The sequence below is a fragment of the Vanessa atalanta genome, chromosome 23, assembly GCF_905147765.1.
Source record: "Vanessa atalanta chromosome 23, ilVanAtal1.2, whole genome shotgun sequence".
NCBI classification, from domain to species: Eukaryota; Metazoa; Arthropoda; class Insecta; order Lepidoptera; family Nymphalidae; genus Vanessa; species Vanessa atalanta.
In genome coordinates, this window is record NC_061893.1 from 2,152,810 (window position 1) to 2,296,988 (window position 144,179).

At 32.9% G+C, this 144,179-nt stretch overlaps 1 protein-coding gene and 1 non-coding gene across 5 annotated transcripts; both read right to left on the bottom strand.

The window, feature by feature from the left end:
- Positions 1–12,178: 12,178 nt before the first annotated feature.
- Positions 12,179–12,252, bottom strand: Trnan-guu. Its single transcript has one exon. It is a non-coding gene; the product is annotated as a tRNA-Asn (tRNA).
- A 1,455-nt stretch (positions 12,253–13,707) lies between these two features.
- Positions 13,708–112,536, bottom strand: LOC125073175 (thyrotropin-releasing hormone receptor). Of its 4 annotated transcripts, XM_047683897.1 has the most exons (5): positions 112,342–112,536; positions 76,566–76,594; positions 56,991–57,546; positions 39,898–40,078; positions 13,708–14,963 (listed from the first exon to the last, which is right to left on the bottom strand). In XM_047683897.1, the coding sequence occupies exons 3-5, from the start codon at positions 57,436–57,438 to the stop codon at positions 13,856–13,858; spliced, it is 1,737 nt and encodes a 578-aa protein (XP_047539853.1). In that variant the 5' UTR covers positions 57,439–57,546; positions 76,566–76,594; positions 112,342–112,536; the 3' UTR covers positions 13,708–13,855. The 4 variants fall into 4 exon arrangements, with proteins under 4 accessions (XP_047539853.1, XP_047539852.1, XP_047539854.1 ...); XM_047683896.1 differs by lacking the exon at positions 76,566–76,594; XM_047683898.1 differs by lacking the exon at positions 112,342–112,536 and having other exon boundaries at positions 76,559–76,591.
- Between the last annotated feature and the right edge of the window lie 31,643 nt (positions 112,537–144,179).

Consider the following 144,179-nt stretch of genomic DNA (forward strand, 5'->3'; position numbering starts at 1 on the left):
TATTTAGCGAAGCATTTATTGTTTCTATGAAGTAAAATCAAAATATTTTATAATTATTTTAAACTGACATAGTGACAACATTTCTTTACGTGTCAGCTTTGAACTTTATAACATATATTTTTAATAATTGTTTTTGTGTCACAGATAATAATTTTTTTGTATCGTACTTCGGGGAATCTTGTATAGCGTATTTTTACTTGCTAGGTTAAAGGCATTTGTGCAAGCCCGTCTAATAAGGTATGGTAAGGCCCAATAATATTCTATCGCCGAAAAGCAATAGTTTTTTTGTGCTCCGTTTGGAAGGTTGAGTGAGCCAGTGTAACAACAGGCACAAGGGATATCTAATCTTAGTTCCTAAGGTTGGTTTATTGACAACGTAAGGAATAATTAATATTTCTTAAAGTGGCAATGTTTATGGTGGGGTTGGCATCCCATAACTTGCAAAAAAAATCGTGATGGTCTAGAGGTTAGAAGACACGAATCTTAAGCCATGATTTTGTGTTCAACCCGAGCAAGCAATATTAAATTTTTATGTGCCTAATTTGTTTTTGTATAATTCATCTCGTGCATGATGGAGAAGAACATCATGAGGGATGAGAATCTGCCACGGGTATCCACCAACCGCATTGATATACTCCAAAATAACCTTTGCGAAGTGGTAAATTTTAAGGCTATTACTTATACTTCAAGAGAAGATAAAGTACGAAAAATATAGTATTTTTTACGCGAAAAAAACGTCGAACCACAGAAAAATCCCTCATTTTAACATTCTCTCGTTAAAATTAGCTCGGCCATAAATAATATTCACCGCTAACGATGCTTATTTATCGCCGAGGACTGATTCCGTATACACACTATTTGTTGGTGAAGATTTAGCGTCTGTCGTGAACGATAAATGGGGAATTAGGTAATTCATTAACAACATATCTTATCTTTATGCGTGGGGGCCATTATTTATAATATTTCTTTGATACTACGACGTGTTTTCGGGAACTAACTCGAATTTAACGCGTAATAATGGGTAACGTTGGAATATAATGATGGAAAAATGTGTTGGTAATTATCGTGTTGACATTATTATTAGTTCAGCTATTAATAGTTTTTTTTTTCATTTTGCTCGTCTGTTCGCGTTTAACCTGAAAATAACAGCTGAATTAATTGTGACAAAACTCATACAAAAGTGATGAGATTTTTTTTTTTAAATTTAATTTAACGTTCTGGCAAAGGTGCTGATAGTTAGTCGTGAGAAACATTAACAATCATTTACATTGCTCTTTGGCGTTTGAATATGTGATCAATAGCTAGGCCCAGACGGTCTGACGCAAAGCCCTACTATATTATATACCATATTATATAAAAAATATTAGTTTTCTTCCATTATTTTCTATATAAACTGTAAATATGCCAAATTTCATACTCCTCCTTCGGCGAATTTTCGTAAAAAATGATACAAAGTTTTTACCTCACGTTCTAAAATATATACGTAAAACTAGAATTAAAATCACTTTAAAACATTCGGTACCTAATAAAAAGTCCTTAAAGGTCTGTAATCAATAGTTAACGACACAAGTTGGCCGCTTCGTGTTTACTGCCAACAATTGCAGTTGTAAAATCTTATCTTTTTGTAATTGACCCTTGTTCAAACTTCGACAATTTAATCCTGTAAAGTTATTCTGTAAGGAACAAGTGTGATTCAATCAGACTGTAATTTTTTTTTAAATTATTTTTTGGTATTCCTTTTAATTTAAAGTTAAAGTAAATTAAAGTTTAAAGTAAAGTAAAAGTAAGTTAAAATATATAATAACTATTTATTACACGGCCAATGCAGCATCAAGTTTGGGTTGTCTAGAAGAGATGGCTAACTAGCCTTAAGTCTGCCCGTTGTACAACACGAAAAATTTCTAGATTTTTTTTTTGTGTTAATTCCTATGATTTCTGTATTTTATGTTTGTGGTGTACAATAAAGAATATTAACAGAATAACATAATTAAGATATTACACTGATTCACTGGAATATAACAATAAGTTGTAACACTAATTGTAGCTGCTGGCGATACCATATGTAATTAATGTTCAATACCTAGATTGACTTGTACTAAGTCTACCAAATTAAAAGTTTATATTCGACTTACGCCTATATGCCCTTTGATGTTCTCAACTCAACTCAAATGTTTTAATTCTTATAGTTACTAACGCTCACTTTCTGTCTTTCACGATCGTGTAATCGTGTATTCTGCGATGAGTTTCGATTTTGTCTTATAGAATAACTCCATTGGTACATTTAAAATTAATGAGTGTCATTTATTCTGTCTTTGTGTAAGATTATTCCAAGTTTCAACTGAACTTATGCAAAATATACAATCGTAGTTATTATAATACTTATTCGACATATAAAAACTTTTTTGTCGTTGCCTTTTCGAACTCACTTCCCAAAGTTAGTCATTTTCTTCTATTGAATTCAATTTACGTTTGATATTTTTTAATGTTTTATATTGTTTAAAGTAACTTAAATCATAACTTGTACATGTAACTGTAACAAGATAATATTACATAACGTAAGACAGCTGCTAAAGAATATTTAAAAAAAGGAAATGCTTGTAAACCAAATTATAGAATTTAAATCGTGTAAAAGATAGCTATCTATACAGAATGGTTGATGGTTTAGCATTTAGAAGAATATCATTCAACGCTAGCATTCTTCCCACCATTCCACGCGGTCAAGATTTATACAGTTACTATTTTTTAATTCATATTTGTATATATTTAAGCACTTAATGTTATTAATTCTTATGTTAATAAAACTATGTTTTCATGTATGAAAATTTTAAAAACGTGTTAAAGTAATGTTGATAACTCTCTCTCCGGTGCATTTATTATTCCCATCTAAGATGGTGAGGTCTACCTTCCTAGTCTTATCCTTTCACTTCGCCCTATTTGACGTATCGTTTTAGTAACATTGCAGGAACTAAGATCTTTTCTGACCACTCCAAATTAAATCGCCTGTTTAATGTTAAAAACTACCCAATACAATTCCTGGACTTAAAACTATTTAGAACGTGTTCCATTAAAACAAAAATACATAACCTAAAATGTTCGTTAGGAAAGTAACGCCATTTAAATTAAATATTTCCGATATTATGTAAAGAAAAACACTAAAGTAATTATTAATGATTACAAATGTAAGTACTCCATTTTGTAAGTACAAGTCGTTATTTTAAAACGAGGATTATCAATCACAGTTTAAGTGTATTATCGCGGAACTATTCTACTGGTATTATTAAGCGGGAAAGCTTGCTGATTGAGAAAAATAGCCCAGGCCGAGGAATTACATTGACCTCTTTGTAATAGGGATGTGCAATTGTATCGACTATATCAAAATCTTAATTATTTATTCAGTAAAACTGAATTATTATTGCACTTTATTACTACAATCTATATTTTTTGTTATATTTTTATGATTGCAGCCTCAAATATGAAAAAAAAATTAGCACCAGTTTGAAATGTAGGCTATGTTGAGAATTACCGCTAAAAAAATGAGTATTTACTGTTTTAAATTATAAATTTAATTAAATTATATTACGTGAACTTCGGTCGTATTCATAATTATTGCTAAATTTTTAATATCAAATTCCAAATAATCCTACGATTATTATTTCCCTTCAAAAACGGTTAACAGATAATTGTTGCCGATCTTAGTAATACTTGATATAAATCTAATTTTTATTATAGACATTACACTAAATTTCAATTCGATTGATGTCATAAATTTTTATACGCAAACTTCTGCCCCTACCGGCTTCCGCGAGCCTAGACAAGTTAAATGATATCAATAATTATGAGTAAGTGAGAGTAGTGATGTATATATCACGTGACCACATATAGCTATTAATGTAATTTATACGTATAGATATATAGTATAGTATAACTATAGCTTTATGTTTTAGATTTGTAAAATAACGATTATTTGAAAAAACTGCTACGACAAAGTTTAAATGTAATTTGCAAAATATTTATATAAATTTGTAAATAAAATGTTTACATACGACTTTACGTAGCTTACCTTTTTATCTTTAAATAGTAAAAAGTCTCATCGAAGATTATTTTATTTTTAAATCGTAATAATCGAACCATTAATTGATGAGCCGAGATGGCCCAGTGGTTAGAACGCGTGCATCTTAACCGATGATTTCGGGTTCAAACCCAGGCAGGCACCACTGAAATTTCATGTGCTTAATTTGTGTTTATAATTCATCTCGTGCTCGGCGGTGAAGGAAAACATCGTGAGGAAACCTGCATGTGTCTAATTTCAACGAAATTCAGCCACATGTGTATTCCGCCAACCCGCATTGGAGCAGCGTGGTGGAATATGCTCCAAACCTTCTCCTCCAAGGGAGAGGAGGCCTTTATCCCAGCAGTGGGACATTTACGGGCTGCTTATGTATGTTATGTATTAATTGATTTGGTTGATACGATGTTCAAAATAATATCTCTACAAATACCGTACCTTTTAATTGCGGTTATTATTATAATATTTGTCGATAGCAACACATGTAGGTACATCACTAGCCCCTCTTAAATTGAATCTCAGTATATAATGGCGGTGGCTGGTCGCAAGCCAATGCGTGAAAAAAAGACTGCTAATGAAATACCGAACGTACATTTTTGTTTTCGTCGTATTAGTGTGACACTTACAGAAACACGTTCAGAATTTCCTTTATATTATATTTCCACTGTCATTTATTAGCATTTAGCATTAGCAGCCCGTAAATGTCCCACTGCTGGGATAAAGGCCTCCTCTCTTTTGAGGAGAAGGTTTGGAGCATATTCCACCACGCTGCTCCAATGCGGGTTGGCGGAATACACATGTGGCAGAATTTCGTTGAAATTAGACACATGCAGGTTTCCTCACGATGTTTTCCTTCACCGCCGAGCACGAGATGAATTATAAACACAAATTAAGCACATGAAATTTCAGTGGTGCCTGCCTGGGTTTGAACCCGAAATCATCGGTTAAGATGCACGCGTTCTAATCACTGGGCCATCTCGACTCACTGTCATTTGTTTCTGTTGAAATATACCACTTTGCCAACCAAGATATAAACAGCAGAGATACGTGTGAACCAGACACATGCGGTTAGGTCATAGATATAAGTATTGTAAGAAATATTAACCATACATTGTCAATGCGCCACTAACCTTGGGAACTAAGATGTTATGTCCTTCGTGCCTGTATTTACACAAGCTCATTCGCCCTCAAACCCGAACACAACAAAACTAAGTAGGTGAGCAATACTATTTTGTGATAGAATATCTAAAGTGTCTACCCAGATGACCTCCCCCAAAGTTTTACCACCAACTAAATTGCCACAACCAAAAGTTCTAAATTAAGATTTATTAACCTTCCCCGCTTCTATATATTATTACATATATACGATCTACATATATGTCATACACCTGTAGAGATATTCTGTAATAAGAAACTCGAAACTCACCGCATAAGACGATACATTGACAATTTTAATTTATAAAATTTACAGGATACACGTATCAACATGGCGTATCACTGTAAGTCGGTTGACATCATTTCACAAGTGAGTTAGGAAGTGAATTCTTACAGAATCGGAATGGTAAATGTGCACACTTGGACTTAATAAAATTAGCATGGTAAGTAATTTTTTTGTGACACATGAGAAATATTTGTATTAAAATGGTTTGTAAAAATTTGACCAACTAAAAATTACAAGGACCGAAGCTATTAAGATTATTTTCGGATAAGAACAACGTAACTGATAATCGTTGACCGTTCCGTCTCTTTCTCATAGTCAGCTTGTGGTTTGGTAGAGCTCGTGTTAGAGAGAGATAGCACCTTTCACCTTTGGTTTTGCTAGATTTACCAGCTCGATTGTACCTACATTTGTTTGTTTATCAGAGCGTATAAAAGTAAACATAAAGTTCTTCAAGCGATCGAAATATTCCAAAACAAATAACACATATCTAAAATGACGACAGAACGTATTGTAAAACCATCCACTATTACTCCCTTTCAGCAAACAATCTCATGTTTTATTCAAGCGATAGCGTGTACCACAAATATGTTTCATATCTACTAGTAATACTTGACTATCTTACGTGGTTTTATACGTGTGAAAAGGTTGTACACAAAATAACTTTGATACAAATATATAATGTCTAGTATTATAATTGGCTTTTTCCTGACTATTTATACAACCTACTGGCCTGTGATAGTGGAAGCGACTATTAGACTCTGCCGTGAAATTTAAGCCTTCTCGGGCTCTGAGTAAGGTCCATTCTGAGGTGGTCTGGTATGAGATCGCACCTCAGTATCAGTCAGGATCCAGTCGTTGGAGTGAGCGAACGCACTTGCTTCCGACGTTGCAGATGGCATGGATACTTTCCATTGCTCGTTACATACTGCTCGTTTGTCACCTATGCTATAAAAATAGTACCAAGGTTAAAATTCTGCAATCATTTTTGCATTTTCCACTTAATAAGATTATAGTATGCAATATAAATTATAATACAGAGCGTTATTATTTTATAATTGTGAATGAGGATATTTGTAGAAGCAATAGTGTATTATTATATTACTACTGACTTTTTTAATTGTGGCAAACGAGCAGTAGACTCACCTGATGGAAAGTGAATCGTCGATAATTCGAGCCGCTCTGCGTTGAATTCGGTCAAAAGGAAGAAGCTGGTACAGAGGAGCTCCCGTCCGGAGGTGAGAGTAGTACTCCACGTGAATTGCGCCTTGTAAAGTTTTAGGCTTTGAAGTCGTATCGTCTTGCCTTGATGAACACACCAAGGTTTTAAATGCCAATTACTCTATTGCTGTCTCCTCTGTAGAATCTATTTCGAACTGTCATAAACTTATCATTTAATGAGTTTGTAAAATCACAATCAACTGTCTTTAAGGGCGTGGACCCATGTCTACGGTGCGGCGCCGTTTGCCGTGCAACGCCACGCGCCACGGCGTCGGTCATGCCATGTCGGTAATTTTTTGCATAAAATGGCGGACGATTTAGATTTAGACTTTTTGATATCATTCAAATTGATAGTCCATAATTTATTATAATATAATATATCATATATATATTATTTTGGTATACGTGTTGAGTGGGGTGCCGGTACACGACGCCGTGGCGCGGCACGGCGCCGTGGCAGTTGCCGGCGGCGGTGCCATACCGTTTCACGGCAAACGGCGCCGCACCGGACATATAGACATGTGGCCACGCCCTAATACCATTCTATACTACATTTTAATCATTTTTGTGCTGAATTTGAATTTGAATGAGTAGCTTGCAGTTTACAATGAAATGAAATCAAAACAAAACCTGTCATAGGTTTTGAACATCCTAAAAAATATTTCCAATAAACGCGAAGTTTCGCGGGAGACCCACAAGTATTAATATAATTGACGTTCTATCTATTGTGTTCACAAAGCTTTGGCACAAATATACAATACGTGTAGTTAGTTTATTACGAACGCACGTGTCACACCTTATGTTAGATGTTTCCACTCGATAGCGACGACTTTTTATCGTGACCTGATGCTTGCGTTTTGATTTCGCGAGTTCGTGACGATAGTTCTTTGTACAATGTAATTTTTTATATAACTAAAGTTGATATTGCCAATATAATTTATTAGAATCCGACTTATTATGTAGAGCGCGGATTTACCCACACGAATACACAAACCCCTCCCACATTTTACCCTCATACATTGATTGATTCCCCATACAAACCTTCACGCCCCTTACCGTTAATGACGGAAACTATTTCCATTCCAAATTTCATGTAAATCGGTTCAGAGGTTTAAGCGTGAAGAGTTAATTTCGCATTTATAGCATTAGTTAACAGCGTAAAATGTAAGACTAAAGTCTGTCCTGAGAATTAGCGGAGCAGCTATACCGCGCCGAACGTATTGGCAAAGCTGGTTGTTTACTTGATTAGGTATATTCAGTGCATTAGCTGAAAATTAAAGACACATGTATTCTATTAAATACTATAATTATTATGAGACAATTATTTTCATTGACACTTTAACCCTCCTTCCTTTAATTTCCTCTTCCGTCATAGACATGTGAACTTAATTTAAATGTAATTCAAATTAAAGTCCGTAGACATTATTGTGTACTAACAATAGGATCATACAAAACTTATGCGCGAAATTACATTTACCTCTAAGATTATATTTGTAGAGCAACAGAATAATTCATAAATGTGAAATACTCACCACCTATGCCTATAGCGTTGATCGTCCGTGAAGGCAGATAAAGGAGAGATTTTAGCAAAGTAATCGGTAACGCATTTGGACAGTCAGAACTAGTCAGTATTTATTTATAAATGTCACCTCGAATCGAATTAGTGTACATTTTGTCAGGATAACTTAAACCGCAATCTTCAATTTTCGAATTTACAAAACAATTACAATTACATTTGTATATAGTACGATATTATGTCGTCAAGACCTAGTAGAAATCAGCTCCTACTTAAAAGGCTGTTCACCTCGCATCACTGTACGTGATCCGTACAAGAGAATGTAAGCTTTTGTTCCATTTAAATTATAATCATAACCTTATTTTATGGTTCAAGACGGAACGACAATGAAACGTATACAAGATATCATTTTAATGTATATGGAAAAATAATGTTCGTTGTTTGAATGAAAAAAAAAGAAACAAAATAATATCCGATTTTATGAAAAGAAGTCGCAATAAGTGGATGTGACACGTGGATCTTAAGAAAGTCACGGACTTAAATCCAACGAAGCACCACTGAGCTTCAGGTGCTTAATTTGAAAACATCGTGAAGAAACCCGAAAATGAGCCAAAATGGCCTGGTGGTTAGAACGTGTGTATCTCAACCGATGATTTCGGGTTCAAACCCAGACAGGCACCACTGAATTTTCATGTGCTTAATTTGTGTTTATAATTCATTTCGTGCTCGGCGGTGAAGGAAAACATAGTGAGGAAACCTGCATGTGTCTAAATTCAACGAAATTCTGCCACATGTGCATTCCACCGACCCGTATTGGAGCAGCGTGGTGGTATATTCTCCAATCCTTCTCTTCAAAGTAAGGGGAGGCCTTTAGCCCAGCAGTGGGAAGTTTACAGGCTGCTAATGCATGCATGCTAATGCTGTGAAGAAATTGCCATGTTTTAAATTCTGTAAAAAATATATTACCAACAACCCTCACTGGAACAGTGGAATTAAGTCGGGATTCAAATTGGATATGGCGTTGACGCAATATTGTCTAGATATCCAATACTTGGATCAATTAATTTAATATGATAATACCACAAGTTTCAAAAAGTCCGTATAAGTGACGCAAGATACAAATAAATCAATGTACTAACATTTCGTCGAATATGCAAGATCTCTAAATCGATTTTCGAATCTAATTTGATACTTTGAGTAGCATAGTAATTGAATCGTATCTATTGTGTGTGATTGATTACGTATTTATACAATCAATTTTAACTGTCAGGACATCCAAATTAATATTGTCTAATATTCAACATTATAAGCCGAGGGTACGATCGAGACCGATTCGATTTACAATAACGATTGAGTATTCGAAGAAAAAAAAAACAATTTAAAAGTAAAAGTATTTTAAATTTAGAATCCAAGATATTGAAAAACGTAAAGTTCTGAGGCGAAAGTGAACTGACAGCGGGACGTCCTGTTTGAAATGAGATAACGTTTATCAAATTAATTTCGACTTAACTGTCGCGGGTTCCTAAAATAGAGGAAGATATTTAATCGAAATTCCTCTCTAAAACTTCAGAAGTTGAGTCCACTTTGGTCGTGGACATTAACAAAATCAATTTCATTTATAAAAGGAAATCGACTATAGTTTTACTCGAGATATGGAAATTTTCCAGGGTTATTTGTCTCACGCTGACGTTGACAGATTGTAGCCAAACTGCATTTAATGAGGAGAGCATAAATGACATATTAAATATACTCGCTTCACCAAATATGGTACACTATTTACAAGGCACTAGTTATCGCTCGCGGCTTTACTCGCGTTTTGGGTTTTGATCGTCAGGTGTTAGAAATAAAAAAGCTTGTGTCTTGGAGTTCAAGCTTGCTTCATACCTAATCTCATCAGAGGTTCAGTGGTTTGGCCGTAAAGGGCAGAAACAGTTTCGCATTTATATAATTAGTATGAATTATTTGGTCTAGAAGAATTAATATTAAGAAACCGGTGACATTTTTTAAAAATAATATGTTAAGGAATGAAGGAAAGGCAGACAAGCAAAAGGGCCAGTTGATGGTAAGTTGTACCTTCACTCATAAACATTGGTATTACAAGAAACATAAACGTCTGCACACACCCTGCACACTAGTATACCAGTAGTATACCAGTGTACCAGTAGTAAGACACAAAGTATTCCTGTTTCAGAGTAGAATTTGTTTTAGCTTGCGTAAGGACCTATCAAGTAAACAATTACGTTTTTATGTTCTTAATGCTAATTATGTTGTAAATTGTAATATTTAGATTAGTTACATTAAGCAAAAAAGGTTTCCCATAAATAAATTTAATTTCGTTAAAAATCGTCATTCGTCATATCTAAGGCCATGAAAGATATTTATAAACGATAAGTAGTTAAATATTATATCACGTATTTATCGTTTACTCTATCGGATATTTTAGTTATTACAATGTCTACATAAAGATCTTATCGAAACGAGAACATGCTTGCGATTTTGTCTTAACAACCACTTTTAGTGACTCATTTGCACGTTTCGATTTAATCAAATAAATTTTGATGTCATTAAATGTTTCTTTAAATTTTTACCGGAATTAGAACCTTGGGATAGTCCGGCTAGGTAGGCACAGTTATCTGCAGAGCATCAATATGTCGTTAATAAAGGGGGCCAGTAGACTACGGCTTTCATAATAAAATCAAAATATCTTATACTCAAGTAGGCTCGTAAATGTTATTTTGGATCGACATGTTACAGTATTGAATTGAATTTAAAGCTGCGACCGGTTTAGAGAGTAGATGTTAACGAGAATAACTCAATAGTTACTATTTTCCACCATTTTAGTTACAGAGTATGACAGTAAAGTACAAATAATAATATGAATATAATTTTGCATTGAGTAATATGTCTTTTTTTATGTGTGACGGACGAACACAAGGGCCACCTGATGGTAAGTGGTCACCACCGCCCATAGACAAAGGCGCTGTAAGAAATATTAACCATTCCTTACATCACCTATGCGCCACCAACCTTGGGAACTAAGACGTCTCTTGTGCCTGTGATTATACTGGCTCACTCACCCTTCTAACCGGAACACAACAATACAGAGTCAGTACTCTGTATTGTTCTACCGCCAAATAACAGTTTATTTGGCGGTAGAATATATGATGAGTGGGTGATACCTACCCAGACGGGCTTGCACAAAGCCCTACTACCAAGAAATCTCTCATTTATCAATGTTTTATTGATATGACCATTGAATTTTTAATACGCCAGATTTAAAATAGTAGAATCTTATCATAGAAACGATTACCATGCTTCAGGAAGAATGTATTAACTTTGAAAAGTCTAATCTTTCCTACTAATTCCTTTTTATACAATTATTAATCTATGATATTTAATATAAAGTCTATTGCAAATTCGGAAAAGAAATTACCTAGAAGCCCTATATTTATTTCATATAATCCTGCACGTTTACGATTCAAAAGTGTTTGTGAAAGTCCAAATAAAGTGAATTTTGATTTTTTCTGGGTATGACGTTTTTGTCAAGTTGTATCATTGTTAACAAATTTAAATATTAGATAGAAATAGCGTAATAGCGATGACTTAGTACCCAATATGTATCTTTCATGATTAATTCGGTCCATTTTTTCATTTATCTCGTGCATTGCTACAAAGAAAAACATTTTAGGATACCTACACACATCAGAAATCAAGTCTTAAAACCTTATGCTCAACCAGACGGGAAATATTGTCAGTAGGACATTTACAGGCTTTTTTTTCATTTCCCTTTACTAATTGTCACTAGAAAATTTGCGATATAAATTTATAGCGTCATTTTGGGACTAAACATTTTACCAGTAAAAATATAGATCGCATTTTCTAGCATGCGATAGGCAAGTATTTATTTTTACATTATTTACTCGTACAAAATTATAATCGCCCCCGGGTGGGCTCGAACCACCAACCTTTCGGTTAACAGCCGAACGCGCTAGCCGATTGCGCCACGGAGGCTCATATAGATATCTTATAAAAATAAGCTATTTAAAAGACCAAGTTATTATTAAAAATGTGTAATTATAATAAAATATGGCATAAGCAATACAAAATTTGAACGGCGTGGTGGCATTAGTCCAAAACTTCAAGAGGAGAGGCCTCAAAAGTAGGACATTAACTGGCTGTCATTTTTCTTTTTACATTTTATTATGTAGAAAATATCTAATTATAGTAAAAACAATTCAGTTACTATTATCCCCATAGAGAAAAACGAGAACCCAAGATAGAACATTCAGCGCATACCTCGACATATGAGCTCGAAAATACAATTTTGTTGGTCCTTTCGCAGAGACATTTGAAGTTCAGGCCTCATAAAAATTCTGAGGTTACATCCAGAATTAGTGCGAGAATTGCAAATGCAAAGCTGAACCTCAATCCACATCTATTACCGTACCAAACATTTGAATAAGCCTTTCGCTTAAGGATTTAGGTTTATATTAATATAAAAGATCAGTTAAAAATCTGATCAAGTTCCCACTGCTGGGCTCATGCTCACACCTCTTTGACGAGAATTTTTGGAGCATATTTTATCCCGCTTCTTCAATTCTTGATGTGTTCTCACGGTCCCTCATCACCGAGGACATACATAATATGTATATAAAAATGTATTTACTGTTGCTTGTCTGGTTTCTGTTTTGTATTTTTAGTTAAGATTTGTCAGTCCTAGCCACGGGGTTCTTTAAGCTTTACCTAAATAACCTTTTACTTATTATGAAAGGTAAAGAGTTTGTTGAGTGTTTATGTAAATTTCTGTTCAATATTCTTCCAAAATCTAGAACGAATACTTGTATACATCTCGATAAAACAATTTCATCGATTGAACGAAAGTAGAAAAGTGCAAATTCACATTTATTAGATACAAAACAAATAGTTTTATGTTATAGAATCGTAAATATGATCTATTTTAGTCTTCGAATGTTACGAAGATCGACACGTATACAATATGTTAAAACATGAGCTAAATTTATATTCAATTTATATCCCTGTTGAATGTAGTTTTCTTCTAAATGAAAGTTTTCAAGGATCGTGGCGTCGTAAAATTGTTAGTAGTTTTGCTCTCTCTTAACATAACTCGAACAACTTCTGTCACGACATTTTCTCTCGTGATTGGTTCTATTGGGAACTATAATCCGTTTTCTTGTATTCGATATTATTTTAACGAAACTATTTTGATACGATTTATATTTGGAACGTTTATTTATTTTTTAAATATTTTGTTGTCGAATTTTCGAAGGAAGTACACGAATAAAACGAGTTTCTAATAAAAAGGTTTAACATTTATTTAATGTAGCACATAAGAAGGCAGTGTTGATTACAATTTCATAATAATTTTGGACAAAATAAAGTATATTTCTAAATACAAATAATCTATAGGATTTTACAATACATTTCGTTTCTACAAGTACATGCTATTGTCATATATTCATATCGATGTATAAAAATTGGAATCTATAGGAACGTACCATGTAGTTATACATTATACTATTACTAACTAAATGCATTGATTTACTTGGCTCGAAGCCAAACGCACCTCTAAATTTTAACATACAAAACGCTACATTTAAACAAAACTCTCGTTACTTTTAAAGTCGTATACAAATATATTTTTACTCTCTTGTGCAGGCACGCATACGAACCTGTTCCTATCGCCTCTCTCGCTAACGTCCAACGTTACAGAATATACATTATTAGTCTTAACATCTAAATTTAATATTTGTATCTGTTTATTGTTCTCTGTTATACTGACTGTATCTTCGTCAGCGCAATTGCCGTGGACTTCTACTTGTACATCATTAATACCATTAGCAATTTTAATGTTATCACGTGTCCCACTATCGACTTCAATTATATCACCCAATGTGTCGTTCAATTCATTCAGTGCTGATATAAACTTCATACTATTACGTCTAGTGTTTTCAACATTTATAATTTCACCTACTTTGACTTGTTGGACTTTTGTATCGAATATATCTTTAACCTCTTTAATTTTTTTACTATCTCTATTAATAAAATACTTCTGTGAAGACGCTCTGTTACTGTATCTCCTCCAAAACGAATCAGATGTGTTCTGACTACTCGAGAAACCTGTAGAAGTTGTTGTGTTGAATGTATCTCTCCTTTGCATATTTTCTCTTAAATTTCTGCTGCACCTCATCAATTTATTTATCTTAAGTAACTTAACGAACCCTTCTCTGAATTTAGATGACATCAAGTTGTATAATATTGGGTTGATCGCTGAATTTAAATACAGCATAACTCTACAAAAATATAGAAGTATATAATAGCCGTCTATGCCTAATGATAAAATGGTCTCCGGTGGGAACACTATGATCCAAAGAGTGAGAGCTTTAAACGGAAGAAGACATATAAAGAAGGACAGAACAACTGTGCCAAGCATCAAAATAACTTGTTTTCTGTATCGAAGAACATTACCAGCGTTATTCGTGTTTTTGGTGTTTTGAGCAATAATAGCGGGGTTCTCCATGAGATTTTTTGCGATAACACTGTAGAGGACTAGAAGAACTCCAAGGGGGATGATGAAGAATATTGCGATGATCAGGATGAAGAATAATGCCGACCAGAAGGTATCGGCTTGAGTGAGGCAGACGGGTACTTCTGTGCCGTCGTTGTAGCGCTCGTAGGTGAATGTGGCCACTCCCAAGATTGGACTGTGGAAAAAAAAAACATATTAATTTGTATATAACATGAAATTGGTTTTTACTATAATAGTCATTTTTATTTACATAAGAATTATTAACATTACGTCCTATAATATATATTTGCGATTCAACGGAGAAATGCTGCTAGTGTTCCACGCGGACAAGATTCATGCAGATACTATTTTTAATTATATATATTTAAGGACTTAATGAAATTGTTCATAATTTTTTAAATAAACGTTTTTAATAATAATAATAATTTGCGACGGTTGATCCTTTCCGTGTACTGGTTCCTTTTCATATTTAACTTATTCTATATTAAAAGATAGGCATGATTTAAAAAAACTATAAAATGTATAGTTAAATCAAATATTTACTCAATAATCATTAGATAAAGTGTCAGTACTTTCGATACACTAACAACCAAGAAACCAAGCAAGTACCACTGTATATTGACGTGCTTAATTTGTATTTAATATGTATTGAACAAACGTCTGTCAGACGTATATCTACCAATCAGCTTTGGACCAACGTCGTGAAATAAACTGCAACCTTCCCAAGCACAGAGTCGGCCCAGCAGTTTACTTGTACAAATTGAATTGTATACACAAAACAATTTTCTGCAACGTTTTAGCGTAAAGGTGTTCCTAAGAAATCGTACTTTTTCTTCACGGGCTTCTTCTTATTGGATCGAATCAATTTGCAAATGTATGTAAAACAAATGAATGTGTATTGGCGAGTTTATTCGTTACGAGATACCTTCAACCGTTGAAATAAATTACCTACAATTACATAGAATTGATTTTCTTTCGTTTTAGGTGGCAAACAAGCAGAAGGTCCACTTAATGGTAAATGTTCACCGTCGCCCATGGGCACCTGCAGCGTCAGAGCAGTTGCTGATCGGTTGCTGGCACATATATTTTGTAAATTTGCCTTCGTATTGTAATCTTTCTAGTTTGGATCATTACAATGACGCCTTCATTTCACAAAATATGTCTGTAACCCGAAAATAAAGATTTCTTTTTTGATGATTATTGAAAGAATTTATAAGTAACGAAAACCAATCAATAAATGTAAATTAAATATATAGAAATATAGTGTAATAAATTAAATAAATATAATTATATTATTATGTACAGAATATATATATTAACTGGACCTACAAGTATGCTACGACGACAAACGATATGAGGTTTTCTTATGCTAATGTTTGTATTACTTGGTGGTAGGACTTTGCAAGACCGTCTGGCTAGGTACCACCCACTCATCAGATATTCTACCGCCAAACAGCAGTACTCAGTATTGTTGTGTTCCGGTTTGAAGGGTGAGTGAGCCAGTGTAGCTACAGATCCCAAGGTTGTTGACGCATTGGTGACGTAAGGAATAGTTAATATTTCGTACAGCGCCATTGTCTATGAGCGGTGATGACCACTTACCATCAGGTGGCCCATTTGCTCGTCCGCCTACCGATGTCATAAAAAAAAGAGTCATTACAAAAGTTTTAATATAAATATGGCAAAATGCAATTTCGTATATTACTCGGTAATGCACGTTCCATTTACAAGTACATCTTCATTTCGTGCAAACGAATACGTTTGAACACATATTCGAATCACTGATTTCACGCTTCAATACTTCCTCCAATAGCTGTGCAATCAATCAATTAGTGCTTATATTTGACCTTTATTTTTTTTATGCCGTTAGATGCCGAGCGTTCCAGAAGTTTTAATATAATATATCATTACTAGTTGTTGCTTGTGGCTTCAATCGCTTTTGAAGGGCTGGTTATCAGGAGTTAGGTCTAAAAAGTAGCCTATGTATTTTGTTCAAGTTAGCTACATACCTACTAAATTTCATCAAATTCGGTTCAGTGGTTTGACCGTGAAAGCGTCACATATAGACAGACAGACAGACAGAGATACTTTCGCTATTATAATATTAGTATGGGTTTAATATCATTGAGCTATTTACTTGATATAGGTACATAGTAAATAGTCGCAACTTGCATCAGGTCTTAATTAAAAATAAACCAGTTTTTTCCGGTTATAATCAGTTTTGGAATCTCGTAGTAACCATCATAATTCATGTGAAAAAAATAGATTTACCGTATGGAGTATCGTCATTAATTACGGATTTTTGTCATTCTTAACAACAAAAAGAAAAATCCTTCAAATCACAAATCTTGTAATTATGTAATATGTAATTAAGAGTGCCAAATAGCGGAGCGACGCCGAAGAAGTAGCTTCAGATAACCTTAAATTTCATACAAAAAATCCCATATTTTATGTATCTCACATATATTGCTTATGCAAATCGAAGTATAAATAAAGATAAATAAATCTTATATTTACATATTTCATGCGATTCGCTAATAAATCCGCTATATTGTGCACTACTAGGAGTTCATGATTAATATATCTTTATTTATAATACAACACTATTACACTTAACTACTAATTTCCGCTTCAATTTTACTTCCAAAATTCTGATAACAGTTTTGTCGGCGTTCAAAACGCCATTTATTCGCAAATCCACAGTGAATATCATATAAATTAATCAAGTTCTTGACCAATGATATCGCGTCAATTTGCTGTCAAATGTTGTTTATTTGGCTTTTCTCCTCTTGTGGGTGGAATAGCCTAAGGACATTTCTGACAATTTTGTGCACGGAACTGTAAGTCAAATAACATTTAAACTCAAGAACGACACCTTCATATAATGTAAAACAAATAAACTGAACCACTGGTCCACAAGGATATCAATTACTTTGTACAACCGAACCACGAACTTACTTTTATGGATAAAATATCGTTACGCATTCTCGCGTTATCGCGAGTAAACAGCACGGGAACTCGCACAAGTGTGCACCAGCCCTAACTGTACATATTATGTGCTATAACATGGACCATTTGATTCTTAGTATAAGCGGAGTTCTGTTGTCGTGTGAACCAGATTTAGTCACATTTGCAGAGAGAGTTTAGTGCAAGTGTGGTTCGGTACCATGCACTCAGGAATTGTTTCACCGATAAAAGACTTTACTTTGTAATATTGCGTTCTTGTATCAAATTGCAGCGTTAGGAAAATAAGCGCCACAGCTGGCAACATATTGTAAGGTTTGCCATTGTGAATATTTATTTTCTCATACATTAAAAAAAAAAGTCGTTACTTCGTTTTGGCTACAGTGGATAGTCAATTAAATAAGATAGGAATTTTATTTTATTCTGAAACAGATAAGGTGCTGATATGGCCCAGTGGTTAGAATGCGTCCATCTTAACCGATAATTGCGTGTTCAAACCCAGGCAAGCACCACTGAATATACATGTGCATAATTTGTGTTTATAATTCATCTTGTGCTCGGCGGTGAAGGAAAACATCGTGAGGAAACCTACATACTGCCACATGTGTATTACACCAATTGGAGCAGCGTGGTGGAATATGCTCCAAATATTGAAATGTCCAGGCTGTTAAGGTTAAGGTATGAAACAGATAGCTTAATATAGTTTGTTAAATGACGATTCAAAAGTGCTTGTAAAAGCCTATTTGAATAAAGTATATTTTGATTGATTGATAAACTATGACATACGTACAAATGGGTCACCTGGTAGCAAGTGGTCATCATTGGCCAAAATCATTGGCTGTCCAAGAAATACTAACCATTCCCCAAAACACCAACGCGCCAGCAACTTGTGAACTAAATTATTATGCTCCTTGTACTCTAGGCGCTCACCCTTCAAACCGAAACACAATAATACAAAGTATTGATGGTTGAAGGTTGAATATATGATGTGTGGTGGTACTGGTGGTACCTACCTAAGTGGGAGATAGTAGACGTCTCTCTTGAGAGTAGTCGTCGTTTTCACGAGGATAACATAATTTTTAGAGCGACTTGTGACTGTATTTTGTACAGAGATTTTGATATTAGCGGCAATTTATTCAGAAATCATAATTATATAAACATAATATTCATAAATGCTTTTTATGAGATCTATCGATATCGATAAATGTATATTTGTCTAAACATTGCGTACTTATTATTCTTAATAGTATATTGTCATGTTTAAATGATTACACAAATCATAATTTTATGGTTATTTTTCATAAGCAAACAATTTGTTATGGCTTTATATATTCAGTCTTGGCAATCAAACATCTAATTCTGCCACATGTGTATTCCGCCAACCCGCATTGGAGCAGCGTGGTGGAATATGCTCAAACCTTCTCCTCAAAGGAGAGGAGGCATTTATCCCAGCAGTGGGACATTTACGGGCTGCTAATGCTAAAAAAAAAAACAAACATCGCAAAGACTAAGCTGACCCCTTTGGCTGCCGTCGTAAATAATCTTACCAAATAAATGCATTTTATTAGTTTATTTACGCGAACAGAGAAGTAATTCTCTGAAACGATAACCGTTGTATGTAACGGTGATAGAAACACAGGACATAACTTTTTAGGCTTGTACACACAGTGAAAAGAAAAAAAACGCACCGCAGCGTCGTCAACCTCTACCTAAAATAATAAGCTATGTCCGAGACTGGGTTTAAACGTTCCTGACGTTTGTCTATTGTCCAATAAAAAAACAATGACCATAAGTTTGTATCAGCACAGTATGGATTTTAAAAATATTGCTTGTATTTCTGTTTTATGTTGCTGATGTGATATGACGATTCGCTACGAGACGCGCAACACAATAAAGACTGTATCTCTTCTTTTGTGGCTCTGGGTGTAAATAGCCTAAGGCTTTATACACACAGTGCATTAATTTTTTCTTTTGTAATTCGCTTAATTTTAAATTCGCGGAAGCACAATTCACCACGTGTGTAACCAGCCTAATATTTAACATACTTTGTGCCCTTTGTAAAAATATATTGCTATGTATCTAACACATTGAAAAAGGTTTTATATTAAAATATTAATAAGCATTCCTTATTTAAAAACAGAATGGTGTGTAGTTATCACGTGTGGCCGTTTCTATGTTTTAATCTGCTGGTACAATAACAGTTACCTTACTAATTAATTCACGAATATATCATTATACTTCGTATTAAATAAAATCCAGTTGAATAACATTATGAAAAAACGCGAGCAAAAACTTTACTTATTATAAAGAACTGTCAAAATATCGTTTCATTTTAATTTAAATGAAGCGTTTATTTTATTAAATTTAATTTAAAATTCTAGACATGTAGGTCATTATTGAGTTGCCATTGTAAAATAAATAAATATATACGTGGTATATACTAAGATAGTTAGGTTAATTTATTTAATGATACACCTCCTTACTAGAGGATATATTTTTTGTAAGTATGGTTACCATACTTACAAAAAATACTAGACGTAATATTTAAATTAAATTTTCAAATTTTCATATTGTAACTGCTTTTCGAATTCATGTTATAATAGTGTAATCCTTTTTTGGTCATAATTTGTGCATTATATTGTTAAATTTTATAAGATATTGTAACACTGTTGGATTGCCAAATAAAACAATAAATAAATAAATAAATTAAAAAAATAAATAAGGACGTGTTTATTTTGATTCCGAAGTTATTAAAGAAATATTACTCTTTTTAAAACGTTTCACTCACTATAATCCCACATATATATATTTATTTAGCCGAGATGGTCCAATTATAGGACCGAGTTGCGTTTATTTTTATTATATTTTACTCGGTTGTAGGACTTTGTGTAAGTGCACATCAGATATTCCGTCAAACAGCAATACCCAATATTATTATAAAATAAATAAATAAATAAATAAACATCTGTATGTTTAATTAATTAAGTAACTATATAAAAATATATATTACAATTTCTCGAAGCATAGACAGATGTGGAAATAAGTCTGTTAATCCTAATTCCAATTAACAAATAATTCAGACAATAATATAATTGTTGCAAAAATTCCAAAATTACCTCCAGTTAGGCTATTCTGACAAGAAACTCGAAAGTCACCGCAGAACACGAACTTGAAATGTCCGAATGTGACATGCGACATGGATATTAATAATAATTATAAACTTTATAGGATAAACGTGTCAAAATGGCGTATCACAGTAAGATGGTTGTCGATATTTCACGAGTGAGATACGAAGTGATTTCTTATAGAATCGCACGACAGTTTCCAATGTTTTGAGTTTTCATTTTTGCCCTCATGACTACCTTTTGTTTCTCACTATAAGTGTTAACATTTTTTTTTTTAATAGTATATCATAAATATTAATCAAAAGTCAAAAGTCAAAAATCTTTATTCAATATAGAAGTGTTTACACTTGCTTATTGATTGTCAAAAATCTACCACCGGTTCGGAATTTAGCACCTCAGACCTGAGAAGAACCGGCGAAAGAAACTCAGCGGGATATATTTTTTTTTATTTTTTTTTTAACCATTTTCCATGTACAATGATAATTATATTTTAGTTATTTGAAACAGCCTTGAGCCTGGAATAAAAAAACAATCAAAATTTTTAAAAAATAGGGACCGCCCCCCCCCCTTTTTCTTTTACATCTAAGAATTCATCCAAGAATTCGTGAGGCACCCAGAAAATCTCTTTAAAATATTTTTTCGGGGGACAGGGAGATCACCAGAACGCGGCTAGCTAACGGGAGTTTATTTTATTTATTGGAACTGAATATATGGACTGTATTTTAAAACACACGCAAGGCCAGATATGTTGTAGAGCGCATGTGCTTAATAAATTTTTCATTCATTCATTAGCAGAAGGAGGATTTGAGGAGAAGGTTTGGAGCATATTCCACCACGCTGCTCCAATGCGGGTTGGTGGAATACACATGTGGCAGAATTTCGTTGAAATTCGGTTTCCTCACGGTGTTTTCCTTCACCGCCGAGCACGAGATAAATTACAAACACAAATTAAGCACATGATAATTCAGGGTTGGCCTGGGTTTGAACCCGAAGTCATCGGTTAAGATGCACGCGTTCTAACCACTGGGCCATCTCGGCTCGGGCAATAAATAATACAAGCCAATTAAGCAGATTTTATTTGAACCCAGGACCTCGGAATACACAAACTGATCAAGACAGTTGATTTTCCACACTAAGAGGCACTATTTTATTCATAATCGATTGAATTATTGTTGAATTATTACAAACGTTAAAGTCAGATTTCGAAATAATTAAATGTCTCATTGTGTATGAACTTTAAGTTTATTTTTTTTTTATTTTGTTACTTATTTTTAACACATAATATAAAATGTAACACTGTTTGCTTGTACATTGAATTGTTTAGTAAGTTTGGGATAAAAATAATAAATATATTTGTATCGTGTCTTGATTCTTATATATCGTTTAGGTAAATGAAATTTTGTGTTGTGTTAAACGGGGCTAGAACCAGTGTAACGAGAGACACAAGTGACGTAACATCTTAGTTCAGAAATGTTGGAGGCACGTTGGCGATGTAAGGGATGGTTAGTATGTTTTTTTTTAATACATACAATCAAGACAGTAGTAGAAGTAAGCAGACAAACGAACAAAGGGCTACCTGATAGAACGTAGTTTCCACAGCCCAAAGACATCGGCGCTGTTGGAAATATCTGTCACTCCTCACATAGCAAACGCTCAACCAAACTTGGGAGCCAATATGCCTATAGTTATATTGGCTGCTTGGTGATAAAATATATGATGAGCTATACCTTCGCAAACGGGCTTTGACAAAGCCCGTCTCTATTAGCGATGATGACTAGCAGATGTGCTAGTTGCCTGTCTACCGAATTTAAATTAAAAAACAATTCATTGGCCCGGAAAAACTACGATCTTGTATACTAAATTCTACTCCTTTTATTACAGTATAGATATCAAATGAAACTAATTTTAATAAGGAATTTGTACCTTATATTGTATCTTTTATAAAGTGCAACGTGCAACAATATTGTGACATTCACCTGCAGAGCGAAGCTACTATCGCCCACTTGTCATAGCTATTAAAATTTAATATCTCCGAGCACAAAATTTTGCAGGTCAAGTCGCACAAAACAGCTAGTTCGGCAATTGTACGGAACAATGTGTGATAAACAAAACGGGAGCCATTAATTCACGTATCTTAAACAATGCAACTTGTATATTGTACGATGCGGGCGGTAGCTTTACAAACGATCGAATTTAAATATAAAAATAAATAAAAGTAATAATTGCCGTCGCGATCCTATTGTAGTTTGTTTATTGACAACTCTTAAGGAAGATTTTTATTAATCTTTTTTAAAGGCAAAGTCAAAAATCTTTTTTCAATAAACAGGTGATAGTCAAAAAACTACCATCGGTTCGGAAATTAATAGGAAACTCAGAGGTATTTTTTATCGATTTTTTTACAATTATAGTTTTCATACAATAACAATAAATATATTTTCAAGTAAGAAGTCATTAGTGTTGTAATATCCTTTAGCACATAAACGATCTTTAACGAGTCTTTTAAATTTAACAATTCAATATTTTTGACTATTTTGCAAGTAAGAATATGATTCAAAATAGTCATTTTAACTAATTGTAAGGAAAAATTCCTTAAATAAATAGGCAGCTAGAAATATATATATGTCCAATAAATAACTCTTGGTGTTAGGGCTTTGTGTTCTGGTTTGACTGTGTATGTTAGTGAAACAGTCATCAGGGACACAACATCTTTGTTCCAAAGATTGGTGACACGTGGCGATTTAAGGAACGGTTAATATTATTTACTGCGCCAATGTTTATGGGCGGTGCTGACTACTTATCATCAGGTGAAGCTATGCTCGCCCACCTACCTATTATATTTTATATAAATATATATTTTTTTTTTACAAATTTAAATTAACAAAATTTTAAAAAAGGTTTAATGTAACTTTAGAAAGCAATATGCCAAGTGTCAAGTACACTTGGTCTAGTACTCAGCTGTTGTTGTGAAGCGACTCAACGGTACTTTACTTTTGGCAGACAACTGTCTCGTTGAGAATTATGTTGGCAGGCACAAAACATATTCAGAATTCAGTATTTTAAACCTAGGCAAGCATCATTGATTGTTTAATTAATCTTGCTCAGAGAAACTAATATCATGAAATCTATATGTGATGGATGAAATTAGCTCCAAACATTCACTTCCAAAAGAAAGGGGGAGGGGATTCAGACCAGTGCTGAAACATTTATAGGCCATTATTGTCTGTAACCGCTTACGAGTATATAATTTATATTAGTTGGTATTAGAGCTTTGTACAAGTCTGGTTACGTACCACAATTATTAAATCCAAAATATTTACAGTGTATATGACACCGTAAGATTAGAAACATCGTTAGATTACAACCTATCTCGTGAGATTGTAAATATGGCGGATGCCGGGGAGACGGGGGGCACATAACGTTCAACCAATCAGCGCGCGAGATGCATTTCGTTCTACGTTAATTCACAATTTGACCGATTCCCATCGATAGATTGCAATATAGCTAAAAATAATGCGTTAAATTGCAATCATATTTTACGATGCACAATTTTTCGACAATTTACAATCTGACGAGATAGATTGTAATCTAACGGTGTTTGTAATCTTACGGTAACATATATAACTGAAGGTGACCTTACCATCACGTAAGCTATTTTTTCATCAGTCTTGATAAAATACGTGAAAAAAGTAAGCCAATTTAAGTACGGAAATAACTCACTAGATCAATGTGTTGCGGCACATTAATAGTACCTCTAACGATTCGTTTATGCTCCATAAAGTAACAGTCAGTTTGCGTGAAAACGCAATAGTAAACAAATGAGAATTACCTGTAATTTTGGTCTGATAAATAGGTTATATATAATAGGGGATTTATGGATGAATCAATTTCATGAGAAATAATGAAAATCAGATGTCTGATTTAAACTACAACTATTATTATTATAATGTAATATTTTTTTATATAATTATTTTTTTTTATATGCATTTAATAAAGCTTTCTTATTGTTATTTAATAGGTGGGCCAGCTGCTGGTAAGCAGTCACCATCGCCCATTGTTGTTGCCCGGGCTATGGCCTCATCTCCCTCTGAGGAGAAGGTTTAGAGCATATTGCACTACACTGCTCCAAAGCGTGTTGGTGAATACATATGTGGCAGAGTTTCGTTGAAATTAGACACATGCAGGTTTCCTCACGATGTTTTCCTTCAATGCCGAGCACGAGATGAATTATACACACAAATTAAACACATGCAAAATTAGCCGTGCTTGCCTAGGCAAACCAACGTATGAACCCGCAAACATCGGTTAAGATGCACGCGTTTAACTACTGGGCCATCTCAGCTCGGCTCTTGTTGAAGTAGGCACGAAGAGTTAATTAAGATGTTATATCCCTTGTAGTATTCCATTTTACGGTACTTTAAACAAGTTTTGAGTATTAATATTTGGCTGTATGTCTTATATGCTAGTTTGCTTAAAACGCGCAATCAATTTTCACTATACATATATATTAATATTATAAATGCGAAAATAAGTCTATCTGTCCATCTGTCTATGTCTTTGTATTTCAAGGTCAAACCGAATTTGATGAAATTTGATACGAAGCAAGCTTGAACTCTAAGGAAGGACATATTTTTTATGCTTATACCCGACGACCAACCCCTAAAACGGGAGATTCCGCTGGTGACAATTTATTTTATATATATATCTACTAGCAGACCCGGCCAAGCGTTGCTGTGGCTTCGTCATACGCTGAATCACGTGTTATATAAAAATGTTTACCCAAAAACCTTCTCTGAAACACGCTGAATATAATTGCATAAATTTCATCGCAAAATATTCCAAAAATAAAAGTAGTTTTTGTGTGGTGATTGATAAAAATATATCGTCGCAGGTTCTTGATACTCGGCAACGAAATCCCGCAAAAAACGAAAGTTCGTCATGAAGGTCTAAGTTTAATAATAACGCATAAAATTTAATATCACTTCAATAGATTATAAACTTCACGTAGTTTAACAAAATAGGAATTTGAAAACCAACTAAATTCAGTTATACATTTCGGAATACTTAATATATTTAATGTATCGTGTTCATAATTTGTACAGTCGCTATTTATACGGACGGCCTAATGAGCGACCAGCGGGCTTAGCCAAGTTGACATTCTACAACCGTAATCGCTAATAGAAAACTAAACAAATGCATGGGCATGACGTCATCTCAGATTCTTAATGGTTATCGTCCAAAGACCGCTCCTAATCTTGGGATCTAAGATGTTATGTCCGTTATGCCTGTAGTAACACTGGCTCACTCAGCCTTCAAACTAGAACACAGCATTACAAAGTATTGCTGCTTGGCGGTAGATTATATAAAGCCTGGATGGCAGTAGCTAGTTTTAATTTAGATGTTTATTTAAATAATGTTTGAATTTTTAATGTATATTCAAGTTGTAATTTAATGGAATGAAATTGCACTTCTAATAATGCAAATATTTTGATGCGCAGATGGGGAATGGCTGCGTTTAATGACCAGTCGAGGGTTCAATTCCAAATATACGAGTATACTATCTTTATTGACTTTGTGACCGAATTTTAACTCACACATTAATTCAATTTATTTATTTTGTGTACAGGTATGGTACAGTACCCTTTGCTGGTTATAAGATTAATTGTCCTTCTTTTATAAGATATATTAAAATACAGCTTGTAAAAGTGCCACTGCTGGGCCAGACATTAAGGCTTCATGCCTATCCCGCCACGACGTTCCAATGCGGGTAGGTGGATACATATGTCTCTGAATTTTATTCGACACATACAGGTTTCTTTACAAGGGCTTTCTTCACCAAAGAACACAAATTAAATAATAAACAAAAAAACACATGATTCAGTAGTGCTTGCCTGGTTTTGAACCCGCAATCTTCGTTAAAATTCGCTACTTGTGACTATTAGACCATATCAGCTTCTTAATAATAAATACTAAAAAAGAACGACGTTTATATATTTAAAACATGTGAGTATTATATTTACTTACCTACAAAAAGATGGCCTGAAAAAAATCTTCATACTGGTCATGGTAAAATTATTTATTCCCTTAACATCATACATTTGTATATTTAAATTTAGGCATTACATCAGGCTTCGTAACTACACAATAATTCTCTAAGAATAAATATTTTATTTACAAAATCATTCGTTTAAACTATATACTCGATTCAACTTTGTATAAAACTTATTTGGCACAGTAATGGCTTTAAAATCACTAAACGACATTTCAACTAATATTGATACACCGTTCGATGTTCATTTGGTCCACACAAAGAAATATTAAGAAAAAACTGTTCGTATATGAAAGCAAAACTTCAGAAAATCCCATTTTGCCTTATTCAACAATTTTATGAATAAACTTCACACGATAAATTTCTCTATACAAAACTATATCAATCACACGAAACTCTCTGGAAAATCATAATCCACACTCTTAGACTTTTGGAAGCCGACGACGCAATCAACTTTTATCTTTTGGTAAGACACAAACTTTTTATTAGGGTCGCCCTCCACACTCCTCGCTTTTGCACTATTTATTAAAACACTACGCCTCAGCGATCCGTGGTTACGAGTGGACTGTTCCAATTCAATATCCAACCTATTTTTAGCACTAATATTGGAATGTCCTATAAATTTTGCGGTATCTCCGAACTCTCTGTTCTTATCTTCTGATTCGAGCATACTGCCTTCACTTTTCATTCTTGTAATGACTTTCGTTTTTGGATTGGAACAAACTGGTGCCGATTGCTGTCGAACAAATCGTTTGCTTGTAAACATTCTATCGAAAAATCTATTGGGTTTAGCCGTTGCTTCTTTGTCATCTTTGCTATCTGCTTCTGTCTCGCTTCTATCCAAACTACTTCTGTGTGTAAACAGCTTTTTAAGACTATTGGTTGTCCTCGATAAACTGCTGCTTGTAGTGGAACCATTAGTTACCGTTCTATGAGCACGTCTGTTTTGGGTTCTTTCCGACGATCTCTTGTAGCAGATGCATACTTTACAAAAGCCAATACGAAATTTAGAAGACATGAGGTTATATAAGATAGGATTAATAGCAGAGTTTATGTACAACATAATTCTAGAAAAATAAAGTAAATTGTACCACTTTTCTGGGCTAATATTGTCTGATAGTTCAGATGGTGTTATAATAATCCAAAGAGCAAGTACTCTATACGGCATTAAACAGAGGAAGAAGCATAGAACTACTGTACCAAGCATCAGGATAACTTGCTTTCTCGCTCTTGTATTATAAGGATCTACAGTCTTATTTAGAACTACTTTAGAAGCGGCCGATATTAAATTTTTAGCTATAACCGTATACAGAACAATAAGGATGATTAAAGGCAGGAGATAGAGGATTATGATGACCATAACAAAGAATGTGATTTGCCAGAAAGTGACGGCTTGAGTGAGACATTGGTATGAGGTTCCATCTTGTCTCGTCACGGAGTGCATCTCAGCTATTGCCAGGATTGGACTGAAAAGAAGAAAAAATGCCAATAAAAAACATGCCCCGTTTTAATCTATTGAACGACGTAATGATCGCATCTGTAAATACTTAATACAGAGATAATCGGTGTGCATTTACATTTAGAGCTATTTACTCAATAAAATTCATATAATTATACAATTTAGTAGATGAGGCCATAACGTCGTGATACATCTAGTCCTGTACACATGAAAATGTAAATAAATTTCATTAAATAAGATTAAATCCGCAAAAAAAAAATAAAGAAAATAAAGATAGAAAAATGTTGATTAAGGTTTTAAATGTAAATGGCGGGTGTGGTTGACATAAAATAATATTTAAATTAGAAAAAAGTGTGCAAAGAAGCTTGTGGTAAATAAAATTGTGCCCAGAAGACATATAAGCATACCGTACATAAGCCATATATATTAAAGTATGTACGAACCTTGTTTCGCAAAGGGTTTTTTTTTTCGGTTAAATATTCAAAGCTTTTTAGACAATGTCCGTATTTCATGCTCCTGAAATTATTAGAAAGAACAAAGTACCGTCAACACTTCCGCCGAGTCTTTTTATCGGTGAAGTGTGACACAACAAATCGCAGGTCACTTTTACAGTCGCTGATGTAAAAGTACGATGATTATGATCTACCGATACACAGATTAATTCATTGTTATAGAACGAACATTATTTCAATTAACTAACTACATTTAAGTACTAAAGAGGTTTTAGTTCGTTTGTGGTTTGTTAATATCTATTGTTTAATCAAAGTGCTGTGTGATTTGTGTTGTTAAGCTTTGTGCTGATAACTATTATTTATAAAGATCCATATTTTAATTGCAATTTAATGTTTTTAAATTGCACTTCTAACACTGCAAATATTTTGATGCGCAGATGGGGAATGGCTGCGTTTAATGTCCATTGAGTTCCAGTCGAAGGTTCAATTCCGGAAACATATGATATGGGTATTATGTATATTGATTTTGTGACCGAATTTGAACTCAAACATTCATTCAGTTCATTTCTTTTACTGTGTCTACTGTAGCTAAATAGTAAGAGACAAAGTTACTTATTATTAATCAGTTTCATCGTAAAAATAAGGAATTGCGAATCAATTTTGTAGTGATTTTTAAAAAATAAGACTGATATTAAGTATATAAATAAAACATTATTTTATTAAAAGACAAATTGATATCAGTAAGTATAGCACGCAATATGAGATGACTGAAAATTCAATAGGAAGCAATTTATTCTAAGCCATTTGTTCAAGAGCAAGAGAAAAATGTGCCAAGTGCCAACTGCCAATGTGCCAATGCAATATGGGCCGACGTTCTATCAGAAGCACATTACCAGTAACGCCATCTATTATTTACGGACTGAACCAATATCACGGACAGTAACGACTCGACGACTTTGCACAGAGTAAATATAATTTTATTGTTTTGTAGAATGACAATTATTATTATATTTTTTAATGTTGGTGAGTTTTTAATTCGAGTTGTTTTTCACTTTAATTAATAAAAATACGACATTTTCTTTTATAAAAACGTTTTTTTATAATTGAAATCATCGATAAAAAGTTAGATTATTTAATAAAATATTTTTTTAACTGTATCCTATTCCATGTTGACTTCTATGATTAAATATGTAACCATCCTTAATTTTGTATTTTTTTTTTAATCGCACCGGAAACTTCTCAAACATTTGCCTGTAACCATACAAAATCCTCAGCGCCAAAATGTAGAATATAAATTACATAGATTTACATAAAACCGTATCGGGTCAAAAACCTTTTACATTTCGTTTTACATAATATTGTGTGACAAATTTATTGATTATATTACAACATGCTATGTGCACAGATACAATAGCTACATAACGAATTAAAACGGAAACAAAAACAAGTGATAAAATAGAATTCGACCTTGAAATTTAATCTAATTACGTTAATTGAAATATTACTTCAAAACTTATACGGTCGCAACTTTATTATCTGATATTATTTGTTTGATCTCATAAAGTTATGTTAGCATTATATATCACATATATGATATGAATCATTGCTGCCATTGAGAAGAACTCGTTCGATAATAACGATGACATATCTGTACAAAATTTATTTGCTCGAAAAAAAAATTGGTTTCACTTTAATCGAGACTTTGTTTTTTTTTCAATATAATGTTACCTAGAAACGAAATTGTAATATTCGTTATTACCCATCGGAATGTGATAACGAAATATGTCGTGATAATTTTAAATAACGATACCATATTTGTTTATTTCGATACTGTTTGAGAAGGGTTTTATACCATCAATATATCGTCAAGACACTAGTGAGGTTGTTGCCGATTGTTTTTGGTAGAAACTACATTCCAGTGGCAGATTTACATTTAATTAAATTCTGTAAAAAGACGATTCAAAAGTGCTTGTAAAAGCCTATTTGGATGAAGTATATTTTTATTTGAAACGATTCGAACCACTTTGTGTTTTATCGTTCAAATAATTGTGATATTATAAACATTGAACATCGACTTCGTTATTTTATACAATAAGTATCGAACCGAGCGATCTCTCTGTATTACATTAAATAATATGTTATATATCAAATATATCTAGTATTTAAAACGTAAAGAGTTTCCATCATTTTTATTTACTGCTTAAAATAAAATTATTTATTTTGATTAATACCTCATTGAAATGGTCGTTTTTTATTTAACCTTAAAATTGTAATTAAATATAACTTAAAAAAAATGAACCGTACGAAATGCTATTAAATAATTGGAGCATAGAGATTTGGAATCGTAATGAAATAACAAATGATCTTCGTTCACCTCCCTCCACCCCATCACGCCTCACTATTTAAGGATTAACCCTTAAACGGTACATTAAATTCATAACGCTTTGGGAGTAATTACCCTGAAAACGGCGAATTAATTACCTATTTAAATCTGCGAACATGTGCACGTAAGTAGTTATTCTTTGTTTTAAGGAAAAGTTATTTATTTGTGTATGGCAATACCATTCCCATTATTGTGCATTTTATTAATTATTAACCGGTCTGTTGAAACAATTGAAGTAAAAGTTAGAAGTTGACGTTGAGTTTAAAATTTCCAAATTTCAAGTTCAAATTTTATTGTGTTTTGTTTGTAACGTTTGACTGAAAATTTCTATATAAGACGTTGAAGTAATTTTTAATTGATTAAATAGCATTAGCATTAGCAGCCCGTAAATGTCCCACTGCTGGGATAAAGGCCTCCTCTCCCTTTGAGGAGAAGGTTTGGAGCATGTTCCACCACGCTGCTCCAATGCGGGTTGGCGGAATACACATGTGGCAGAATTTCGTTGAAATTAGACACATGCAGGTTTCCTCACGATGTTTTCTTCACCGCCGAGCACGAGATGAATTATAAACACAAATTAAGCACATGAAAATTCAGTGGTGCCTGCCTGGGTTTGAACCCGAAATCATCGGTTAAGATGCACGCGTTCTAACCACTGGGCCATCTCGGCTCTTGATTAAATAACTATACTAATATTAAAAAGAGATAAAATTAGTTTGTTGGTATGTAAGCTAAGAAAAAATCACTGGTAAAAGCTACATTAGTCCTGAGTTGTATAGGGTATAGATCATATTTAAGTTAATCAAATAATTTTCTTTATTAATAAATTTTACCCGAACGAAGCCAGGGCGGATCGCTAGTATTTAATAAAGCATCTGTACGTAGCTAGTCTGTGTAAATATGTTGCAGTTCAAGTATTGAAGATTCTTGAGAATAGTAGTATCATGTGTAGAATGTTTGATGCTGGATTTATTGAGTTTGAAAGTTTAAACAGTAATACGGACTGGTAAACAACGTCTATAAACGGAAATAAATATAAATGTAAAGGAAGTAACAGTTTATAAATGTCCCACTGGTGGGCTAAGGCTTCTTTTAAGAAGTAGGTGATGCGTGTTGGAATTTAATATGGAAGAATTTCATTAAATATGTGCAGATTTAATGCCAATTGATTTATAATCTAGATTAGATTGGAATCTGTAATGTTTGACTGGATTTAACCCACAATCAGCGGTTAAGATTCACGTATTACAAATAATATTGATAATAATAAAACAAATTCAATAAAAATGTTTTATTTTTAACTTATTAATTCTTTCTTTTTGTTTTCTATTACACGGTCTTATATTACTATTAATTTTTTTTTTAAATAGTTCAGAACGATTGCAGCAATAATGTAATTGAATGGTAATTTTATTAAGTATTTAAACCCACAGCTACACGTTCGTGGAATTCAGTTGGTGACGAAAAAAAAAGAACTTATCATAGTGTAAAAGTACTTGAAAAGATGATCCATATCCCAGAAACTATCCGATCAAAGGTTGAAAAAAGTATGTATGCCCATGTTCGTCCTTGAGGTTCAGGCTTGCCTCGTACTAAATTTCATCACAATCGATATAGTGATTCCTCATTTTTAGGAATAAAAATGACGAATGATAATTATATCCTCCGAACCAATTTTGGCCGCAGCGGATCATCCTCAAAGAGGAAGTGAGTCAGTGTTACTACTAAAACATTGGTTCCCAAAGTTGGTGGTGCATTGACGTTGTACGGGATAGTCAATATTTCTTACAGTGCCGATATATAAGGATGGTGGTGACCACTGAATAATCGATTGGCCCTTTTGCCAATCTTCAAGGACTTTCAACTAAGAGCTTTAAAATCTGCATCATCATTATATTGAAACATATTTTTTTGTATGGTATAAATTGGCGGACGAGCATATGGCCCACCTGATGGTAAGTCAAAACCGCACATAGACAATAATGCTGTAAGAAATATTAACCATTGCTTACATGACCAATGTGCCACAAACCTTGGGAACTAAGATGTTATGTCCATTGCAATTACACTTGAATCAAACCTGAGATGAGAATGAAAAAGAGAATATAGTTTTATTGTCTTATGAGTTTACTTACACTTATGTGAGCGAATTGTATAATATTATAATCAAGTATTATTATATTATAATAATATATTGTGTGCACAAATGTTCTGTATGGATCAGAGTTTGGGCTATAAAAGGGATGACTGAAAGACAATTGCATGTGGCGGAGATGAGAATGCTGAGAGGAATGTTTGTTGTTACGCGAATGGATAGAGTAAGGAATGAGTACATAAGAGGAAGCTTGAAAGTTACACCGGTAGCCGGGAAGCTATCTGGAACCCGGCTGACTTGGTGTGGGCATGTTATGCGGAGGAATGAGGACCATGTTGTGAGAAATGTTTTGAGAATGGATGTGGATGGATATACAGGTAGGGAACGACCCAAGAAACGATGGATGGATTGTGAGAAAGACAATATGGTTAGAAATAATGTTACTTGTGAGATGACGTCCGACAGAGAGGTATGGAAGAAGACATGCTGCGCCGACCCCAAGTAAAATTTGAATAAGGGCAGGAGAAACAAATAAAGTCCTCCATTTGTATTTACGCAAAACGATTCGAATAATGACTACTTTAAATATAAAAACATAGTTTATAAATAAAAACGTAAAATGTAAAACAATTTTACGCGCAAATAATTAAATTTCACTTACAAAATATCGGGAGTCGACTTCGCGTCAATTGGAAAGCAAGTTTTGTTTATTCGAATAAATTGCTTTTTGATATCGATAAAGCTGTATCAATTGTTTTGATATTTGATTGTTTTAATTATATTTCACGGACACTGTTTACGCTCGAATTATTCGGTGTATCGAATACGGAATGAAACGAGGTGATTTTCATAGCTTACAATATTTTATTAAGTTTGATTGTTATTTGTGTTGTTTAATTTACTAGTCCCTTATATAATAGTGTCGGTCTATTGGTTAGCTATAAGAATGCAAAGCAAGAGGTGCTTTATTGTATACTCTATTATTTATATCCAACCGTAACGGGAAAAAAGTCAAATAAACCAAAATTTGACACCAAATTTAAGTGATATCGTTGGTCGAGAGCTTGTTTATGGATTGCGAAAAAATGGCGTTTTGAACGTCGACAAAACTTTTATCGGAAATAAAATCAAAGTATAAATAATTGGTTGAGTGCAATAGTGTTGTAGTGTTATAAATAAGAAAAATTAATCATAAACTCTTAGTAGTCTTGCACAATGTAGCCGAGTTTTAGAAAATCGCATGAAATACGTAAATCTATTGTTTGTTTATTTTTTTTCCTACTTCCATTGAAATAGGCTATAGTTAAAGAGTTCTTAGTAGTCTCAAGTAAGCAATTAGGTAGCAATACACTCCCGTGCTTCGGAAAGTCTCGTCGAACCTTATTTTCCGGGATATATGAAATAATAATCTTTATTCATACCTATCCAGACGGGCTTACATAAAGACTTTCAAGCAAATAAAGATTATAATCGTAGGAAATAATGTTTTGATTTATTTATTTGAAGTATTTTTTATAATATGTTTAGCAGGACATAAAAATGTCTTACTTGTTAATAAGAGATCACCGCTGCTAAATATGCCACCCACCTTGGAAGATGTTATGTCTCTTGTGCACTAGTTACACTGACCTTCAAACCGGATAACAGGGATCGTAATCTTTGTCACAATTTTGTTAAATAATTTTTATTTTATTGATTTATTCAATCAAAACTTAAAAACACATTAATATTTTTCAAATTTCGATTCGATGTTCTCCATGCTTATAAATTTACAACGCTTAATCTGTATAAAACCAATTTCGTGTAATTGTACAAGATAATTGTTGAAATTTAAATAGAAATATTTTATCTATCCTTCCAAGCTTACTAATTTAAAACGGCAAGCTGTTTGCGGTTATAATGGTGTTTTAATTACTGAAACTTTCCGACCACGAGGCCGGACAGCTGCACATAAAAACGTTAAAAGAAAATTATTCTAAATACGCAATATAATATTGCCAATTTATTTAAACTAAGCTTATTTTAAAAAAAATTAATTACCATTTATAAATCAAGAATATTTTTTTTTTGTAAAACACATGTATACAAAACTCGTACCAGAAGGTCCAGTCTATTTCGGAAAAGGTTTTAGAATAAATTCTATATACATACATATATATATTTACTAGACGAACTTGGCTTTACCCAGCAGCACCAATTTTACCCTCTCGAGGGGTGAATTAAAATTTATTAGAATTCTGTTGATTATATCCCCTTTATTTAATGCCCAATTAAAGCCCTCATAACCATAAATATAAATAAATACAAACATAAAAAACTAGGTCTAATATATGTAAACTTATTTAATACCAAGATAAAAAAAATATATAGTAACAACTACAACAATTGTTTATTGATTTTAAAACGATAAATAAAAATCTTGAATCATACTTTTAAAAATAGCTAAAGATTGAACACGCTTTATATTCCAAAGTCCAGAAGCTTCAACAGTAAAGAACTTAGAATAGTAAGAAGAAGATGGGGAGGAATGCAGAGAATTAAATATTCATCCGAGCGAAGAGCGCGCTTATAAGTCTCCCTTAGGACCTTGAATCGCTCTTTGAGATAGGAGGGAGTGGCTGGATTCAAAATAATTGAATAGAGAAGTGTTAAAATGTGAGTATTCTTGCGAAGGCGAATAAGGGAGTATGCTATCGGACATATAAAAATGATATAATTTGTAAAGTTATGACTAAGAAGATTACATAATACTAGACATCTGTGACCATCGCATACAATAAATTGCTACATTGAAAGTTTTTGATTAGTATTGTCTGTGTATTGCTCGAAACAATACAATGGTTTTATTTATTTATTTTATTATATCATTTTTATTGGTAGGTGGACGGGAAATGGGCTACATGATGATAAGTGATCAGCTCACTCACCCTTCAAACCGGTACACAACAATACTGAGTACTGCTGTTTGACGGTAGAATATATGATGAGAGATACCTACCCAGACGAGCTTGCCCAAAGCCCTACCACCAATTGATAATAGAATATCGTTTTTTTAGCATTAACAGCCTTTAGGCTTCCTCTACCTTTGAGGATAAGGTTTGGAGCATATTCCACCAAGCTGCTCCAATGTGGGTTGGCGGAATACACATGTGGCAGAATTTTGTTGAAATTAGACACATGCAGGTTTCGTCACGATGTTTTCCTTCACCGCCGAGCACGAGATGAATTATAAACACAAATTAAGCACATGAAAATTCAGTGGTGCCTGCCTGGGTTTGAACCCGAAATCATCGGTTAAGATGCACGCGTTCTAACCACTGGGCCATCTCGGCTCTATAACATATTACATTACAATAATAACGTTTATAGGTACTAAAACTAAATGAACACATTTTATATCGACCGCGTACTAAACACAAGTCATTATTTGCACATAGGTATATTTTTCGATGTTCAATATAAAATATACAAAGATTATAAAAAAAAATAATCTAACTGGCACCTTATCGAAATAATCCTTTAGCAGTTACCAACGTACATAATATAAGGAGGCACAACTGTGGTTTAAAACTATTTAGAATTGTATGTAAAGTTGGGAATCACTAAACACAATTAAAACTTGAGGAGTGACCGTGGCGAAGTTGTGATTTGGGAGTTGCCAAGTTTGGGAACTCTTGATTTGTTGTTGCAATTCAATGAAATTGTTGGTATTTGATCGCTTCGGATTTGGTACACATGTGACTTGAATTTCGTGCATTCGACTATTAAATAAATAAAACTCTCGAACTCGAATAAAAGTTTATCTATTTATATAAATGAGAATACTTTTTTTTATTTAAAAATATACAATTTTAATTATTAATCAAGATTTATAAAATACTTATTATATAATAGAAAACTGTAGTGTTTGCTGGACTCAATTCATTAATCGTTATGACGGTAAAAAAGTATTTATATAATAATACTTATAATATAATATTTGCCTCCACTGGTGACAGGAGGGCTGGTTCGTTTCTCGCCCAGACGATCTAAATTGCGATTCAACGGGGAAATGCTGCTAGCATTCTTGCGAACATTCCACGTGGTCAAGATCTATACAGTAACTATTTTTTATTCATTCATTCAAGCTGCAGCGCTTTGAGCAGCTCGGCTTCGCAATTTCAACCTCTTTAAGCTGTTGACTCGACATACTTGAATTCCATATTCTTGTATATGAATAATTCGTGTCGAAATGTGAGTAAAAGTATTCGTAGATTAATGTTTGTTTACCTAATTACACGTGTTTTAATATGTTCATTACTTATTTTAACGAGTGATTTTATGTATGTTTGTATAACATATTTTATCGATATATGTTTCCGCGACCGCTCTCTGTGTCTGTCTGTGTCAGTCTTGTGTGTGCGTGGCGCTCACACTATACACGGATACACTATGTGCTTATAGTATAATTATAATAATAAGAAAAAAAAAAACCTTTAGTACTGAATTTTTCTGTTTTGGTTTACTTTACTACGTATTTATTTAATATTTTTCTATCAGAGTTCGTAAATGTTGCCGATGTTTCGTACCAAAATCAAAATATTTTTTTTAAAAGAAAGTAGATAGAAAGTAGATTCTACCAAGAAAAACCAAGAAAGTCAGTAGCTACAACCATATCAATTACGGACTTTATATCAAAAAACGAACACTAGTGGAATGCACGCGAAACTTCGCGTTTATTCAAATTTCGAAACCTATGACAGGTTTTGTTATGATTTAAATTCATTGTAAACTGACGACGTCTGTTTGCTCGTTTTACATTTGTTATTTTTTTTTAAACAGCCATAGCATTGCTCTCTATCCGGCCAGTAACTTTTTTTAGATCTTTAAAATTAATTCTTCGTTAAATCGTAACAATTTGGTAAATTTAAATAAAGAATCCTGGAGCTCTTCATATAATAGCATTTCCTATAATCGCTGGGACAAAGCTTACGCTATTAATAAACAAGATTCGTATATTGCAATAAAGTACTAAGCTAATAAATGTACGTCGATGTAACAGTTTTGATCCTTGAAATATCTCTCTGCGGAACCCTACCGCGCGTCATCCGCGTGTCATTACTCATTTCTCTTGTACTCGTAGTGATGTAATGTCGACAATTTTTTTACAAGCATACATAATGATCTCGAATTCTTTTGTTAGCTGAAGCGCTTTCCATTTCTGTCCTTATGGAGTAATCTCGACCGAGCATTTGTAAAAATCGCTAAAGTCGCTTTCATTTTATGTATAAAGTTTAAAAATATTTCGCTGCGATAGCATCCAAGATTATAATTAAGTAATAAGGGATTTTTCTAATGCTGGGCAAAACGCCTCCTATCCTCTTGTGAAGAAGGATTGGAGCTTATTCCGCTACACTGCCACAATTCTAGTAACACAAATTTTATCTAATACAGGCACATTACCTAACAAAGTATTCTTTAGCACAAGATTAATTATAAACAAAAATTAAGTCAATGATAACTTGGTTGTCTTTTACCGAGTTTGAACCCACAGAGTTCGGTTATATTCTACCAGACCACGTGTTCTAATCATCTCAGCTCAAATACGCTTTTACTTATAAAAGTTCTTTATTTAAAAACAGATTTCCCTCTATCTCTTATTGACTTTTCATTTGAAATAACATTGATACGTACAACATCATTGATAACTATAATTCCCCTAGGAAAACCCGTCTTAAGCAACAACAACAAGCGCCGAGGTACAACCAGCGTTCAGGCAAACCACTAACAAAGATTTCAATGGTTCAATTCCGATGGTTGAATATTTGTACATAAGTTAAGACGGGCTTGATCCTTAGCAATGTTTGTAGGCTCTTAAACGACACAAATATTTATTTATTTATTTCGTTTCGATAGATTTATTTTTGTATATAAGTATTAAATATAATTGGATAGGTATATCCTTGCAAAACCGTGGTTTGTGCACTTCAGAAGTAGTTGAAATACATGCATATGGAATGTTGTGAAGTTGTGGCTTTCGGATACATTTTATGATATAGTTAGGCGGACGGGAGAATGGGTCACCTGGTGGTAAGTGGTCACCACTGACCATCCACATTGGTTCTGTAAGAAATAGTATCCGCTCCTTAAACCGCCAATGCGCCAATAGCCTTGGGAACTGAGATGTTATGACCCTTGAGCCTGTAATTACACTCACTCACTCATGACACTCATAAACCGGATCTCAACTATATTATGTATTACTGTTTTCCTGAATATCTAATAAATGAGTGGTAGCTACCCACGCCGGCTTGCAAAGCCCTACCACAAAGTAAAGTTTTGACTTTTAGATCTGACAATTCACAAAAACCAAAGTATTGATCGTTGTATTTGTAAAAACACTGGTGTATTGACATTCCTAAATACTTAAAAAATTGGTTTATTGGTAGAATAACTGAATGGTACCCGAATACATACCGTACAAGGTAGGATTAACCAGAAATAGTTCTACCATACGTAGATGATCGCTATTTCAAGTCTTGCAAACGATTAAAGCCTGATGCTGCATTTATATTATATATATTATTTAAAAAGGGATAAACTAACCTAGTAAATAACGCTGCAAAGAACCACGCCAGTGCGCATATAAGCGTGGCACGCGTCTTCGTGCAGACGTATCCGGCTCGGAGCGGCTCGCATATCGCGTAGTATCTTTCGAAGCTTATCGCCAATATAGTAAGTACTGATGCGTGCGCCACCGTCAGCTCCACAAATGGAACTGCGAGACCTGTAAAAAAAATAACAGATTAAAAATTAAGTTAGTTTAATTATTTCATATTCTTTAGATACGTTCTAAATTTGAATTTTTTTCTTGAAATTATGACAGCAAGCACCATGTCTGCTGATGTAATTTTTAAATGCAGTGATGTGATCAATAGTGTATATTTTTTTCTATAATTAAGACATTCTGTTAGAGCTATCAAAAGTATAAGGGTTTGTGTACCTTTGTAAAGTTTATATGAGAGACTAGTATGTCTTCAAAATATTTGCAGAAAAACGGCACCATTATTAATATATGTAATCTGTTGAAGAAAACCCTCAATTCTATATTTAAAAATGGGCAATCATTAACGGTAGATTTAATTTAATTGTCACAGAGTATTAATCATTGTCAAAATAAATAATGTATATTTTTTTTTCTAGATTAATATCACTTCTTCGGTTTCGCAATACGAATAAGTACTTTTTATCTTTACTAATATTATGAAGAGGTAAATAAAGTTTGTTTGTTTGTATGCAGGGTAATCGCCAGAACTAATTACCCTATTTTAAATTTTTTTACTGGTAGAAAGCCATTATTGCTGAGTTATATAGGGTACAAATTATATTATATAATTATCCTTATCAAGAGCGTTTATGCCGGATTAGTCGTTTTCACGAGAATTTATTATGAGCCAAATTTATAAGTTACAAAAACAAAAAAACACTGTACAAAAGTTTTGTCTCTGATTAATAGAATCATCTGATAAAGTCCTAAAAAAACATTACTGATATTTGACAAATTATTTGTTAATCTTCGCTGTTTAAAAAAAAAATACACTTTTTTTGCCCCGAGTTACTCATAATAAATTAATTGTGAGTTATTTCTGTAAACACATAAACGAGCAGATTGCCTGCTTTAGAATGTATTGATAAAAAAAATGTTTATTCCGGTTTGAAGGGTGAGTGAGTCAGTGAAACTACAGGCACGAGAGACATTATATCTTAGTTAAACGATATAAGAAATTGTTAATATTTCATCAGCCCAATCAGTGTCGCTTTTTATATTTGCTCGTCCACCTGCATCCTAAAAAAAGTATAAGTAATTTTAATAACTGCCTAAATTTAGACCGAACAAACTAATGAAATTGTTCCATTAGTCAATACCAGCATATGTAATTAGGATTGAAAATGAATACCGAGTTAATGACGTATTAACAAATTAGACCCGCATTTTTCACTAATGTATAAAGATAACAAAAAAAAATAAAAGTTAAAGTAAAAAGTTTCTTTAACGTTTTTTTTTTTTTTTTAATGTTGTATTAAATCTTCTTTTGCTATAAAATATTTAAATCACTCTTTCCGTTTATAATAATAATTACGTTTAATATAAAATAATTATGCATATACTAATATATCTAGATAACTCTGCTAGCTTAACCTAAGAAACCTGCCTATTCTAATTATTTATAGCAGTAAAATAGCTTAGCGATCACATGGCGCCCATGAAGAGAGTGCCGCTGGTTTTTTTAGTGGGTATTTAATAACCCTTTTTTATTCATTGATTCCTTATGTTAAAAATTGTTCGTCAAATTATAATATAATCTGATTTATTACAAACTAATGCTCTACACAAATGTCCAGTACAATTGAATTATCAAAGTGAACGTATGAACAGTGTATAAGATGAAAAGCTAAAGCGCCATCTAGTGGCAAGTGGCAAGTGGCTAGTGGTATCTAGTTGTTTAGATCGCGTTTTAGAGGTCATCATAATTGCGTATTATATCTGAAGTAGTAACATTTTTATATAGACTTATAATCATTACTGTCTTTACCATATGGAACATGGGGCACGTGCCCAGCGACCCTATCCTGAGAGGTCCCCGAAGAACAAACTATTTCATTCACACGTTTGTGCTCACGTTGACTGCTATGTTTATTTTCAAAAGTGATATATTTGTTAGAAATAACTAACATATTTAACAAAAAAGGCTATAAAATAGCCAAAAGATTGTGCAACCAATTAGATTTCTACGAATATACGAAAATTACCGCACCGCTTATTTGAAACTATACTTAAGGCCTGGCCATAAGCAAATTATCTGTACATGGTAGTAAATATCTACGAAAAGGGCCCCAAATTCATGGGTGCCCAAGGACCCCAGCATAGCTTGAGATGGCTCTGCTTATAATTAGAAGAATTTGAAGTTTTAATTAAAAATTGTGTTATAAACTGTCAAATTGTATTATCGTACGGTGTTTTCATAATGGTCGTATCATTGATCGACGTCAATAGATTGGTTGGCTTTGGCTGATCGACGTAGCTAACCGTTTGGCTAAACGAGAACATATCCATGAAACATCACAATGTGCTTAAATGTATCGATAATTTGTTGTAGTAGGAAATGTCTATAGACACTAACATTTTTTTTTTAATGATATCGGTAGGCGGACGAGCAAATGGACCACCTGATGGTAAGTGGTCACCACCGCCCCTTGACAATGGCGGTGTAAGAAATATTAACCATTCCTTACATCACCAATGCGCCACCAACCTTGGGAACTAAGATGTTACGTCCCTTGTGCCTTTAGTTACACTGGCTCACTCACCCTTCAAAACGGAACACAACAATACTGAGTATGCTGTTTGGCGGTAGAATATCTGACGAGTGGGTGGTACCTACCCAGGCGGGCTTGTACAAAGCCCTACCACCAAGTAAAACCACTAAGTGTGACATTCTATAATCAATTATATAATAATCGAGACGATACCGATTAAATATCGGTCTGATATCTTTGTTTTTAGAAAGTGGCGACCACGTGTAATCAGGTGGTCCGTTTGCCAGTCTGCCTATCTATTCTAAATAAAATTAATTAATCACATTTTCACTCTCACATTTAAATTATTAGACTGATAATCTGATACGTCAGTGAACCTAAAATACTCAACTTTAAAGCCCTTAAGGGGCCCCCTTGATCTCTTTAGGATTCAAGAACGTTTCTTAACTTGGTTAATCTGGTAACCTAGTTTCGAGGTCAACCAATTTCCAGCCGCTTGAGAATCTGTAAATTAATTTATCTGCATACTAAAAAAATATTACAACGGCTCAGATAGAATAAACGGGGCGAAGATCGGGTGTTCAAATCCCAGCTCAGTCAATTCTTAGTTAAGCATTTAGTAAATGTGTGGATATCGCGCAACAGAATATTAAGCCAGCTTAAGAATTTTGAATTATTGTTGTATTTAATCACATACTTTTAGTTATGTGAACTGTGTTATGTGGGTGGTAAAAGCAAATTGAGGATATAAAATTGCATTCGTTTAAATAATGGAATTAAGATGTTCTTAGGAAAAACTCTCAATCCTTTATTGTAAGCTCGTGCAGCTCTAAAGAAACCTATATACCGCGATAATACATTAAACTTAATGGCAAAGAGTAGATAACAATTCAAGTTCAAGTTTCCGTTTCATTTTTATTTGTGCATAGATACCACTCAAACTCTATGAATTGTTGTTGTTTTCCGGTTTTTAAAGGTGACCCGTGTAAACAAGAGACCCAACTTCTTAGTTTCCAAGAAGTAACAAATTGTTTATAATGTCAATGTCTTGGTGCGATGAGACCACTTACCATCAGGTGGCCCATTTTACAGCCTGCCTACCGATATACCTAAATAATTTCTTATATATGTCGCATCCGGTCAATCATACAGATAATAATGGAACGAAAAGAGTGCCTACGGTTGTGAACTTGACTTCGGTGTAGTTCGGTGCTAACTTCAGCCCGCTTAACAGACTCGTGAAGGTATCGCTCGGGCCTGGGCAGAACACTTACTGCCACATTAGGTGAGTGAGGTCAGGGAAATAATCAACCGTTTCTGAAGTGCTTTGATTGTTATAATTCGTGTTTTGATTACTTTATGGGTGAACATAATCGTGTAATAATGTGTAATTAAATATTGTGTAATTAAAGATCGCCACAACGACCGGTCTTGAGCAGCCCGCAACCAGCGGCTTCCCGCGAACTTCACCAGATTGTTGGACCACCTTGTGGGGAGCCTACCAACGCTGCGTCTTCCGGTACTTCGAGCATAATTACCAGTTATGACTTACGGTTTCGCTTGCGTTTTAGAGCTCGTCTTCGTTTGCCATGAAAAGTAATTGCGTAGTATATAGTAGTAATTTGTATCTGAGGTAGTAATTTTTTGTATTAAAAAATTACAAGAGATTTCGTCACCCATTTTATAGTTATCCGGTTAAATAAAATGATGTTATCCGGTTTAATTACAGGCACTAGTGGTAAATATTAAAACGCAGAGTTGACAGCGTTTTGACAATTTATCGCTTGTTAAAACTTACAAAAGCCTTCAAGCAACAGTCGCGAATTATTTATATCTCAATTCGGGTCCTTGCCTTTCTTTAGGTTTATTTTTGTCATCCTATTACGTTCCATAACTTATTAATTTAAAACTAAATGGACATTTACATACGGCACATCCTAAAAATCTTACTAATATTAAAAATGCAAAATTTTGTATAATAAATTGTTATGGATGTTCGTCACTAAATCTCACCAGAACAGCTGATAGAATCTGAATGGAATTTTGGCACAGAGATTGATTACAGTCTGAAATATATATAATTGTACAAAAGATATTTGTAAAGAAGGCATATTATTCGATACAAGATTACATTGATGATAAATAAGCGTGGAGTTAATGCTTGTTGACTTCCAGACAGGAGACAAGACATACTTATATAATTATAGTATTTAACTAACATGACTGTATTTTTAGATGTTGAAAAAGAGTAACTACTGAGTTACTTGCCGGTTCTTTTCGGTAGAATCTACATTCCGAACCGGTGGTAAGCTTTACTTTAAATAGTTTGTTAAATGACAATTCAAAAGGTGCCTACTTGAATAAAGTATATTTTGATTTTGATTTCAGGTGTATGCGTAAACTGGTTACCAAGCAAACATAACCACATCACGTATGACAAGCAACATTTATTATTATTTTTGTTCTCTCTATGTTGTGACGAAACCAGCTTTGATTCATCGAAGTTTACATGTTTTTTATTTCATTAGATTGAAATGCGGTTACCATTAACATCCCTCGGTTTCTCGATAGCCACAAAGTTGCCAACTACGGTTCAACCGCAGTACATTCACCGATCGAAAAGTCGAGAATGCTCCCACGCGAGATCATAACAACAAAATAGCCCAAAATATTTCTTCTATAAGGACATTTAGATGCTTTGTTAAACGTCGCTTACGCCCAATTACACATCAATAAAATCTAAACCATACAAAATGAAATATAAGAAAATAGAATGTGAGCAGGAAATGCCTTAAACGTCCAAAGTATTACCGCTGTAAATCTTTTAAAGTCGAGTTGAGACGTTTAAATCCTCTCAAACTTACTGGCTAACTACAGTTAAAGTTGAAACCATTTATATCTTACGACAAAATGATAGAGAAACTGGATTAACCGATGGTTGCGAACTTCACAGAAGGCCAATAGTTCAAGTTCGGATAAGAATATCTGTTTTGTTATTTTACCTTGGAGAAGTGCGAAACCTTTTTTAAGAGCAGAGATGGCCCAGTGGTTAGAACGCGTTCTTCTTAACCGATGATTGCGGGTTCAAACCAAGGCATGCAACACTGAATTTTTATGTGCTTAATTTGTGTTTATAATTCATCTTATGCTCGGCGGTGAAGAAAAACATCGTGAGGAAAATTGTATGTGTCTAATTTCAACGAAATCAACCCGCATTGGAGCAGCGTGGTGGACTATGCTCCAAACCTTTTCCTTTACATAGAATATTTACAGGCTGTTACTGTTGTTTATTAAAAGTATAACATATTACTACATCCACTGGATATAGGACTTGTTTATTTTCCACCCAGAGAAACGAAATTGTGTTTCAACGGAGAAATGCATTCTTGCAGTCAGTCCACGCGGGCATAATTTTTACAATTTTTAATTTTTATTTTTAAATAATGATGGACTTAATTCTTGTATAAAAAAATTATAAAAACTTTTGTGTTCGTCAGTTACGAATACAGACATTGCTATGAATAGAGTATCTATAGTCTATTTCAATGGAAGGACGAGTAAAACCAAATAAACTTTGACCTTGAATTGACGTGTCACTATTGGTCGAGATTTAAATAATTCATATTTTTTCTCATAATGGATTTGTGATTTATTTTAAATGTAATTCTAAAATGTATGTAAGTAGTTAATCGGAATATGTCATGTATAACATATTATATAAAGAACTGCTTGTGAATAATATAGCAGACTTATTAGGAAATCGCATGAAATATATCTTCTATACGTATTTAAAAGGTAAATTTGTAGTGGAAACTAATTTTCCTCTCTATCAAGATATTCGTTTTATTAATATATGTAGAACATTTAAAATAAGTTTTGTTACTATTGAAAACTAATAAACATAAAAAAATAACAATCTGACCTTAATATTCCCGAATGAACGTTTCAAAAATTGAACAATATACAATAAAAATGAATTCGAGAAGGGACTACCTTGTAGCCATACTAAGACCAAGGCAAAAACGATAAAAAAAAAAAACAAAATCGGTTCGTAAACAAAATAGTTACAGCCGAACGAACATACGTGAAATAATCTATCTATACGTACAGACGATTTGGGAACCTTGTATTTAAAATCGATTAAAAACATTTCAAATGACAACCAGTTTATAATTAAGATTAAGTCCTTTCCGAAAATTTTCGGTTAATACACCATTGCCAATAAAATATATATACTAGCTTATTAAAAAACTTTTATATAACATTTTTTTAAATTAAATTTAATACTAAAATGTAACAATTATAATAAAGATACGAATAATATAAATAATAGTAAATTTTGAACAAGTTCCAACTGTCCCGCACAACTTGAAAGCCAGTATCAGAGTATTGTATGCACACGCATTGTGTTAACCCCTGGACGACGTTTCAGTTAAAAGATTAATAACACAGATGTGGTACAAGTGTAATATTTTATTATACCAAGAATTTTAGAGTACATTGTACCAATTTTATTTTTTAACGATTTCTATAATAAGACTGGACAGTTATTTATAGCTAAGAATATAAAAAAAAAACTCATATAAAAAAAAACTTTAACAGATAAGGCATTTTACTCAATTTAAGATTCTATTTATAATAAAAAGCATGTACTTAGTATTTTTTAAGTAGGTTACTCTAAATATATATTTTATTGTACTTCATTGACGTACTCTGTAATTAAAGTCGTGGATAAGTAACTACAACATTTCTTGCTGGTTCTTCTCAGTAGGATGTATTTACGGAAACGGACGTAGATTTACATTTGATTTAATGGTGTGATATGCCGATTCAAATGCCTTTTGTTGGCCGACGTGATTTAAGAATATTTTGATTTGATTTGATTTACAAGGCAAGTGTTTCAGCTGGTGGTAAATCACTCGCCATCCATAGACACTGTCTGTAGTTACACCGACTCAATCATCCTCATCCTTCAAATTGGAACATAACAATACTGAATACAGATGTTTGGCGGTAGAATAGCTGAATGGGTGGTACCTACCCAGACGGGCAATGCCTTACCACCTAACACAATCCTAAAAACAGTATCCTCGTAAAACAATCCTTTTAATTTAATTCAAAACTAAATTAATAAATGTACCAAAAATCATTTATTAAAGCTACCCGATTTTGAATCAAACCTTTCATATCTGTCACCTAAGCGACTTCAAACACTCGAAATGAAAATTGCTCTTTGACAGACTAAATCTTGCCAAAACAATTTTGTTGCTCGCGAAATTTAATATCGCTGTTGGTGAGCGAAATTCGATCAAAACGTTCGCTCATTAGTCGAATAGTTTTGTGCCGAAACTAAAATGTCCCATCTGTTCTGGTGGTGTTTGATTTATTAAGAGCACTTTGAAATCGCACAGACAGCTATTTCATTTGGTTCGTTTAGTTACTTATATACATAGTGTACTTATATTTATGAGCTCGTGGAATATTTAAGCCGAGATTTCCCAGTGGTTAGGTTAGCGTAACGTGTAAATCTTAACCGATGATTGCAGGTTCACTGCCACGTGAATCCAACGACCCGCATTGGATTAGCGTGATGGAATATGCTCCGAACCTTCTCCTCAAAGGAAGAGTAGGCCTTAGCCCAGCAGTGGGAAATTTACAAGGTGTACATGTGGAATATTTGTACTTATTTCTCTTATTTTCTCTCGCCCTTCATCTTCTTCTATTTCTGTAATCTATGTAGATATATTCTGTAAGCTTTAAGCGTCATAACTACATTTGATTATAATAGTATATACTTTGTTTGTGTTTATTTTTTTTGGACAGTTTTTTTTTATATTTTATAATTGGAAATGGAAAAAAAAAAACAATATCCCGCTGAGTTTCTTTCGCCGGTTCTTCTCAGGTCCGAGGTGCTTAATTACGAACCGGTGGTAGATTTTTGACTATAAATTCTATCTATATATATAAAAATGAATTGCTGTTCGTTAGTCTCGCTAAAACTCGAGACCTGCTGGACCGATTTGGCTAATTTTGGTCTTGAATTATTTGTGGAAGTCCAGGGAAGGTTTAGAAGGTAGAATAAGTGTGATAATAATGCTAGGAATTTAATAAAAACAACTTTGTTTTTCCTTAGAAATAGGGATGGTCGATTATCATTGATTTTCGATGATCATCGATGTTCGACAATAAAACATAGATGTTTTAAAATTGATTTTGCTTTATTTAAAACGCCGTTACATCTATTTCTCAAATTTAATAATTTCTTCCCTTTAGGACGACGCAAAGTTTACAAAAAAACACCGATGTCATCATTTAACATCGATGTTTAGTGCTCAATAAACATTGAGTATCAATGCTCGGTATCGATGTCATTATCGACGCCATAATCATGTTTTTGCAACATGGTAACCAACAAACCAACCAAAAAATAGATTGAACCTTTATTGTCGATCGATTCCTCTTATGACAAATAGTGCATTCTGCATCCTTCTATCCCTCTATATATTATTATACTCTTTGCTTCTATCTTTGTGAGTGACGGTTACAACTACGTGCGCGAGAACTTTCTTAATTCGGTGATCCTTTGCGATGTGCTCTTTTTTTAACCTTTGTGATAATGAAACTTTACTGCAAATTGCGCGAGAATTTTTCTTACTTTGTTTACGATGCTGAGGAGAACATACTTAGGTCGTCGCAGTCAATCAAATATGCGAAGAGCTACTTCACGTGTTAACCGTACTAATGACCAGAAAGACACAGATCGAGAAAATAGTCGTATAAAATTAAATGTTAATAACATAATGAAATTGAGAGATCTCGCAGACTCAGTGCTCCTGTGATTCAGAAACGATCCTGCTTTCCTGCATATTGTAAGATGTTACAATACAGTGGTGAATCTGCTGGATTATGTTGTGCTGGAGGCAAAGTAAAATTGCCACAATTGGTCGCACCACCACCAAGATCCCTTACGCTCTTTAGTTTCTGGGATGAGAAATGATTCTAAACACTTCTTGGCCAACATTCAAAAATATAACAACTGTTTCCAGATGACATCATGCCCACTTTCAAGGTATTATACTATAATAGATTTTTATAATATTCAAGTTGGAATTGTATTGGAATATGTATTAGAAATAATTATATACAAATCTTTAAAAATTACCGATACAAGGACAACTTTATCACTTTTTGGGGGCACTATTACCACTACCAGATGCAGATCATCTATTTTTACAAATTTATTTTATGGGCAATTCAGATGCGGAAGTTGGTAAGCGTTGTGCTCACAATCCAACAGTGAAGAGAACCATTGTCCATGAATTACAATATTTTCTTCATCGGAACAACAATTTAGTAAACATGTTCAAAATAGCATTGGATCGAATGCCATCCGAAAGCCATAATGAAACATGTATCTGAAAGACACAGGACTTATGATGTGTTACAATCTCCTTTGATCGTCTGGCAGGGGGAAGATGGATACCATTTTAATATAGAAATAGTTACACAAGTAACAGGCGCTGATGCCAAACAGGTGCCCACAAAAAGTTATTGCTATGAATTTCTATTCATATCCGTGAAGGTGAAGTTAATATTATTACTATCATATTCTGAGGTGCTTTTCCATCAGTTTGCAGTTGACATGCATGTCAAAATTGAGACTGAACGATTGACATACATCCGTTTGAACCAAAGACAGCTTCGATCAGAAAAATACATTAATTATAAATGCTATGAAACAGTTGACCCAAAATTGCATGCAGTAGTTACCAAACACATGATACTCATGTATCTATATGTATCTAAACTCTACAAGGTCTATACCTTGCAGAGTTTTCAACTGTATGGTCGACAGCAAGTGTTCCAAGCGATTCCTAAGAGACCTTATTGCTGAAACCATCACGGGAAATGATGGATACTCATTGTATCGTCAGTGATCAGTTGCAGACAATGGTCGATTGGTAGTTGTGAGGGTAAAAGGACAAACTGTTGATGTAGACAATCGTTGGATTGTGCCATATTCGCCAATATTGTCCAAAGCTTTTGAAACTCACATTAATGTAGAACATTGTAACTCTGTGAAGTCTAAAGTACGTATGTAATGTTAGCAAAGGTAGCGATATGGCCGTCTTCGCTATAACCGATGCAAATTATGAAGTATCACAGTACCAGATGGGTCGCTATGTAAGTAGCAACGAAGCAATTTAGCGTATCTTTTCATTTGTGATCCATGAAAGACAAATACAGTAGTCCAAAAATAAAATATAATAATTAATTATATATTAATTACATGTGTAATATATATTTATTTTATACGAAAGTTTAGCTTTTTTATTTATCGATTATGGCAGTACGAAGTCTGCCGGGTCAGCTAGTATTGAATAAAGATTTTTGACTTTTGATTGTGCCGTGCTCTAAAGAAATTTTTATTTCTATCTTATTTTACATTTGACTTTTGCTTTATTTAAAATAAAAAAAAGACACATTGTACTGTACAGTATTATACAATGAAGAGCTTCGTGTTAATATTCGTTGAATCAAGGTTGAATGAAGGTCATATATGATACATAAATATAATTGTATATAATTTTTACATTGTCTGTCTCGTACTGGTTGGGTTTTTTAATCGAAAAATTCTCAGTAACAGCTCGTAGTCTAGAAGTTAGAAGCGTGTCAACCCCGTGCCACGGAAAGAACGTAAAGCTATTGGTCTTACGCTTAAACTCTTTCCGCTCGTGGGGGATTTCATCCCATCCGATTGTGGGAGTGGCGGAATAAAGAGCATAAACCTGTGCACTACATTATGTCCTGTGTAGTTGGCAGGTCTCTCTTAAGACTTTCCGCCGTTATATATCGTCATAATTATAATTGTTTTTGATTAAAATAGAATAACTACTAAGTTCCTCGTCGGTTCAAACATCCGAACCGATGGTAGATTATACTAAAAAAATACTATTCAAAAGTTCTGGTTAAATTTACTTGAATAATGTATATTTTGGTTTTGTTCGGTGCACAATTAATTATTTGTATTGTATCATACATTTTATGTACATACCTACAAAATCAGCGCACATATTTTTCATATTAATTAGGCTAGCTGACTATCAAATGAGCCACGTGATGGTGAGTGGATGGTGGAAAAAAACATCTTAGTTTCCAAGAAAATGATTAATAATTCTTACAACGCCAATGTCTATGGGCGATAGTAACCACTTATCATTGTGTTGTATTGTAAATATTATAGTCCAGCTTTATTTTTGTAAAATATATAAATTTAACTCAATGTAATAAGTTATGTGATGACCAATAAATAAATAGCTTATTGGTGGTATAATGAGTAGCCAGTGTCTATGGTCGGAGACGAATACTTAGACGTCAGTTGATGCATTTGCCCAAGTAACTTTCAGCTTGACACAAAAAAATAACACAACGAATAAATAATTACAGCATAAAAATTTTCATTTTCCGATTCATTCATTTTTAGTTCACAGAGTTCTTATTTTAAATAAAACTTAATGTTCTATTTTATATATTAACCACATTGAACCATAGACAAATATTTATTTCTCAGAAAAAAAACATTATTATTAAAAAAGATGGGTTATAAAAAAATTAGTATAAATAGGGAGAGGAATATTTCGACAAAGAACGGTAATTTACCTTCAAAAAAATCACGTCTAAAAAATAAAAATAAAATCATAAAATATTCTCACAAATTATTCGTTGAACTTCATTTAAATACTACGCGTTTTGCAAAAATTTGTTAAAACTTTAGTATTTTTAATTGGGTCGCGTGAACAAACTTAAAATATTATTTCGACGAAGGATTTTTAACCTTATTTTTATAAGAACAAGGGTGATTATAGATGTTTTGTTATTTCTTTTATTTGGCCGTGTCCTTGAATATTAATATGTGATCGTCTTTAAGCAGTTTACTGTGTGGTTATAAATAAAGCGATTATAATCTAAAATATAATCAAAGTTTTTTGATCAATAAATAAATATTCTACAGTTTAGAATTTCAATATTTATTTAAGCGACATTTAATGTAATATTTATTTATCAAATAGCAAGTTGACCCTAGTCATGCTTGCAATAAAGTTGTCCTGTACAGTCGCCCTATTTTTTTAAGCCAGCATCCAGAATAATAAGCAGTGTTGGAAAAAGAGGATAGTTATGGTGCAAGACAATAACAGAATATAGTAATAAATAAAGAATTAGATTCTCTATTTTAAATAAATTAGTAGTTTTTTCTTTGAATACCGAATGAAATTTAAAACCTAATGGAACTTAATTACTTACTCATTTGTAGTAAAATTTACGAATCATTCGGTAGCGGTAGGTACCGATCGATAATTATTTATTATAATTACATATCTTTTTAATAAAGTAAAACTTTCTTCTACAAGAAATTTAAATTTAAAATATATTTTAATGTATATTAATATTACTCTAAGTATAAGTAATTGACGTAAACATACTGTCTCGGGTTTTTTTTTCAATCATATTCATTTTATCATACAATAAATTATTATATTTATAGAACGATAAAAAGTATAAGCATCTAATTAAACTCACAAGAATTCGAATTTTATTATAATATAACGATTTTCATTGCAGTAATTTTGAGTAAAGTAATGCTTTTACTTTAATCGTTAAAGTATTTCATAATGATTATTATTATTACTATAATTCTTACTTATATCTTCATAAGCCTTTTATATGGGCCTCTCATTAATGTTCCAATATACTTGGGTAATTGTTTACGATGACTAATAAAAGTATTCATCGTCGATATTTAATTGTTAAACGTTCTTTGAAATGTCATAAAAACGCTCGTTCCGTGGCCTTTCGAATTCCATCGCGAAATCAAGAATACATCGATTTTCGAAATTATTATTTTAAAACAACAAGAAACTCATATTATTATTATGTGAACAGTAAAGCGTACCTTATACAGTTGCAATAAGATCTGTAATTGTCTGGAAATATATGAATATTCGTTTCCCCGTACATATTATAGTCTGTAATACAGATTATATTGGGGTGGTCAGAGCTCCAATAAAAAGCATAACAGTTCTTAATTGAGAGTAAACGTAAGTATATTTCGTTTTTAAAGCTAAAATAAAGACGCGAAGGAACTGTTTTACGAGTTTCGTTTAAAAATTTACTGTTCGAAGTTTGCTTTTGATTGAACCGATTTAGAAATATCGTTGAAGGAACTGTTTGCTCCAATTGTATGTGATGTTAAGGGGCTGCGGAAAATATTAAATCGGGGTAACGATACAACTTATTTCTTATTTGAAATTATGCCTTAGTGCAGTTTCGTAATTGAAGTTGCGCTATGTAATCCATAGCGCAAATTATAAAAGATCTCTTTTTTCCACTGGTAGACTGTGTAGGTTCAATTGGCTTTTTTTTAAATATATTCATCATTAGCCAATTGCAATCCAATGCTGGTTATTTGCTTTGGATGTCGGAGTTGCGGTTTAATGAGGACGCTCGTATTTTTGCCACTTGACACAAGTCTTTTTTTTTATGTCATACGACTTTTTGTGGCAAACGAGCAGGTGGCTTACCTGATGGAAAGTGACTACCACCGCCCATGGACAATAAATTAGGAATTAATATCGATCGTGAAAATGATAGAATAATTTTATTCAAGTTTTTATTTTTTTTAATTTACGCCTTTGCCACAAAGTTTGCATTTTTAAAATAAACAAATCAAATTAAAATGTCAATATTTACGAACAACTCCTACGTTCCCTGTGTACTAACTACTAATCCTCTGCGGAATCAGAGCAGCAGCTATGTAGTTTGTGTTTTTAAATAGATATTTTTATTATTAAGCTAATTTAAAATAAATTATAAACGTATTACAAATATAAATTGTACGTTTTAGAAGTTTTGATTAAGAAAAATATTTGATGTTTTATAGTCAGATATACACACGCGTGGAATTATTTGACTATTTCCTATATTGGTTAGAATGGATGACAAACAAATTAAAAAAACATAGGTATTGGTACACTATTCCTTTTTAGGGTTCCGTACCCAAATGGTAAAAACGGGATCCTAAGACTGTCGCTGTCTGTCCGTCCGTCTGTCTGTCACCAGGCTGTATCTCAAGAACCGCAATAGCTAGACAGTTGAAATTTTCACAAATTATATTTTCTTGTTGCCACTATAACAACTAAAAAAAAAACAAAATAAAATAAATATTTAAGGAGGTCATACATAACAAACGCGATTTTTTTTATTTTTAACCTTTCTTGCTCGATATCAATAATGGCAACAGGTAGGTACTTGAAATATTCACATTATACTCAGCTGTATTTTTACTTTAATAATTAAATTAAATTAAAAAAAAGGGGCACAACATAATTGATTTTTCGCCGCTTTTTGTCATTTTACAGAATATTTACTTATATTTAGTGTGCCGCGTTATACACTATTTTAGGGATCCGTACCCAATATGATATTTGTGTATCAACAGTTGTTTACCTAGTCAACGGTACGGAATCCTTCGTGCGCGAGCCCGCCTCGCATTTAGACGGTTTTTTTTAAAATCATTGACGTCTTAATATTTTGATGATTTATTCAGTAGGTACTAGTTGTTTTAGAGATAAGTCTTCAGGTATTTGACGCAAAAAGTAGCCTATTTCCTTTCTTGGAGTATAAGCTTGCTTCGTACCTTCTTTATCAAATCCGATGAAAAAGCAAGACATCCAGACACAGTAGAGATGATATTATTAAAGCATTTGAACGCGTATGAAAGTATTAATCAGTATGCAACACACGAACATCGATCTCTTGAAATATTGTCGACGCAATACAATATTTTATTATAAAGCAAAAAAAATGCGAAATTGAATATATAAGTCGTCAATAACATAATAAGTATTCACGCTGTTCGCAGAAACTCACTCATAACTCAGTGTGATCTCCAATAAAATGTCAATGGCAGGCACGCGTCAATGACCTATCGCGATCACTTTATTATTTAGGAACGTTATATTATATCACCGTAGAATTGTAAATACCGTTAGATTGTTATCTATCTCGCGAGATTGTAAACTGCCGAAATATTGTAAACGGTGATTTATCTCAAAATAAAACGTCAGAAATTTCGATAGTTTAAGATATTTCGGTTAGGTTAGAGTTTTCATAATTTAACTTCAATTAGATTTTAATCTAGCGAACCTAGAAAATTATGCGTTAAATTGAAACCAGTATGTTACGGTTCACAATCTTTCGATAGTTCACAATCTCGCGAGATAGATTATAAAGTAAAGATATTTATAATTTGACATAAATACAAGTATATAAAAAAAAGAAAGTTTCGTGGGCCGGAACGAAGTTACTTCCGCTATTATGTATTAAATTACGAATAATTAAATCAATCAACAACGTTTGATAATAATGAAATGACAAGAAAATATTTTTTTATTTCAAATTCCGTGTGTATTAAAACAAAATCATATGTAATAGAAAGAGACAGAGAGAAAGAAAAGAGAAGGAAACTTCGCCTGGAGGTTAATAACTAAAAAGGGGAAAAAATACTTACAAACATTAAATTGAATACTAGCTGGTTTATTTGTGGCTTATTTAACAACGCATAAATATCACAGTTATGGATTTTCTCTGACATTTTAAAGCTTTTGAGTCAAACAGTATTTTTACACGATGTTTTTCTTTGCTGAACACGAGATTTTTATGATAATATCACCTGAACAAATACAGGGATATATCAGCTAAATCCTTACTTCGCCTACGTTTAATCTATACTAATAATATAAATGCGATGGTAACTCTATGTCTGTATGTCTGTTGCTCTTTTACAGCCGAACAACTGAGCCGAATATGATGAAGTTTGCTATGAAGAGAGCTTGAATTCCAAGAAATAACAAAGGTTACATTTTTATGTCAAAAAACTAACGACCAACCAATAAAACGCAAGCGAAGCTCTAGCAAAAACTTATTATATACTATTATTTTAGTTTATCTGAAATTTTATCGTGATATCGAATTCTTAATTGTTATGAAATTTGAAAAATGGGTCTGATTAATAAGTTTTTAAATACTTTTAATCGTTTGAGAAAAATAAGTAATTTGGAAGGAAGACTTGAAAATTATGCGCATGTACACTGAACTCCCATAAGGATGTATACACAGCCTACGATTACTTGTTTGATCAGGTCAAATCAATACAGATTTAACGACCAATTTCAGTCGTTTTTTTATTTTACTCCGTAGGCTATGGCTAACTAGAAAATTCCATGATGCGCGATAAAAAGCATGGTTTTATGAGCAAGTGACCACTTAATATGTCTATCTGTTATTGTAATAATATCTCTGAAATGAAATACAAAAATACTTACACAATTCCTTCCCCAGCACCCACGTCTCAGGTTTCGAGTTGACTTCAACCAGCACAGTCGGCGTACAGACGAGCAACACCATCAGATCCGCTATACTTAAGTTAACCAGGAAAATGTTCGTGGAGTTCCTCATGTCCTTAGTCTTTAATATCACTATGGGCACCATCACATTGCCTATCACGCCCAAGCACATTATCACTATGCAAAACGTCATCGATGTCGCCTTTATATAATACGGTATTTCAGCGTACTCGGTAAAGTTATTCGACATTTCGAACGTTGAATTCGATATCGAATTATTCGGGAACGTAGCATTTTGAAATTCGAATCTCTCGAATAAGTTTTCGGGATTGTCGCGGGGGTTTTGTGTGGCATTTTTATATGTGTTTGTATTGTACTGTATCGGTGTTTGGGTATTCGTGTGCGTGAAATTCGCTATTGAAATCATGTGCGTGCGAGAGTGTGGGTGGACATGTGAGCTTCACATTTTTCTTTCCACTTCTTTGGCGATTCAGTTTAGTTTGAGTTCTGACGTCAAAGGAATTCTTTTCGTGATCTGAAACAATATACACAGATTGATTACTTCATTTCACGAGACAACATTAAAAATATGCTACGACTGAGACGAATTGGACTGTTATACGGATCGCCGGGAATTATTATTTCTGACTCTGTATTTCCATATTTTTTCTTGTATAAATTGTGTGAGTATTTTAAAAACTGAAATAAATAGGTTACGATGTAGATGGAAAAATGTACTTTGTTTATTGAAAACTTTAGTATATAGTATTTTTTGAACCAACGTAACCCGTCAGACTAATGATGATGATGATGATGATGATGATGGTGATGGTGGTGGTGGAAATGATGATGATGGTGGTGGTGGTGGAAATGATGATGATGGTGGTGGTGGTGGAAATGATGATAATGGTGGTGGTGGAAATGATGATAATGGTGGTGGTGGAAATGATGATAATGGTGGTGGTGAAAATGATTATGATGATGAAGACAATGATAGACTAGCAAACTGCGGATATTTTATAATTTCATGATATACGCAGACATATGTGCATTACAATATTCAAACACTATCATAATTCAAAATTTGTACTCCGGGATCTGCAGTAGAGTCTGCAGCTACCAGTCCAATGAGGCAGACAGACAGACAAGACAGATCGTAAAGAAAAAGGGCACCTCATATGATTTGATATAACAAAATTGACGAAATTAGTAAGCAACTATGTGGTCTGGGTACAGTAGTCCTATTCTGTAAGAGAACTCGAAGATAACCTCAGAACACGATCTGGAAATATCAGAGAGTGATATGTGACATTGCCTATTATAATTATAATTATAATGTTAAAAGGATACGCGTATCAGAATAGCCTATCACCGAAAGTCGTTTACGTGATACGTGAAAGTTCTTACAGAATAACACTACGGTTGCTTTTATTATGATACACAGATAAACTCAATATATCAGTGTGAGAAATCTTAATATGCCGTTCCTAAACTATTTATGTATGTATGTATGTCGTAGGGTTTTGTGCAAGTGCGTGTGTGTTGGTAAAATTCACTTATCATATATTTTATCGCCAAAACAGCATTACTATGAACAAACAATACGACAATTTAAGAAATGGCTCGTATTTTTTACAGCGCTAGCAAAGGTCCTGCCCGAAAACATAATATATTTGTCTTTATTCGTTTGTCCTTCAATATAAGCATTGTACGTAGACCTTTATTTCACTTATGCGAAGCTGAGTTTTAAGATTAAATAAAAGGTGACTTTCGTCTAATTGAATTATTATAAAAAAAAAACCTCCTTAAAAGGATCAGTCAACATGCCAGGGTATTTATTCGTTACAGAAGAACATAAACATGTCAAAGGAACCCACAAAAAAATCCTATAAATTCAGCCAATATTTGTGCAAATCTATCGGCTTGTGTACCTTCGTGATTTATGGTGAAAGATTGACCGGTTAGATTTAAAGGATGCGATGACAAAGCATAAATCTAAGACGCGATTGGTGAATTTGTGAAAACTTTTAAAGGAATGGCTTTGATTGGTTGATATTAATTATCTAATTCTTTTTTTATACAATTAGTTATTATTAAATTTCATTACCATTTATACTTATCAAATGTTTTAGGTAATTATTGTTAACATATCTCTTAAATAAGCTTAAATGTCATATTTTTACTTGGTGGTAGGGCTTTGTGCAAGCCTGTCTGGGATGGTACCACCCACTCATCAGATATTCTACCGCCTAATAACAGTAATCAGTATTGTCGTGTTCCGGTTTGAAGGACCAGTGAGCCAGTTTAACTACAGGTACAAAGGCCATAACATCTTAGTTCCCAATGTTGGTGGCGCATAGACGATGTAAGGATTGGTTAATATTTCTTATAGCGGCTTTGTCTATGGGCGGTGGTGACCACTTACCATTAGGTGGCCCATATGCTCGCGAAATACCACTCACTGATTATTCACGAAACCTCCGAAACTATAACACCTACAAACTTGAAATTTTGCAGGTTCCTTATAGGGTGCAGACATCCGCTAAGATTTACGAAACTCTATCCCTAAGGGGATAAAATGGAGGTCAGAAGTTTGTGTTTTATAAATTCCGCTCGGGTGAAGCCGCAGGTTCAGCTAGTGTACTATATATACCAAGAATATAAACTATTATAATATTAAACCCTGTACTCGTAGCGATTCTCGCAGAAGCTAGCTCAAGTGAGGGCTTTTAACAGTCAAGAGTCCAATCACACGCTAGACGTAATACGATTCCATTATAAAATTTAATATTTATTCATAAACAGATTAAGAAGTCAAAAGCTATTATATATAATGATGTAAAATTTTTTGCAATTGCATTTTTTTTTATGACATATAAAGTTTTTTTTTTTATAGTTGTAATGGAATAAGCTGTCAAGTTTGTCTTCCACCTCACCTGATGGAAAGTGTAGATGAAGACGAAGGTGGTACACGCCCATCCAAAAGAAACTTATTCACTATACTCTAACGGCTCCAGAGTTCAACTTATCAGGAAAAATAAACCCAGGCAGGTCGTTCCAAATCTTGGCGACTCTCACCAAAAACAAGCTGTCACGCCGTTTAGTTCGACTTTTGAGTATGTCAACAACGATATCATTCAAGTTACTAGTTATTGCAGAATTTTAAGCGTATTCACCTGCTTTACTTGATGGTAGGGTTGTTTAAGCCTATTTGGGTGTTATCGGATATTCTACCACAAAACAGCCATACTTAGTATCGCTGTGTTCCGGCTTGAGGGGCGAAAAAACCAGTGTTATTATAGGCACAAGGGACATAACATCTTAGCTTCCAAGATTACTAGTGCATTAGAGATATAACGTTAATAATTCAGTAAAAGCAACAGTACCAAGGTCTGTTGGTGTTGGTGACGTTGGTGACGATTAGATGGCCCATTTCCCCGTCCGCCTACCTATATCATAAAAATAAAACTGTCTTAACCACATAGATAGTACCGTGATGTAATATAGTCTTTTAGTTACCATCCGTGCTTTGGCCTTTGTGTTTGTGGGACGAGGGAGGTGTTAGGTTTGTGTGTGCATAACAAACAAACTCACAAAAATAGCCTACGAAACCAAAAAGGTTCAACAAACCGTTTTCTTTTATAGCAAAGATTCGCTTTCAACTTATAATAACAAAGTTAACATCAATTATAAACACCTTCTAATAACAAATTACTTTAGGTATGAAGTTAAAAGGAATAAGCAAGAAATAGCTTATTCCAGAAAGAAACTGCTCGTTACGAAAAACGACACCTGAATTATTCCGAATAGCTCTCTATTGGAGGGCTTTAATTGCCTCTCAGAAATATATTTTTAGCACCCCTTTAATTACTTTTCGATCCTAATAAATGAAGTACAATATTAAATAATTAATGAATCAAAATATTTAACATTTTGACGTGCACACGCTCTCTCTCTCTCTCTCACACACATACATACACACGAAACGAATTAATCTAAACACATACGTCATAAACACGTCATTATTAAAGCATTCCTTCTATCGCCTATATTAGTTGAAGAGGGATTTAGTGAGATGTCCTAAACGTGTTTAAGTACACACACAGCTATCGCTTTCGATACGTGCCTTGTTTATTTTTATAACTTACGGACACGTGGTACGGTCCGCAAAAAAATAATAATGTTACACCTTGTAGGTCATTTAAATACAAATAAGGAATACATGGTAGGAAGTAACACGTGTATCTTAAATATTGTATAAATCGTACACTTCATGAGTGATTACGATGAGGGATATCGCATTTGAATTCGTCGCGAGAGAGAACTATTTCTATGTCAAATGAACGTTAACCTTGTTAGCTATTCGTTGCGAGATATTTAATAATTATTCATGATTGCTGTTAAGACTAGAATACTTACCATTACGAATCAACTCGCCTAAAAGAGACTGAACCTGGATTTATTTTAGGAGTCGTATTTAGAATCCTTTTTTCGGATCAATAAGGATGGGCATAACACTGAGACCTAATCAATATTTCATTAATTACTCGTTGGTAGCATCAACTGGTGAGCTACCATACCATACCATACGAATATATTTGGAAATCGCCAGGTTTGAGTCAACCAGCTCCACTTATTATCGAATGCTCAAGCTATGTTAAGAAAACATCACGAAAAAACTTTACAAAATCACGAGCGCGCTTCAGTAGCACTTGTGGAGAAAGTGGGAAATACTTACAAATTGGAATTAAAATGTTTTATTAATAGCACAGTTACGCAGTAGTTTTTGTCCTAACATGACTAAATAATTGTTATGCTGGCAGTACTAGTGACCTATATAAGGGCTGCCTCCCATTGTTACTTGGTAACGAAATCAGCGGGAACAATAAAGAAATAAATTTACTAACGTCGTTATTGCGACGCGTATTATATACGGACATTGAAACGGTCACTCCATTATTACACAGATCACGGATTTTATTTTTAGACATATATATGTATATATATATGTTTATTCGACGACCTCCGTGGTCGAGTAGTGTGTACACCGGTTTTCATGGGTACGCCACTTCGAGGTCCCAAGTTCGATTCCCGGCCGAGTAGATGTAGAAAAAGTTCATTAGTTTTCTATGTTGTCTTGGGTCTGGGTGTTGCGGTACCGTCGTTACTTCTGATTTTCCATAACACAAGTGCTTTAGCTACTTACATTGGGATCAGAGTAATGTATGTGATGTTGTCCAATATTTATTTTATATTTATTTTATTTTTTTTATTTTATATATGTATATATACATATATGTATATAGTCAAAAGAAGTGTGAAACATTTTAATATATTTTCTAGTAACGTATTTGTTTTTCATTTTATCTTTTTCACAAACGAAACTTCCGCCTACCTATTAAAAAAAAACAAGAGGTGTCGCGGGACACTGGATTTAAAACGAAGTTGCTTTTGTTATAAATTATGAATATAATGAAAAAAAAATAACGTAAACGTAACGGTCGAGAAATTAAATGACAACTAATAAATTTGTTATAAAAAAATTAAACTTAAATTTAGTTTAAATAATAATAAATACGTATATACAAGAAAGAGTGACAGGGAAATGTCCCCTAGATGTGGCATAACTCTTACCAGTTAAATCAACTGTGAGCCGCGTAAAACAATTTCGTTCCAAACACTATATTATAAATTGATAATACAATTCGGATAAACAATTTTGGCAAGATCGTACGACCAACTAGAGTTCAACACTAATATTACACTGGGCAACGTTAATTATGCTTAAACTATAGTTAGTACTAGAATTTATCATATGAAAACCGCCACACGACAACTTGCATAATAAATCAATGTTATCGATAAACGGCGTAATGTTGCCATGCATAATTTAAATGCAATGCTCAATATACAACTAAAGAATGATAAAAGTAAAAAAATATATACGATGTATGCAAACTTCCACCCAAAATTGTTTTGAACGAGATCTAGTAAATAGTATTTTTTTTAATACGTCATAAATCGTAAACCGCAATTTACCTTTCATTCAAAAGTTACAACGAACTACAAGAACTTTTATATTATGTGCTGCTACGGAACCCTTCATGGGCGAGTCCGACTCGCACTTGGCCTCTTTTTTAATAGTAATTTCATAGTGATGTATTGTTTTTATAAAGGGTAAGTCGGTAAGTACGACCCGACCTCAGGGGTCAGAACGCCTAGATAAATTGTATATCGATGAGCTATTAAGGTTAAAGACCTTTCCAATAGACAATATAAACTGCATAAAAAAAAATTGACCTCAATTTAACATGTTAATGAAATACATAAGTTGATATTTACCTTGGATAATTAATATTGCAAGGAATCTACAAACAAATAGTTAGATTTAATTAGTGTCCGACTTATATGGTCTGTCAATTGGGCCATTTGATGTGAAGTAGTAATCACTACCTCTTAGTCCCTTATGCCTGTGTAACTTTGTCTTACGCACCCTCAAAACGGAAAACAGAAACACTAAATATTTCCGTTCGGCGGTAAACTATACGATGTTGGTACCTACTAAGATGGGCTTGCACATAGCGACACATAACTTTTCTCCCTCTACCTTCACTCTCATAATGCAATTCGATACCCGACCTTAAAGGACTCAAATGCAAGAACATCAGATTTAGGTACTCTCCGAAGCACACGAACTTAAACTGCCAAGACTCCAGGAACACCCAATACACTATTGATCTCCCAGGATTTGAACCCAGAACCATCGGTGAGGTGGAATTATATATATAGACCAGTAAAAAGTTAAAGTAAGAGTTAATGTTTTCTACGGAACCCGAGACATTAAAATAAATTTCTTTAAAAGAGAAGTTTGAACAAAAAATAAATCTAATAGTAGTAACGTTATTTCTATTGAAATGTTCCAGTGCTTTTGTTCTATTATACGACTCGACTAAAGTTCGTTCGCGATTCAAAGAGAATCGAGTTCACGACAAATGCAGATACACTTGCGAGCAAGAATTTTTATAAACACGAAAAAAAGTAATCGGAAATGTAAGGAATTTGTGTTCGGTTCTTGCAAAGGTCGCTTCTACGTAACAACTAAAATCGCTTAATAGGGTAACTGTTACATCGACAGATTTTCAACAGAATAAAGCAAATATAATGTATTCAAATAAGATGAGACTTTTGAGTTTCAGAAATTCATTTTCATGTTGCCTTTTTATTATTGTCAAGCAACAAATGTCAATCACTTAAAATTGAATCGTAAGGAACGATATGAGTTTTTTATGTGCCGATTATTCCGAAAGTTACGTAGAATGGAAAAAAAATAACAGATGTTTTTGAACGTATGTATGATTTTTTATAAATCAACTGTATTAGTTTGATGAATTATTTATTGATTAGAGCAGACACGTATTAATCCAGGGTTGCAAAAACCCCTGGTGCCGTCAGTTCGCCTTGTCGATAATGGTCAAGTCTTGGACCATAAATGAGGTGCCCTCGAAGGAATCTAAAAATATTTTTGGGGAAGGGGGAAGTGAAATCGCCAGTCTCTGCTTGCATGCGGGCGATTGTTATGCCTAAGGCGGGTATGGAGCAGAGTGTGTTTGTCAGTGGAAACAAAATATTTTTCGAGTTTCGATTGTTTGGGTATTAATAACGCGTAAGTTTTCTTTAGCGTAACCAAATAGCACTATGTCATAGAAAATTTGTATTGAAATTCTGATTTAATGACTTTGTTTAGTGTGTATTAAAACCACAGCAAGAAAATGTGCAAGCACTGTATACGGCCACCTTTGCTTTCGCCCATAGACATTATAAGAATTTCAAGGCAACCATAAATCGTCATCGTATATCAGTTGTTACGACTTTAATGCCTACCCTTCAGAGCATTAAAATACAATTAATTTGTTTGCGTCTTATGTAGATTGAATAATTTGATAAAAACATTCACGCAAGTCCCAAAAAATTGCACCAAATTTGAACTAATTTGGTAAAAAATATTTTTTTTAATTAAAATATTATTTTTTATTAATAGAATCATACCAATATTACCACAGATCATATTATCATATTTTCTATGCGTTTTAATATTTTTCTCGTTTACAATAACCGCAATGACATAAATCTCTAATGTTCTGATACTAAATAAATACCAAGACGGCTAATATTTCTAAGTTCTGAGAGCTTATATACACCATTTATACCACCAAAAATATTTAGATGGTATATTTTATAAGAAATATCATCGTACTCAGAAAGAGCATCGTCGATTCGAGTATTTTACTGGCAAACTCTTATCAAACTTAAACAGATATATTGAAACTTTGTGTAGGAGGTTTGTTGAAGTTAGAAAGAAAAATAAAATAATACAATAGTTTATTCTGTATTTAATACTTAAAAGAAAGTAATCACATGGATGAAATTCTGCTAGATGTGTATCTCATTGACACCGATACTACTGATACTGATCTCACTGATACTGCTTTGTGGTATAGGTTCCCACACTTTTTAAAAAGGGAGGAAACCTTTGTTTTTCTTATTTTTAAATTTAGTATTACATTAATTAAACTAGTAAGATGGGTATCATCAGAAGAACCATTTGCGAGAATACCTTTTTTTTTTATGGCATAGGTGGCAAACGAGCAGGAGGCTCACCTGATGGAAAGTGACTACCACCGCCCATGGACATCTGCAACACCGGGGGGCTTGCAGGTGCGTTGCCGGCCTTTTAGGAAAGAGTACGCTCTTTTCTTAAAGGTTCCCAAGTCGTATCGGTTCGGAAAAACCGCCGGCGAAAGCTGGTTCCACAGAGTGGTTGTGCGAGGCAGAAAATGTCTTAAAAATCGCGCTGTTGTGGATTTTCGGACATCTAGGTGGTGGTGATATTTAAAACCTTACCTACCAATTATTTTTGAAATAATAAAATTTCTTAAGTTTTAAACACCCAGTGGACGTATATTTAAATAATAGTATTAAAGGTAAATCAAAATAAACCCAACATATCGTGGTAATAGGTATTTAATTTCAAGTATATTAATAACATATTAGCCAATTAAAATTCTCGAAAGCTTTTTGTTTTCATGTTCAGTAAACATTTAGTGAGTCCGATAATTAAATTCCTGTCAATAGTAAATATTATTACGTTTATAAAGTTCATTGAATTCTCGTGTAGTTAATTCAATCGTTTATTACCAGCACGAGGGTATATAATATTTGTTATGTATATGTAACAATTTTAATTCGCTCGTTATTGTATTTAAATAATTTGGTAAAAAAATATATTGATAAATAATATTATTATTATATAACTTGGTGGTAGGGCTTTGTGCAAGCCCGTCTGGGTAGGTATAACCCACTCATTATTTGTTGTGTTCCGGTTAGAAGGGTGAGTGAGCCAGTGTAATCACAGGCACAAGGGACATAACATCTTAGTTCCCAAGGTTGGTGGCGCATAGGTGATGTAAGGAATGGTTAATATTTCTTACAGCGCCTTTGTCTATTTTATTAACATACGTATTTTTTTTTCATCTTCGCATTTATCGCTTCATTTTAAGTTTCCATGCGCACTGGGCGTTTTATTTTATAATCAGAGGGATAATTTACGTAACGCAAATAGTGGCCAACAATACATCAAACAGTTGCAATTGATATTAAATATTTACCAATCAAATCAATCAAAGTTAAATAGGTACTCTATAAAAAAAAGCGTTAACACGATCTTGAAATGTAGTAACGTAATTTCATGGCATGCAATATTGAACGTAATCATTATCACAATTTAAAGTTGTAAGCATCATTATCGCGTATCGGAGAGTAAATTTTTGTCATTTCAACAATATATCACTCCAGGTCGATACTAGCAAAGTAACTTAATTCGAGTTACATCTGTTCTGATAATCCTGGCGGGAATCTCTTGCACTTGATTAAATTTAAATCCAATTCAGAACATTCCAGGCTCCCTACAAACCGACTACCCGACTTTTAATTAAAAACTGATTACACTTGCTCGGGAATAAACATGAACAATAAAAGAAAAATTAAAGTAACAGCTTGTGAATGTCCCCTAAGTTGACAAAGGTCTTCATTATGAGAAATTTTGGAGCGTATGCCACCACACGGAGAACCGAGATGGCCCGGTGGTTAGAACGCGTGCATCTTAACCGATGATTTCGGTTCAAACCTAGGCAGGCATCACTGAATTTTCATGTGCTTAATTTGAGTTTATCATTCATCTCGTGCTCGGCGGTGAAGGAAAACATCGTTAGGAAATAAATAAATATTGGATAAATATAAATATTGGACAACAACACATACATTACTCTGATCCCAATGTAAGTAGCTAAAGCACTTGTGTTATGGAAAATCAGAAGTAACGACGGTACCACATACACCCAGACCCAAGACAACCTAGAAAATTAATGAACTTTTTCTACATTGACTCGGCCGGGAATTGAACCCGGGACCTCAGAGTAGCGTTACCCATGAAAACCGGTGTACACACTACCCGACCATAGAGGTCGTCAAAAAATGGAAATGTGTCTAATTTCAACGAAATTCTGCCACATGTGTATTCCAACAACCGGCATTGGAGCAGCTTAGTGGAATATGCTCCAAACCTTCCAAGTGAAAGGAGGCCTTAGCCCAGCAGTGGAAAATTTAAAGGCTGCTAATGTATGTCACCACACTGCTGAACCGGAAAAAGTTTAGAAGTGTCATACAATAAGTAATGCTTCTTCAGTAGGTTTCTTTAATGATTGTATTTAACTTACATAATGTATTTGAAGTTAGAAAAGAGTAACTACTGAGTTTCTTGCCGGTTCTCGAGATTCTGCAAAATTATTATTCAAAGGTACTTGTAAAAGCTGTTTGAATAAAGTATAACTTGATGTTGATTTTCACGCCAAAATAAATACAATTTTTTCTCTTGAAACATCAATATTGTTGTGTGGAAGTTGTCATACATATGTAGATATCGTAGATTATATCTGCCGGTTCACTCTGCTGTAAGCCACATAAAAAAACATCATCGGGTCGGCGCAGCATGTCTTCTCTGTCTGACGTCATCTCACAAGCAACATTCTCTCCAGCCATATCGTCTTTCACACAATCCATCCATCGTTTCTTTCGTCGCCACTTAAAGAAACATCGTTCCAAAAAAAATATTCATAAAATATAATGCAGTTTTAAAACTAGTAGTGCAATAAATAAGAACTTTTGAAATTGACAGTTATTGTTGAAACGTAAACTTTCCCTTCGTCAGTCATATCCGTTTTAAATTGTTATACGACGTCAGCTTTACTTTGCAGAACTTCGTGACGGGCGACGAATAATGGATCTTTGCAATACTTTGCTGAGTGATATTTAAATCTACTACAGATCCACACATATTTGTGGATCGGTCTGAATATTTTTTATATTTATTTTTATCATATCGTATATTTTATTTAATTTATTGTGTTACGATTGGTGTTGTTGTATTCCATTTATAAGGATAAGCCGGTGTAATTCCAAACACGAAGTAAATTTCGTGTTAGTTCCCAAAGTTTGGCGCAGTGAAGACTTAAGGGATGTTTATTATTATCTTTTACAGTATCAATATTTATAATTTGCGAGTGTGTCTGCCTATTCCAAATAGCTCGTTATATTCTAATGAATCTTAACCAAAGAACACGGTTTTATAATTATTCAACCCCCGCTCAGCAAAGAGTCCGGTGTTCTACTTGATCATTCCGGAACATCTTGATAAGCCATTATAATTACAGGATCTGTAATATCATCTCGAGAGTAAAGCTAATATATCTTTTAAAGAACATTTCTAGGTAGAGTAAAGGTTTTGTGTGTAAGCTTAATTGCTTATAAATATATATATTTTTACACGAAAAACGATATGTCATAGCGAGTAGAAGCCTTATCACTGCCAGGCAATGTGGCAAACGTTCAATTAACATAATTAAAAAGGGTAACGCGGGAGTATTTTTAGAATGAGATAATAACGAGAAATGTCGCCCTCAAGAGACACCCGGCAGATATGGAACATCGAATTTGATGGCTATTGAAATAATCCTATAAAAATAATAATGAAATGAAACCAAAAAAAAGTAAAGTAAAAAAGTAATTATATATAACTCGTTATCAGCAATGATGATATTCGAAATACAAGTGTTCACGTTCGTAATATTTTTTCGATATTCACAACAACTATGACACTTTTCGGTTGTTTACGTCATACTGACGTTGCCAGCATGTTCGATAAAAAATAATTAAATCCTAATTAAACTTTTTGATGCTTTGACTTGATATATATAATATATTTCGACATAGGTGGACCACCTTTTTGTAAGTGTTTACTACCGCTCATACATTGGCGCCGTAAGAAATTATAATCATTTCTTCCATCTCCAGTGCGCCACCAACCTTGGGAACTAAGTTATTAAGTCCCTTGTGCTCTATCACCTTTTAATTAAGCACGTAAAAACAGTAGTATTAACTCAGACTGAATGTGCCATCTTAGATGCTTAGATTCATTTGACGACCTCCGTGGTCGAGTAGTGTGTATACCGATTTTCATGGGTACGTTACTCCGAGGTCCCGGGTTCGATAACCGGCCGAGTCGATGTAGAAAAAGTTCATTAGTTTTCTATGTTGTCTTGGGTCTCTGTGTTTGAGTAATGTATGTGATGTTGTCCAATATTTATTTATTTACTTGCTCTATCTGCACCAACTCGGCATTTAACGATTACGTTTGTCCGGTTACAATGAAAAAAGGTTTTATATATAAAAAAAAAACTATCAAGTATACGAATTAAGCATTAAGTTAATAGTGACGCAATAGAATCGTAATATTGATTTCGTCTAAGCCGGGTTATGTTAACAGTGGCGCTAAGTGCGTTACTCTGTAGGCATTGTACACTTGCGGACAATTATTCATGGCCAGTAATTACTATTTATAATTTTTGTCATTTATTTTAATTTATTCTGATAAATTAATAATTTATTTTTATCAGGTTTACATAAATATATAAAAAGTAATAAATACCAAATATTATGTTACAAAATGTTTGTTTGGTTTATAGGGGGTAACAAAACATTTAAATAACTCAGTGGCTTTAACTCCAAATATTATAATTTTGTTATCATTGTAACTGTCATATAGTTTACTACCTATCAAACTAGTAACCGTTCAATACAATTAAATACAACAGCCTTTAAATTTAGAAAATGGTTTAATCAATTTGTTTACAATACTAATAAGGAAGTGTGATTCAGAGGATTTACCAATAATAGATAAATTGATAAAAAATAGTTTTGCCCTCCGAGGGAGAAAATAATAATCCCCATACAAGAAGACTGTTATTCATATTATCGGTCCAAATCTATTTCTTTTTTGTTTATCTAATGATATATTTTTAGAGACTTATAAATCCAATTATGGTGCAAAAATCTTCATCAAAAGTAAAACACCTCGCCTTATTGCCTCCACTGGTGACAGGAGGGCTGGTTCGTTTTTAGCCCAGAGGATCGGAATTGCGATCCAACGGGGAAATGCTGCTAGCATTATTGCCACCATTCCACGCGGTCAAGATTTATACAGTAACTATTTATAATTCATATTTGTGTATATATTTAAGCACTTAATGTTATAAATTCTTAAGTTAATAAATTTGTTAATTATGAGTCCTAATTGGTTATAATATTAGTTTATTTGATTGTCTCACGTGATCAGAATTTCTTTAAAGCCAATCTGTAGAAACTCACTATGTGTATCAATCGTGTGACGTCGAAAACGACTTACGTTGACACGCTCTTTTAATTCTTTTATATTTTATGTCATAGTTGTTAAAGTGAATGTCGCATAGCATAGCTTTTGAAATTTGATTTCATGTATGGATGTCTACACACACGCGTGAAGGCACGCCCCTCTACGTTATATTATGTGCATTAGTACGAGTGAGTGACATACATTCGTGCATTCAAGATATCTTAGTGTGCGTAAGACCAGAAGAAAAGGCAGCAAATAATACAAATTAGATAACATTTGTTAAGTTTATTCTATTAAAACACCAATAATTTACACACTAAAGTGCATTTCGAATTTGATTGTGCAGAATACACGGCTCTGGAATCACTAGAACTCAAAATAATTCTCTATCTATCCCAAAGACGAGGTAACTGAACATCTCATGTCCTAGCTATTAGATTGCAGAAGTGTGTACTCAGCCATAAAATCACTTGCCGTTATATCTTTCTGTGTAACAGAAAAAAAAAAATTATATAACCCAGAATTTATCTAACCCAGAATTTGAGCCCAGGACTCAAGATCTGCAGCCCCATATGAACAGTTATATAATAATATTAACATAAACATAACATAAGCAGCCCGTAAATGTCCCACTGCTGGGATAAAGGCCTCCTCTCCCTTTGAGGAGAAGGTTTGGAGCATATTCCACCATGCTGCTCCAATGCGGGTTGGCGGAATACACATGTGGCTGAATTTCGTTGAAATTAGACACATGCAGGTTTCCTCACGATGTTTTCCTTCACCGCCGAGCACGAGATAAATTATAAACACAAATTAAGCACATGAAATTTCAGTGGTGCCTGCCAGGGTTTGAACCCGAAATCATCGGTTAAGATGCACGCGTTCTAACCACTGGGCCATCTCGGCCAATATATGTGTCATAATAATATTATGACACATATATTTTAGCTTAATCTACGTACTCTACTAGAATAATTTTTTTATAAGAGAACATTTTTTAACATAGAGATTTAATTTTTCAATCATTGCTCACATTAAATTATACTTAAAAAAAAAAACTGGTTTCTCTTTCATTAGCGTTTTCAATAAGAAATATTATCACAGATAATAAATATAAAAGATAAAATATTTTATTTATTCGTCACAGTAAACTTAGCAAATAAACAAGAAGTAGTCGGTACAATACACAATATTTTATGGTTAGTATGTCCATCAAATCTCGGGATTTGTATAATCTTATGACTCCTCGTTAGACAAATATACAGTCAGCACCGAAAATACGAGTATACCTAACGTTATGCTGAATTATGATCAATTAGTTTTTATATCGAAATAATACTTATCTTTCTTTCTTAGTTAAGCTCATAACTATATAGTATATGTATAAATAAGCAAGAAAAAACCGTTAAGTACTAGTTCTTATAAGACAAAAAAGGAGGAAGGATAAATAACGTATTTGTTCTTCCCTGTTCGACCAACGGACGATTCCACGTCGAATGGTCATCAGTATGTTCCGATATGTTCATTAGTTTTCAAGTGATTGAAGCACAAAGACAAAAATATAACTATACATATGTACTGATTAATCACGAAATCTCTGAAACATAACACCTACCAACATGAAATTTGGCATGTAGGTTCCTTATAGAGGGTAGACATCCGCTAAGAACGGATTTTACGAAATTTAAGGGAGTAAAACGGGAGTTGGAGATTGTATGAAAGTCCTATAGTCGGGCACATTTAGTATGTATATATATATTTAAAACAAGTAGATATGAATTCAAAAGAATTAATCATGAACGTTTTCGTAAATTTTAATAATTTAGATGATCAAGTATCGAGGTACTACTCGAGTACTACTCGAAGTTAAACAGAACGGAGATTATTTTACGACCACTCTTCCCGATCTCGAGCTAGTTTATAAGTCCAATGGTTAATTATGTCCTTCTGGGCGTAAAAGGAGCCAATTACAAGGGAGAATAGCTACGACTAGACTAGGACATCCAGACAGGAATCTAGAATCTCACGTATACCAATAACATCAAGACACACATTTCGATTCAATAATGTCGTCGCCATTGAGTCTAATATTTAGATCGTGATTGGACGGAAGATCCGACACGGCCGAGTACCGACGGTTTCTGGTGTAAGAGAACAGGCTTTACTTTTTGCCATTTTTGACGCTGACTGTACTCATAATATTGGCATTACATTAAAAGCATTGGAAGTATAATATTTAGATTCTTATTTTTCTACCTAAGTGTACTAGATGTACAATCTGAGAATATAAAATAACTCAAAGAATATGCTTAAGAACGAAGAAACAAATCTGTGATTATATTGTCAAACATTTTTGATATTTGTAAATTAATGGGAACTTCTTGACTATAAATAGTATAATTGTATTATTTGAATGACGCTATCGTAACTATATGCATTGTTTCTTGTATGTTCTTATCCTGAATTGTTCTATAAACTGAATTTATATATCGTAATATTTTTATGCATTGTAAAGGTAAATATCGGACGAAATATTAATATTGCATAAGAGTGGTGTGGTGGTATAAGCTCCAATTAAAAAAATAACATTAATAAACGAATATTTCCAAAATAAATTAGCATTTGCTTAAATTAATAAGAACACAATGGCGTTAAAATCGCGTATATATCTGAATTTGAAAAAAAAAAAATTAATTTTGCAACGCGAGCGAAGTCGCTGTATGAATATAGTAGTTACTTAATAACTTAAAAGCGAATTCTTTATGAAATATATTTTCCAAGTATGCTCTAGTTTCCCACGCAAGATTGTCATAGAAACATTGTGTCCTTTTTATAAAATAAGGATTTCTTTTTATTTAAAGGTTAATCTTTTCGCCAGTGGCTCTCAAGTCTAGAGAATTTCATTTAAAAAGCGTAAGAGTATTTTATCATAAAACTTTTATCTTAATTTATAATACAATGAGATTTATTTCTATGATAAACTACTCATTTCAGTATTCATAACAATTTTTTATTTGTATTACAAATTGCCCAGAAGCTATAAACCATTTTTAAATTCATTTTATTTTGTATACTTATTATATTACTTACGAATCAATCTTGTTAAAAACTGAGAGTTTTGTTACCGATATATGTATATATATATATAACCTCAGATTTACATATTCCATGCGATTTACTTACGCGATTAATATATCTTCAGATATAATTATACATTATTCCACATTACTACTTATATCCGCCTTAATTTTATTGACAAGTTATAAAACTAACCTCTTTTCGCGATCCATAGTGAATAATATAGATTATTCGAGAACTTTACCGATAATATTACGTAAATACAATGTTAAAGTTGTTTATTTACCTTCACTGTACCTGCTGTATTATATAGATTTATATGACGACATAGATTTTAATTTATCGGATGGATTATTTATAATATTAGCGTTTACAAACTTGAAACAATATTCGAGTCATATGTTATACTATTATGTTTTTGATCTTCTTTCTCTGGCACATATGTACTATTTACATAAAGAAACATATTTTTATTTTCGTTTATATAATACAATAGTATGTAAATATTACCGTTCGTTGATGTTTACGTCTATTTTGCACGTTTTAATAGTGGGTAAGTAGACGGGGACCTGGACCTGGATATGGACCACCTGACTTTAAGTGGATACTAGCTTATTCACTCATCAACTGGCTTACTAGCTTTCTATACTAATATTATTATTAAAAAAAGTTAATTTGTATGTAAGGGGCTATCTCAGGAACTAATGATCCAATAAGAAAAATGTTTTCATTGGTAGAAGGCGACATTATACTCGATTGCATTAAAGTATAAATTATTTTTATTAATCAATTGAATACATTAGGAGCTGGGGATGGTTGCTAGTCAAACACTAATGACTAAATTTATTATTATTTTATTAATTACGATAAAATGACAAGACTTAACAAATATTTTGTATAATGAACTTTCTAACGACTCGAAATACAATCAAAAGTGAAAAGCAGCCAGAAGGTACAAACCTTTTGATTTCCATTGAAGTATTAATAATTTCTTAAATAATATTAAGTATCATGATAAATTATATTATATGATTCGAGGTAGAGCTTTGTGCAAGCCAGCCTAGGTACGTTACAATACTACCCTAACAACACTATAATAAATTATACCGCTTAAAAGCATTATTTAGTTGTTATTACACTGGCCCACTCAAGGTGAGTGGTCCACTGTAATAACAAGGGCCTCTGTAAATTCTTACACAGTTAATCTCTACGGTTGGTGTTTAAAACTTTTCATAATTAGCCAGCACACGTAACTTATTATAGATAAAAAAACACGCCATTACCATATTTATAATAAATAATAACAACCTGTAGTTTTCCCACTGTTGGGGTTGGCCTCCTCTCCCTTTGAGGTTGGAGCATATTCCACCACGCTGATTCAATGCGGGTTGGTGGATCAGTAATTTCCTTGAGTAATTTCATTGAAATTAGACACATGCAGGGTTCCTCACGATGTATTCCTTCAAGGCCAAGCACGAGATGGATTATAAACACACATGAAAATTCAGTGGTTCTTGCCAGGGTTTGAACCCGAAATCGTCGCTTAAGATGCACGCGTTCTAACCACTGGGCCATCTTGGCTTTTAATTTTTATAATGCCCACTTCAAACTTTCCTCTTAATACGAAAGGTAGGAACGTTTTCTACCGCGCTGTTCCCTCACACATATGGCATGACTCCTTCCGAACCATACAAGTTTCTCGATGTTTGCCTTCAACGTCAAGTATTAGATGAATTATAAGAATATATTACAACTATTTTTAACGGACTTCAAAAAGAGAAGAAGAGAACGAACAATTTGGTTCGTTTTTTATACTTCTTTTGTTTATGAACTGATTTGGGATAATTCAATTTTAAAATTGAAAAAAGTACTTTTCGTTTGGTCCCATTTAAATTTGACAAAAAAAGTTTGAAGTCGGAATTTGTTTTTATGTCGATTTTTTTTTTTATGTTAAAGCTATTGTTACTTTTATTAGCGTTTAAATCGATTCAACTAATGAGAAATCAAGACGTGACGAAATATTTTTCGATATTACAAATAAATTGTAATAAATAGAGATCAGGCCAGTTCAAAATTGAGAGCCAAGTCGTTTACGAGGCGATAACATTTTGATAGATGTTTTGGCAACGAAATGAATTAGTGATGTTCTCTCAAGTGAGCGAGACGATGTTAATTTGTTGACTATATTAATTAGCTTGTCACGTTGTCACGTCCAATAACAGAATGTGGGTAGAGTCTTGAAGGTACGGTACAAGTGAATTACGGAAAATGTTTATTTTCAAGTCTTTGTTTAAATCTATTTATATAAAGACTGCGTAATATATCGAATAAAAAATGTATTTTTTATGGTATCGGTACCCCTGATGGGCCACCTGATGGTAAGTGGTCACCACCGCCCAATTGACAATGGCGCTGTAAGAAATATTAACCATTCCTTACATCATCAATGCGCCACCAACCTTGCGAACTGAGATGTTATGTCCCTTGTGCCTGTAGTTACATTGGCTCACTCACCCTTCAAACCGGAACACAACAATACTGAGTACTGCTGTTTGGCGGTAGAATATCTATATACAACATTCACAAATTTTAAAATATCAACGAATTTTACAACTTTTTATTTTTTACAAATTTTAAAATTATATAATAGTATCGCCCGATTTTTAAGGTTTGGTTGGTGCTATGCGTAAAAAGCCTCTGTCCTTACTTCATACCAAATTCCACCAAACTCGGTTCACTGGTTCTGTAAAAGAGCAAAAGACAGACAGAGTTATTTTCGCATTTAAAATAATCGTATAAATAATATAGGAAAAATAAAGAAACTCATATTAATGAAGTTTGTTTAAACTGGTTTAAGTTTGTTATAGTTTTTGGAATTCATTCAAAAAGTGTATTCTGAAAAGTGATTGTTGATTTTTTAAAAGCACAATGTGTATCGAGAAATATGTCGATACGAAGTATAGAATTCGTTGTTTAATTATATTTATAGTTGTTAGGAGATTCATTTCCGATACAAGTTTTACGAAACACGGAAGGTCCAAAAATCTTTGGTAATAATTTCTACAAAAAAGCTGAGATGGCCCAGTGTATAAAACATGAATCGTCCCAAAGATTGCAGATTCAGAAACGGACTAGCACCTTGAATGTACTTAATTTGTGTTTACTATTAATATCGTCGGTATTGTTCGTCTGGAAAGCAAATCGTTGCGAAGATATATTTTGTAACTTTGGGCTGGTGTGGACCTTAAAACAAAATATCTCTATAGCTTTTACATAAAAAGTAAATGTAATAAAAGTAAAGGAACAGCTCGTGTCGCCAGGGCTAAGACCTCCTGTCCCCTAGAGGAGGAAGTTTCAAACGTGTATGTATGTATTGTTATCGTAAACATATCGTTATTATATTGTAAACATGTCATTAAAATTACATTCAGTGTGCTGTTTTGAATAATGTTTTCTCAATACAATTATTAATGGTTAAGCAATTATACGAGTAATAATTTCAAATGGCTTAACGCTTTAAAGCGATGTCTGCTTTAAGATTGATATGTCAATAAAACATCTCTTGACACTTCAGCTGACTGCTGAAATAATTTTAACTGAATTCGTTTGCTGTAGTCGACTTGTACTGACGGTGCGTCAGTTTAAAGTTGAGACGTTTTTGTAATCCTATCAGACTTTGTTTGTGAATTAATTGAGAGAATTTTAGTGACGTAAATACATACATTTAAATACGAAAGTACATTTCTAAATTTGTTTTCAGTGTGTGCAAATCTTTATGATCAAACATCTGACCTTTAGCAAAGTTTATTTTCTCAAAATAGCCGTCTAATTAAGACCGTTGTATGAGATGACTCGTACGTCTGACATTAATTATTTTAGTTTAAAAACAACTCCATTACTTCCTAACCTCAACTAATAATGTCAACTGTCCGCCCGTCTGTCACTCGGTTGAAATCTCGCCCGATTTACATTTCCTTTTGTTTAAAATAAAAACGTCGAAGAAAATGTTAGTTTTTAGTGTAACTTACGCTTCAAAATAGATTTGTTATTTTACAAATAGTAAATACTAGAGACGCCGCATCATGAGAAAATTAGATTTTAAAATAATTTTGACTTACACAAACAATTTATAGTAGCACAGTGCGTAAATAACTTTTTCCGTGAAGGGGAATGATGCTATTAAGAAGAAGGCTTAAAGTTTAGTCTACTACGGCATCTCCAGTACGGGTTAGCGTATGTATGTATGTTTTTCGTTGCTATAGTGGCTAGCGTATAAGTTCCTAAGGGCCAAAAATATTTTTAAGTTTGTTGTCAAGCAGTTATCAGTAGCAGTCTGAAGAGATGGCAGAATTTCACAAGTTTGAGTGCACGCAAAGGCCATGGTAGAACGCTTGATTTCTTATCATATTGAAATGCTGTAACGAATTATGAGATTAAAGGAATACAGGTTCCATAGGAATTAGCTAGTATTCCTTGAAAAAAAAAAACATATTTTCATTCATTACTAAACACGAGGGAATACAAACTATGGAAACTCAATTATGCGGCTTTGATCTGAAACCTTTGATGAATATCAACGTGGTTTCATAAACTGAACTATCTCGGCTCTTTTCACAATTGTTAATCAATCATAATAATCCCGCTCCAAACGCTGAAACTAAACGAGCATAATAGTATATACTATTACCCAGTGGGAGCACAACGTTCGCACATTCTACGCGTTGGACATACATACATACTTATACCTACAACAGTCTATCCATAACAGGGAGATAGGTATTCTACAACTTATTTTGCACTCCGTTTTCTTATCATATCATACTAGTAAGGATTTTTGATACTGAACCTATCCTTATACATATAAGAAGATTTTTAGATTTTGTGACATCGTAAATTCAATATATTTAATGATTTAAATTTAGATAATCAAGCTGTCAGCGATAAGTCAGCGAAGTGTATGTTAATGTCTCGTATCGTATCCGAGGGTAAAAGTTGGTTGGTTTGGTAGACGTTGGTTGGTTACGATACTCAAGCTATTTCCTGTACTCGTGATGCATAGCTGCACCATTAGTACAAATAGTGGCATAGCTATCGTAAAACTAAAATATTAAAATTAACAACGGGCAAGACTTTGTAGGTACCAACTCATCGCAAATTCAACCAGTGCCCAATCTACCATATTTTCGAAAATTGGTGGCGCATTGGCGGACTAAAAAATAGTTAAAATTTCGTACGGCGCAAATGTCTATGTGGCACATTAGCTAACCAACCTACCTATTTTATAAGAAAAGTAAAGAATAAAGAAAGAAAAAAAAAACAAATTACACTGTAGGAAACACTGACATTCATAAAATTTACATTTAAAGTATCTCAATGAGTACCCTCTGCTCGAATATTTGTTCCCTTAATTAACAGGTGCCTTATCGCGCTGTACTTTATTAGTACCAATATATTATATGTTATTATACTCTAACTATATTTAGGCATTAAGGCAGGATATATTATATACATATACATTTGTATTTAACTTATATAACTTTGTATTTTAAATAAAATACAAATTGTTGTAAAAATGTAACTAATGAGATAGTCGGTTATTTGCAATAGAATCTACATTCCGAACCGGTGGTAGCTTCACTTTATATAGTTTGTAAATTGACGATATAAGCATATGAGCCACCTGATTGTAAGTGGTCACCACCGCCCATAGACAATGAAGATGTAAGTATTACTAACCATTCCTTACACCGTCTAATTACCACCCACCAAGTTACTTCGATGAACCCAATAACATATTTTTTGGCTCGACCTAAAGCTTGAACCCCGGACCTCGGGATCTGCTAACCTAGACCAAGGAGGCAGTCATTAAACTACTAATAAACCAAATATAAATGGTACCCTCTTCAGTCCATAACATTTGAATTTGTATACATTTCTTACTAATTAATATTCTAAACGCGAAAGTTTGTGATGATGGATGAATCGTTGTTACTCTTTCAAGCAAAATCTACTAACTGATCTGGATGAAAATTGAAAAAGATAAAAAGTTTATATTCTGACTTAACACATTGGCTATCTAACATCAATGAACCCCCCATAACCCCCCATAACATACGGATATAGCTGCAAGAGGAAGCTAAGCTAAGGAAATAATAGCTAATGTACTAAATTATATAGCAGCATCATAAAACATAATTGAAATACAAAGATGATTTTCATCATTGCCTGTGTTATTTCACCAGCAAGATTAATGTAAAATATTGTTATCATTATTATTTATAATAGCAATACAAATCCTCACTTGACTAATAATAGAGCAGAACGAACAAGCCACATGACATTCGGATTTCATAACGCGTGATTTCTTGAGAACATTTCTAGTTCATACCAAGAACGCCTTAGATGGAAGTTAGTAAGTTAATTGTACTCTTAATTACACGTCATAGCAAATCGTATACATTGTTTCGGTATAATAATAACGAGTATGTTAACTTAGATGAGCCTGCACTTAGACTGTTTGCAATTGGCTAAAACTCGATAACTCCTTTTATGAGTCTGATTCTCTCCTCTTCCAGGAAAAGATCGGAGATTATTGGCAACAAATGTAAAAGAGTTTTTATTCGAAATATTAAGATTTTTTTCTTCACCCCCGAACAAGCGGGTAAATTTTATATATCATCTCAGTAATGCTTAAAACCTGGATTTAATCCCGCAATCAGTATTAATATTGACGTGAACCAACCCCTGGGCCTTGGCTCAAAATAGATGACACAGCGAAAACAATTATTCACATATAATCTCAAAGAGCATCAGTAAGATACTTATCAACATTTTCCTCATCAAAAACATCCGATACGAGGCGGTCATTTCGATACCATCAATAAATATAACATAAAAAAAAGTACTGACCAACCATTTCTCTTGATTGCCATCTCTAAAGCTGCGTAAATAATCGCTTTTATGCGATTAATCATAGAGGTCTTAATATTTCTTTTATATAGCGCTCACACTCTCGGCTAGACGCGAGACGACTCGAATCGGAATTATTCTATATTGTGCCTATATTTTTTTACGAAAGCCGATGAGCATGACGAGATGTGAGTTCGCCCGATGTTGAATAGAATTGATATATATAAAAAAATATTAATTATGTTATACCAAACAAATAAATTAGAAGAGTAGATCTACCTATTTACAAAGAGGACTAAAATACAAAAACATTCAAATCCAAAATTAAAAAGTGACTGTACGTCACATGCTGGCAACATTACTTCTGATAGCATTACACATAATGCTATCAGAATTTCCCCGTTGAATCGTAATACCGATTTACTAGGCGGAAATGGATCATTTCTCTCATTAGTTTTTAAAATAATTTCTTAAAATTCGTCCGTCCTTAGCTTCTAAATAAGCATGTGTTTTTCAGAAAGAACGTTGGGTTTATACGACCTCCTACTCATTTATTCTACCACCATATATATCAAAATACATTTATGTATGTTTTTCAAATTGAAATAAAGAAATACCAACATTTTGTCGGTGACTTGTACTATTAAGTTATCGATGTAAATAAGTCTTGTTATGTAAGTAAATGTTTAAGAAAAAAAATAATTTAACTCTTTGTGTAATCCATACAGCCTCTGGGAAATATCTGCTCATCATCATGACCCACGTATGAAAATTAAAAATTGAAAATAAATCCATACATAAAACATCAGATTTAAAATCTCAACTATATTTTATATGGCTCCTCTTATTGACTAAAGCGAGAGTGTAGAGCCACCTTTAAAAACAAAAGTATGACAACTTGGCTATGCTCCAACGCTTTGATGTCGAACTCTAATCTAGCCCAATAGACGTCCAATGTCGTGTTTCGTAGAATTTCTCTTTCAATTTGCCATTAACCTTTTAGAAATAATTTTTCTTCAATTATTTACAGATACCAACAACGGACTTAATATTTACGAATTAATGAATTAAAAAAATATATAGAAACATAAATATCTGTCAGGCACATCTCAGAGCTATTGTAGTTTTTGTTTTAATCAAGTATTCAGAAAAAGTAAAATGTATTTAGAAAAACTTTACTAATACCTGTTGGTACATGATACAAAAAATGACAATAAACGTCGGGCATTCGTTTGTGATGGCTTAATTTTATAGTAGTTTTATAAAGGTACTATCTGTATGTTATCAATATATATATTTGTATTGATAAATTTGATAAAAAACAAGGTGAAATAACAATGAATGTTTTCAAAGAAGTATCTAGTAACATTCTTAATTTAGCCTAGCGAGATGATTTCAGACTTAAGTCTAGTAGGATTCAATTAAACGACGTTTTATCAATGAAGGTCTCTTCAATCATGGAAATATTCTCAACGAAGATAAGCCAACTGTGCAGGAGATGTCAAAGTGCTTAAATGACTTCTCATTTACAAGCTCTCAAATATCCCTCTCCCTGTGCAAATCCGATACAACCGAAGGAGAATTTAGCTAGTAAATTTAGAAGCATAGTAATTACTGAGGCACCGGATGCTTCTGAAAATGTCTTCACAGAAAAGTCCAATAACTTGGACTTGCCCTTGCCGGAATTTGAATCAAGAACCACGAGATCTGTATCTAGATAAGATAATCAGTACAGTTACATTTATATTATTAGTCTGATGAATAGGGACAAATATACTAATGAAAACGCAACGAGATAAAATTATATGAGATATATTTAAAGCGGTGTGGGTTGACATGCGTTTAATGAATCTATTTCAGTGATATTCTATGTTGTTAACAAACACTATACATTTAAATGTCACCCTTGCTCAGTTGAGGTCAATTTACGATTTGAAAGTCAAGTTGTTAGAATTGATTTTTAATCGTATTACAGTTTGGCAGATGTTGGATCCATGGGTGATATAACTGTTGGAGTTAAGACTCACAGTTAAGACTGTAAAGCCTGCTCTTGATCGCATTCCGGTGGTGCCGGGTTGTTTTAGCAAAAGGTAGAGAGCCTGTCAAATTTGCTAACCGATGATAAGTCTTTGCCAAAGCATTGACACTGTACGAAAAACTTATCCTGACATTGACAACCTTGGAAGCTAAGATGCTTTGGCTTTTGTACCAGGAGTTACAGTATCTCACGCAAGAATATTAAGTATCGCTGTTTGGCGGTATGAACATGTCACAAAGCTCATTTAGTTCATTAGAGAGTAATCGAGAAGAAAGTACGTCTGGTGCTGGGCATACACATAAGCACTACAATGTTGTGCCAGCTGTTCTCCGTCAATAATGGCTGCTATAAATCAGTCGAAAGGATAGGTAAAAAGGATGATGATACCAATCTGTATTTGTGAACTAAGCCTTAACAATATCTATAATTATATTAATATTATAAATGCGACAGTAACTATTATGTCTGTCTGTCTGTTATGCTTTTACGCCTAAACCACAGAACCGAATTTAAATCATATTTATAAACCAAGGAAGGACGTTTTTTATACTTCCATAAAACGTACGTGTTGAGGGGAGTGGTCGATACCTCTAAGCACTGACAACCCCCCCTCCACCCCCCCCCTCCCTAACACGCGAATGACATTGCGGGAAAAAACTAGTCATTTAGTCTAGTCGTCAACAGAAACGAGGTTTTGACTATAATAAACACTTAACATAATAACAGAAAACTTTTAAATTATATCGATCAAAAATAAACATTGAATAAATTCTAAGTTAAAAAGAACATTTGAAAACAACATAGCTGTTCTTTAACACTTACTATGTAAAATATCCATAACTCTTATCGATGTGCAACGTGCATATTTACTACAGACTATTCTCGCCTCTATATCTATTAGACTTAAATATTATAATGGCTAAAATATTTTCCTCTGATATTAAAAACTTGTGACGTCATAGAATTTAATCTCCAAGCTCGGTGTTATTCTAACGGTTGCAACGTTCTCCAATTCCTTCGTGACCTTTGAAATAATATTAGTTCTTTCAGCTTCTGTTCTCTTTTTAAAATATTGATTGATTATATTTGTTCACGACTGTACATTGAGAATAGTAATGTGCAAATTTGTTCTGTGCATACATGTACCATGGATAGGCTTTTTTTTTCAATTTGTAATATTAATCGTATGGTATGTAAATCATATATAGTATCGGAAATTTTGTCTTGCAATTATTATTATTTTTAAATTACACCACAGCCCCCGGACACACAATCGGGCGATTGTCTGTCTGTCTGTGATGTCTTTTTTCACTTTTTAGTTTTAGTTAGGTGTGGCGGTTTACAATTTTTCTTATTTCATAAGTAAATTAGTATTGTATAATATCATCATAACTAGTAGACATACAACACTAAATTTCACGCGCGACTTCGCCAGTTTTGAAGGGGATGTGTGTGTGTTGTGACATGTAAGTGTTTGGGATTAAAAGTAACCTATATGTTTTCCAGCCTATAATCTATCTCTGTACCATATTTCGTACATATTCGTACGGCCGTTCTGACGTAATTGAATAATAAATCCGTCCAAACTATGCCATTTATAATATTAGTAAGGGCGCATTTTCATTGGTCGATAAGGCCCGCATTCGGGGTGCGGGAGATTTCTGTAACGCGGCATGCGTTACAGAAATCTCCCGCACTCCGAAATAGGGCCCGCAAAGAGTTTATCGTTTTCACTGGTCTTCAGAGCCCGCATACGGAGTGCGGGTGATTTCTATAACGCATATATAAATATCAATATATGAATGCGGATATCACCCGCACACGTTTAATCGACCGAGTTATCGACCAGTGGATTTCATTGGTTGTTAGCTCGCATGCGGGTACTCCCCGCAATCGGGCTAACTACCGACTTATCGACCAATGAAAATGCGCCTTAAGTCTTGTCACTCTTTCGATGGAAGCAATAGATTTCATCGTCGATAAACATTATATTATTTTCAATACAATATGACGTATGACTACCGTAAGTATATTGGTTTTGTTAAAAACATGCCCAAGGGAGTCACTACCTCCAGGATTACAACTAGTTCGAACTTCTGTCAAACTGAATCGGACGCGTCTTTATTTCCAAGATTGAAAAATTACTTCAATGCTATTTATTTGACTTTGGGGTTTTGGTGGTGGATTTTTATGTATAGTTGGCAAACGAGCAAGTTCACCTAATGCGTTGCTGACCTTTCAGGAATTAAAAAAGTATACTAAAAAATGTGGGAAATGGTAATACACGCCGTAAAGATAAATAAAGCTTAGATTTGATGCGACTTGCTAATAACTCAACTATATTGTGCACTACTAAGAGTTTATGATTAATATATATTTATTCATAATACAACACAATTACAATTAACTATTTACTTCCACTTTGATTTTACTTCCAAAATTCCGATAAAATTTTCGTCGACGTTCAAAACGCCATTTTTCACAAAACCATAGTGAATATCACAGACTAATCAAGCTCTCGACCAATGATGTCGCGTCAATTTCCTGTCAAATGTTGTTTAATTGGGTATTCTCCTCTTATGGTTGGAATAAAGTATAGGTAAAGGTTGGTAGGTAAAGTTTTATAAACTACGGGGTAAAGACGCAGGTTAAGCTATATATATATAGAAGAAATTATTTTGTATTGACTTATAAACCTTATTCTTCAATGTAATATTTTAAATCAGACCAAATTTATATATGAGGCAAAGTTAAAAACAATAACTACGTGATTTTATTTCAGTAACGATTATTTTGACCCCAGGGAAGGGTTATTGACTTAGCAAAGTTAGAAACTTCTATTTCAAAGTCGAGTTCCCCGCAACAATATCAATAACGTTTCCGGTAATCGTATTTGCATCTATTGTTAAATCCAGTTGTTTTTGTTTAATATAATAACAATAATATCAATATATCTAAAGCGTTTGATAAATTATCTCACTCATTAGAAATAAAACTTGAAAATTTTGATATACACGGTGATTTACAACTTTTGTCTCCTCTTATTTTACGTAAACAAGTTTCATAGAATCACTTTTCCTATTGTCTAGTATAGAATTTAACTGTCCACGAATTAATTCTATATAATACGCCATTATTTAATGTGCCGATTTGTAAAACGAAAAGTACTAATAATATCTTCTCATACCGTAGCTGCTAAAATTATAATAAAATGTGTTCAGATATTGGTATTATATTCGGGAAAATAAATTTTAAAACATAAAAGTCAGGACATGTCCTGTAAAATCAGAATATTTGGTAACCCTAATCGTTCTTCCAAGCTGATTGACTTTAGTAAATAGTTAAGAAAAGTAAATTAAGTATTTTATAGTTACAGTTAAATGACAATTCTTCATTCCGAACATTGCACTCAAAACACTTTTCATTCCGATCATACTCGACACATAGTTCAGGAGACGATTGTTAAATAATTAAATCGTTGGAAACTTGGAAATAATTGATTTCTTGCAGACACTTTTAGTAGAATTTAATCTTGGAAAAAGACGTTTTTAAAGTGCTTTTGTGAACATATGCAAGTCAGTAAATTATATATCTGTAAATAAAAATAAATAAATAAATATACATATACAATTTTGTCAATGAAATAAGTAATCTCAGACTTCATAATTGCATATATGTGTATATTTGAATAAATACTTTTCAATTAAAGAATTTATTCTACCGAAATAAAATTTGACGACTTAAATATTTATACCCGCACCGGCTTCGCACGGGTGTTATGTTGATAAAAAATTAAAAATTAAAGGCTACAAAATGGTTATTGTGGGTTATCCCTAAGAGGTAGACCATCGCAGACTTTTTTTGAAAAACTTTTTAAGGCGTACAATATTGTAATACATTATTTTGATCTATCTCGTAAGCGAAAAAAATGTGTTTATACGATTACGATATAACTTCAGAAACCTCTAAAATTATCAGTGTCTCTCTACTATATTGAGCATGTATTATACTATACATATAAACCGTCCTTTTGAATCGATCTATCTATTAAAAAAATCCGCATCAAAATCATAGGGACAAACAGCGGTAAGTGACTTTGTTTTATACTATGTAATGATAAACGTTATGATATGAAATTTTCACACCATATCCTAGACTATAAACGTTTTATTCCGAGATAGAAGATAAAATTGCATTTAAGTCAAAGTGCTTGTATTGTTACAGTTTCATCACCTCTACAGCGTGTATGATCGCCTATAAAAGTCTTTGACGGTGTAAACGTTAAAAATGAGTTTCAAAGGAAATTTAATAGAATTTTACTTTTGATGGGCATATTTTCCTGAGTGTATATTGCCGGTTTAAATGGTAGCTTGCAAGAAATACAGGAGATATCACGTCTCCTAGTCTCTCACTTCGCTGTTATTGAAGAGATTTTGAGTTCTGATCCTGGGATCGGACCGACATGGTAGCGGTCATAAACAAAAACTTTAATCTTACCTGATTATCACGCGTTTACAAGCATAACCGAGTTTCATGTACTTAATGTGCATTTATAATATATCTCATGCTCAACGACAAACGAATCAAAAATTAATTCAAAATCAACATATTTTTCATTCAAGTAGGCTCATAAAAGCACTTTTGATTGTCATGTTCGTCGATACACCACTGAATGATATTTAAAGCTACCACCGTTTTGAAAAGTAGGTTTTAGCGCGAAAAACCGGCAAGATACTCAGTAGTTACTCTCTTCCACCATTCTAATTACAAAGTTTGTGAGTAAACAATTATATTTTAGAAGAAGAAGTCAATTTATATTAAATCCACGTTTTTTTATCTTTAATATAATTTTGTATTGGCTAATAATGTATGTAATGTATTCCTTATTTATCAATGTTTTTTTTTTATATGAATTTTAAATTTTTTAATATTCAATTTTAATTTCAAACATCGTAAGTTTAATCAAGAGGACATCTTCGAACCCGTATTGGAGCGGCGTGGTAAAATAAAATGCTATATTCTTATCTAAAGGAGAGGAAGCGCTTGTCCTTCAGGTGGACATTGAAGCGACAATGACTTTAGAAAAAATAAAACTTTAAATACATAATATAATGCAGTTATTTTAATTCTCTACCTCACAGACAGATCTGTAAAAAGAACTATACTATTACTGTAGTCTACCCTACCGTTTATTTTCTCTTTGACAGCTCACGCCTGTAAATTACCTACCGTTTTATTTTTTCGGAATAATGTTTTACACTAATGTCGTACTTTATTGTAATCTTAATTTTAGTGATCGTTTTGTTATAACATTGATTTATTTATTGAGAGCCGAGATGATCCTGTGGTTAGAACGCGTGGATTTTAACCGGTGATTTCGGGTTCAAACCCAGGCAAGCACCGCTGAATTTTATTTTGTGTTTATAATTGATCTCGTGCTCGACAGTGAAGGAAAACATCGTGAGGAAACCTGCATGTATATCATTTAAACGAAATTCTGCCACATGTGTATCCATCAACCCTTGGAGCAGCGTGGTGGAATATGCCTCAACCCTTCTCCTCAAAGGGAGAGGAGGCCTTTGCCCAGCAGTGGGCAATTTACAGGCTGTTAATGTTAATGTATGTTATTTTGCTTTTTTATTTGTAAACTAGATATCTGTTTGATTAAAGACAAAATATTACTTAAACTTTAACCATACTTTGATAACGTCTATTATCATTATATGTCAATGTATCGAGCAGAAACGACAATTTACGTACGTAGCCTCGCTCGTACGACTTCCGACTGGCGATAAAAGTAAACATACAGAACTATACTCTACTCGACATCATTATAGTCGAGTGACAAAAAACAAAGGGACAGAAGGGAAGGGAAAAGTATTATTTAGTATTAAAAACATTTTTTAAGAACTGCGCATAGAATACGTCCAAGGGTTATCACGAATCTTAATCCAGGGCGATTCCCGAATCTTACTTATCTATATTTGTATTGTAATAAGACAGTAAATAAAAGTAAAGTAAATATCCCACTAGGCTAAGGACTCATCTCCTTCGAGGTAAAGGTTTTCAGGTTTAATTTTATGTGACCTGTGACGGTGTCAACCCTCACAAGATCGACCGACTATTTCAATCGAAAAAGTCAAGATACACAACCCTTAAATTGGCATATAGTCTATAATATACACTACAGACAGTTCTTGATTAATATATATATGTAGATATTCCACTTTACTACTTATATCTAGTTTAATTACACTTCCAAAGTTATCGTAATTACAACATCGTTAACATTCAAAACGACATTTTTCTCTAATCCATAGTGAATATCATAGATTAAATTATTCAAGATCTCGACCAATGATATCACGTCGATTCAATGAATCGAAATAGTTTATTTTGCTTTACTTCGCTTGTGATTGGAATAGACTACATATAAAAAAATACCGCGTTGTTGGTCACAGCGATTTATCAAACAAAATTTGAAGATTCAAAATTCGCATTAAAAAAATGGGCTTTATACAATAAACAAGCTGTTAACCGACCATCTTTGGTATTAAAGAAAGAGGTGGGGGGAGTTGATATTAAACGAATTAAATAAATTAAGCCTTTAACCCTATTTGGACGATTCAACGTCCATTGGTTACAATTTTATATCTTAAACGTATATATCGTAACGTGATTGGCGCAAAAACATTACAATATAAGTATAACTACAGGCTTTTAATCTAGTTTTCTCTTTCGCATAAAAGCATTGAACCACTTCCAATGCTGAAACAAAACGCTATCCACAAAACCACATAATAAATACTTCATTAAAAGAAAATAGACAAAGGCCTTATCTACTGCCGACTATGACTCTATAAACATTTTATTGGTTCGACATTTAAGTTACGAAGCTAATCGAAAGACTACAGTCATTGAACTAATAAAAAAATACTATCTTTCCTCGTATTTAAGATTCGTTATTATGATATATGTTTGTAACAAAAACACTATATGTGTATACTTTTATATAAAATTGTTAGATGGACGTCCGTGTGGCCAACCCGGTGGTAAGAGGTCACCACTGTTCATAGGAATTGGAAATTTTAGCCATTCCTTAATCGCCAATGCACCATCAACCTTGTGCACTGAGATGTTATGTCCCTTGTGCCTGTTGTTTCACTGAGTCACCCCGGAATGCAACAATACTAGTATTGCTATATGGCGGACATTTTAATTGTACAAAAGTGGCTGCTATCCAGTTTTATCTAGTTTTAACCAGTTCTTAGTACATGGTAGTACTGCCATATGACTAATCCTTTTAAATGAACTAGTTACATCTTAGATTAAACTAATTGTCTTATTGCAATTGTATTCAAAATGGAGTCATTGCGGGTTCTCCAGGACTTACTTAGAGTTTGGTCTAAGTAGAGGGGAAAAAGTATCCAATTAGAACAATCTTATAGATGGTCAAGCAAAATGAAAAAAATATTTGTACTTTTTTATGAATATGTTATAGATAGCAAAAGAGCAGGAGTCTCATCGCCCATGGACATCTGCAACACCAGAGGGCTTGCAGGTGCGTTGCCGGCCTTTAACGAACGAGTACGCTCTTTTGAAGGTTCCCAGGTCGTATCGGTTCGGAAAAACTACCGGCGAAAGCTGGTTCCATAGAATGGTTGTGCCAGGTGGAAAATGTGTAGTCTGTTGTGTATTTTCGGCCTAGGGGCCTAGGATCTAGGTGGTGCGGGTGATACTTTTAATTTTGACGAGATGCCCATATATAATACTTTATACATCTCCAACAATTATAAGTGGATGAAAAGCAAGCTGTTCCAGCGAATCGTTCCCTAGATCCCGGAGATTTCCCGAGACTACTTCACCAACAACATCCATCGATCATGGTCATCCTTTACGATCATCGATAAAAAGCGAATCGTCTTAAAAGTTTCCGTGACTGTAACATGATGACGAAATCATATACTAGTTAAGTCGAACTGAGAATTATCCTCAACGTTCGACTAAAAACTTTTTCGATCAATCAGCATTAGCATTCATCCAATAAACCGCACGTCAGAATCCTACTTTATCCAAAGAAAGACCTAATAGGATGAATGCAAATCTTGTTCAATTTGTGTTCGCTAATATTTCTTTAGATTGAAATTCGTCTGCAAGCTGTGTAAAGGTTTCGTAGCGGATTTTTTTTTTCATTTCATTCCTTTGCCTTTTCTATTTCATTGACTAGTTTTGCTCTGCGCCCGTGATACCAAAATAACACATTTTCAAAATAATAATAATAAATAAATATTGAACAACATCACATACATTACTCTGATCCCCAATGTAACTAAAGCAATTGTGTTATGGAAAATCAGAAGTAACGACGGTACCACAAACACCCAGACCCAGGAGAACATAGAAAACTAATGAACTTTTTCTACATCGACTCGGCCGGGAATCGAACCCGGGACCTCGGAGTGGCGTACCCATGAAAACCTTCTCCATCACGGAGGTCGTCAAATGAAAAATATATGTATCCTACATTAACAAATTTCATGAAATGTCCATTTCGTTTAAATTACCAAACTTATTAAGCAATTTTACTCCTATATTATAACACTGGAGATTTTATTTGTTCGTTTGGTCATCAACCATCAGATCAAACAAGAATAAGATATGATCAGCCCATTTATAATATATCAAAAGCTAAATCTGTATAATTTAACGCTATGACCCACGGATAGTAAGTCTAAAAATTACAGCCTAAGGGTTCTTCGATCCATGTAATGGTATCGTGATGACCAACAACACATAAGCATATTGGCATTTAAGAATGTTCATAGGACATACAAGGACTGTTATTGTTATAAAAAAATATAATTAATGTTTTGGTATGAAGCCAAAGAGACTATAGTCGTCTGCCTAAAATAAAATTTTAATGAAAAAAAAAAATGGAAGTATGACTAAAAGTATTTGAGTTTATTTATGTACCTAACTCTACATGGGTTACTTTCACATTTATTTTATGGTATTTAACCATAATATCCTATATAGATAATCTAAACGTATTTGTATAACAATTTATATTTTTTATAATTATTTTAAAATTCCAAGTTTAAAAATGTAGTAAAATATAAAGAAATTAATCAATATCTTAATAAAACATATTCCATATATGTGTACGTAAAAGTATTTCATGAAACAAAAAACAAAAACAAATCACACGAAATTTCATTCCATAATTAAAACGTACGCGAAAATATCTTAATAATAACTTTGCTCGACAAACACATCGTTCGGAAACTATGTCAACGAAGGAAATTTCAAACTTCAGCTGAAGTTCTTATCAAAATACTTCAACGTCATTACAGCGATTATCTCGACTCGCATAACCGGTTCATTTTTTAAATAAAAACAACATTTAAAAATGCACTTTATTTTTTACGCCATATGTATTAAATTCAATTACACTTGTGTGTAACTTTCGAGCTGTTGTCGACGGAAAATGGTCTTTAGCGTCAGGATTAATGACACTAATTATGGCCCTGAAAAATGTTTTTTCTTTTAAAAGGAAATGCATAAATGCATTGATAAGAAAGGAAACCATTAATGGTTATGTTTTGCGAAACGATTGTGCAATATGCGCTAAGCCAAAATCCCTTGAATAAATTTTCATTTAACAAAAGAAATTTAGTATTTTGTAAGAATATATTAATGAGCCGAAATGGCCTAATGGTTAGAACGCGTGCATCTTAACCGATGATTGCGGGTTGAAACCCAGGCAAGCACCACTGAATTTTCATGTGCTTAATTTATGTTTATAATTCATTTCGTGCTCGGCGGTGAAGGAAAACAACGTGAGAAAACCTGCATGTGTCTAATTTCAACGCAATTCTGCCACATGTGTATCCACCGACCCGCATTGGAGCAGCGTAATGGAACATGCTCCAAACCTTCTCCTCAAAAGGAGAGGAGGCCTTAGCCTGTTAATGTAAAAATTGAAAAAAAGAATATATTTTATCTTGGTATGTTATACGTAGTCGATGCTAATTAATTTGAACAACACCACACTATTAAAAAATTATCATGAAAAGATTTTTATCAGTACTCTTGAGTATCCCGGGACATAGTTCTCCACTACTGTAAGAGACCAGAATGGAACAGCGACGTAAGCGGTGTTATTCCAGCATAGCCAACACCAAACGCTAGTGTATGTGTAATATATATATGTGTGCGAACATACATATGTGTGTGTGCAGTTACGGCTGCGTTATTATTTCCTGTCCTTCTATGCTTTAGAATCAGGACTAATCCCCTACATGTTTTCCGATTCATGGGAATGCTACCAACTGAGAATGTCTTGGTCACTGACAAAAGGTCTTGTCTTGTCTATGAGCAGTTAACAGTGCCAGGTGTGCCATACGCCTGTTCGCCTACCTATGCCAAAAATATAATATAAAAAAGCGTTTGTATCTCCAGAGATATTTTTCTTATCTTTAATTTGTATTTTATTTTTTATTTTAGTGTGCCTGCATGTTTTTATTACCGGGCAGATAACATAACATATAAACATTCATTTAGCAATAAAGGTCGTTAGTAAAATGAGACCATAGAATTACGTAATAAAGCAAGAAAGTTTAGCTTTTTTGTTTTAGACTTTGTGACGTCATAATAATTAAGGCTATTATGGACGATAGCCTCTGTCGTCATTGAATGTGTTTATCAGTATTTTTAACCGACATAAAAAAGAAGGAGGTTATAAATTGTTGTATGTATTTTATCTTATAACTTGTATTGAGATAACAAGCCTCTGAACTCCGTAATTTATGAAGATTTTTAAAAATAATTTTTGTTTGGATGGTTGTATTTCCCGTTGGGTCCTAATTAAATTTGCCTTGCGAAATGCCTTATTTATTTAAAATTCATTAGTAATTCTACAGCATTTTAATTACAATATTTACCATTCTTATGATATTTAACAGAAATATTAAATAAGATCTACATTATTTTTTGGATTTATATAGAAGACAAAATATTAATACGCTGTGAATATATTTATAGTCTGTGTACATATACCGTATTATGTATGTGCGTATATATATACACAGTATGCGTGTGTGTGTCTAGTGTATGCGTTTGTAAGTGTGTGAAGCAACTTTTTTAAAATACCTTAATCAAATCCTCTATAGAACAGATTAAGTTTAAAGTACACATGCGGGGAAGACCAGAGGTTTTACTTTAATTTCGTTCCTTTGCAGGGGATGCAAGAATGACGTAAGCGAGTTCTTATTTTATATAATGAATCTAATTGTTAACAAACTTTTTTTTTTTTTTTTTTAATTTATTATTGGATACTCATTAATAATACTTTAAATTTAATTCATTGCTTTGCACACTTTTGGTGCTCGAGACGATTAAGTATAGTAAATTTCATTAGTTTTATGATATAGGTACTCGGACGAACAAATGGGCTATCTGATGGTAAGTGATTACCACCGCCCATAAACTATGTTTCTGTAAGACGTTTAAACCATTCCTTATATCGCCAATGTGCAACGAACATTTGAGCATAAATACAACAACACTAAATATTTCTGTTTGTTGGTAGAATATCAGATGAACTGATGTTATCTACCCAGACGGACATGTACAAAGCCCTACCAAGTAAATCGTTACCCTAGTATGAAACACTAGTAATTAAGTTATCCGCTCACCATCAGATATATGGCCAAACATAAGCAATATTTGCGACTTTTGGAACTATATTTTAATTTTAAACCAATAATAATTAAATAAGCAGAAATGGACCAGCGGTTAGTACACGTGAATCTTAACCATAGATTTTGGGTTCATAATCAGGCAACACTGAATTTTCATATGATTATAATTCACACGGAAAACATATTGAGGAAACCTTCATGTGTCGTATTAAGATCTGTCCCAAGTGTTTTCTCAAAAGGATAGGTCTTAGTCCAGTAGTAACACAGACACATGAGAGCATCAGATGTTTAACTACTTTTACGTCTAATTTCAACGAAATTCTGCCACATATGTATCCACCAACCCGCATTGGAGCATCGTGGTGAAATATGCTCCAAGCCTTATCCTCAAAGGTAGAGGCGGCCTTAGCCCAGCAGTGGGATTTTTTTTATTTTTTATTTATTTCGTTGTTGTTGACTCTATTCTACTCCATTAAAAACTGAAATAAATTTAGTAACATACATTACATTATGTAACGTATCCTGTCAAGATTTATACAGTAACTATTTTTAAATTCATATTTGTATATATTTAAGGACTTAATATCAATAATACTTATGTACCGTATATACAAATAAAGTCAAAGAAATAACCCCATTTATTTCCATTGTCGGTTAAAACAAGCAATTTTATTATATTTTAATTACATTCAGGTTACAGAACGCAATGTAACAAGAACCCGAAGGTTTATAATGAAATAGTTTTTCTCGCTTTGAAAGTGGATCTAAAGCTTTTCAGTCATTTCTTTGTGAAAATCTTTCGTTTATTAAGTTTAACTCTTTTAAAGGCTTGGCTTTAAAGGTTGTTAAATTGAAAGCCGCTACGGCCCTCACGTTGATATTCCCGACGATCGCCAGTTCAAAATTGAATACGCACATGCCCTTTAGATGATCTATATGTATAATTCGTTTGTAAACATCGAAATGCCTTCATGTTTCATGTGAAATTTCGATATAAGTAAAAACTCCAACTTGCATTAAGGCAGTATGACAAAATAGGTTCGGTAGGAAATTTTATCCACAAAAGTCGTTGGTTAGTATCATTGCACAGTATAAGTCATTTAAGAGTGGATAAAATAAAAAAAAAGAAATCAAAATTCAAATTTAGAACTGTTTATTCAAAATAGAACTGAATCTACCATCGGTTCGGAAAGCAGAACCTCAGACCTGAGAATAGCCGGCGGTGTTTCTTGTAGTCTGAAATATATACATGTAAAAATATGATTATGTGTTATGTGTTCCATTAAAAGATAAAAGTACTACACTAATTACTTTAGTGCTAATTCTTCTTGATATAATATTTATTCAACTTGTAAAATGTTTGAAAAGTATCATTTAAATATTTCAAAGTATCCCAATTGATTGATTTTGGAGGATTTTTTTTCACACCAGATACATCATACAATGCAGTACATAAACTTCGTTATATATCAGAGGAACTTAAACATAGTAGACTTAGACTTAGACTTTTCTAGTATATAAGAACTATAACTATAAAAACTCATCGCGGACTCGACAATGTTAGAAAGAGTTACGCAATGGAGCCGAAATGGACCAGTGGTTACCAGTAGGACGCGTGCATCTTAACCAATGATTGCTAGTTCGAACACAGTAAAACACCATGTTATAGGGGGCAAACGAGCAGGAGGCTCACCTGATGGAAAGTGATTACCACCGCCCATGGACATCTGCAACACCAGGGGGGTTGCAGTTGCGTTGCCGGCCTTCAAGAAATAAGTACGCTCTTTTCTTGAAGGTTCCCAAGTTGTATCAAAATTGTGTGCTTATTTTGTATTTGTAATTCACCTCGTTTTCATTCAAGAAAAACATCGTGGGGAATCTGCATGTGTAATATCAATGAAAATCTGCCACAGGTGTATCGACCAACTTGGATTGGACCAATGTGGTGGATCTGGCTCCAAACACTATCCACAAAGGGAGTGTAGCCCAAAAATGGAATACTTACAGGCTTTTATAGATAGATTGATAGATAAAAATATAGCTATACGATATTGACATAGCGTATCATCTCATGTTCGTTTTCAATAGGTAGAATATTATATTCTACGAGTTAAATATGAAGTGAGCAATCGGATAACACTACAGGAAAATGTACAAGATCATCTACCGGCCTTATTTCTTAGTGGTTAGATCGCCAGATAATTGACTAATTACGTCCTATTTACCAATGATTGGTTTGTTTTCATTGTCCTTATATTTTCGATCACCTTAAATCCGATTTATTTACATAGACCCCTATAACCCAATTCATTTCAATCGTAACTCGGAGTTTCTGTATTGTAACTAACTTAACAGCCATCTCTCAAAAATTGGTTTATACTCGGTTTATTGGACATGTATAACATGATAATGTTTGAGTTGTACTCAATAAATTGTTGAACCGAAGGTTCTCTGTCAACTCTCACGGGAGCCCCTCGACTGAAGAAGTTTTTCCTTTAGTGATTTAGAAATGGAATATGGTACAGGAATCTAATTTATACTACTCAATAACCATAATAACATCAACTATTTTAAGTAACCGATATTGACATATAACCATTTACATATGAATTTTCAAGAAAAATAATTAGTGAAGGTAAAACTGCACAATACGGATAAGTGACGTCACTGCGTTCGGGATTATTTGAAGCGTTACCGATTATTTTTTTTCAACTTGTTATTACTTATGAATACAGGTGGTTTTATTTTCATCATTCGGTTTTTAAATATAATATTACAAATAAAAAAGAAAAATATTCGATTAATCGATTATGACAATACAATGATTCGATTTCCGAGTTCATATTCATAGTTGCCACTTCTAATAACTTGAAACTCTACGTAAAGTCTCATTGTAGTACGCCGAGAAACTTCGAATTGAAAGATAGCTAGTATTCAGAACATCGCAATCGTTCTTTCTAAATTCAATTTCTAGGTTTCAGACAGCGTTCCATGTACGCTATTTTAAAATCAAACAAAACCAATTTAGACATGATTTGGACTTTTCTGTGTTCTGTATTTACTATTGATCGCAATCTAAAAATAACGTACAAATGCGCATTACCCGATAAATAACATCACAGACAATAAAAAACGAGGAGTAACACAACTATACCAAGTAGGTATTTATTGTGGTACAATCTGATTCTAAAACGCCCACGGACGCTTAAACGCCTAAGGCTTTACCACCAGTAAAATCAAATATTACTCTGTCGTAGTCCATGTCCAAGTAGGTACGGATGGTATTCATCGTATATACCGTCAAACAGCAAAACTTGATATTGTTGTGTTTCGATCGAAAGGGTGAGTGAGCCCACTGGCTCACTTAACTAGTTACACTTAACTACACTCATTTATTTGCAGCGCCGGGTGGCCGGAGAGATGTTGCCCACTTACCATTAGGAGGCTTTTTATTAAAAAATATATATATATATGAAACTGACTTCAAAGACAATTACAAATTTAGATCTTTTTTTTATATTTATCTGTGGTAATCCACGTTTTTTTACATACAATTGACACACGAGTTGCATGTTTACTTAATGTTAATTTTTAATTTTATTGTTGTTTTAATTAAATGCTGTTTTCTTGCAACGAAACGCCACACTAACATTTGCATATTATTTAGCTTTTAAGTTCATTTTTATTATTATTATTACGTAGCCAGGTGACGTCTTAATACAAAGTTCTTTATGTCCACAGAGTATTTACTTATATTTTTACGACAAAACGTAAGTAACTCTTTGTAATTTGTTTGGTACTTTCTGAACGCGTCTTCACCTATGATACCGAGAGGGTGAAGGAAGGAACTCTATGTCTCTGACGATTTTTATGCTTAATTTCATAAAGATTTGTTATTATGTAAATTTATATACTCCAAACTATAATCTATATCTGTGCCAAATATTACTCAGATTCGTTCAGCCGTTCTGGCGTGATTCAGTAACAAACATCCATCCAGCCATTCACATTTATGATATTACTAAGATTAGTATGAAAAATTGCTAGTTATTTGAAATATCTTACAGTTAATTTAAATAGTAAATAAAGGTTCAGGCATTGAATATAATTTTTTAATTCATTTTCACATTCAAGAACCAAACTAACTTCAGAGAAGCTAAGTTAAAATATTTTCCATGGCACATTGAACGAATTTAAATCGTACAAGATATTCCAAGAATTTGTTTCCATTTTAATGCAGGTGTACATTCATTAATTTTATTTCAAATACGCACTCACACAAAGACAATTTAATAGTAGTGTATACGACTGGAAATTATTATGAAATGGAACTCGAGAAAACTACGAATCGAAATCAGTTGATGGAATGATTACAGTAACTAACAATAACATAATATATATAAAATAATTCAAACAAAATTAAATATTGTATACAAACTGATGTAGCCAGCAGTAAATGTAATCTTTGGATAGAGAAAAACTTTTTTTTAATAATATTACGAGCATTTAAAAGTCTAACTACGAAGACTGAATACCTTCCATTTACAAGATACACTCAAACGAATATTATAGGTCATTGCAACAAAAAAATAGATAATTATTATTCTACGATGATATATTTCAAATAAAGGGCGTTTCTATAATGGACTTAAATATATAAACATATATACAACTTTATTCTAATTAAAAAATAATAATTATAATGATATAATAATAGAATTATCATCTTCAATTAAATAAACGATTATTGTAATGTTACGAAGTCAAAAAAAAAGAAATTGCGCAAAAATTAACTGTAAAAACTCAATCAGAGTAATTAATAAAAAGAATCTTGGGAAAAAACTTATTCCGTTTCGTCGGTAAGTACTTTTGTTATTAGAATACCTGGTCTCTGGTTTTAAATGAATGAATTTCAATTGAAATGGTATATTATTAACAAATTTAAATTAAAGTCTTTAAAGAAAATGGACTAACGCAAGGAATAATACGAATTGATTATCATCAAATATCCCATGTTTTTCGGTACACTTTGCCAGAAAGCCCGAATAGCTGAAAAAAAAGAACCGACGTTTGACGTAATTAAATTGAACTCGTGACGTCATACTAGGTACTTAAAAATGTGACACGTTAGATAAAATTAGATGCACTTGCGGCCTCTATTTCTATAGAGGTATGTGGTTAAATCCTAAAGTCTTAAGCGAAATTGACACCAATTCTCATTACTCCAAGTGCACTATAAACTTTAGACAGTCCAATAAGTTTATTCTTAAAAACTTCACGGATGAACTCACAAACAAGCGAAGTAAATTAAGTTGACTAAAAATTTTTCCTACAAACCAACCACTAAATTGTAAGAATGACTTTTACTGCTTATTTCGACTGTAATTCATACTTCTATAACCCTTTTGTTTATTGAAGCTGAAGAATTAGGAAAGTCCTTTAAATTTAAAATGGGAATTCTATTATGGAATTGTTTTTTATTAATAAAGTTAAAATGAACACTCGTGTTATGTCTCATCGAAAGATTTTATTGTAAATGGAACAGTAACGATCATCCTATTCCTACTTTGATTAAATAAACGTTTTCGCATATTGCAATGTTCGACCACATATTTTCTGTATTAGAAAAATATCAAATGAACGCGTGAATTAATTTTATTAACTTAGTTTATTTCAGAAAGGTTATATTATTCAATACTAGTGACCCGCCCCGGCTTCGCACAGATGCAGTTAATTAATAAAGACAACATATGCATATAATTTATACTATATAATAATTTAGAATAAGTAGCTTTTATTAGTGAATAAAATTTTTAAAATGGTTTATTAGTTGCGGAGGTTACCGTATACAAACAAACAAAAAGACGCCTTTTTATAATATTATTATGTAAATTACTATGTATATAGATATCAGAAATACCAACGGTTCTGTCAAAAAGAACATCGAAACAAAAATTTAAATTACTCTTTAAAATAATAATCATTTGAATTTGGATAAAAATGATTTTTTTTACTTAAGCTTGTTAATTTTCCATCCGTCATTCAGTCTAGCTGAAAAATAGCGTTTATAAATCAGGTTTATCTTAATATATTCGAACGTAATAGGATAAGAATAATCTGGACTTGAGCGATTTCACTTTGATTGGCCTTAAGATTCTAGTATTCGTATTTTAGGGTTCCATAAATTTAAAAAGTGAGATCTCATATAAAAAAAATCCTACATGAAATTACATAATCAAAGACTATAACATTTATATATTATATGTTAAAGCCAACAAATACGAATGCTACGTTTTTATCACCTACATGATTTTTATATTGAGTAATATCCTTAATTATTAATGTTTTCTTAACAAAACAGCTAAATTTATAAATAAGCTCGGTTAAAACTAATCAATAATAGTTTTCGTAGTACACAATTAAATTATCAATTCTACCTAGATAGATTGATTTGTCCTAGATCGTTTCTAACAATACTACCTTGCGGCTTTAACCACATGAAGTTATCATTTGCTCTGCTATAGTTGAAGCTCTTTGTTTTAGAAACAAAGTTCAATGACTTATTGACTTGCTAGCTTACATGACTACAAGTCGTGAGATCTTTCTTTCGAATCCCGAGTCGGGCGAAAAGTTACAGAATTTTCGTGTCGATAAACTATCAGCCCAGAGTTAGTAGTATCGCTGATATCTCTTTGGTTGTGAAGAACAACAGCCACTCAAAAGTTGCTGAATAACAAACTAAAATTTGGATTTGTGCAGCTGGAAGGAGTCACAGGATGCTAAGTCAATAGCCGCACATAATACACCGCTATAGCATGGAAACCGCTGATACGGCAATGTAAAAGAACCGATCGGAGATGGTGGGATTCGACGGGATGTGGAAAGTAGAGAACCGAGACTTTGATGCACATTGGGACAGACCAATGTTCAACAATGGATAACGATTGGCCGATATTCATTAATATAAGCAAAATGTGACACTTTTAAATTGAATAAAAAAAAATTACTATCACTTGTGGCAATCATAAACTAAAGTGTAGCCAACTGACCAAAATTCAATGAAGTGGACTGCTACTCGAACTAACAAAATAAAATTAAAATACTCAATATTATATAGTCAATAAAAGTAAAACGTAAAAAGAGATCACATATTTAAATCTGAACAAGTGCCACAAGTTTTACGAAATTTTCGTTCATAATTCATCCCGTACGTAGCGAAGTATAACATCGTAAAACCCGCCTGCGATGGACAAAGGCTTCATAACAACACCCCGTTTACGTAAAGAAGTAAAAATAAACAGTACAGAAAATAAGTAACAACGGTAAAATACTTCTTCCACATACGAGAGCCTTTGAGAAGTCTAATTATAATGTGCGCATAATATTAACTAGTTCATACACTTATTATTATTATTATTAAAATATATGATTGATTGTATATGCATTTAGTTTGAGAAAAAGAGTAACCGCAGCAATCTATACTTCTATACTTATTAATATTATAAATGTGAAAGTAACTCTGTCTGTCTGTCGCTCTTTCACTGCCAAACCAATGAATCGAATTTGACGAAATTTGGTATAAAGAAAAAGGACATAGGCTACTTTTTTGCCTAACACATGACAACCAACCCCTAAAACGCGAGCGAAGCCGCGGGCGACAACTCGTTTTTACATATCATTAAAACCTATAACATAAAAAAATAGGTAAGGACCTACTAAAAATAAAAAAAACTTTAGATTTTTTATATTTTAATATTGCTCAGGTTTTACTCGAGATCATTTTCTTCAAAATAGAATTTAATTAAACATTTCTGACGTAAGGTCTAACTTCTCTCACTTGAACATTCTATAGAGTTGCGATTAAAATCCATTTTAATATTTTATATACGTATGTGTTAAAAATACTACTTGTTGGTCTATGGGAGCTTCACAAATGTAAGTTTAACTTCGTCGCGACGTACGTGAGTAAGTTAATAATTTAAGAAGTAATGTTTTAGCTGAATTCATATTTGAAATGTTCTCGGTTCGTTTCTCTGACCAAGAACGAGTATGTAGAAGACATAGTTCTAGTGTCCTTAATCCTTTTTGGTAAAAAAACAACAATAACTTACTCAACACAAAATTACAATTTTATAAATATTGGACAACATCACATACATTACTCTGATCCCAATATAAGTAGCTAAAGCACTTGTGTTATGGAAAATCAGAAGTAACGACGGTACTACAAACACCCAGACCCAAGACAACATAGAAAATTAATGAACTTTCTCTACATCGACTCGGCCGGGAATCGAACCCGGGACCTCAGAGTGGCGTACCCATGAAAACCGGTATACACACTACTCGACCACGGAGGTGGACTTTTACCAATCTACTCGTGTTCTCAGTGATATCGCGTTACATTGATATTAGTACAAAAATATGCAGAACCTAACTCGTTTAAGTCTCAGTTTATCAAAAATATTCTAGATTCAACGGATCTCAATTTGGGGTCAGTCCATTACCACTTCCCAGAGGCCTGGACGTGATGAATAATAATTTTACAGCGAAGTTTACAGGACAAAATGTCAGTATCCTATTATATTTTTGGTAGGTTCACCCCTTTGTTGGGCGTTTAAATTTTAAACAAGGTCAACGAACTCGTTAATATTCACGTTTTGTCTATTTTAACCAATTTTCTAACCCTTAAAGTTTCTAAATAAAATAATTGAAAATGTTTTCGACATTTTAATTTAGATATCGAAATGACGCACATGGGTTCCGTATAAATAATATAAGGTAATGACTGATATTTACTGACCATCTGTTCTGCTTTCTTTTGAGTCTTCTGTAATAGAACAAATAATTGTTTTTTGAGTTGCCTTAGAACAAAAACCACACGTATGACAATTTTCGTATTGATTACCCTACATACAGTTTTTTTTTAAGTTTTGTGTGACAAAGGAAAATATAATATGATGATTTACTATTTAACACTCTCATCATAATATAGTAGAGGCTTGTTTAGGTTTACCAGCCAACAAATTCTATTTCATCACAAAACACTTCGTATTACTATACACTATGTTATCAATGGTGAGAGAACCAGTGACACCATATTGAACACAATATTAGCTCGCATGGTTACTGGTTAGCGAATTGACGATGGAAAGAAGTGTTTTATTATACTCTGGTGTCGAAGATAATCTAATAATTTTAGATAACCCATTAACTAGTTTAAATTCCGAAAAAAAACAAAATACAACAGAATCGAGCAAAGTGTTGACAGATAGGAAAGTGATTGTATTATGGTCTATTTTAATTACAATTAAGGAACCCTAAAACATTTAAAACTCATGAATTTGTAATACGCAGGACATCTCAATGGGTTAAACTGAAGGTCCGAAAAGTTTCGCAAGCAATAAACGATATTTACTTATTCATCACAAGAACTCTCTTGATATTAAAACAACATTTAAATTAAACTCTGGATCAAGTGCTTCAAAACAAACAAGCACACGCACAAATAACATTTTTTATATGGAACATCTATTGGCTCGCCTTCTGGTCCGATGGATTCATATGCTATGACGTAACCAAACGTTATGACGTCATAGCACCGCACCGCCAATAATTATAATGTAATAAAAATATACTAATTTTAGTAACAAAAATGTTTTTATATATTTACTTTTTGTAGAGTGGACTGGTAGAAATCTTCACGTGAAGAAAAAGATTTATGCCCTCTCCAGGCTACCTTTCCATTCCATTACCAGGCTCTGTATCTCATTCTCTCTGTCTCTTTCTATTGTAGACTTCACTTTTCATATTGTTTTTAATAACAATTATTTCATTGTAATTAAATTATTCTCAAATAATACATAATATATAGCCGGGCATCCCTTAACATCCACATTATTAACATATTTTTACCTGGAATATCTATTGGAGGGTTATATGTTGCTAATACTCCTTTTGTAAATCCTTACGTATATTTTATCGCTATAAACAAATAACTTTGCATGACAATTCAATATAGGAGAAGAAACTGTCGACTAGAACAAGTCGCAGTATAAATTGGCCGTGTAGATTTATAGTAAGCGGTCAGTGCAATCGCCGCACATCCTAGCAGGGGACAACTGTATTAATGCTACGAAAGATTTATCTAATTTGATTCTTTGAATGTTGGAATTGTATAGTGCGTAGTATGTATGCAGCTCACATTTTAAATTAAAATAAAAAAGGAGTTACTTTATCGATGGCTGTATTTATTAAGCAAACTTTTTTACTTGGTCGTAGTTGTTTTTGCAAGCCCGTCTGGGTAAATAACAGCCATCACCTATCGTATCGCTGTTTGGCGGTGTATTCCACGACGGGGTTGAAGGGTGAGTGAGCCAATGTACAAGCCAAGCCAACTATAGGTACAAGAAATCTCAGCTTAGTTCCCAAGTTTGGTGACACATAGAAGATTTAAGTAATGTATAATACATCTTATAGATCTAAAGTTTATGGGCGTTGGAGACTACTTACCATCAGGTGGCCTATTTGCCCGTCTGCCTACATATACAATAAAAAAAATAGAAAGAGAACATAAACAAATCACTCATATAATTATTTTTATAAATTTTTGATGGGTGAAAAGAATCAAAAACAAACATAGTTCATATAATGAAGCCAATTTAGTTTCGTAGAATTTATCGTAACTAGAATGGCGTTCAAAATTTCAGCCCAATTGAGTGAAAACGGCTTAAAAATGTTGTTGCAAGATTTCACCCAAACATGTATTTTGTTTGTAATATTACCAATAAGTAATGAAACTCAAATAAACTCTTACATTTATTTTCAAATTCAACGAATTCCAACTACAAAAAAGCAATATGTACTATTCTGTAAAACATACTTCGTGACTGACTAATCTGTATATCATTAAGTTCCAGTTTTGCTTTCCGAGTTGAGCGAATAAAAATTTCCCGTCGATTTCCTTTTATTCTAGCATAGTAAGATAATCATGTTTGACACTAAATATTTATTATTTTATTATATATTGCCAATGTAAGGGCATATCTGGTAACTACTAAACTAAAATAAATATTAAAGTACATTCAAAATAATTACTTGTATTCGGATGCTTGCACATTATATTTTAAACTTATTTTTTCCAAAACAAGAAGAAATAACGGGCATAATTTGGTACAATCACGCACAACTGGTGCGTCCAAAATGGTTCAACTATAAAAGCGTTATCACACTAGCGACTTGTGAACGTATACCGTTCGAGATAATCGATAAAGCGTTTCCTTAGGAAAATTAAAAAAATAGTAAATCAAATAAAAACATAGATATACTATACAAGATTTTTGTATTTTTATTAATTATAATTAAACGACATCAAGTAAGGGAGTAATTTGTTATCTATTTAAAAAACTCAAGCAGTGCGTTTTTTTACACACTTGATTAACGGGAAAAGCTTTTGCACTATTGTCGCAGCATTATTTGTGCGACATATACTTTAATCAAACATTTTAAAAATTCATTTAGGTCATTACATGTAACGTCAAGCTAGAACCGGTACAGAATGTAGATTTAACTGAGAAGATCCGGTAAAAAACACATATCTTACTCTTTTTTATAATTCTGGCAGAATATCAACGAATTCTAGTTCTAAGCACTTCTGTCATCCGTTTAATCTTGTAGTGAATAATATAATTAATCTACACTAATATTTTAAATGCTAAAGTAACTCCGTATGTCTAACTGTTTGTCTGGCTGTCGCTCTTACACGACCAGACCACTAAACCGAATGATGCAATTTATTATAAAACAAGCTTGAACTTCAAGCCTAACACCTAACGACCGAACCCTAAAACGCGAGCAAAGCCGCGGGCAGCAACTAATTTAGTAATGTTACTTGAACATCTGCTATCAATTTATTTATAGATAGCAAGATTTCATAACAGCTGTTAACAGTCGATCTCAAACACGTTTTATCAATAATAGTAAACAATAGAAACACAAGGAAATAAGGCGTTGATATTATCACAAAGACGTTTACTTAGGTACAAAAAGTTTATGGAGCGAAATTTTCATCCGAGCCACGTTCGACACGCAAAACGCGCATCTACGAAATCGCCAGTCTGATGATACCCTTATAGCAGTGGTAAATTATGCAGTAAAATAAATATGAAGACAAAAATATCCTGATATTTGATAAATGGAATATCATATTATATTATTTCTAAAATACGGTTATATGAGGTTTCTATTTAATATATTCTTAACTACCAACTTAAATATTATAAAAATTTATATAAAGACCCTCTATATATATGTAACGACCAATATACATACAATATACGAGTAAAGTAATAGTTATTGACCTACTGCTGATCTAAGGCCTCCTCTCCCATTTAGAAGGTTTGCAAACTAAATCACCACGATGCTCCAATAGTGGTTAGTGGATACATGTGGCAGATTCTCATTCACATCATGCAATTTTCTCACGATGTTTTCCTTCACTGCCGAGCACGAGACGAATTATAAACACAAAGGGCAAGCACATGAAAACAATGGTGCTTGCCCTTTGTGTTCGCGTTCTATCCACTGGGTCATCTCAGCCCTCTACAATATAAAAAAACAAATCAAAAACTCTATCTTATATACCTACTCTATATTATACACCAGTAAAACTTTTATGTAGAATAAAGTCCGAGATATCGGTAACTTTAACACAGAGTTTCAATAAAAAGAAACGATAGGGGTGTTCATTTTTGTTTTAAATATTATAACTGTATTATAATGTATATCGTCATTGAAAAAGAACTACTTCTGGGAAATGAGGTTTAAAATTAAGTTAGTAAGCCTCATTTCCCAAAAATACCATGTTGGCGCTTTAGCCTTTCTTCCTTTCCACGAGATATACATTATAGTATTGTTACAATAACTAGAACTAAAAGCAGAAAAGTAATTTAGATGATGTCCATTCTTCATTTAATGCGAAGACTTACGGAAAGACGAAGCTTAATTCAACTCGGCTCACATGAGAGTTGGTTACACATGGGGTAATTTTTTTCTGATACATGCTTAAAAAATTGTAAGGGAACCTTCCCTTGTAAATAAAGTACTGAGGTACCATGGTCATTCTCAAACAAAAGCGTTAACCACTGCACTGGAATAATTTAAGATGTTTTTATGTGATAGGTGGACCATCGCCCATGGACATCTGCAACACCAGTGGGCTTGCAAAGGGGTTGCCGGCCTTCAAGGAAGGAGTACTTTCTTTTCTAGAAGGTTCCCAAGTCGTATCGGTTCGGAAAAACCGCCGGCGAAAGCTGGTTCCACAGAGTGGTTGTGCGAGGCAGAAAATGTCTTAAAAATCGCGCTGTTATGTATTTTCGGACATCTGATATCATTAATATAAAATTACTCGTACTTGTTTACCCATTTACGTGAATAATGTAATTAATGAACCTAATCCATAAATAACATAGTTTTATGTTGTAAAGAATATTTTGTAATATTACAAAATCCGTGACCATCGCGAATTTTAATAACATCACGCAATATGTCCTTGACACTTAAAATATACAACGGCCGTATTAAAATATTAATATATTATATAAATAGAGTCGTAACTTTGTTTTGAATATTTATGGCATTTATTTAGGGTCGTGTATCCGAATTACCACAAATGTCACATGGCATAGGCTACAGAGCTTGAAATATGTTACCATTAATTGGCAATTACAAAAAATAGAATTCTTTTCGAGTTTTTTTTTATTTACAGCCTAGGAATAGGTTAGTCAACAATGTTACAATACCATGTTATGATGTATTCATAGTCCGGTGAGATTTCCTTGCCGTCAGACATTTGATAAAAGTTAGTTTATGATTAAAGAGGGAGAATTTGTAAACAGGAAATACAAATATTTTTATTTTATTTTACGTTACAAATGTTTTGTGTTTATTGTCCATTGAGCCGATTATGATAAAGCTTTGGTCGTTTGATGAGCTTACTCCCTCAATATAAAAGTCATATAGATTATTCTACCAACGTGAAACCAAGACGGGTAGACAGGTAGAATATCCTAAAATAGTATGTTTGTCTGAGTAAAGGTCTTCTCTCTCGTTAAGGCGATGTTTTATTAGGTCATCCACCTCTCCATAATTATTATACAAATGTCAAAATTTCCAACAGAAACAAACTCACAATATGAATTATAAGTGTAAACATATAGAAAACAAAACGCCCGAACTTCGGTTAAGATTCACGCGTACAATCAATATGGTTGTATGGCTTTGTGTGTATCTGCCTTGGATATCTCACCCCTTTATGTTTTATTTTAACACCAAAAAGAAAGAGCATAGTGTACCAGTTTAATTTTTAGTGAGCCAGTATAGATCTACATTATTTGTATAACATATTTTCGATTGTTGAGGATAAGAAGGAATGGTTGACATTACTCTCAAGGACAATGTCAATGGATGGTGAAAATCAATTGCCACCACGTGACCCGTTTACCCACCCATTTGCCTTCCTTTATAAATAAATATATGTTTTTTTTTTAATATTGGTCCCGTGGGACATTGATGTAGAGGCAAAGGCAATAAACGTATTGTTTTTAAATTGTTTCTCAGCTTAATATGGCCATGTCGCGATAAACTCCTGAATTGGTTTTAATAAATAACAATATTTATTAAATTTATTGTTTACGATACTTTTACTACAGAAGCAGCAGCAGCAGCTCGTTGTTTGTAAAACATTAGTATATAATCTGAGCACTCTCATAATCCGACGGGACGTCCATTCCAACACGGCCAGAAAGAGTTCAGGCGCAAGACCAACAGCCATATGTGTGTTCATGATTCCGGCTATCACTAAGAATTTTTCGATAGAAAAACCCAATAACTTTTTATCGGCTCGACCTGGGAATTCAACCCAGGACCACGGGAAGTGCGCCTTTTTATGCACTACTATACGACTACTAGACCACCGAAACTGTACACATTACAGACAAGGTAAGCAGCGAAAAAATTATATAAAAAAAATATTTAAACTATAATTAAAAAAACATTTGAACAATAAAAAAATATTAAACTTAGAACAAAAATTACAACATATTTCATTAGAATTACAGTTACTTATCTACTGTCAAGACAAAAAATCAACGACCGTTTATTATAAAGGCTATTAATTTTGTTCATATTTGACAACGGTTACAAAGTTAAAATTTATATAATTAATATATTTGTACATTTTTCTAAATATATATATATATATATTTTTATATAAAAAATCATTCCAAAATGGACATATTTTTCTCGTTTAGTCCTTGACTACGAAAAGGTTATTGACCTCTATCTTAAAGCTACTATATATAGTAAATATGCACGTTTAATGTTTCCCGACTTCAGAATAGAAAAGAATACGATAACCTTTGTACTATTCTACAAAAACGTAGTAACCACGATAGCTCGTTTTAAAATACCTTCGCGACTCTTATAAACTAGCGTCCTGTTTAGACTTCTCACGAAACTTATTAATAAAAAAATATATATCATATTATTTATACCGTATAGCGAAGACGTTTTTAGGATTGGCTCCTTAGTTCCGGAGATTACCCTTTACACAAACAAACAAATTTTACCTCTTTATAATCTTAGTATGTAAGTTTAGACAGCATAACAGTTGCCTGTCATTCTTCTAAAATATATAGTGATTTAACTCATATAACCAATATCAATATCAATAGCCGAGATGGCCCAGTGGTTAGAACGCGTGCATCTTAACCGATGATTTCGGGTTCAAACCCAGGCAGGCACCACTGAAATTTCATGTGCTTAATTTGTGTTTATAATTCATCTCGTGCTCGGCGGTGAAGGAAAACATCGTGAGGAAACCTGCATGTGTCTAATTTCAACGAAGTTCAGCCACATGTGTATTCCGCCAACCCGCATTGGAGCAGCGTGGTGGAATATGCTCCAAACCTTCTCCTCAAAGGGAGAGGAGGCCTTTATCCCAGCAGTGGGACATTTACGGGCTGCTTATGTTATGTTATGTAACCAATATCAATCGATTCACTGTAACCAAACCTCTTTTCTTGGTAAAACTCCGCAATTCTATATGTATTTTTGCGTTGCTCTGTTTTCCTGTATTATCTCCGAAGTTACAGAACGGAAACGTTCATTTTAATTTTTGAATTTAAAATAAATACAGATTATAGCTGTGTTACAAATAGAACGAATACTATGTTACACTGTAGCTTAGCTTATATACATATATATATATATATATATAATTTTTCTGTTAATGAACGGCTGGACCGATTTTGATGATTATTTCGTTTTTGGATGCGAGTCGATAGTTAGACGATAGTTGGACCAGACGATATGTGCCACTGCAATCACGCTTAGGGATTTATTTCTTTAATAAAATGTAAAATAAATATTTATATGAGGCCAGCGAATAAGAGTATATATTTCCTATGCAATGTTTTTGTTATTCATTTACAAATATAAAATACGGTTACGACCAAAAGGTTAAAATTAATTCATTTGACGGATAAATTCTCGAAAAAAAAACCTCTCAAATTACCGCCAGGGACATTTTTTCTGAATACATTGTTACAGAATAATACTTGAATAAAATAAATACACGCTACGTGTATATTCTATCAAAGCTTATTTACGAAATTTTATCATTTTCTATGCGATTATTTTTATTTAAATTCAACACTGAACTTGTTTATTTACATTAAAAATAAAAATATAGTGGTAGATTTTAAGGCTTGGAAAAGAAAAAAAACCTCAAGAAACAGCAAAAGATTCAATAATTTTCAATTTTAGAAATAGCCAGCGGCAATTGTTTCATTCCTAAGGCATACTATAATCTATAAATTAATTATTTAATTATTTATATTCTTATATAAGAAACCATAGACATTGTCCCACAAGAGTTACTGTTTTTTTTTTTTTTAATATTTATAGTCGTATTTGCATGACATCGAAAATAACAACACAGACTTAAATAAATACATAATTCAATATGTACAGATTAAAAAAATAATTAGGCACATGCTCGATCAGAAAAAAAAAAATATTAATGTGAAATATAGATTGAATATCTCATATGTAAATTGTAGTTTATTCCTTAATCTATGCAATAAAACTGTTCCCCTACATTTATTCTCATCTCAATGAAGACTTATGAGGGGTCACTTAGACTGTTATGGTTGAGAAACAATAAATTGCTGTTTCTGATACTAAAAAGATAATAGCTGTATTTATTTAAGTGACCATTATAAACATGAGACATATTAAGACTTATGTTTGTGTCGGCAGCATTGGTATCATAAATATAGCAAGACTAAAATATCTTTTTAATTGTCTTTGTCTAATAGTCTTCAATTTTCAGCGCAATAAATAATTAAACTTTTTTTTTTTTTTATTTGAGGTACAAAAAATATTATTATATATTTATATAAGGATGATATCAATTATACATACATTTAATTCAAAAGTTCGAAACGCTTTTCTCGCATAGACAATTGCGACTTTGTTTTTTTGATAATTATTGTGTTTTGCTAAACCAGGCCACCTACTTAATCATTATTATTTTTTATTTCTGTCTAAATGATCATCAATAACAAACATTTTACATCTTAAGTGACACAAACATTGCTATAATTTAATTAAAATCTCGAAAACACATATCAATAAATTCTGTATGCCATTCATTTTCTCAACGGCCGTTTTAGAAGTTATGATGTAATTAAAAAAGATGCACGTCTCATTTTGTAGGTTTCGAGTTCAAAACGACTTAATTATAACATTAAAGTAAATTAAATTATTAAAATAACTTACGTGCATCAAAAAATTCGGCCAAGCAAGTTTTAATCACGGAACACGGGAGCACTAATAAAAACGTATTTAAAACACTCCTTTAACACGGTCATAAAATTATATTGAGTCACTTTGTTCAGCAATGGATCGGAAACTTTCGCGCGGGAAACTTTGGTTCGTTGAGCGTTAAGTTCTAACACGTCCGCACTCGGCGCTTGTCACGCGTCTACTGAACTGACTGACTGAAAAAAATCCTAATTTTTCATATTTCGCTCACGCATTAGGGGCAAGAAATATCATTCGGACTATGAATGTAAGTCGCGTATTGTCTTTGGTTAAATTGTTTCGACTTATCGAAAAAAGGACAAAGGTCTTCCCGATTCCGCCTACTATTTTATTATAATATTATCTGTTTTTGATAGTAGTCGAACCTCTTTCGTTTAATAAGGACTTGCTGGCTTTGTGTAATTGAATACTAAATCACAGCTCAATGTTTAAGTGCAAAGCGAAATAACAAAATCCTATTTTGCCAATCCGACTTTTTACTTATTTTATATCATCATATTCGCAATTATTTCTCTATTCTTATTAGTTATTATGTATGTATATCATATAGCAGTACTGCCGTACATTTTAAATTGACGTAAATTGTTTTAAATTTGTCAACTGTGTTATGTTTGTTATATGTAAATGAAGATAAATATAAAATTAACTTTATTCAAGTGACTCGATATTTTACGTCGTAATCGTATTCGTCGTATTCGTTTTTAATATTAAGCTACACCAATATATATATAATATGAATATAAAATAAAGTAAATGAAATAGATACAGTGAAACATCCAAGCGTCAAATTGAGAATTTTATCGAACAACATTAAAATTAACAATATTGCATGCGGAAACCCGGAACTCATAAACAACTATTTTAATGATAATTATTCTGTATCTGTCCGTCCGTAACTTCGGTTCGGAACCATTGTACACAATCCCATTCAAACCCACATAAAGAATTTCAACCATTTAGGAGTTTAGTAACACACGTACAAAATATTTATATATGTCGAAGCATAAAAAAGTTTATTTACAATTTGATTTATTTATTTTTATCGTACATGCTGGCAACGTCAGTATTACGTTAAAAAGAAAGGAATCGAAATGTGTCAGGGATTGATTGAACATTAAGAAAAAAGATACGAACAAAAACGACGAGACTTATATTTTTGGAAATAAATATGTCTGATAACGAATGAATACTCAACCCTTCGTTATATGTATTAGCATTAGCATTAGCAGCCCGTAAATGTCCCACTGCTGGGATAAAGGCCTCCTCTCCCTTTGAGGAGAAAGTTTTGAGCATATTCCACCACGCTGCTCCAATGCGGTTTGGCGGAATACACATGTGGCAGAATTTCGTTGAAATTAGACACATGCAGGTTTCCTCACGATGTTTTCCTTCACCGCCGAGCACGAGATGAATTATAAACACAAATTAAGCACATGAAATTTCAGTGGTGCCTGCCTGGGTTTGAACCCGAAATCATTGGTTAAGATGCACGCGTTCTAGCCATTGGGCCATCTCGGCAATCGTTATATGTAAAAAGACACACAAGTATATTTATAATCGGTAATATTTATATTACTGTTTGCCAAACTGACCTTGACAGTATCTCAGGTTGAGAGACCAAGAACTGTGACTCAGCCACGAAAATGGGAGCCCACATACCGCCTCAGAGAGATGATATCTTAAAGATACCCCTTGCGAAAAAACTCACAACGGTCGTCACATCCGTTCACGAGATGTCTCAAGCCGGGAACTTCGTTTCCGCCGGCAGACGCTGTAAGTGTGCAGCGTGTATCGGTCCTATCCTTGCTGAGGAAGCGTTGACTCCTGTGATCATGTAGTTTTTTTCATTCAGCGTGCAAGTCGCCTTTATCTCTTCTGAACATATTCTCATTTCCCCTGTTCTACTGATGCAAAACACTGATTGTAAAACGAATCTATTTATATTAGACGACCTCCGTGGTCGAGTAGTGAGTACACCGGTTTTCATGGGTACGCCACTCCGAGGTCCCGGGTTCGATTCCCGGCCGGGTCGATGTAGAAAAGGTTCATTAGTTTTCTATATTGTCCTGGGTCTGGGTGTTTGTGGTACCGTCGTTACTTCTGATTTCCATAACACAAGTGCTTTAGCTACTTACATAAGGATCAGAGTAATGTATGTGATGTTGTCCTATATTTATTTATTGTATTACTATTTTATTTACAATATTGATATAGTTTACCTTGAAATAAATTTGTGTATGTTTTTTTTAAGATATCGGTAGGCGGACGAGCATATAGGTCACCTGATGGTAAGTGGTAACCGCCCATAGACAATGGCGCTGTAAGAAATGTGAACCATTCCTTACATCACCAATTCGCCACCAACCTCGGGAACTAAGATGTTAAGTCCCTTGTGCCTGTACTTACACTGGCTCACTCACCCTTCAAACCGGAACATAACAATACTGAGTACTGCTGTTTGGTACTTACCCAGACCGGCTTGCACAAAGTCCTACCACCAAGTATGTGTGTTTGTTTTAAACTAAAGTAAGAATTGATAACTGAGACTGCTCAATGGAAAGTATTTCATAACCGCACATGATTTTAAATCTAAGCTAATACAAAATATGTCAGCAATGAATTAAAGCTTCGTACGGAAATAAGCATGTGTGTGACATAGTGCGGAACCGTCTGTACAAGTACTAATAAATTATAATTATCAGTAATTTCAGCGCCAACTATCAGCTATTTTATTGTGCTTTGTTATGAGTTATGAGTAACATAGCGCAATTTAAAAAACATACATTTACGCACTTAGATTCCATTATTTATTTGTAGGCATACTAGCAAATTGACCAGCTTTTGGTAAGTGGTCACCACCACCTGTTGTTATGCCCCATCTGTCTAGTTATACGGTTACCGTTATATATATTCGCCGTTTAAATCGAAACCCAACATACTGCTGGTAGATACGCGATGAGTGACTGGTTAACGAATTCCAGAACGAATTACACAAAGCCGTAGGGCTTACCAAGTTAACAACGTCGTAGACCAGATATTACTTGCACTGGATGAAAGGACCGATGAAAGGAATGGTGAATTTATCTTAGGCGCTAATGTCTATTTGCGTCCTTTGCTCGTTCACAAAGCTGAGCCGCAAAATACATGAACGCTTTGTCTACGTATATGTTGAAACTAATCTAGAACAGCCTTGAATGGACTCTGATACAAAATTTCATATGAAAATCGCAGTATTCTAAGAGATTTTCAACATTAAATATACATATATACTACTTGCATAGAGCGTTTATTTAATATTCTCATATACTTCTTGGTATCACTAGATAGTATATAACAAAGTCGCTTCCCGTTATCTGTCTTGCCCTTTGTATACTTCGATCTTTAAAACTATGTATTTTTTAAAGACTGAGTGATTCAAGAGGAAGGTTCACATGTATAAATGCATAATATACTAGAGAAACACTGATATTTAATACAACTTCATTTATTAAAAGTATTACACCTCGCCTTATTGCCTTCACTGGTGACAGGAGGACTGGTTCGTCTTTTTTCCCAGAGGATCGGAATTGCGATTCAACGGGGAAATGCTGCTAGCATTCTTGCCACCATTCCACGCGGTCAACATTTATACAATAACAATTTTAATTCATATTTGTAAATATTTATATCAGGACTTAATAGTAATAATCGTTATGCAAATATTTACAGAAGTATATCGTAGTAAGTATATTTTCCGAACAGTTTTTGCGTCAGTGATAAAAAGTTTTACCTTCGAGCACATTCAAAGAATATTTTTACAAGGTTACAATAAGATCCAACTAAACTTTATTTAAAATGATTAAAACTGTAATAACTGGGGCATATTTATTTTCATATGTAATAACCAACAAAAACAAACACGGATTATTACATTCAGACGTTATTTAATGTTTCATAGAAACAGAATTAAAGTCGTTACAAATTTATTACTACGAACCAGATACAGTATTATATATATTATCCTGTATGTGCAGAGCTATAAAGAAACTCAAAACTCATCGCGGAACACGATCGTGAAATGTCAGAATAGTTAAGATGTGTGTCGGTCTGTCTGTGCTGAATAAGTCGGTTAACGTTCACGAGTGAGTTACGAAGTGACTCTACTCAGAATATAATTGCAAGAATTCTAAGCACTCAACTATATACTCTGGTTGTATTTTGTTTGTATGTAAAGAGAAATGTTTAACATTATGAAAAGCACAAAAGACGTCACAAAGCAAGGTTTCTTTAGTGATACTTAGTATGTATGTTGGTATGAGTTTACCACTAATTACGTAGATTAGCTGATTCGTTTGTTAAGTTTCAATAAAAAAAATCTATGACTGTATTTGGAGAAGTGCATTCCTAAATAATTTTGGGTAACTGAACCACTGTAATTACTGGTACAAGGGATAAAAAAATTTAGATCCCAAGTTGGAGGCGGATTAATGCTTTAACACATACTTATCTTAAGTTTCTGAAATAATTGACTAAATACTTACCTACTGCTCATTGACCGCCTATTGCTTAATCAGCTGCTCTCGATGCTAAAAACTATACCCCAATATTAATGATATGATTTTTTTTATGAAATATCTAGGCTAGATCATTGGGAGACGAGATGGCCCATGGTTAGAACGCGTGCATCTTAACCGATGATTGCGGGTTCAAACCCAGGCAAGCATTACTGAATTTTCATGTGCTTAATTTAAGTTTATAATTCATTTCTTGCTCGGCGGTGACGGAAAACATCTAATTTCAATAAAATTCTGCCACATGTGTATCCACCAACCAGCCTTGGAGCAGCGTGGTAGAATATGCTCCAAAACTCCTCCTCAAATAGAGGGGAGGCCTTACAGGGTAATTTACAGGCTAATAATTTTAAAAAATGTATGTGGATGATCAAATGGATCCGATAGAAAGTAGTCACCGCCGCCCAAGTCTACGGCGCCGTAAGAAATTTTATCACATCTTACATCTCCAATGCGCACCAACCTTTGGAAATAAGTTATTATGTACCTTGTCCTATTGTTGGCTCACTCACCCTTCAAAATGGAACACAACAATACAAAGTATTTTTCCTTGGCGGTATAATATATGACGAGTGGGTGTTACCTACCCAGACTGGCTTGTCAAAGCCTTCATAACATGTCAAAAAAGTCTTGCAGTAATTCAAATGTTATGATATAATTTTTATGCGTCTTATAATTTTCATGAAGATGAATTCCAAAGTCATCGACATCTTCTTTGATTTGATTAATCAACTAATTTTATCTCTTATTTCTATTAACTTTATATCAAATTCAAATATGCTTTCATATTGAAATGTTGTTGTAAATTAATTTAGATGAATTTTGTTTAGACTCAAAGTATAGCATTAGATTTTGCATAAATTTATGACTGTTTAGATAATAATTAATATACGTCCAAACGATTTAAATGAAAATCATAATTTCAGATCAAACGATATTATCGTCTTTGTAGGACAACACTATTTGTTTTTGTATTTAAATATGATATTTTGTAAATGTATAAACCAATGTTCAATAAAGTTTGGTTCAACATATTTTACAGCGTTGACCTGAAATCATTTCTAATAAATAAGGATAATCAAATGAACAGAAGTCTCTTGGAAATGAAAATATTAATTTTGATATTTTATTTTATAGTCAGCTGACAGCTGACAGCTGACAGCAGCAACTGTCAGTTCGTGATCACGATCCAGATAGAGTGTCATACTATAAAAGAACTGAAAAATTCGAGCCAACTTGTCTCTGTCAACGTGACTCTCGGCAAACGTCACACTTTTTTACTAGAGTGCGTGTATTTAGTGGCTTAGTGTTAACCACTAGTTTTTCGACACGTTCTCACTTTTGACAGTCTACCTAGTCATATAAATAATCAAAGATATACAATTATGTCGAATCCCTATCGGCACAAATTGATTTTTTATTCAAATTATCAGCCTGTAAATTTCCCACTGTTGGGCTAAGGCCTCCTCTCCCTTTGAGGAGAAGGTTTGGAGCATATTCCACCACGCTGCTCCAATGCGGGTTGGTGGAATATACATGTGGGAATTTCATTGAAATTAGACACATGCAGGTTTCCTCACGATGTTTTCCTTCACCGCCGAGCACGAGATAATTTATAAACATAAATTAAGCACATGAAAATTCAGTGCTGCCTGCCTGGGTTTGAACCCAAAATCATCGGTTAAGATGCACGCGTTCTAACCACTGGGCTCTGGCCATTTCGATTCTCTCGGCGCAAATTGAAACCACATAAAATTAAAATCGAAACTTAACGAAACTAATATCTACATTGTATATATTTAAATAGCTGTTGATACGTTGGTTACTATGAAGTTGGCAAATCTTTGTTATGTATTTTTTTGTGTAGATGGTTTTCATACTACTGTACTGTATTGTAAGTTGTAACTCGCCCCATCTACCTTCAATCTCCCTGACAATTGGTATATACAGCAGGATAGCAGTTAAATATAAAATAGTTACATAGATATACATTACGTACGGCACTTGGCATGGATTTAATAAACAGTATCGCTTTTTATATTATTAACATACTACGATCCAACAGTCATATTCTATAATTACTCACTTCGTATCTCATTCGCGAATTGATAAAAACCAATCTACAATGTCACAAAAATGGTATAATTGCATTTATTCGAAATTGCATCGTATTGTTTTGTCACAAAATGTTCGAGCGAGAGGGTTATAGTTACATCTCTTCTCGTAGTTGCTCGATTCGAATTATGCTAATTTACTTAAATTACAACAACCTAAACTTTCAAGTATTAAACGTTTAGTTTCAAGTAAATTATATTGCATATATTGTAATATTTTAAACGAAAATATTCTGAATATAAAATATAAGTTAAAGAAGGTTTATTCCAATAGAAAAATCAGCTGATTCGCTAATATTAGATGACTTCGTTATCGATACATATTGGAAAGACTCTATGATATTAGACAACATCACATACATTACTCTGATCCCAATGTAAGTAGCCAAAGCACTTGTGTTATGGAAAATCAGAAGTAACGACGGTACCACAAACACCCAGACCCAAGACAACATAGAAAATTAATGAAATTTTTCTACATCGACTCGGCCGGGAATCGAACCCGGGACCTCAGAGTAGCGTACCCATGAAAACCGGTGTACATACTACTTGACCACGGAGGACCTTTGCAAATAGATTCAATAAATTAAAGTTTAAACAAATATGAATAATATACGGAGCAATTATAAAATCTTTCTGTATACTAACAATACTTGACCGACCCGCTAAGGAGCAACATGGTGTTCTTGTCGTAAATCTAAGCTCCAATCCAGCTGTGGTAAATGTATCACTTGTGACTTAGATTTATTGGATTAATAGGAGTTTATGGAAACTGGAAATAAATATAAAAATAGTCATAATAATACATTAAATAACAGTAATATACAAACTAAGATAAAAACACAAGTTTTAATTGGTGGTAAGCCTTTGAGCAAGCTGTCTGAATAGATACCACCTATTTGTCACATATTCTAATACCAAGCAGCATTACTTATTAGTATTTTTGAGTTGGCTTAAAAGGGAAATGAACCAGTATTACCACAGGCATAAGGAACATTTTCGTTCCCAAGTTTTGCGGAGCATATTATCTCTTACAGCGCCAACGTCTGGGCGGTGATAACCACTTACCATAAGACGGTCCATTTACCAGGTTTCCTATTTTAAGCAAAATAATTCATATTAAAAACATTTGCAATCTATTTCCAGTTCACCAGAAATCGAAACAATCCAAATAATATGTACACAATTTTCGAGCGAACCAACCCAAAAATGTCCATCAATTAATACGTCACAGAACAATGTGTCAAAGTCGTCGACAGAAGACCAGATCGGTCAACCCGCAACCGATATGTCGATACGATAGAGATATAAACTATAATTTTATCAAATATAAAATAAAGGAACAGCCTGTATATAAGGAACTTTTAAAGGTTATTTTCCGTGTTGGATTGTGGGGGTTGAAGCGAGGTGCTTTATGTCTTTGTCTGTAACCTGACGTGTATGCAAAATTTCATGATAATCACTGGAGCAGTTAGATGTGAAAACGTAACAAACAAACTTTTTTTAAACTTTCCCATTTATAATATTAATAAAGATTAGTAAGTACAAATGTTGGATGCATGTGAAAGAGCTTCATCAAACAAATCGTAAAAAGAAAAAAGAGCTGAAGCGCCAAAATGATGTTTTTGGAATATGAGATTTAAAATTTTCAACTTAAATCTCATATTCTAGAAGCATAATTTTGGCGCTTCAGCTCTTCTTTCATTTCACTGGTGAAATACCGTTTTCCTTTACCGCTGAACCCGGGATTGTTTATAAACACTAATTAAGTGTATGAAACATGAGGTCCTTGCCCGGATTTGAACCCGCATTTTCGGTTACGATCCACTATTTAATTCATAGTTCTCATTTATTTTATTTAAGTCTATGAATATTGCACAAAAAAATTCTCTATGAATAATTTATAAAATGTGATTTTGCCGTCACCATTTCATCACAAACATTGTACCTACTAAGATTTTTCTCATAAACAATATTTGCAAACACGGTCTTGTGTATTGAAAAATTGTCCCTAGTTTTTTTTTTTATAATAAGTATTTGAATTCGAATTTGACACGAGGAAAACATTCAGTATATCCCTAAAAATATTTTACATCACCAATAAAAACCAAATCCCGCTTGTTTCATATGAAAATGATTCAACGTCGAACTCGTAGTATGGGTCAATGCCGCGCGACTTTATCAGCTTCAGGAAACAGCATTATTCCCACGACACTCGCTGAAAGAGGAAAAAATTCCACAGATAATAAATATTATGATTAATAATTATTGCGTGATAAAATTATGAGTATTTATATATAGATATGATTAGATAGTTTGAAGTAGATTTCGAGTAATAAAAAATAAATACACAGTATTACATAATATTATACCCTGTGGTTCACGCGATGACCTAGTGGCAAGCGTCTGAATCCTGAGTTAGTCCCATTTCAAATAATTGGGTTTTTTTTTTCTGTCAAGGACTTCTCAGTAGCAGACCAATTACCAAGCTTATTATATTTATTAATAATCAAATCATAAATTAATCATCACGTTACAGGACCGATTTTAATGTAAAACCAGACAAAATATTAAAATAAAGTATAATTTCAATGTTGTATCTCGTTTAAATATTGGAAAACAATTAATATTATTAAGAAGCATGACGATTATACAAATATTAAGAAAATATTTGTATATGCGATCATTCTCTTTAAAGGAGCCATTATTTCAATTTACAAAATAACATCGTGACAAAGAAAATGTTTTGTACAACAAACGATAAAAACAAATATTATTAATATTAAGTTCCTCATATATATATATATATATCAATTTAGTTGGTTATTGGTCGTCTAATGCTAGGCATAAACTTACTTCATACCATTATTCATTAAAATCAATCATTTGTTTGGCCGTAAAAGAGCCACAGACAGTCAGACAGAGTTGCTTTCGCATATACAATATTAGTATAGATTAGTATAGACATAATTACAATATTTTAAAACATCCAAAAACGAAAAGAACCAAGCAAGGGCAAAAAACTCTGTTGATCTTTTCCGATGATTATGTTACACAATTTATGTATCTTGTATGTCTAATTGTAATTTTATTACATTCATATTTCGTTTCGTCCCGGTAAAAATGGTTCTGTCAACTAAATTTAGTAGCGTCCATCATTTTTATCTCACCCGGAGGTCCCTTTTTAGTACATAATGTATGACTTAATTTTGTGATACGTTCACACGTGGATATACGTACAAAAATGCGAACCATTTAACTTGACATTTAATTTAAGAATAATTATGGTAACATTGAAGACGTAATACTAGGATTATTTAAAAAGAATACGGTAAGACTCTTTATAATGTTTTATGAGTTGTTCGTCAGCTGTAAGTTACAAGTCCTTGAGACTCAAGCTTGTTTCATAAAAAAAATATAAAATTCATTGATTTGGAAAATATATCATGTACATATTTCCTTGAGACTTAAGCATGCATCATAAAAACTTTAAAAAAATCGGTGGTTTGACCTTGATAGCGGAACAGACAGATTTTTTCCGCTTATGTAATATTTCTATTGATTCATCACAGATTGACAAATTCCGACACAATAGTCTCTCTTACTATTTAGTAATTTATACTAATTTGAAACTATTTTTGTTTTGCTTAAATTCACTTATTATTAAAAGAAAAAGAATAATAGACTTGAGATATAATAAACAATAAATCGTTAAAATATTAGAACGATATTTAAATCAGAGATATTATGAAGCTCCGTAACCGTAACCGAAACTGTCGGATATCCGAAATAAAAAAACTAAACGATACCCTAACCGAATCTGATATAAAAAATATTTATTATAATTTCATTTTACATAGTGTTTATGTCTATATATATATATATATATATATATATACGTAGATTTATCTGTAATTATATCAAATCAAATCAATTTTATTCAAGTAAACTTCACAACGAAGCGTTTTTGAATCGTCGATATTAAAACTCGACGACCTCCATGGTCGAGTAGTGTGTATACCGGTTTTCATGGGTACGCCACTCTGAGGTCCCGGGTTCGATTCCCGGCCGAGTCGATGTAGAGAAAGTTCATTAATTTTCTATGTTGTCTTGGGTCTGGGTGTTTGTGGTACCGTCGTTACTTCTGATTTTCCATAACACAAGTGCTTTAGCTACTTACATTGGGATCAGAGTAATGTATGTGATGTTGTCCAATATTCATTACAAAAAAAAAATACTACCACCGTTTCGGAAAGCATCCTCCAGCGAGAAGACACGGCAAGAAACTCGTATAGTTGCTCTTTTCAAACAGATTTACAATGCTGTTTTTTTACAATAATTAGTGTCCTGTGTTCCATACACGAGTCTAGATCCAGGCGTTTTTTTTTTCTAAAAAGTACTCTTTGAATGAATAATAAGACTTATTTATTAATTTAGTCTAAATAAACTTTTTAAATTTCGTAAATGGTAAATTGGTTACATTACGTTATAGCTAATACCAAATACATTTTCCAAATAATCGTATTTGTAATCTGAATTATTTGGATAATCCGAAATAATTTCGTACAAATAACCGTAATATATATAAATAAATAAAATTGGTCCCTTTTGTGAATAAAATTTTATTCACATATCCAGATAGGAAATAACATATCCATAACATACCTAATTGTAAGTTAAAAAATGGAGCAATTTTGTTTTTTTATTTTCACCCATTATAAATCGGTATAATTGGCTACATATGGGGTATAATGACTATAATTTAAACAGAAATAAACAGCTAACAACATTTAAAAACTAAATGAAGTACCTAATAGTTAAACTTTTCCTCAAACGCAAAAATATACGCGCAATTATAAGGCGGATAAATTTTTACAATGAATACGTCGGGGACATTTACTATATTAAACAATAATAATAATTATATCGACTCATAGTTGACGGGATTTCAATGAATACAAATAAATTTAAATAACACTTTATAACACTGTAAAGGCTGTCAAGTTCAATTTTTATTAAGTGTAGACGCAGCTTTACGACACAAATCATGTCAGCGTGGATTGGTGACATTAAACTAGATATTTTCCGTGAAATGGCAATTCTATTCCCTGTAAAAGTGAGACATTCTTTTATCCTCGGTACTTTTTACACCAAGCGTTAGCAATTCAATGCAGTTTAAAAATAGAATACATTCGAGATTGTTTCGCGGTGTTGCCGTTCTTTATTCTCAAATCTGACGTTTTTTAAACGACCGACATTCATAATATATTAAAACCTATCAGCAGTAAAGTCTGCATTACAACATTGTAGTTATGGTTAGGAGTAAATAAATATTTTTTTATAAAATAAATTAATTAAAAATAAATATATTTATAAAAATTATTTATATTTAAACATAAATATTCTATTTCACAAATTATAATTTCATGCCCAAATTTTCTACATTTAGAAGAGGTTACTTTATAGTCGTAATATACAACTATTATATTTTAACTCCATCACGTATATATTTCATTTTAGTCATTAGTTTGACATTGTAATCATAACAAATTAGATAGCTATGTGTAATATATAATCTCTAAATACAAGATGCTGTCTCCTGAAATTAACACACCTGTTCTGACATCTCGTGTGACATGTTCATATTAACATACATTATACATATAATAAAATTTCCTTAAGTTTTGTCTGTACGTGAAATACGTATAAAATACATAATAATAGATTTAATTCAATTATTTTCGGAAGTCAGAGAAGTAAATGGACCACTTAATATAAAGTCTTTCGCCCATAAACATTGGCAATGCCAGATATGATAAACACTTCTAAACCCAACGTGGGATAGGTGTTATCCGTCCGCTGTCCGATGTAATTACACTGAGTCACTCAGTGAGTGAAATGCAAAAGAGTAATGTTTGGCGGTAGATTAATTGCTAAGTCGGTGGTACACAAGGTCCGATTCAGGGGAGGACAACCGGGGCAAAGATCCACAAGAGAATGGCCCTCACAAGAGATAACGACTAGATAACAATTTTAGTAATATATGTTTAGATATCTAGATATAGTCGAATTATAAAATTATTATTAATAAATTTTTTGCCTCCACTCCTTTGTGGCCATACCTTTAAATCAGTCACAGCTACTACAAGTAGACAAATATTTTTAAGAAACCCGAGCAAAGAAACGGGCAGTAGTCATCCGTGCTGGTATTAAACTCACACATTTAAAACTTCTTAAAATTTATCGACGGATTAGTTCCTATATCAACATCTCAACGTCGCATCGTTAAAAAAGATAGACAAACAGACGTTGAACATTTTCTTTATTTGTGACGGTTGAAGTCAAATCATAAACTATGATTAATCTTGATTGAAAAATCTTTAAATATTAAATAATGAAATAGCATGCTATTTGTGATATAGGAGTAATACTTGTCTCGTCGGTATAGTAGTCTAATTTATAAGACTGTAGATTCTGAGCGCTGAATCCTAAACCAGTAAAAAAAGATATTAAACCAGGTCTTCCGTAGATAATTTCTCAGAAACCCAAAGCCGTAATACCACCCCGCAAAAAGCATACATATATGTATCCATTTACCTTACACGTGAACTCTTTCTCATTAATTGTATGTTTTATCTTTTTTATTATTATTATAAAAATATGAACCAAAAAAAAATGTATTTGACCACGTCTTTCCACGTAGAATGACTATATAAATGGTGTTATTTTTTTCTTCTTATGTATATTTCGTACTTATACTCGTATATTGGCTAACACCTGGAGCCTTTTCGCTCGTGTGGTTTCGTTTGCCGTCGTTTGCCGTCCCATTGGCATTACAAGAGTGAAGGGATAGAGATTGCACTTGTCGGCTAATCTCCCTTGAGAACGACTGCTGTAGCCGATACGTTAATTAACGCGGAATTATGTTTTTTTATTAAATAACTCATCTTAACAGTTTGTTTTTAGAATAAACTTGGGATTATTATACAATTTTATTTATTCTAGACAGACAGGTAATTTCATGGATACAATTCGGATGCCGTCGCCAAAGTTCCATGGAAAAGTGACATGAAATGGGATGAGTAGCCACCACGAAATCCAGATTTAGTTCCCTCTACATTTTTGTGGGGATATCTGAAGAATAAAGTTTTATATAAAAATCCGAAAACACATAGCCAATTAAAATAAAAGATTTGTCAAGAAATAGTGGCGAATTCATTAGAAATTTCGGAAATTTCTTCAGCCAGGAGGATATTTAGTAGACATAATTTCCAAAAAATTATTAAAAATATGCATATATATTTTAAAATTATTATACTCTCCGATGTAAGACCTGTAGTTTTTTATAAATCTTTTGAAAGTGATTTTTATAATGGCCCGCAGTATTTAGAATATCCCCGATAGATTTGGCCTAATCATAAATTACCCAAGAGAATCACATTAGCTGAACTAACTAATGTCCTTAGGTATAAAAGGTTAATCGTTTTTTAATAGCCATGCCAACGCCTTTAAGCCTAACGACTTGCCTACATGTGACCTCTTACATTTTAGATACGAAACATGCTCTTTATACAAATACCTTTTTTTTTAATTTCCAGCCAGATAAGTGTACAAACTGCCTACTTGTTGTTAAGTATAAATAGCAAAAAGTATGAATGTATCAAATTTGTTATTCCAAATGTTTAATATGTAAATATACATTAATATCTGTAGATATTTTCGAAAGAAACGGTGACAATCATTGTATGGATACGACGAGGAAAGGTAAAATAATACACCAAGTTTCCGACTTCGCAAAGTGAATACATACTTCCTGGGAGACGGTTTTTGTTATCGATTAAAAAATATAAAATCATAGTAAATAAGGCACATTACTCATTACAATATTACATATATAAAATTAATTGTTGTATACTGACATACTCTGTAATTAAAATTATGAAAAAGAGTAACTACTGAGTAGCTTGCCGGTTCTTCTTGTAGAATCTAATTTCCGAACCGATGGTAGCTTTAAATTAAATTCAGCAGTGTAATGATGATTCAAAAGTGCTTTTATGAGTCGACGTGAATAGAGCATATTTTGATTTGTTTCTATGTTAATAAGTAATTGACAATTGTAATTTCAGTAGTTCGGGATTACAAAAGAAAATAATGTTTTACAATGATGCTTCAATCTCTCTACATTTCTTTACAATCCCTCACAATCATCCAATTGTTTTCCTTATGTTAGCGCCATCATTTTTAAAATAATAAATAGTGTTACATGCCAGTATTAAATGTTATTCCATATTAAATAATATTTATTAAAGTTTTACAAATTATTGATCAATTAATTACAATAATAATTGTATATATTTATAATATGTAATAATAATAATAATAATGTGATATAATGCTATGACATAACACCATGTTGGGGCCTAGGGCTACTCGCTAACACAATATTTCTTGGTATCACTAGAGTTGATAAACTGTGATGAGGCTCTCATATTAATGACCAAAGGCTACGTTTCTTTCGCTTGTTCTTCTTATGTTCGTTATAGTTCTTTTTAAAAAACATGGTAGATCTTTTTGATTTTTATACTGTAAGTGGCAAACATTTTTTATTTATCCGCTTTTAAAAACATACATTAAAAAAAATTATATTCCATGATAATAGTCTCAATTGGAAACTACGCCTCGCTGCACTTGAATCCAGAGCTTGATTTACTGTTTGTTATTTTAAATCAGCTTTTCATATATTTTATTCGAACTTACTTTACAACACGTGTATAAATATATCGCATATTAATTAGTCTGTGTTTATTTTTCATGATAAAAATAAAACGCACAAATATATCAGTGGACTTCATCTTCACTTAGATAATGGCTCTAAAAGATGTAACTTTTTCTCTTGTTATTGTATTTATTTTTATAGTAATAAAAAAAAATTACAAAATTTTAATATTACCTACCAATGCACAGTAAATGTTCTTACATATTTCTTTCATTTTGTTTATTATTATTAATTTCATACTCGGAAATCAGTAATGTTTGCAATATACAAAATTATCAAGCATTCAATACCAAATGGTACTTTACCTAAGAATGTCTTGTCGTACAACAAAACATTCGTAGATAATGTCGAAATATCGAGCTCCACCAAATAAAAATAAAAACATTGTAAATATCCCGTTTCACATACTTAGAGTGATAAAAATAACCATGTTAATTTAAAATCTCAAATGATACTTCCCTTTAAAAAATAATATATATTATTAAAAATATAATTAGAAAACTTCAGTTCTAACTTACAGATGACTTCCTAAAGAAAGTATTTTAAGTAATTCATCATTTGTTTTCAGGAAGACGTACCTTAAAACACTAAAGGAAAGAAATAAGGGAAGCTAATTTGAGTAAAATGTGAATTTAAGTAAATTGTGAGTGAGTGTTTCAATTGATAATTGAAAGTCGCTTCGAAAACGGATTGAGCCATGTTTGCAAAGTTTTAAAGTCCAAAGTGCAGACTAAGAGATTACCCAACTGACTTTGTATTGTATTATTTGCACAGACGGAACCCAATAGACTCGAAGTGATACAAACTTGTAAGTTGCATGTATTATTAACATGTGAGCTCTAAGTCTAAGCGGTCCATCGCCTGCTGTATTTCGCAGAATCGAATCCCTTTGAAGCATGTTACCGGAATATCGAGTACATTTTACAATATTTATATTCTAAAGTATTTCAACAAAGCGTTATAACGTTGCAGTTAATATATAATCCTTGATTTTTTTTTTAAATCTCATTTCACGATCGAGCACTATCTCGTCTTGTCAGAACGTCCAATATTGATAGTCAGCGCTCAGTTGCAGGTTCTAGGTTGGTTTGTCAAAAAATATCTAGTCCGTATTATAAATAAAGATTTTTTCTCTTAATTTTCAGTTATAATTAATTCTTCTATGCGTATCTTAATTAATGAACAGCTTGAGTTTGTTGAGACGACGGTCTTTCTTTGTATTATTTTTGACTCCAAGCTGCAAAGGGTTACCCCTTTGTCTGTCCTAGCAAAGAAGCTATTTAATGCAACGTTTAAAATCCTATTACCTTCGTTTGTCTGTAGCTTACAATAAAATCCATTAAAATTGTTACGTAGTACTACAGAATTCATATTTAGTCTATAGCTACATATAATAAAATTGGAGTGTCCGTTTGTAATATTAAAATAACCGCTTTTTACTAAATGCATATATATGTATACACGGTACGTATACTAAAATAATTTTCAATTTTTGTCCGTCTGTCCGTCTATCTGTTTGTTCCGGCTAATCTCTGGAACGGCTGGACCCATTTTATCGGGTCTTTCACTGGCAGATATCTGATCTAATAAGGAGTAACTTAGGCTACTACAATAACTTTTTTGTTAAATTCAAACGCGCGCGAAGTCGCGGGCACAGCTAGTTTTTATTTTTAAATATATTTCTTATAAATCTTCGAAATAATCAAGACTCATGAAGATCAAATAAATCAAGCGAAGTTAAAGTGCGTCATGAAAATATCTGTAAAGCTCAGGCCACAAGTGTGCGACGAAGGATGCGGAATCGCTTTATAGTAGTTATCTCGCTTCGTCGCACAAGTGTTGCTTTCACTTTACAGATGATTCCACTTCACGGCTACCCTGCTTTGATTGGTTACGCAGGTGTGTTCAATACCTTATAAATATATTGGTTCATTTATTTTTAATTTTCTTTTATGTATAGAAATTAATAATAATAATAAATATATATACCATATATATATATTTTTTATTTTATCGTAAAAACAAGACTTTATACTAAGGACTCATTATACAATAATAGATAACACAGATAAATCAGAAATAAAGAGACAAATCACCGCGATTAAAAAATCAGGTTGTGCCGAATAAAATAGTAGTAATTATTAAAGTCTTGTACTCTCTTACCTCGAATGTAACGGAAAACTATTGCTCCTGGATTTCCCGTCTCATCGGATCAGAGAGTGAGGGAGACAGTGAACTTTGTTTGATACAAACACTTATGCACTTTGTTATGTCCTGCTCAGATAAAGCTAGTCTAACTTTTGAGTGATAATGGCAACATTATCAACATCTGCTCACTTGTCTTTAAAAAAAAAAACCTCATTTTGTCCATATAGTTAGAGCGTTGCATTTCGATTAAAGTGCAAACAATACCATTACCCTTCTAATCTGCGCTGTAATCGAGTAAAATACCAAAGTGATGTAGTACTTTGTTCTAGTTTGATTGATTTTACAAATGGCAGCTCTAGATTCAGTCTATTAGCAGCGGAACTGCACGTGTTCTTCGCGGAATACGAACCCTTTGATGCGTGCTGAAACATAGTGATTAATGTTCTCTACTAGAGAAATGGTTTCATATACTTGTAACTTGTGTATTAATAATCTGTGACAAAATACTACAAGTTAATCGATATTTGACTGTATCTGAAGCCGAGATTGTCCAGTGGTTGGAAATCGTGAATTTTATCAAAAAAGCAGCAAAGAGATTTAAAAACCTAAGCTACAACTATCAGGTGCTTCTTATGTGGGCGTTCAAATCAAAAACATCGTGAGAATAGCTGCATGGGTAGAAAGAAGTTGTACAACATGCCACCAACGAACAAACTAATGGAATCAGCTACAAACATTCTTCTCCAGAAGAGTAAGAGGATAAATATTTGCTCAGCAATCAGACATTCAATGGCTGTCACTTAAAATACACACAGTTATAAAAACGTCATCGATTACATAACATAAAACATAATATCGAAGAGCGAACCATTTTGGCTTGAGATATGAGTCTGCTATGGTAAATGATATGAACAATCTTGTTAAGCAAAAAGTATCTTGTTTTGTATAGTTTTATATATCGGGAAATATTCGACATATATCAGGAAGACTTACGGTATTACTGTTAGAAACTACCGATAAAATGTGCTTTTATCTTGTCTTATGTATTAATAGCGTAAGCCGATTTTTGTCCAAGTGATTATGGGACGATAGCTGTACATTTTGAATAGCTTTTCGTAGAGGTGCTGAAAACTAAACAAAATTAAGGTAAATTGTTATCGACAAACTTCAATTATAGCTGAACTAATATGTACAAACTGACAAGATATAATTTAAATAAGGTGTCAAATGAGTAACTTGCAGCTTACATAGAAATGAAATCAAAACAAAACCTGTTATAGATTTCGAAATACTTAAATATTTTGAATAAACGCGAATATAAGTTGAATAGTTTGTATTATACTAGTTCCTGCAGTTTTATCCACTCGTGACAGAATAGGCGATTGGTATTCTACATCCTCTATACCTGACGATACACATACAAACATACATACATTTCATAATGTTCGATTGTTACGCGAAAACGTAACAAATTGTTCAAAAAATATATATTTGTATTTATAATATAACTAACGATAATAGAGACTGTCCTAATAATGCCCCCAAACCAATTATCGACTTGCCAATTTGTAAAAATTAATGACTATGCAAGAAACACTCGGTGAGCATAGGTGCCCACACTTAGACTCATTTTTATTCCCTCACTCCCATTATCCAATGGAAATTTCGACAGGACTGGAGAAACATCCGGCTCTTGACATTAGAACTACAACCATTGGGCCTTTCTGGGGCATTATACTTTCCAACTCAAAGCTGGGAAACTGAATTGAGAGTAAAAATAATTGCTATATAAACTCGACCTTGAATTGGAACTTCAAAATCTGCAGTCATTCAACAAACTAGACGAAAATAAAATACATATAACAAATCAGAAGAGGCCATAACATCTTTGTTCCCAAGGTTGGTGGCGCATTGGCGATGTAAGGAATGGTTAATATTTCTTTCAGCACCAATGTCTATTGGCAGTGGTGACCATTGGCCATGTATATATATTGGCCATTGGAATACAATAAAAAAACAATGAGAGCCCAAATCATGGCTTTACCTCACATCACATCCGTGACTCGTTTGATTAGATTTACATACAATATGAAACCCGTATTACTATTTCACTCGCGAGCTGTCGCATTTGGTGAATATTTGCGGGTGACATGTAAAATTATATGAAACATATTCCAAATTCAATTTAATATCGTATAGAGAATATTCTCAAAATAAGAAATAAAAAAGGTTATCGGTTAAAGAGGTTCTACTCGTCTTAATTTATAGTCTTCAAATACGGAATATATTTTATGAAGAGATAAATATAATTTGTTTTAAATATGGAATAATAAAAACTTATATAGTTAAAAGTACCAAAGAGTCGTCTGTGTATTAAATATTTCTCAAAGGATTTATTTACTTAAGAGCGACCCGCCCCGGCTTCGCACGGGTGCAATGCTGATACTAAATATATTACAGAATGTCTTACAACGTTCACAGTTTTTCAGTCATTAGACAATACAAACCGCTATGTCCCTGAAAAAAAGGGTCGTATTGATCTAAATTAAACACACAATATATTTAAAGTACTTAATTGGATAAGGATTAATGCTGTATTGCCTTAAATCGCTTCGAAAATAAGGCATTATTTCTCATAAAAAGTAAAAGACAAAAAATGGTTATTTTGGGTTATCCCTAAGAGATAAAGATATACTATGATTGATACTTTTTTGAAGACTTTTTTAAGGTGTACAATACTGTATTACATTATTTTGATCTATATCGTAGAATTCAGGCGTTTGCAATGTAAGCGCAAAAAATGTATTTATTTACATCACTTCAGAAACCTCTAAAATTATCAGTGTTTCTACCTTTCCCTTGAATCAATCTATCTATTAAAAAACGCATCAAAATCAGTTGAGTAATTTTCAAGATCTAATCATACATAGGGACAGACAGCGGTAAGCGACTTTGTTTTATACTATGTAATGACGATGATGAAAGATATAAATCTAATATGCCTGCAATACAAACACTTATGAAGTATACGGGATAAAATCCTAATTCGCCACGTGTGAAGTTGAGACGCAAAGTCAGTATGGAAAAAATGTACAAGTGATTCGGGTGTACGTATTTATTTCTTAATAACAAAAGGATCTTAAACGTACACATGAGATACATACGCCTCAAAGAGAGTAAAATACACAATCCGAAATGTTGTTATCTAGCAAAATCGTAAAATATACCACCAAATGAATCTTCCAAATCTCAAAAAAGCAAATATATTTTATTTACCTAAAACAAATGAGTGCAGAAACCATAAACTCAAACCAAGCGACAACTCTGCTGACAATATATCGTACATCATACATTTTATGTAAATTTAGTACAGCCTGACATCAGAATATGTCCCTGTAAAACCATTACTATACATCCATTGCTGTTTTTATTTAGCAATCTTATTTCAAATGAGTATTAAACCTTCGATGGTTGTTGTACATGGAAATAATTTAGAAAATCTTTCTCTGTAATTTTTTGGAGTTGTCGTATGAAATGTTACAGTGCCACATCTGTCGTAACAAATGGGAAAAGATTTAATATATTGACTCGTTTATTTCGCTCTGTTACACATCACAACAAATGCTTTTTATCAAATCGTAAACGGTTTAATTTTTTTTTTTCTTAAATAATTGTGGATACATTTTTAAAGGTCAATGAACTATAAATAATATAAATGCCATCAACCGAATTCGAACCGGATCCGAAGATCCGAATATCTGTAAATTTTTTGCGCAGTTACTATATACAAGATGTTATTACCGCTTATTGGTTGTAAAATTGTCAGCAAAGCGTAATTCAGGAGCTACCATTGGCTTACTGGGCTTTGAAAGGGTTGCTTGATACCAATACAATATTTAGATTTTTAGAATTAAAATGACATAAACTACAAATGCTTCAATTAAAAAAAATCTTTATGCTTATACTCTATGATTTTTTAAGTATAAATATATTTAATCACATATATTTGTGTGCGAGAAAAGAGGGAGTCTTTTCTATTTTCCAGAGGTTGTGTAAATAACAGCTCAAATAATTTCGCGTGATTGATTTATAAAAGTTTTACGTTATTAATACTCTTATACTCCTCCACTCATTAAATAGATATAAAAATAATCATACTAATATACATGAATAAAGTAAAATGTATAAAGTAAAAATTCGCGAGTTTGCTGACGCTACCGCTAGCGGGCGGACCACGGTTGTCAAAGGTGTCAAAGTGTTCAAAAAGTCGCATCCCATTATGATCTGGCGTGGATTATATATAATGACATAAAAAAAATATCTGCACAAATAAATTAGGTACTGTCAGTAAAAAAGGTTTAAGATCCAAATATTTTTTAATAACTAAAAGTGCCTAATGCTTACAATAGCTTAATCCGTATATTTATTTCTACAAATAGAGTCTGAAAGATTCTATACTTAGGCAAAGACAAACTTGTACAGTACGCTTTTCTCCTCCGTTTGGAAAAAGATTTTCTTTTTAAAGTTATTCTACTTTTGGTGCGATATGGAAAAATGATGAACTAAACCGCCAAGATTATTATTATTTTATTTTTTATTAATTCTTTGCATGCAATTAAAATAAATATTTTATAATGTCGAAGAAGTAGAACGTCTCACTCACGTACTTAAGTAAATATGTACATCTAATATTTTTGGTTTGTAGCTATTGGGGAGCTACAATAGTGCTATTCATAAAAAATAACTCAAAACGTACAAATTCATGCTAAGACTTATTCTTTTAATAAACAAAATGATCGAATATCGACAATAAGCGAACGCTTATCAATATAAAACAAATACAGCATTAATGTTGTTTAGAGGGTGATAAGCTAGACGATGTTTAGTCTTCTTCTTTCGAATATCGAAACTATGATGATAGAAAGAGATAAAGCAATGTTTGATATAACACCCGCTAAATAACCTTTATTAATATGATGGATAATCGCTTGACGAAAATGGCTAAAACTCGAAATGACTAAATATACGAAAAACTAAGAAAAATATGGTACAGTATTAAATTATTCAGTCGCTTAATCATTGCAATGTGAATTTTATTCTCATTTCAGTTACACGAAGTCGAATAAATAAAAATTATACGAATGTAAATTCACTTTAAAACTAATTTACTTTACTAGAATACTTAATGAAAGTTCTAGTTTGATGTAAATAGACTTTACTGCAGTAGATTTAATAGTTTCATAAAAAACTCATTCATCATTTAAACTTTAGAATGTTTAAAAAAGTTTTTATATATTTATGATATTCAAAAGATGAAAAATAAAATTCAACGTTAGTTTTTATTGTCTTGAACCCTACACTACATATCATAAAACAAAGCCCCCGACGCGTCTGTTTGTCTGAACGCGATAAAATACAAAAAATGATATGGTGGTACAATTTGTTTAAACATTAATAGCGTAAAATATAATATTTAATATGCATATTTTACAGAATTTTCTAATTATATACTTTAAAACAAACGAATTCAATATCGACCATTAACACCTATCTATACTAATATTATAAAGCTGAAGAGTTTGTTTGTTTGTTTGTTTGAACGCGCTAATCTCAGGAATTACTGGTTCGAATTGAAAAATTCTTTTTGTGTTGAATAGACCATTTATCGAGGAAGGCTTTAGGCTATATAACATCACGCTGCAATTATTAGGAGCGACAAAAAATATGGAAAAAGTGAAAAAAGCGGGGAAAATTATTCATCCTTGAGGGCTTCCGTTGCGTGCGCTGCGAAAACGGTTGAATATATCAAAAATATATGTATGAAAGAATTATTCCTCTTGAAATGATCTAAAAAAATTTCTGCGACAGTATATGTCTATCTTTTAAGATTAACTCACTAGAACCGTTTTTATGGTAATCAAATTTGGTCGAAATCGACGCGCGGTGGGCTCCCTTCTGAGCGTTTGTATGCAGCGTTATTTGTTTTTGCGATATAATATCGTCGTGTATAGTAATACTTTTTAAATACTATTTAATTTTGTTTTAAGGATAATATTTTGGTTCTAATAATTTCACAATTATTAACACTTATTTTAGTTTGGATGTAGATAAAATTAATTATAATTAGGTGTCATAGTTTTCTTTATAGTATTGTTTGGATTAAGGATAGTATTTTTTTCTAATAATCCATACTATCCATACTTCCATACTATATAATATTATAAATGCGAAAGTAACTCTGTCTGTCTGTCTCGCTTTTACGCCAAAACTACTGGACCGATTTAAATGAAATTTGGTATACAAATAGTCTATGTGCATGAAAAGGACATAGGCGTTTTAATTGGAAAAAATGCTGTAAAGGGTTGAAAAGGGGGATGAAAGGTTGTAAGTTGTTGAAAGTATTGTCATTTTTAGACTAGAAGCATAAAACTTATATTTTAGGCTGTACACTTATAAACTAACATATCATGACACCCACTAAGAAGGGAATTTTGGAAATTCTACCCCTAAAGGGGTGAAATAGGGGTTGAACTTTTGTATGGAAGTCCGTCATTTTTTAAGTTGGAAACATAATACTTAATTTATAGAATACTTATTAAAAACGAGTACATAAATATTTAAGCGTTTCTGCATATTCTACTCCTAAGGGGCGAAACAAGGGATGAAAGTATGTATGATAGTCCGTAATTTTTTAAGTTAGAATCACGAAACTATATTTTTTTGATACTGATTAAAAATGACTAGATATGTATTTAAGCGTTTCTAGATAATCTACCACTAAGGCGGTGAAATAAGTGTTGAAATTTTTTATGGGAGTTTTTTTAAGTTAAAAGCATGAAACTTTATATTTGGGATACTAATTAAAAATTAGTAAATACGAATTTAAGCGTGTTTTAATATTCTACCACAAAGGCGGTGAAATAAGGGTTGCAAGTTTTTATGGAAGTCCGTCATTTTTTAAGTTAAAACATGAATGTTTATTTTTGGAATACTGATTAAAATGATTAAATACTTATTAAAGGGTTTCTCGATATTCTACCTCTAATGGGTTTAATAGGGGTTGACATTTCTTATATAGATTAGTCTGGAAGTCCGTCATTTTTTTAGTTTGAAGGAATAAATTTTATTTTTGTGTTACTGATTAAAAATGAGTAAATACATATTTAAACGTTTCTTAATATTCTACCTCCGAGGGGCTGAAATAATGTAAATTTTTTATGAAAGTCCGTCATTTTTTCAATTAAAAATATGAAACTTTATTTTTGGGATACTGGTTAAAAGTGAGTAGATACGTATTTAAGCATTTCTGCATATTCAACCTATAAGGGGTTTAATAAGAGTTGTCTTTTTTTATATAGTTGAGTATGGAAGACCGTCATTTTTGAAGTTAGAAGTAGGAAACTTTATTTTAAGGCTACCGATAAAAAATGAGTTGATTCGCATTTAAGCGCTTTTGGATATTTTACGCCTAAAGGGAGAAATAGAGGTTGACATTTCGTATACAGGATAGCCTGGAAGTCCGTCATTTTGAAGTTAGATGCATGATATTTTATTTTTGGGCTACTGATTAAAAATGAGTAGATACGTATTTAAGCGTTTCTGAATATTATACCCTAAGGACTAAAATACACACCAATGTGGTATATAAAGAGGTCTTACATTAACGTAATTTTTGAAGTTAATTTGTAAATATATTTATATTCTACGCGGGCAAAGCCGCGGGTAACAGCTAGTATATTGATAAAATCCTCCCATCGCGTCTGTGCGCGATAACCTCAAAAACTACTGAACGGATTTTCATACGGTTTTCACTAGTGAACAAAGTAACGCATGAGAAAGGTTTAGATGTATTAATTATAGTTTTGTGTAAAGAGGTTGAAATAAGATAATTAAGCTGTCAAAAAAATTCATTCATACTTTACTAGCTTGTGGTGCGTATACCAACACAGTTATATCATGTATTTCTTTTCATTATTCTACCTGCGTGTGAAGCCTAGACCTCTAGATAGTTTAAAGTAGAATACTCTTGATAGGTTTTTTGTATAGTAAAACAGCCTGTAAATGTCCCACTCCTGAGCCATGCATGCATTTCATTAAAATTATATTTAACGAAAAATATATATATATTTTTTTTATATATGGGAAGAAGAAAAAATACATCACGATTTTGTGAGCTCATTTAAGGCGATTTGTACAATAAAAGTCAACGTGCCCTTTAAATGTATCTTACTTTTTATGAAATGACAAATAACACAACTTACCCGGATACGTGAATGGAATACAAAAGGAAATTGCTTGTTGAACTCAACGAAAAGCTAGTTTTTCGAGTTACGAGTGAAGATGTTACGGGAATAATACTCTGAAAACGGTACTTGGTCTAATTCTGTATAAAGAAAATTTCTATTAAAAATTTGTTAGTTTTTTTAGGGTAGTATAGTATTTTTTTTTTTTTTTATTTAGTCATTGTTCATAATTGTAGGTCATATATTGAAATTTCCGGTTATTAATTTTATTTTATTCTCTGTCGAGAAAATTCAGTGAAAATAGTTATTTGATGACACGAACAGTAAGGTAATCGGGGGAGTTCCTTCAATCAACCTTACCATAAACAATTTATCAAGATTGTCTCATTGTCTATGAATCATGCGATCAAAGCAACTAAAAAGAAAGTTTACCCACATGCAATTAAAACTTGTGACACAACAAATCATCAATCAAATATTTAACAGCTTTACCTATAAATATTGTATACAGCTTGGGTTTAACAATATTGTTTCTTCTTCCTTCAAATGTCAAATGACAGAGAGAGAGATACTAAGCACGTTATACTGAACACTCGCTTAGCAATCATATTGTTGTCATTCGAACTATAAATAAAAAAAACTATAAAAATTCGTTGTTGCCATAAACAAAAAATAATTTATATAATATTCCAAACAATAATTGCATCAGACCAAAGAAACATCAAAGATGAACGCAAACATTAAAAAAAAAAAACTTACAACTTGACAAATAGACCATCTTTAATCAAAGGGACACATAATACTATAAAAATATCGGCAACCCATATTTAATCCGCGTCGTATTTACAAAACTCTGTAATGGCCACTTCGTTTTCAACACAAACAGACACCGTGCCCCATCAACCATCCTAAACTCTTTCTAATAATAACGCTGTGTTCGATTGTGTTTGAAGTTGAAAAACGTCTGAGGCTGAAGGAAGTGAATCAATATTGCCTAACTGTCTAGCAAATAGATGGTTACGTAAAGAGTTGAGATATGGATGCTATTAATGTTTAGATTTTGATTCAGGTCACAGATGATACAGAGAAGTTAATCATTAATTAATATAAAAATATACATTTCACAACGACAACCTGGATACAGGTGCCATCAATTTAACTTTTGAAATATTCTCTGAAAAAAATATTAGTGATGGAAAATTCAGTGAGGAACAATAGTATGAAAAACTTGAATGGCGTGTATTTAACATTTCATATAACAATAATTATTTTATTTAAACTACACAATAAATTACGATACATAAAAAAAGTCTCAAGATTTACATATTAATATTTTACAGCAACTCTACAGAATATGATATTAAACTAGCGACCCGCCCGGCTTCGCATGGGTGCAATGCTGATACTAAATATACTACAGAATGTCTTCGAAGTTCACAGTTTTTCAGTCATTAGACAATACAAACCGCTATGACCCTATGTACTTCTATGTAAGCGCAAATGTGTTTATTTACGACATCACTTCAGAAACCTTTAAAATTATTAGTGTTTCTCCACTATATTGTGCATGTATTATACATATAAACCTTTCTCTTGAATCAATCTATCTATTTAAAAAAAGCATCAAAATTCACTGTGTAATTTTAAAGATCTAAGCATACATAGGGACAGATAGCGGTAAGCGACTTTTTTATACTATGTAATGATTATTATTCGATATACAAATTCATTTAATGATTTGTGTTCATATTTTAAAAGATATTTTTTTTCTAATTGACCGTCAATCAATTCAAACTTCTTGAGTTAAAACTGTAAGTTTTTTTTAGCTTTGCTATTAAATTACTTATGCACAAAATATTCTGCCAGTGTCATAAATGATGAATCAAACAATAATTAAATTTTGAAATTCGAATTTTGTTGTAAAAAAAATCTATCAACCTTAAAGTCTACAACAGATCATCCTAAAATAATTGTATCGGTAAACTACAGATACATAATGAATTATTGGGTCATAAAATATAATTTAGTAGACGCGTTACATATTTGATTTACAACACGTAAGATTAAAAGCTCGAGTGAAGAAACACGTGTAATTTATTTGTTCAATTTGTAATATTATTTTAAATGCATCTGTTTCTATTTACGATTTAATAATATTAAAGGAAAACTTTTAAAAAACTAGGTAGAATTATGTTAATTAATCGTAATTAACAATTACACGATAGACAGACGTTGCTAAATTGCATTTAATTCAGTCAAATTGGCAAGGGTTTAATTACGTATAGTTTAAACGGAATTTGTTGACCTCTCAAATGTAAAAATTTAAATTTATCACCTAAACTGTATTTCAGTTTTTGAAGAATTAGTGGTTAGGCATTGTAAGATCTTATTATACAAGCAAACAGACTAAAGGTACACTTGGGTCTGTTTGCTTGTATAAAGTAAGGTAGGTAGGTTAAGTAAATTAATATAAGTTATAAACCGTCTTCATTCCCATAGTTGGCAGTGATTCTAAAGACATTTCGTAGTACGATGTAAGGTTACTTACCATTAGCTTCTATTTTAAAATATATATTGAATGACTGAAAGACAATTGCATGTGGTGGAGATGAGAATGCTGAGAGGAATGTGTGGTTTTACGCGAATGGATAGAGTAATAAGAGAGAATGAGTACATAAGAGGAAGTTTGAAAGTGGCACCGGTAACCGAGAAGCTATCTTTAAACCGGCTGTCTTGATATGGGCATGTTATGCGGAGGAATGAGGACCATGTTGTGAGAAAGGTTTTGAGTATGGATGTGGATGGATATAGAGGTAGGGGACGACCCAAGAAACGATGGATGGATTGTGTGAAAGACGATATGGTTAGAAATAATGTTACTTGTGTGATGACGTCTGACAGAGAAGTATGTAAGAAGAATACATGCTGCGCCGACCCTAAGTAAAATTGGGATAAGGGCAGGAGGATGATAAGGATATTATTTCATATAAAAATATATATTAGCGATTTCAATTCTTGTAATTCCGTAATTTTGGGAACTTATGCACATGCACACATATCACCTACAAACTATATTATTAAACATTTGTCGAAAATTAGTTTTTGATTTTCTTAAATCTGATCATTTAGACATCACGTTATAGGAGTAGAAAAAAGTTTCACATTCAAAAGCTTGGGCAGCTTAAAATGATCTTACTATCCAGACTATACTGAGGATAGGTTTTATTTTTAGCGCACCAATCTACATATTTTTGAACACAAACAATGTATATGCATACAAAATCTTAACTCATAACCTAAATAAACAAATACAAACTCAAGAGAAAGAGCGCCAGTTACGTAAACATATCGACAGACATGCAATAAACTCTCCGTAGTTAAAATCTCGTTAAAAAATTCAGAAATATTTAGTCGTAAAATTTAGTAATACATTAGTTTTAATTTTGTTTAAAAATAAAATATTCTCACCATAAAAAAAAAAATTATAAGTGACAGAGGACCGACAAATGGACCACTGATAGTAATCGGTCATCGTCTTCTATAGAGATGGAGATGGAGCTCAGCTTATAAAGCAAAAGGCAAATGACGCACGCGGAACATAACAATAATGCAACAAAACCGAATACAAAATCTAGCTAAGCTAAATCCACGTCATTTTGTTAATACGCCAAAAGTGCTCTTACTATAGACGTCTTAAAAAAAAATCTACACAAGTACACATACTGCATTATTAAAATCAGCGGGGAAGGAAATAATCGCGATGAACTAATTTAACTTAACTAATAACTATTTTTTTTCCTTTTATTCCACTCTTATCTGTGTTACATCAAATTAAAATGAGACCCTTCACGAAGTATATCAATATAGGAGCAATCAAATACATCTTGTAATCAAAACTCATAATATTAAATCACTAGCTTTTCAGAGTTTTAACTTGCGATCTTCGTTTAAGATAAACGCGAGTTACTCTCTGGGTCATCTTGGTCGATGTAAATAGATCAATCTATCAACTAGGATATCTATATTTCAATACAACAAACTGTCTTTATCCCGAGACATACAATACGAACGAATAATACATTATACTCCTACAATACTTCAATAGGCTCTTTCATATCTACAAGATAGAAATAGATCAATCACCACCAAAATATGTCCCTTATCAACAATCGCGTTATTCATAAACTTCCGTAAAAAGAGCCTTTAATATCACGAATCATTAAAAATTCTTAAAGAGTTATTTTAGACGGCTATGTGAGAAAAACGTTCGCCAGTATCGGTTTCCTTTGATATGAACCTTTTAGCCATCTGTCTGGATGATGGATGACATCTGATCTTAAGGACCTTGAACTCTTAGGACCACAGTCCATTAAATGCGGTACTGTTTCTATTGCTATTTTTATAGCATTGGTAAGCGGATGAGAAATTGGCAACCACTGCCCTTAGACATTGTCGCCGTAATTTTTTTACTTACTTACATCGTCAATGTTCTAATAAATATCGGAACTAATATGTTATGTCCTTTGTACCTACAGTTACACTGGCTCACCCTTCCAACCGGAACACAACTACTAAATTTTACTGCGTGGCAATAGAATATATGACGATCTACGCAGACGGACTAATTCAAAGTCCTACCACCAATTAAAAATTATAATCTCAGATTATTTAAAACTTTACGGTGATATTTATAATGTATAGAATAGAAACATAAAAGAATAAAAATAATAATTAAATACATAACTATTAAATACCTCCTAGATGGTTTTGTAACGGCAATTAGTATTGTAAATTATAATTTACCTTCTAAATTTTAAAATAAACGTTATCATTATTAACATTCAAATTTGTCATTTTTTGAACATGATATTAGATATTAATCTTAAAATAATACGTAGTATAGTAAGAATATTGTCTGCTTAAACATGATTAACTTTTCCACTAAATAAAAAAAAAAAAAACAATAAAATTTTTAAACTAGTATATTATCATTGAAAGTCATCATTGTTTTTTTATAAATATGTTATTATTGTAATAAATAAACTAGCAAATATAATCGTACAAATAAATAAGGCAAACATGACTTATATAATTGTAATGTTTATTATTTTATTTCTTACGTCCACGCCTCAAGCAATTATAAATATTATTATAATGTATTGTTAAACAAATAGAACAACCTAATATATGTTTTCTTTTTACATTAGCAGCCTGTAAATTTCCCACTGCTGGGCTAAGGCCTCCTGTCCTTTTGAGGAGAAGGTTTGAAACATACTCCACCACGCTGGTTGATGGAATACACATGTGGCAGAATTTCCTTGAAATTATACGTATGCAGGTTACCTCAAGATATTTTCCTTCACCGCCGAGCACGAGATGAATTATAAACACAAATTAAGCACATGAAAAATCAGTGGTGTCTGCCTGAGTTTGAACCCGAAATCATCGGTTAAGATGCACGCGTTCTAACCACTGGGCCGTCTCGTTTTTTTTTTTATATGAAGGTTATTATATCGATTGTAATTATTACTCAAATCGTTTATATACATGTTAGAAGATTCTTCTATCTTTTAAATTTTTGCGTATTTATAATATCATTATTTTTTATTGTTTTTTTTTTGGGCTCAATGGTGCGTCTTGGGGGAGGTCTATGTCCAGCAGTGGTAATACAGGCTGATTATGATGATAATGATCTTCATCAGATGATTTGATTTGCAGTCACAATTAAAACATAGCTTTGTATTAGCTTGGCTAAAATTTGAATCCTCGCATTCATGGATGCCGGCCCTTACGATTGATAGACGCGACTTAAGAGCTATTACTATAACATTTTTTTCTATTTTTAACGATGTCAAGTTAATTTCCCGGGGAATAAATCTTATTTAAACGAGATTGGTGATCCTTTTCAAAATTGTTCTCTCAATTTAATGATTGAGATTTTGCTTATGAGTTTTTGGATTTT

What these genes read in the sequence shown, in the direction of transcription:
- LOC125073175 (XM_047683896.1), bottom strand. Translation starts at nt 57,438, where the DNA reads ATGATTTCAATAGCGAATTTCACGCACACGAATACCCAAACACCGATA. An exon ending in GGTGCTGGGGAAGGAATTGT is followed by an intron (nt 40,079 to 56,990) that starts GTAAGTATTTTT and finishes TTTTTTTTACAG; the next exon opens with GTCTCGCAGTTCCATTTGTG. An exon ending in TTTGCAGCGTTATTTACTAG is followed by an intron (nt 14,964 to 39,897) that starts GTTAGTTTATCC and finishes TTTTTTCCACAG; the next exon opens with TCCAATCTTGGGAGTGGCCA.